This window comes from Prosopis cineraria, unplaced genomic scaffold (assembly GCF_029017545.1).
Source record: "Prosopis cineraria cultivar Desert tree isolate PC_DT_omini unplaced genomic scaffold, ASM2901754v1 PC12, whole genome shotgun sequence".
Lineage (NCBI taxonomy): Eukaryota > Viridiplantae > Streptophyta > Magnoliopsida > Fabales > Fabaceae > Prosopis > Prosopis cineraria.
This window is the reverse complement of record NW_026555343.1, coordinates 28,072,581-28,216,759: the sequence shown is the minus strand read 5'-3', so window position 1 is coordinate 28,216,759 and position 144,179 is coordinate 28,072,581. Positions and strand designations below refer to the sequence as shown.

Here is a 144,179-nt window from a genome sequence, read left to right as displayed (position 1 = left end):
GCTTGCTTGTTAACGAATGCACCCCAAAATTAAAAAACAAAAAAACAAAAAAATGGCTCTTCAAGTAGGCGGCCAAGGTTAAAGAAGTGCCATTCTATGTCCGTTTTTCTTAAAAATTGATGTAAATTAGCTTTACCACATCATTTTTAAATAAACAACGTAGTAAATCCATCATGTACTATGTTGATTTGTTAAGTAACCGACGTAGTAATATCTTTATTACGTGGATTTGGCCTAAATCAAATACAATTTCAATTTCATTACATATAAGCCACTGCCTCAGTTTCTGAATCGTTTTTGGATCTTTTTGAAGCAAACTAACAGTTGTTGGCATAAAACGGGAGTGTCGCGCCCTTTGTGCATGCCAGGCATGCATGTTAGATGAGTGAATTCTCAATGTGAGTGTCAGTGATTGTGAGTTCTCAAGGCTCTTTTATCACAATTCTCTTGGAGTACCTAAGTTAAGTAACTTTTGGATGCAGTTGTGCATGGGAAGGTAACTTGCATTGATTGAAAAGGAAATACAATGCAAAGGAACACGGTGGTTACGATGACAGTAGTCTGAATGCATAGTAGCAAATCCAGTTGGCCTAGATCAAAAAGGGTCGAGATAGGTGAGGCCTGGCTATTTGAGAAACTGAGTGTTTGATTGATTGAGTGATGATGTCCGTTTTTGCGATTGCCACCCTTTTATCTGGTAAGGTTGATTGCTCTCCCTATTTGAATTTGAATTTTTTTTTTTTGGCACCCAGTATCTTGAAGTGTGCTTTGCACTCTCAACTTCACTGTTATATATTCTGGGACTTGAATATAAGAACCTAAGTTAAATGGTTTCAAGTATCTAATTATTTAGACAAACACCTGTTGGTTATTTGAATTTGAAATTTGTTTACCAAATAGCAGCAATATATTGTCTCATGCCCCTTTTCTTGTTCAGGCCCTATAGAACTGTATTGGGCCCTCTCACTTTTTAGGCTGAACACTAGTAATTTTTTTTTTTAAGTGTCAACATGTAATTAGTTTTTCTTATTGTCACTCCCTATATATGAACACATAAACCCGCAAATGTCAGCTTCCAATTTAGAGTCATATCTTATCTTTTTTTTTTTTTTTGCTTTCAATGTGATATGTTAAATATTTTTTTTAATGAATATCAAGTGATTTTCTCATTGTTTATATTATTTAGAGATAGTTAATCAGATAAAGATTCCACTTGGAACGCTAGCTTCTATATCCCCAATAGATAAATTGCTTCATTGATATGTGACATATATTGACTTCCAAACACTGCCGTCTCTCGGTTATTCCAAAATTAAAGTACATAGCTTTTACCCAAAAATAATAATAATAAAGTACATAGTGGCGGATTGTAGAATCATTAAAAGAAATTTTCTTAAAAATAATTAAAAGGAGTGTATTTGATTCAACTTTTAGAAGTCATTATGATTCACTTTTGCCAGTGGGGGTGGGTTTGCCATGGAAATTAAATGACCATAAAAGGACTCGATAGCGCATCACCCCCCGCCTCCAAGCATGGCTTTCACATCCGCTATATTTTGCCGCAAACCTTAACCAAGTGGTGAAGCTACTCATTCAATGTCACATTCGAATAAATATAAATAGATTATATATCTTTCAAAGCCATGTTAACCCAATGTTATATTTTAATTTGCTCCCAACATTGACCATTATATAATATTATATCATAACTTATATTACGGATCAAGGAAGCTTTCTAGGAGATACTTTATAATTAGGATAGGAGGAAGTAGCTAGTGTATATAAGGAAAAATGTCAATAATTCTGAATTTATTCTGAACTCAACATGTTTTGGGAAGTAGAAACATGAGTTCTTAGGATCTGTTTGCTTTCCTATGTTCTTTTTAAAAAAAAAACAGTTTTGCAGTATAATTTTTATAAGTTGTTTTTCAAAACAAAATAAAATGAAAATATTTTTGATTATATTAATTTAAAAACAGTTTTAAAATTAAAAATAGACTAATAATGATGATTATAAATAATTAATGGTAGTAATTTATTATAGAAATTAGTCGAGGCAAGTGTAATTATTAACAATCAAATGTAGTGTATTTTAAAAATAAGAAAAATAAAATAAAAACAAATTAAAGGTATTTCTATTTTTTGTTTCTAAAAATAAAAAATGAAAAAAGTTTTAAAAAAATTAAATTGAAAACATTTAACCAAACAAATTTTTAAAATTTTTTTATTTTTAAAAACAAAAAATAATTTTTAAAAACAGAAAACAAACACGGCCTTAGCTTGAAGACTTCTAGCCAGCGCATTCATTCGATAGCACAATATCTAGTGTATGAAGACTTCGCTTCTTCTCTGTTCTCCTCTTAATGTGCCAGTCACATACTAGCGTGCTATTCAGTACAAAGAAACCAAGTGTAAATTCTCGAGCCCTTCAAATAACGTGCTAATCACCAAATAGCATGCTATCCATTAAAGTTTCACAAAAGTTGTTCATCAGACGGAGCCAGAAATTTTAATCAGGACGTACGGCCGAAATGAAAAAGTATATATCATAAGCAAAAAGTATATATCACAAGCAAGAGAAAGTTAAATCTATATATATATATATATCACTAACATAATATAAATATTTCAACATATGTATTTCCTTCCAATTTTACAAATATATAATAAAAATAAAAATGTACTTTTATTTTTAAATTATGCTCATCGATTTTTCATAGTATAAAAATTAATAATTATTGATAAATTTTTTTACAATTTTTTTTCAATATAAACTATCATTGAATTGGTGAAAATTTTATTTTTCTTTTGAGTATTGAATAATTTAAATACATTCTTAAGATCTAAAGTGATATTCAATCTAAAAAGCTCTATTATTTGCTCATTGAATTTATTATTTAATTCTTTTAATTGATAATCGATGCTAATAGTAAATATATTCATACAGTAATGATACTCAATTGTTATAAAATATTTATATTAAAGAGATCGAATTATATCAAAGTAAATCAATATATCATATCTATCAAAATAGAATAAGTTAAGCCACAGCTAAAAAGTTATAGCCAATGGCTCCTCTCACATATTACTATTCATAGAGCCATCTTTAGCTCTATGAATAGTGACGGCTTAAGCCTAGGGCCACGTAAAAGCAAAACACATTGTCCAAACAAGGACTTTTTTTAGCCTATAAAATACACTTATTCTTTCCCTCCTTTCTTTCACATTATGCTGCGTTCCTTCATCTCTATCTCAGTCCTTCATTTTCTTCTATTATTTCCTTCAATCTCATTCTTCTTTCCACTTTGTGTTCCAAAAATGGCATGTGAATACTATTGAATCATATCTTTTGATAATTACAAAATTAAGAGAAAAGGTGTTTGGTAATTGAGCAAATATCAAGATTCATTGAAGTGATAAAACCTCCAAGAACATGAAAAATCAAGAGAAGAAAAATTTCTATAGGTTTAGTTATTCATTTCTCTTAGATTCAGTGTGAAAACTATAAGAGTTTAATCACATGACTTTGATTTACTGTGAATGCATTATTTTAAATCAACTTTAGGCTCATAAGTCCATTAATCTTAAATATCATACATTTAGAGTGCATTTGTGTTCAATTATCCATTTCAAGCTTGATTAGGGATGATCCACACTTGAAATGATCATTATTGTGCATATTAGGACTTGTCATAGTCAATTTAGGCTTGAAAATAAAGCGAGTCATGCATGAATTGGACCATAAAAGTTAGGCATTACACTGCATAACATTTTAAGCTTGAATTAGAATTGATTCATGCTTAATTTGTCAAATTAGGCACACTGCATAATTTTTCAAGCCAGAATCAAGAATGATCCACAATTGATTTGTCACTTGTTCAAGTAAGATGTCTTAGTGAAGTTACTATGCTCCAATCCATACTTGAATACTGGACAACAAACGCTTGAATACTAGACAATACAGGCTTGAATTGTCATATAGTATCAAATTGCATTTAGAAGAAGTGATAATTCACACTTAAAAAGAAAAGTTCCATGCTTGATTTGTCACATGATCACTTGAAACCAAATCTAATATAAAATAGCCTAAAACTAATGAAGTCAATTCAAGCTTGATTTGTGATACGCTCAAGCATGATTTGTCACTTAAAGAAGCTGAGTGTTTCTATCATACAATCCTCACTTGAATGTACTAGGGCTTCACACATGATTTGTCACATAGTTATAGAATGAGAATTATATATGACAATCAATGCTTGAAAGTCTTAAGGACTCAAGCATGATTGTCATCTATAAAGGCTTGGGCTTTTTACTAGCTATTTCATGCGTGAGAGGAAGAGGGATCAAAGCTTGATTTATTACATAGAATGGTTTGAACTTTACACCTTACAAATCATGCATGAATCATCCTGTATCCATGCTTGAATTGTTATATATGGAAGATTGAAACTTGGCCAAACTCCATTTCATGCATGAATCATCCCAGTTTCACATTTGAAATGTCACTAATGGCTACTTTCACTATTCCAACAGTCTGAACTTTACTAAACTATATATATGACTCAATTCAAATTAAGAGCACGAATTTTTATATATTCAGTGAGCTATTCTAAGTTTAAACATTCTTGAAAACATTACTTTGTGCATCAAAGATCTTGCATTCATTCACATAATGACTCTGACAAATTTGTGAAAAAACTCTCATTAGTTCTTAAGCTTTTCATTGTATTTCATCCACTCTTTACAAAGATCTTTTCATTAAGAGATTTTTTCTTTACAACAAAGTTAAAATCTTGAAAAGATATTTTTTAGTATGGTGTAACAACTTGCTAATTGTAGTAAGTATTGTAGTTGAAATAAGATGAGTTAAGTCTTGAGAGTTGTGCTGAAGCTGCAAGCACCTACTGAAGCTTGTGATTATAGTTGTAAATCTTAAAGGTGATCTTAAGGATTGGATGTAGGCCAAGTTGTTTGGCTGAATTAGGATAAATCTTTTATGTCAACTTTTTTCTTCCTTAAATCTTTTGTTATTTACTTCTATCATTCTTGATTGCATTCATTTGGATACATAAAACTAGAAAAATCCATTATCACCTAATTTAGTCTCCCTCTTAGGTAGAAGTCATATCAAACAAATACCATAGCCTCAATGAGATTGCTCCCCTCCTTGAGACATGGAGGGTTTTGGTGAAGATAGACCATGTTTTTCCTTACACAGGCTTTGATGTTTGTGAAAGAGATTATGGTTACCTAAAGAAATGTCTATCCCTAGACATGGTTGCTTTTGATATGGAGGTCAATTCTCAAATTCTTTGTTAATACTTTTAATTCTTTTTGTTTTACTCTTACATTTTTTTAGTGTAATAATAGGGTATTAGGATTTTGGTGAAGGCTGTAGGAGGTGATATGATAGATTAATTCTTTGATAGGATGCGTGAGAAGAGCACATATTTCATGTAGCACTTCATGGTTCATGTTGGTAGTGAATGTATCCATGATAAGTACAATATTAAAATAAGTGAGAACAAAGTCTTTAAGGAGTACCCTATTCTTATGCCCAAACACTCCTTTCAATTGACCACTATGCAACAGATAAGATTTGAGTAGTCTCCTTCAAATTGAGTAAGAAGTAAGTAGTTTCTTTTGATTCAGTAAATTGTTTTATGTTAGTACTTTTTTATTTTTTTAACTAGGATATTTTTATAATAGATTTGTGTGGTTTGGTCATAAGTATTAAAGAAATTTGTATAACCAAGATTCATGTAATACATACAAAAATTCTAGAATTTATGCTTGAGGACACATAGTGATGTTCATATTTCTTCAACTTTTTATATCATTTTCCTCCTTTGTTATTATATAGCTGTGATTCATTTGTTTCAGGCGTAATTGCATAACTTGTTAGCTATATGAAAAATCTATTGAGAGACTTGGATTTAGCCTTATGAAAACTTCAATAAGCTCTTGGCTTTGGTTTAATATGGAATGGTGAAGAGGAAGCAAGCTATGCTATTTCATTCTCAATCTACTTTTATATGTCTTCATTAATTATTTGTGTTGATGCTTTGGTAGTTTAGTATTGATCTTTCTTTTAATCTTTCACTTTTTAGGAGATTCAAGTTTGACAACTATGTATCTGCCACACGGGTGTTTTGGAATCCTACCTTTTATGAGATTCTTCATACAAGGAGAGCTCTTCTTACAAGGGGAAGGAGGCATTAGTATGTTGAAGTCAAGCTAGGAGTGCTTTTTTTTAGTTTAGGTCCTTTTGTTTTTGTTTAACTATGAATCTAAGTTTATGTAGGAAGTTTTTTGAATTTTCTAAGGTTACTTTATACAATATAAACTTTTGTCCCCAATGTTTGTAGACTGTTGCCTCTCATCCATTTGAACAATCATGTAGTAGAAAAGTTCATGTATTAGGTGCATTAGCACTAGTTATGATATTAATATAAGTTTAATTATATTTCAATTTCCCTCTCTTTATCATCTCTTCTATCATTTAAAATATTTTTACTTGGAGTGAAATAGTCTTTGAATGCCACAATATTACATCTTTTTTGTTTCTCAAATGGTAGTTAAGTGGTCTAAATTTTAACTTTGGATTATGTAAAGGTCACTGTGGGTTTAAGGATGACTTTTTTTTCAATTTTTTTACATAAACATTAAAAGTATAATTTAGATGTTATTATAAGAAATGATTCATCTCTAAGGAAGCAATAAGAACATCATTTTCGAATATAGAAGTCATTGGTTTGAAATAAATCATGGTCAATATTTTTAAGTGGAGTGAATGACCTTTGAATGCCTTAATATTATGTTTGTTTTGTGTCTCAAGTGGCAGTTGAGTGGTCCAACTTTTCATCCTTGTCAGTTTTCAACATATTATGTTTCACCAAGTTTTTTTAAGTATTCAATATGCTTAATATATTCCATTTTTTCCTTCTAATTTTCATTATTCAATACTATATCTATATAGATTGGGATTTTTTTTAATATACATTCATGATTTTTTAGCATAGGAGTAGTTTGTCAGCTATGAAAGGTATCACCTTTTGGAAGAATTAACTTTTTTAAGCTACAAGGAAATCCATACATGTAGGCTCTCTATGAAAAGTTTCCTACTAACTTTTTCAAGTATAACAAAAGTTGTTACTAAGTAAATCTATTGACCAAAGGGTACATGTTATGACTAATATTTATATAATGTATTTTTTATTGTTAGGTTCTATTACATTTCTTATCCTTTGTTTGTTTTGTATTGATCTTTTTTAGATTACAAGTTGATCCACAATGTTTTTGTTTGGGTTTTGACCATTGGATAAATTGTCAATATCTCTCATTATCAGTTCTTTCTTTTTTGTATCTATTTTACTAGTTCTACTTTTTATTGACTATTCAGTCATATAATTTATCTTTTTTTACTTTTTTTCCCTGTTGTTACCATGCTTTAGTAGTCATATGGCACTATCTTTATTTTCACTACCATGTTTTTCCCCATATTTTTTGGATCTTCATCAATATGTCATGCCATACGACATTTTATCAATTTTCTTTTTTGTATTGTAGTAGCAACAATTTCTTAATGTGGATGAACTATGATTGAGACTTATTTTAAGAAAATTTATCTGCTGCTTATACCTGATTTGTGTACATAAATTGTTCTTTATTTATTGAGTGACCACTACCATTACTAATTTCTCAATATTTCTCTCACTTTTTAATTAATGAATATATGACTTAGCATAATAATCATCACAATTCTAATGCTTATTGCATTCAATTTATAGCTTGGTAATAAGTTTCATTTTGTGTTTGGCCGGTATATCCTTGAGTGATGAAAAGGATTAATTGAATTGTCACATCTATAGATGTAATAGATGGTATTGATCACAAGAGTTCATGCTAAATTTTGTTTCTTGGTTTTTTTTCCTCAATAAAAGAATCAGGCTATATCCTATTTGGTTTTTTTAGCAAGTAGTTTATATTTTAGCTAACTCTATAATGTTTGGTGAAGTAGGCAACAGATTTGGAGTAGGCAAAACTTGAGATATAGTTTAAAGTATTAGGTTTTCCATAATAAATAAGGATGGAGTTTTTTTCCCATTTTATAGCCTTTGATATTATGTGTATCCTGTTGTTCAGTATCATCATTACATCCATTATGTGTTGAAACTTTCAAGAGTAACCAAGCTATCATTTATTTCTTGTTTGCTTCTTGTGAAAAATATGTACAGAATAAGAAAAGATGGTAGTGATTTCATAAGAAGAGTGTATACTAAATTATGTTTTTTTTTGTTTTCTTCTCTATAAAAGAATTAGGCTATATCTAGTTTGGATTTTTTTTTTTCAACAAGTAATCTATATTTTAGAAGATTCTATAATGTTTGCTGAAGTAGGTAGAAGATTTGGATTAAGAAAAACTTAAGATATAGGTCTGAAATATAAGGTTTTCTACAATAACTAAGAATGGAGTTTTTTCCCCATTTTATAGCCTTTGATATTATGTGCACCCCATCTTTAGTATCATCATTACATCTATTATGTGTTGAAACTTTCAAGAGTAACCAAGATATCATTTATTTCTTGGTTTGCTTTTTGAAAGAAATATGTACAGATTAAGAGAAGATGGTAGTTATTTCATAAGAAAAGTGTATACTAAATTATGTTTTTTGGTTTTCTTTTCCATAAAAGAATTAGGCTATATCATGTTTAGATTTTTTTTTCAACAAATAGTTGATATTTTAGTTGACTCTATTATATTTGGTAAAGTAGGTAGAAGATTTAGAGCAAGCAAAACTTGAGATATGGGTATGAAGTATAGGGTTTTCTACAATAACTAAGTGTGGTGTTTTTCCCCATTTTATAGCCTTTGATATTTGTGTATATTGTCTTTTAGTATTATCATTACATGCATTAGTTGTTGAAGTTTTCAAGAGTCACCAAGTTATCATTTATTTGTTGGTTTGTTTCTTGAAAAAAAAAATATGGACACATTAATGATTTGATTTTATGTAGCATGTATTTGACATTTAATCTAACCCTATTCGATATGTATAAGGTTAGAAGTTTAAGTATGAGTTATTCCCTTTGTGAATATCTCATTATTTTTATTTGCATTTCAAATTTTTTGTATTGAAGCTGCAGTGATCTCACATAATCTTATTCTGACAAGTTATATTTATTGGTTTGCTTCTTAAGGAAAAAAGATCAAGTCAATAGTCATAAGATATTTTTAGTAAGTAGTTGATATTTTAGCTAACTCTACTATACTACTTCAATGTTTTTCATGTTTCTTAAATTGCATGTCATGTATTCATGCAATTCAAGTTCTAGAGGCAATTCATGTAGCATCCTATAAGATGTGGATAGCTTTTCCCACTACTAAGGATTGATATAGAGAAGGATGGATCGTTAAGTAGAAGTTCCCTTCTACTTTTTGTTGCTTAGTTGTTCTATTAGGAACTCCTTATAAGTATGCATAGTTGTGACAAAATCCTTACATATCGACTACCTTCTTCATTATGCAAATTTCTACATACTACTTTCTTAGCTACTGGTATAATAGCAAATGTAATGTGTCATATGTTGAATCTCCTAAACAGCACAATTGACAGGTGGAGGATTGTTGCTAGGTTTGTGGGAAAGTGGAATGTCTATTAGAAAGAGTCTCCCTTTGAGTTACATTGTTTTGTTTGTTTATGTTATTGGTTGATCAGAAGGGAAGGTTTATTTCATTGCCAATTTTATTGTCTCTAAGAACACTAAGGAGTTTAGAGCTACCACTCAACCTTTCAAAATTACTCTTACTCAATAGACCTTTATTAGGAAGAGGTTGCTAAAACTCCAAACAACTCATTCACCTTTCTTCCTATATGTGAAGTTATTAACCAAACTGAAAAGGAGCCTATTGATTATCTCATAGGTGAGTAATATTTCAATGCATTATTTAAGAATTCATAGAGAATATCTTAAATTATATATAGGAAATGATGTTATTTAGCCATTTGGTTAGATTTCATTAGTTCTGTCATGGCTATTGGAATGCTTGAGGGGAGAGTTGTTAACAATGAAGTAAAGATAAAGTTTTGCTTCTCATTAGTTGATGATAAGTTTTGATCTTTCCCAATTTTATATTCTATTCAAATTTTCCAAATCTTAATAAACTTTTTCTAACATTTTTTTTACTTATCAGGGGTAACATTGTTCTTGTTGTGCTTTATGATGACTGTGAAAAAAGTGCTAGCGTAACTAATTTTAAAAGTCTAAAGCCTTCAATGGTCATGTTCATTCAACTTGGTGGTTGGTTTTAGGAAAGATGGTATAGTTATGCTTAAAATATATACTCAATAAAATAATTTTTTATTTAATTTTTTAACATCTTTCTTTTTTTTTTCAGGAAAACCTTAGATATGTAGCTCATTTTATGCTATAAAGGTCTCTTTCAATGGCCAAATGGCAGAAGTGAATCATTATATTGAGAGGTTTTTTCTATTTTTCCTTTTTAACAAGTGATTATCCTATCTTAAAGTAAGTCCATTCATATCTGTGATGTATTTGTGTGCAGTGTTGTGAAAATTCCATCTCCTACTATCAATTCAGTCACTCTTATTTTCTCAATTCAATCATCCAATTCTTCTGCAAATACTATACTTCATCATCATAGTAAAGTCAAAATATCTCATATTCTTAGCCAACCAATGGTATGTAGAAATCTGAGTGTAAGATTTTGAACATATTTTTCTATACTTTTTATTTTAAATTTTCTATAAATTTTATAATGTAGGAAACCTATTTTCTTATGTATTGTGAGATTATTATTCTTGATACCAGGCATGGATGGATATATGAGGGTTACTCTAGATGTGACAGCAAACCTAAGTTTGAGAATGGAATACTTTCATGCCCCAATTGCAAAAGAAAGCCTTATTCTATTGAGCCTAAATAAATATTTTTATCTTAAATATGGTATTTTTTTTTTATCTATTTTTTTGTGTGTTAGTTTGGATTTTTTTTTTTTACATAATAGGATGAAGGTTCATTATACTATCAGTGATGTTACAACCAAGACTTCTATTATCTTTTTTTTTTGATAAGTTTTCTACTGAAAACATAGGAAGCTCTGCTCCTGAATTGAAGCTGAAACTAGAAAAGGTTATTTTTCCTAGTGAATTGTTGTTAAGGTTTTTTCTAAATTTACTTAACACCTCTTAATCCTATTTGTACTTTCTCATTGTTTACGAAGGTCACAGTTATGATTTTGTATATGAACTAGATAATTTGGTTGGCAGGAGGATGTTGAAGTTGAAGCTTAATAAATACAACTTTGATCATCTTAATGCTAGCATAAGTATTTCTTCATACACTAAATATGTTGACCTTATGAATGAATTTAATGTTGCTAGTTTTGACGTATTTATCTACACATTATTTTTTAGATAATTCCCTTTTAATTCTCCCTTTTTTAACCTTTTTATTTTATTGGTGTAGGTTAGTGCTTCACAGGTACCTTCTGTAGAGGTTTATCGAATGCCTTTAAGTTGTCAAATTTTATCCATTTCATATCTGTCTTTCTTAGATTACAAGTTGTTGCATTTTTTATTTCTAGATTTCTGAGGTTGATGTTGTGGAAGTTGAAGCTTTCAAAGAGTGTCCTCATTTTACACTAATCAAGGCAGAGCTACATCCCAAAAACCATATTCTCCTAGTTTGGATGATTTGATAGTTTCTCATATTGCAGTTACTGCACCCAAGGCAAGAGGAAGTGTGTGGCTATAAAAGTTTATGCCATGAAAGATATTAGTGAGACCTCTTCAAGAGATGCACCTTTAGAATGGAAGTCAATGAAAATCATCAAGTAAGAGAAGAATTGAACTTCTCTATTTTTAGCCATATCCTATGTTATGCTTTTATTTAGCCATTTTCATAGCTGTTGTTTCTAGAGTTGAACTTTTATATTTTGAATCTATAAGAAGCACTATGGTGTTTTGGATTCTTTGGATAGGTTATATTGTGTTGTCTTTTATTCACTACCCTTTAGATTCCAAATAATTTGTATGCTAATATATTTTTCATTTTGATTATTGGTTATTTTTGGCTATTTTTACAAATGTGTTGTAACTATACCCTGACCCCTTGCCTATGGGTACTAGATCACCATGTGTTACCACAATAATGACTGACTTTTCCCCCCGATGGTAAAGGGGTTATCCCCTTCGGGACCTTCCAAGAATCAATCCTATGACTTGTACCACATTCACCAAATTGAGGTTGACTCTCATATCATTGAGTCACTTGAGCTTATCACACTTATTAAGCTTAGTAATCATAGACTTGGTTTCTAGTTGATTCACAACTCAATCACATAGACAATTATGCATTCTTAGCTAGGTATACAATATATATAACTTATTCAAGTCAAATTCTTGGTCAATTGGATTGTAAGTTTTGCTAGTTTCATATTTAGAAGATAACTAAGTTGATTCCCATTGTAATCTTTCTAGTTAGACTATCTCAGTTTTGGTTAGAATCTTTATTGAATATATGTTCTCTTATGTCCTTCTAGATAACTCATTCTAGAAAAACTCCCTCTCAAATAAAATACTTTAAATAGTTAAAGCATTAAATATATAACTAATATTTTAAACTAAAGCAATTATATAATTATTCATAGAGCTTAAATAAAAAAATAGATAATCAATATCTATAAAGCAATTATAGAACAAATATCCATAAAAGCTAACAATTAAAGAAAAATCTCAAAACTTAATAATTAATTGTCTTAAACACAAAAGATCTAAAATAATCCAAAAAAATGGGTCCAAGACCAAGAAAAAATTATTAAGGAAAACATTATGAGATTAGAAGTTTCTTTTTGTTTTCACTAGCCCTACTTTTAGTTGATTTGATGATATAACCCCATATTTGAGTGGCATATCTCATGCCCCTCTTATCTAGCTTGTCTCCGAGCTCCTTGATAGCTGTAGTTACAAATAAGAGCCATGAACCTTCTTGCAAGAAGATTTCATAGGTTCTTAATACTGCCTTCAAGTCATCAACATGCCTAATCTTGTGTGCATTTCTTTTTGCAAGATCTCTAGCAACATAATGAGTTAGCCATTAATCAACCTCCTCATCTAACATTTCCAATCAGTGTTCATAATGAAATGCAACAGAAAAATAAAGCATGTTGAGAAGCCAACTAAATCCTAAATCAAGGTAAGGAAACCCCTTGATCAACAAATGGTAAAGGGAGGAAAGTTTATGCATGATGCATATTCAAGCATAAAATAAAAAAATAGAGCAATGATAAGATAAAATAAAGTTTATCAATATGCTTATAACCACAACCATAGAAATGATGTGGCTTTGATACTACTAAAGGAATATTAAATAAAAATATGGGATTAAGTCAGAGTCTTACTAGATCCAAGTATACCAAAATCTATCCAACTACCCACGAGTTTATACTATTAGAGTCTAAACTAAAATGTATAGTAGATGAACTGAAGAGAGAAAGAGAGGGAGAGGAAGAATGAATACTAACAGAGAATTGTTCGCTCTAATGTGTGTATTTTCTCCAACCACTCATCTTTATTTATAGTGAGGGAAGGCCACCACAGAAAAGGAAAATTCAATCAGTATTAATTCACCTCATTATGGATGGAATAAACTGATAGGAATTATCACTATTATTATGGGGAAATATCGCTCATTTTAGAATTCAATCAGAAATTAATCTCTCATTAATTATTAATTTTGGTCAACTCATTATTGCCACAATAATGTCAGATCTCCTAATTGCTTCGACATAATGATCCGATTCCTATCAAGAGTAGATTTGTAATTCCATAACTATAATCTCTTATCTTTTTACGAAGTGATTTTAAGGTAGATATTAAATACATAACATTCAATATATATATATATATATATATCTCTTGGAATTTATGTTCTAACGCTTGATAAAGTTTGTTAGTACTAATTTTCATATTTTCTTTTATCAAATGTAAAATATATCATATGATATTTATATCTTCAAGAATCAAAGTAGTTTCACTATATACACATGTAAAAGATTACATGTAGAATTGATAATGATAACTCAACTTAAAGGCATTGAAAATATATAGCCCCATATTTCATTAAAAAAACATTAGAAAACTTGAGGGGTTGTTGCTTCCCCAAGTTCTCCTATATAATGTCCACCTTGACGTTATTAATAATCATTACAACATAATACAATGGTAAATAGAAGTGATTTAATCCCTCCTAAATTATCTTAATCAAGAAGAGTTATAAACTTAACAAATCTTAAAAATATTTTAAAAATACTTGGGATCTTGAAAACCCTTTAATTTAGTAGTTTGAGCTCAATTTAAAAGTATAGTAAGTATGGAAGGACATGGGAATAAAAACACAAAAAACCAAGATAAAAAAAATCATTCCTATACTTTCTAGCACACATTCCACGACATATGGACCATGAGCCATGACATGTGGCACAAAGAGCTCAATTTCACCTTTGTGCCATACACTATAACTTATGCAAACATGTTATGACGCACATGCCATTTCATGATAGCAAAAAGCTATTTAGCTTTTTGGAGTGAACTTACAGCATGCGTCATTTTCACATCCGATATTCAATTGAAGTGATTCAAACACCCACATGAAGCTTGTTCAGTGATCTAGCCAATAGCATAATTTTTGTTCTAATCCAATGGTTTATTTTAAAATTGGATACATGAATGTATAAAGTTAGTTTAAAAGAGATTTTCAAGCACTAAATGCCTAGAATACCAAACTTATGCCATTAATTATTTTCAAGCCTTGAACTAAGTTTAAAATGACATTTTGCACCTGATTGAATAGTTTATCAAGTAATAACACATCAATATCAAGATTTAGCCACCCATGCCCATTTTCACATCACACCAAGTAATCCATGAAATTTACTAAATTTCATTTTCTAGGCTAAATCATCTCAACACAAAAAAAAACATCATAAGTATAGTTGTAAACTCTTTTAGCCTACTCCCTTAATGTTTCAACAAACATTACCCAATAAGCTAAAATACCCTAATTTTTTATCACAAGTGTAATTATCTAGATGTACACTAAAAAATGTAACTGTGCTTGTACTAAAATTTCAACCCTTCCACATGTAATCCAAAAGTATATAAACATACAACTCAAGCTAAAATATCAAAAATATATCACAAGCACTGTCCAAAATCACATGTAGATTCCTAGCTAGCAACTTTAACTTTATATACATTCATTTACCATAACCCAAAATGTAAAGGCTTTACAAACAAGTAGGCTTGCTACTTTTTGCCTTGCTCTTTACCTTGTCTTTCTTTTGTTTCTAGACTTGTAAATAATAACCATAGAGTGAAATAGAGTTCTAGTAACTAGAATAATTCATACTATAAATTAACAAGTAAAATTGTAGACAAGTCAATAAAGCAGGATATTTAAAACATGAATTTATACCTTAACACACTATATAACCTATATCTCATGTATGATAATTTTCCAACTGAACCTCCATTACACCCTAACTAAGTCCGCAAGCTACCATAATATCAACCTCCAATAGATTAATCTAAGCTTAGCTTTCATGGGAGAGCTACTCGATTAAAGGTGCTCTTATCCATTTCCAAACAATAGACTTCCCTTCTTGTATAAAAGTGGGGTCTCATTACCTTAACACTGCACCGTTTAGATGTTAAGGATTGTTTTTCTCCAATACCACACCCTTTTGAGTACTAAGAGAGAAATAATAACTACACCGGGCATCTCAAGGCTTAGCTTAACCATATGGATTTGTTTTTTCACTACTTTACTTATGATGAACTCCTACCCTTTATATATATTGTGCCAATCCTATGCAATATTGTGCAACCCGAGCATTCAAATATGCATAAAACACCATTTTATTATAGATTTACTTATTTATTTTCAAAAATCATATTACCTAAACTTTATAATTTTAATTATGAATAAATTTCATCAAATAAACTTCTCTTCCCACTTTGCCAATTCTAAAAACAATTATGTGAGCATACGTATATACATATATACATTCTTCACAAATAACCTATAAACAACTTCACAAGCTAATGAATAATATGAATTTTTTCTAATTATCTCAACACCTTTTTACCAAAAGGGTTTACCCATGATCCACAATTTGCTCTAGTAGTTCCATTGACATTAGAGAAATACTAAATTTCAATGATCTACAAGTCCGAGCACTATATGTTAGTTTCAAACTTAACATAAGTAGTCAATAGCTAAATTTAGCTAGTAAATTTAGCTACCCAAAATTCTCAACTCCTATTGTTAAGCTAATCAAAACTTCAACAACCTCATATTAGCTTCATTTAGCATTTATAAGGTTTATTCATGCCCAAACTTAGCTTACACAACTTCATAAACTCAAGAACCAACCTGGGGTTCATCCATCCTCTTCCAATCCAATAAAAAAGCTTCACATTAACACTTATTCAACTCAAATCCAACTCTTAAATGCACATGCAAAGCTTAAGGTTCAAAGAAAACCTTTCCCTAGCTCAGATTCCTCATAACCAAACTCAACACCCATAAAAACCAAGATAGAGAGGTAGAGGGAAGAGCTAGGAAGCTTATCCAAAAGATTGAAAGTCCAAACAAGCTCCTAAGCTTGCTCAAATCAAAGCCTTAACACAACTACCACTTTCTTCCCCTGAGCTCCAAGTTATCTAAATGTTTCACTAGGTTTTCCATCTAATTTTTTTGTTTGACATGTGCTGATAATTGGCCATGCGACGCAGCATGTGGTATAATAAACCTAATCTCAATTTTTCTCATCCATTTAGACTCGATCCGATCCAACTTCGACCCTAGTCCCTGAGCTTGAAATTGTCTAATGATTCAAAACACCAATTAGCAACCCAGAAACATAATTAACTTAATTAATCCTCTATCTTACTAATTTATTCTTAATTAGAAATTAAGTTTCATAATAAAAAAACTCATAATGTTACACCCTGTCACTACCCCTCTCCATTCATACTTGATTAACATGCTTTTGCATTCACATAGCATGTACATATAATCTTTATACACCAACTTTATTTTTAATTAAGTCTTCAAATAGTGTGCTAGAGCTTTTGTAGCATGCTATCTATGCAATCTCTTGTTAGTCCAATTGAGTACTCTCTCAAGAACCTTCCATAATATGCTAATCACTCAAATAACAACCTATCTAGAGAGACCTCAAGTTGTTTCACTTTGTTTTCCTCTCAGTCACACTAGTTAACATGATAGCCAACCTTTAGGCTCTGGGACGCTGACCAAAATCCAAAACCTTAAATTTTTACTACTTAATGCGTTAACCATAAGATAAGTCACTATATTCAGTGTTCTAATATGCATTTATTTCTTTTGTGATAAAGTGCTTTTCTATAAAAGCATCCTTATTATGTCTTACATCATATCCAATAGCTTGTTTGCTATTTCTAACGGCTAGAAATCTTTAGAATGTATAAATAAAACCTCATTTGAGTTTGTTAGCAAGGACTCAAGTTCTAGAAACTATTTTATCATCTGTCTTATATCAAAATAATATCTTAAAGCTCTCTAATCTTTGTTCAGGACTTAATCATCACATATTCTCTCTTAGAGAGATTATGCGGGTTCTTCATTATTATATTCATCTTACTTTTGTGAGAGAATTTATCAAGAAACATATTTTGATCAAATTATGAGTGAATCAAGGGTAGAAATCCCTTGGATTAGATTCAAGAGTGAGGTTTCTCTAGGGAGTTAAAAAGCTCATTGTGAAGAGTAAGAGATTATATAGTGGCTCATAAATGCCCAGTTCAAACTCATCGTTTATTGTGAAGAAAATTTCAAAAGGATTATGAAGACTAGATGTAGGTCAAGTAGTTAGACTAAACTAAGATAAATCATAGCTTGCAATATCTCTTCCCTTAACTCTTTATTTTCTAGCACTCTTGCTCATACTTGGTCATACTCTGTTTATACCAAAAAACTTGTTGTTCAAAGTTCTTTTTTCCTTTATTGCTTCTATAATTTACTTGCTTTTGTTTCCATCATTTAAATAAGTTTATACAAGAGTAGCTTACCATCTTCATTTGGCCCAATTTTTCAAGAAATTATTGAGTATAAAAATTTCAAAACATCTGATTCACTCACTCTTGGGTGCCATTACCTAAGCATACATTAGTCATTAGCTAGCACAATGGCTTGGGTGCCAATGACAAAGCTCTGGTGGCCTAAAAAAGTGCCATTTAACTCTAGAATTTAATGTCTGAAAAAATGTTTTGCTAAGATTATTTCTCATGATAACATTAATCAATTTTTTATAGTGTTTTGGACTTAACCGTCATCTCTTCTCTTTAAGAGAAATTATTTGAGTGTTGTTCATTGTATCCATGAAGACTCCCCTAAGGTCTAAAATACAACTAGGTGTGCAAAGTCATACGTGTATAGTATGTATATTATTGGTGATGGAGCTTTTATTCTCAAAAGAATCCAACCTCAATCAATTTAAATTATTCTAGTCTTCTATTATGCTATATTTGGATACACATGAATTTGGATTTAAATTTGAGCTAAATTTATTTTTTGGATAATTAAAAATGTATGGATTTGATCCAAATTCAAATCCAAGTTCTCCCTTAATCTATTTGTAATTTGAAATGCTTTTAAAACCCTATTATTTCAAATCCTAACTTGAGCTCTTTTGTAATTTGACCTAAATGCATGAAGGTTTGATCGATCTACTAAAGACAATTGGATCAAACAGCTAAAGTTGATAGAAACAAGTTGCCACAGTTGATGGTGGAAGTCGATCGTTCACTCCTCGTTATTGGCGTTGGTGCGGTCTCGGTGGTTGTCGGCCATGCAGTCCTCATCATCGATGTCGGTATAGTCCCAGTGGAAGTCGGTTGTCCTGTCCCTATCGCAGCCATCAATCTGGTCCTTGTAGAAGTTGGTCGTCCAGTCCCCGTCGTCGCTGTCGGTCCAGTCTGGGTGGAAATCAGTGGTGCCATCTCGAACATCACTGGTGCCACAATCCCAATCAGCTTTGTTTGTCTGATCTCGTTGGAAGATGACTATTCAATTCATTAAGCTTGACCAATCTTCCAAGTTTCTTTTAAATTAAAATATAGAATTTAAAATTTGAAATTTTACTTTAGATTCAAAGAAAAGATTTTAATATTATAATTTAAATTTTTTTATATTATCCAAACAAAGAATTTAAAATCTATAAATTTCAGATATGAGATTTTAAATTCAAATTCTTGACTTAAATCCATCCATCAAAACACAACTTTACAAAATTTTGATTTTGATACATAGTATCCCTAAAATACCGATGTTTTAGAAAAAAATGGTCATGTATATGTAGTATATACAATTCAAAAGGTTACGTATGCACTTTGGTCATTTGTTGTTTTGATATTAAAGTTAACCGACCTTGTCCGTGCATGCGCTAATAAATTTGATATTAGCTTTTTCGGCCTGAACTTATTACTAATTAATTTAATATCGATCATTGCTTTTGTTTTTTTAAATGCAGTCACAATCACACCATGAAAAGTGCAGGAACACTGAATGCCCTGAATTATACGGAATGTGCGCAGCTTTTTGACCCCCTAAAAAGTGGCAGAACGTTCAGAAAGGCTTAGTGAAAATAGCCGTGTTTCTGAGATTTTCTCTCTCATCTAGCCGTGTTTATCTAAAAAAGCTAATAATATTAACTTTTCCAAATAATTAGATACCTGATTAACTTTAGATTCCAACTATTTTAAGATCTTAAACAAACATGTTAAAATTTATCAAAAGTAAATTGTTAATAAAAAAGTGTTTTTGTTTTTAAAAAAACTCAAACAAGCTCTAAATTAATCAGTTGAACTGGGAATTTACAATTGAAAATATTTTTTTTGCAACTGTAAAACCATATTTATAACTTATATTATCAATAAAATTTGAAATTAAATCTTATTTGAAACAAAATTAGGACCTCAATTATAATTAAACTAAATTTAGGGACTTCATATGATCATTGCCCTTAAAGATGAATTATGTACAGATTTGCCAAACTATTAATATTAAGGGTAAGACTTATTGTATATTTAATCTTATATATTTAAAATATTTTTATTTAATTAAATTGAGACATGTAAATTTTAACATGTCAATAATTTTAATAAAAAAATTTATTATAAAATAAATAATACATAAAGATTCATGTAAATTAATTTCATTGAAAATAAATATTTTAAATATATAAAATTAAGTATATAAATTTTTTTAATAGTAATCCTAAACAGTAAGTTATCGTGTACTCTGCTCTATAGTCTATCAAATGAATATGGTATTGAATAAGTTCTGAATACATAGAGCCTTCTGTTAATTTTCTGATACAAGTGTGTCATAGACTTATAGGCTCATCATACTGACCACGAATACCAACAAATTTGGAATTTAAAGATCAAAGCGCAGCCTTTGGAAATTCCCGGCACGAGTTCTTTTTTATTCACAAGAGAAAACCAATGGCCGACCACATTTTCTATATAATAAAAATAACTATTAACCGATCGGATGTGACAGAAGAATAGAATCAGTATCTCTGCCTTTTAATGAACAACTGCAAAACATGTATGATATAATAATTCGATGTATACTGACGGACGAAGCCTATTTATTCTTTATTTCTCACTAATGATTATTCAACATATAAAAATTACCGCACAACACGCCATCTTCAGCCTAATTTTTATTGCTTCTGCTTTGTTTGGAGAAACGTTGGGAGACTGACAAGGGTTTTGAAGCCTACACCACGTTTTGCAAAATGTCGACATCCAAATAACACAATTTCCAAAACCACAATTATAAATTTTAAAACTAAACAGCGCGATATTATTTTTAAACCACGTTTATACTTAAAATCATAGTTAAAAAAGAAGCAACATGCAGCTTGCTTTTAGCTATAACCTCGGTTTTGGCTGACCTTATTAGTTTACCCAAATTCAGTTCTAGCCAATCTCAATTTTGCCTAAAACAAAGTTTGTAGAATCAGTTCTGCTAAAACCACAATTTTAACAAATACAAAATCGGACCCAAAACCTAGTGAAACTAGGTAACGTGAATACATAGTCTGTTGGGTTAACCGTCCTTAGTAGATTAGCCCAATATAAGCTCATGGGGCTTTATCAAAATATGAAAAAGTCTGGATCTATTAGTGTAATATGCTCTGAGTCTTTAGTACAATTTTCCCTTCCTTATTAAAAAAAGTGAGGGAATGGTTATTTAACCATGCATGCACCATGAACACAAACTACCGGTGGCTGTGGATAGTTTATATGGGAGGCAAGTGTGTGAAAACTGGGCACTTTGCATTCTCTCCAAAACAGAAACTCTCTGCCCCTGCTCTCTTCTCTCTCTGTGTATTTGCTGTGTGTTTCGAATTGATTTTGAGTGCGTAACTCTGTTTACGCATATGACCCACCCAATGTAACATGTTACGTATGTTTCCTGGTCCATCTACTTACATAGTCTTAAAACAATCTAAAATCTGAAAGTTAAAAGGATACTCTAGCTTTATTGAAATAAGTTGGATTCGCACTCATTATTCTCCTGTTCTTTTCATTTTTGTCCAAATCACTCATTTTGTTCTATGACACACACACAGACATGAGAATGGCGCTCTCATCAGAATCTGCTTATCTTTCTGTCATGTCGGGATTGGTATGATTTATCATTTTTATGGGATTTGAGATTACCACAATCTTTTTTTTTGGTACATATTACCATAAATTTTAATACATACACAAATTGAAAAATAAATTACTTGATATTATACTAATTGAAATTAAAATAGAAGTCAGAAGAGAAAGAAATGAGACTTTGAAAAAATGCCATTCCCTATTGATCTATAAAGTTTACAATATATACGCACGCACACAAAAAATCATCCTAATAATAACTAATAAATATAAATAATAATGACTAATGAATACAAAATATTCCTTAATTAAAGCAAGAATATATACAAATCTTAATTGAATATAAATCCCATTTAATAATAAATTGTAACACTCCCCCTCAAACTTAAAATGGCTTGATAGAAAGAAACTTGAGTTTGTCTACTAAAAACTAGAAGCAGCCTAGATAAAAAGACATAGTAAACAAACCAGCTACCTAATACTTGGTCTGAATGGGGACTAGTTGAATAGTGTGCCTTGAACAACATTATGACAAATAAAGTAGCAGTTAATCTCAATATGTTTGGTCCTCTTATAAAACACATCATCATGAGCAATCTTTATAGCACTTTGACTATCACAATAGAGATCAATAGAGGATGTTTAAGACGCACCCAAATCACTAAGTAACTAATGAAGCCAAGGAACTTCAGCAAGATATGCCCAAGATAGATATCAGATCGATGGCGTATTTGACTTGGGAAAGAAAGATATCATCCTACCCATGATGAACATCAAGACCAAGAAAGTAGCTCAATCTATCAAGATCCTTCATTTCAAACTGTCATCCCAAGCAATCCTTAAGTTCTTGAACTCTAGTACCATCATCACTTGTGATAATCATATCATCAACTTATAAGAGGAGTAAAATAATGCTACAAGCTATAGTCCAAATAAAGAGAGCAAAATCATGAGGGTAACAAGTGAAGTCAAGTTAGCTCATAGTAATACTAAACTTAGCAAATCAAGCACAAGGTGTTTTCTTAATTCCATAGAGGTCCCAATGGAGGTGCAGAAAACTTTATCTTTTAGATGTGGATACCTAAGAGGAGGCTTCATATAAAACTCTTCCTCTAGATCACCATTTAAAAAAGATATTTTCAATATCCACTTGATGAAGAGTCCAATGCTTAACAGTAGCAATGGCAAGAAGACTTTGGATAGATGTAATATGAGTAACAAGGGAAAAGGTCTACTCATCATTAATACCATATTCTTACATAAAGCACTTGGCCATTAAGCATGCCATTGCATTGCTTCAAAGAACCATCCAAATGAGTCTTATTCTTATAGACGCATCTGGACCGAACTAAAGTCTTACTAAGAAGAAGATCAACGATGTCCCAAGTCTTACTTATAGGTTGTTGCCAAAAGTGATTACTAGAGGCTCCTTATTAAAGGATTTGGGTTCTTGAAATTGAAAGATGGTGGAAAAACAATGGTAATCATTGAGGTAGGGAGAAAAGGATGTCTTACACGAGTTAGTCAAACAGAGTCAAATGGTACAAACTTAGTAGGCATAACTTGTGCTTGAAGATCCAGGATAGTAAGATTATATGGAGAGGGCATAATGTTAGATGTGTGCATGTTCTCAACAACAAAGTCTATAGTAAGTAATTGTGAAAGAGATCAACAGAAATATTTGTAAAAGTAGAAGGTGAGGGAGGAGAGATAGATAAAAAATCAATCAATGAGGAAAAGAGAAGATGCTCCCAATAAAGACAATACGATGAGAAATGTCAATGTGATGAGAAATAGGGTCTTAACAATGATAACCTTTCTACTCACGATCGTAGCCTAGGAAGCAACACACAAGCACAAGCTTGAAGTTTAATGGTCTCATGAGAGGGAAGAAGAACATAACACACACAAGAAAAAACTTTCAAGAGACTGTAGTTAGGAGAGAGGTACAATAAAGATGCTAAAAAGGAGAAATGTTACTAAGGATAAGAGTAGGAACTCGATCAATGCAATAAGTCATGGGTGCATCACCTTAAAAGTGTTCAAGACAAAAGGAGGAAATAAGCAAGGCTCTCACAAAGTCAAGAATATGACTATGTTTTCATTTAGCCTAACCATTTTGCTAAGAAATGTAAGGACATGAGTATTAAGAAATTGTGCCCTAAGTATCAATAAAGCTGAGTAATTTAGAGTCACAGTACTCTAAAAGCATCATCACAATAGAATAATTATAGTGTTCAAAAATTGAGTATGAATCATAGTAGCAAATTTGATATAAATATTAGGAAACTCAAATCAATTTTTCATTGTATATATCCAAGTATATCATGAAAAATCATCACCAAAGATGACAAAGTACTATGATCCATCCATAGAGGGAGTTGGTGTTGGGCTCCAAACATCAAAATGGATTAAATCAAAAGGTAAGTTGGTAATAGAATCATGTTTGTTAGAAGACAAAACAAGTTGCTTAGCAATTTGACAGGAAACATACTATAAATACTAATATTTGATATGTACTAAAAAACCACTAGAAAGTAAAAGATGCAATATATTCTAAAAAGGATGAGTGAGATGGCATTACCATAAATCAAGAGACAAGGATGTGGAAGTAGCAAACAATGTAATTTAGGAGAAGTGACTTCAGGAAGATGCATTGAGGTGAGCTCAAATATGCGTCCAACCATACGCCACTCAAATGTTGCATTAATAAAGAAGATTTATAGGCAACATTCATTTTTACTTGTTGCCTATTAGAATATTCAATAATTTTGAAATTTTGTGATAAAAGTACTTTTTAGGTGACAATTTTTATGTTGCCAATTTGAAATTTTTATTTCAACACTTGAAAATTATTGGCTATTCTACTTTAAGGAACAATTGTCAAATATAATTAAATATTTGTTGTTTAAAGTAAAGATCAATAGGAATATACAAATACTATTGCTTATACCCAAATTTGGCAACACTTTTAGAACTGTTACCAAGAAAACCATTGCCTAAAGCAAAAGGTTTTGTAGTAGACATTGTGAAATTTCTTCCATAATACAATAGGTATTCACTATAAAGGATATGTTTTGATCATGTAAATAAAAGATGAAGATATGAAGAACATGGAATGAAGAAGAGCTACATAGTACTATTTAGTACTATGCAAATCGAGCTTAACTATCTATAGTTGAGAGAAAGATGTGTTTAATTAAGAAATTGTTAATATTTTTTCATTATTTATAAGTTGAGGGTTAACTTGTAAACCTTTAGGCAAGTGGAATGATGCACACAAAATTCAAACGCATTGCAAGTATATGGATCAAACATAGTATAGCAAATCAAGGTCATCCCACAAGGAATTAAAGTAAAAGGATTTGACACAAACGAAATTCATTTTCATCTTAGTTAAGCTAATCAATCAAAGAGTGAAATTTTTATGAACTCAAAATTAAATACAAACAAAAACAATAAAAGTAATTCTCAAGTAAGATGATCAATTAAGGAATACCTTAGGAATTATAATCCCCTTTGTACTTTGCAATTCAAATTCTCCTAGCTATCTAGTTTAGTTTCAACTTTAGAATGAATTAAGGCTCTCAATTAGATTTAAGTGTCTTTCAATTCACAAAAATCCATAATCTAACCCAATGCTATGTCTTATATGAAAGTCAAGATTCAACCAAGCACAATCCTTACAATGATTACCAAGGGCTCCTAAGTATATGTCTATCATAAATGCAAATTAGATAAATTCTAATCCTAGGTTGCTTAATTAATTGTCTAATTTCAATTCCCTTCTTTCAAATATAAATTCCATCACCGAAACACACACGAGTTGGCCATCCAATAGTGTGAGGAAAATAAATTCATATTAAGTACAAAAGAATCCATTATACATTAACAACCAAGAAAAAAATCTAGCTACAAAGTATAAAGCTTCATAGAATCCCTAAGGGTTAAACAAAACTAGCCACACAACCACAAGAATTAAAGGCATAGAGTAGAACAAGAAGAGTTGCCACAAAATCTACTCAAAAACTGCTCAAATTGCTCTCCAATCTATAAAAGTGCCTCTAAGGCCTTGGTTGTTACCCAAAATCACCTCTTAGATCTCAAAAATAATTGAGAACACTGAACTCTTGAAAAACCTAACCTCCCATAGCATGTAACAATCAAAAAAATGATTATGTGCGTTTCACTATTTAATGTTGCCATCACCACAACCATGACCCTAGTGCTCTTTGTTTTTCCTATTGCACTACAGCAAATGCCTATCATAGCAGACACCATGTTATGTCTTTCAAAATTTTATTTTCCCATTAATCCTTTACTTCTTCCTTCAAATCCTTCTTTGTTTTTTTTTTGGCCAAGGTCCCCTAAAATACAAACAACGCTCATTTTACCTCAAAACACTCACAAATTATAATAATTAAAAGAGAATGATCGATTTGCAAAGCATGACAAACTAAAGAGAAAATGATTGAGAAGATTGGACAAAATAAAGGAGATGACCCTCTAATTTTCCAATAAAATTAATTAAAAACATATAAAAAGTAGAGTCACTACAAAAAAACAGCTAATTAGCAACGGAATTTTCCTTCCCTAATTAGTGAAAATTCCATCGCCAAATGAATTAGTGATGAAATATTTTCATTGGTAAAAACACCGTCACTAATTCATTAGCGATGAAAATTTTTTGTCACTAAATAAGGATAAGCTATTTTAACTTTATGACGGAATGCATTCCGTCGCTAATTTATTAGGTGGATTAAAATATCATTGTCACATTACTCGGTGGACCAATGCCACCTTACCATCACCTAGTCACCTAGTGGACCAGTGCCACCTCACCATCGTGTCACTGCCATGTCCTAGCCACCCAGTGCCATGTTACTGTCACATCATTTGTCATTGCTATATCAAATATTATTACCTTCAATCGTGCCTTGGTTAGGTTCAAACTTGCAACCTCATACTCCCTAGTGCCTTTACGTCCACCTTGTTACTAATTGAGCTAAAAGGAATTTGTAGTCTTAATTGATAAATTAAATATATAATACTTAACCACACACACAAATATATTAATAAATATATTATTTAAATTATTTTTAAATATAGTATTTAAATTTACTTATTTTTTTAACATTATATTTATTTATTAATATACAAAAATTAATTTATATATAATAATTATTTCTATTATATTTTATTTAAAAAATAATTTTTGATAATAAATTTAATATTAAATTGAAAAATATTGTATTATCATTATATATTATAGTGTAATTTGTATCTATATAATATATAATATTTTAAATTTTTATTTTTATTTTTAAATAAGAATAATTGAGTATACAATTTAAATTATAATTAATAATATACAAATAATTTAAAATAATAAATTATTTTAAATTATAATTTTTAAATTATTTATTTATAGAATAATAATAAATTATTAAATAAATTATATATAAATATATATTACAAATAATCAAATTAAATTAAAAATAATTTTTGATGGAATTAGCGATGGAATTATGATAGAAAGCTTTGTGACAGATTTTTCATCGCAAATTCCATCACTAAATCAGAATAAGATATTTTGACCATTAACAGCAGGATTTTTCATCAGTAAATTTCGTTGGTAAATTATTTCCGACTGATTAGCGATGGAATAATGATAAAATTTTAATGATAGAACATTCCATTGCTAAATTAGTGGTGGAATTAGTGATGGATTAGTAACGGATTAGTGATGAAAATTTATTCCATCACTAGTTGGCTGTTTTTTTGTAGTGACTCATCATGGAAACTTGTATGTTGAAATTGTTTTAGGTCAACTGCATGAGGGTATGGATAGTTGTAGTAATCAATAAAAATAAACTAGAGTATTCTAGATGTCCAGTTCTATTCATGTGGTGAATTTTATTATTTTAATAAGCTTTTTCAAAAGCACAAATGATAAGTATATATTTAAAGTAAATAAATAGAAAATATTAAAGCAAATGATAATGTGCTTAAGAGTTTTCCAATCAAGATAAGTATAAACGAATCGTGTTACACTTTATTGGATGGCCAAATCCTACATTACAATTTAAAATTTTGTAGTTATAGTGAATGTCATCATTATCATGTCCTAGTCACCTCTGAGCCAATTAGTTCGTATACAATGAGGACTTAATTCCCTCTTATGAAACTCAAATTCCTTACCAAACATTAGAGTTGCAGCATAATTCATCATCGTGAATTCATAAATCTATTTTTAGCTTGGCTATCCACATTATTCCCCTCTTCAGTTTAGTTTTTAACATCTAAATCCATCAAATTTACCCACTACTATGGTCAGCAAGCATAGCATCTACATGAAGTATAGAAGAGAGAAATATAATTATGTATATATAAAGTCCCATGAAGTAAAATAAAAAAAAATTTAAACAAAACGTTATGAAAGATTTAGGAATAGCTAGTCTCAGTTACGATACATCCTGCCCCTTATTGAAACTTTAGCAATACAGAGAGAGAGAGAGAGAGAGAGAACATGATGTGAAATACAAAAATTCCCAAATCAAATAAATATTGATAAAAGCACCTACAGTAGATATGCAAAGAGAATGAGTTAGAGTGGTTAGAATTTTAAATAACTATATGATATGAAGAGAAGTAAAATAATTATAAATAAATTATAATAAGAAATAGATTTGGAGTGAGATCAAATCTAAATTTATAATTTTTTATGCATCCAGATGATTGATTTGGCTGAAATTCAATTTTTTATTAATCCAAACATCATATTAAATTAAAGAAAGTGCCTTAGTCCATCATACATGCATTAAATCCAACATATATAATTTACTGGCACAGTGACTTAGTGTGTATTTGATTTTTAATTTATATATGAAAAAGTCCATTTAGAAGATATAACTATTTGTTTGATTTAACAAAAGTACATCCCGAATGTCATTTGAATGTACTTTTAAGGGTTACCTAAATAAGCCCTTAGTCCATCACACTTATGTTCAAAGACAACTAAGAATTTTAGATACGTCAGCTGTATTATGTACAACCTAATTCCAGTCAAATAACTAATTTAAAATTGAGTCATATTGCATGATTTACATTGGTTTAAATTTAGCTACTTTTGAATAGGTTCATGGATCTTATCCCTGATCTAGTTACTAAACGTTATATTGTGGAAAATTTTCACACTCTTTTGTGGTGATCGGCATCTTTATACTGTACAAGTGGGGGCCACGTTTGCTATTAATGTCTCGAATAATATAGGATTTTATTTATTAAGTCACTTCTAGCATTTTCACTAAAAAAAAAATTTAAACCTCATTAATTTTGTTTAAAAATTCAACAAGTTTTCAACTTTACACATATCATATGTACTTACTTTACAATGAAATATTCTAGCATTTACTAAGCTTCTCAACATTTAATAGGAATAAAATGATAGATATAAACATAATAATCGTTGAAGTGCTTTATAAATAAGATAAAAACAAACACTCTATCTTAACCCCATAAATAGGATCAGAGGAGTATAACATACAAAGGAACTTTATAAAAATCCAAACATATATAATTATAAATTATTATTTAGAAATTCTCCGGTATAATTTTGATTTTAGGGAATGGCACTTAAGTATAATTCAAAAAAAAAAAAGTTTACTTTTTACAAGATCCTATCTCTCTGAGTTTTCGAAACTAGATCTGATCTATTGCCGTGAATAAAAAGTCTAGCAAAGAGAGAGAAAGTGAGTGCTGAGACCAACTTAGAAAATGTGCGGTGTCTTTCATTATCTCTTTTCTTCTCTGTATGTTCCAAATGTTTCAAAAGAAAAGTCGTGGAAATTAAACGATGGGAATTGGAATCTAAACTTTTCTGCAAGTGGGGTCCATCATGTTGAATCGTGCTTTATAAATAGCTAGCAAGCAGAGATGCTTTCATGAATCCCAACTTTTAACTTGAGTCGTTGAAAGCCATGGCCGATAGAGTTAATCCTGAAACAAGCACAATAACCCTACAATGGCGAGCCTCGTTGAATGTTGAAGCCAATCGAGTTCACATAACAATCCCAATCTTAATGATATTCAATATGGCTCTTGACTTCACGTCTCGCCATTCCATGATTGCCTTCATCATCCCAACTCTTCTCGCCTTTCTTCAACTCCAAACCCTAGGAAACCAACCTTCCTCTTTCCATGTTCGCCCTATCACCACCTCGGCATCGGTGATTGGCGTTTTGGGCTATTACTTGTCGTCCATAGCTAAGCGCTGGCTTCTGAGTTATACTTCTCAACTGAACTTTGCCATGTCGTTACTTGGCTCCTTCTCAGTTGCTTCTTTGGCTTCACTGCTTCTCCCTTCTTCTCTTTGGAATTTTAGGTTCGCTTTTTATGTCCTGCTTATGTTGGCTGAGTGGCACCCTTGGATTAGGAAAACATATGATCGATACTTCCGCCAACGGCGCCGGCAACCACCCCTGCGAAGGAGGGTGATGATGCCATGTCTCTTGCCTCAAACGTCCATTGATTTAATGGGTTTACAGTATGACGAGTAATGTCACTGTGACTTATGTAGATTTCTAATTATGTACTTGATCTTATTTTAATAAGGAACGTGTGACACCATTATGATATCAATGTAACAGTGATATGAATGATGATTTTATTTTATATATATATAGAGACAAGTTGTAGATGAAAATTTAATTTGGCATGACCGAACGGTGTTGTAATTTTCACTCACCATATCTAATAAACGATATATTAAGGATGAGCTAAACCAAACAAAATTGACCACACCAAACCCATCCAATAAAAAACCAAATGATTTAAGATCTTAACCAAACCTTAACCATACATTTTATATTTTTAATATACTTTTTATTATTAATATTAGACTATTAGTGTTTATTTTTTAAAAATTGGGAAAATACTACTTCTAGTCATTGTATTTTGCTTGTGTTTTGGTATAGATTCTTGCACTTTTTTTCAATGTTCCAAATCCCTATACTTTTCTCCATTTGCAATGTTGGTTTATATATTTTTGTAGAGATGTTGACATAACACAAATAATGTTAATAATACTGATAGGTCAATTAATGTCATTAATTTTTTACATACATGTCAAACTAATATTACTATGGATTTTTTAACAAACAAAAATTAAAAAAAGCATGCATTAGATGAAACAAAAAATATTTTTCCCAAAAACCTTATGTTGATCATTTAACAGTCTAGGTCATTCTTTTTTATTTCATTTGATGTAGGCTTTTTTATTTTTACATATTAAAAAATTTATATCAATTTACGAAATTAAAAATGTTAATTGACATGTCAACATTATTAACACAATTTATGCCCCGTCAACGTCCCTCTAAAAGCATAGGGACCAATGTTGTAGATTTAAAAAAGTATAAAGGTTTGGAACACCATAAAAGAAGTACAAGAACTTATATCAAAACTTGAGCAAAGTACAGAGACCAAAAATAGTTTTTTCCCTTAAAAATTTTAATTTCAACTAAAGTCTAGCCCAAAGCCAAAATATTTTAAGGTTGCATTTGGATGGATGGATTTGGATTGGGAACTTGAATTTAAAAACTCACATTTAAAATTCATAGATTCTAAATTTTTTGTTTGCATGGTATAAAAAAATTTTAAATTATAATATTAAAATCTTTTATTTAGATTTTAAATAAAATTTCAAATTTTAAATTCTATGTAATGGACCACACATAGAGCATGGCCCACATAAGGAGAAAGAGGATGTGCTTAAGGCCCAAGAGGAGCTAGTACACATGCCAGACGTAAAAGAAGTCCAAGAGTTCAAGTCTAATGTGCCTAAGAATCCATTACAAAATATAGGAGATCTAATGACCAAAGCTCATACTAAAGCTATAAAGGAGGCCTTAAATGGTCTTATTAAAGAAGTCCAAGAACATAAGCCCATGTTCTTTAATGAGCTTCATATGTCCAACAAGCCTGATGTAAAAGGTCCACACTTGCTTACAACATTAAAAGATCCAAGTCCATGAAGATGTAAGTCCAATAGTAAAGACCCAAGCCTATTTAATTCACCATGTGTTAAATAAGCTTGAGGGGTATTTTAGTTAAATAGGATGCCATTTATAATCTGATTTGAAGAAGAGAAGGTGCCATTTATGATCATAAATGAGGAGAGAGAAGGTGTGATCTTCATTATCTTTAAGCCTTCAATAGGAATTTGAATTGTTTCCTACTTTAGCCAAAGTTTGAATTTCAAGACTTAATTGTTTTCCTTTTTGATTTTCAGCTTTAGTGCCAATTCATTTTCATTATTATGGCTTGATTAGGTAATTTGACTTAGGGAGTAAAGGTGGGAATGTGGGCCACCTGACCTATATGGGTTTAGTAAAATATGGGTTGCATTGCGTTCAAGCCATTTTTATATAGGTTAGAAAAATCCCAACCCAACCCAACCCATGAGAGTTGGTGAGCTAAATGGGCTAACCTGCCAACCCATTTATTTATTTTTTAATTTATTTTTTATGAATTTTTTTAAAAAATAAACTTAATAATAAGTTTCAATTTAATATTTCTTCATGATTCATTCTAAATATAACAAAATATTAATTTATAATATTTGTATAAAAATATAAATTGATACAACTAAGTAAGTCATGCATAGTATGGTTTATATCCACAAAATTTTCTCCTTTTTTCTTTTTTTAATCCATTTTTATTTTGGTTTAATTTTTTCCAATCTAACCCAATACTTATTATCAATTATTTAGGCCAACCCAATGTCTAATTGGAGTGATTTAAGAAAGCACATGAAGCTTACCACATATACTAGCTAATGGAACAAGTTTGAACTCGATCTGATGGTCCGATCTAAAATTAGACACCCGAGTATAAAAAATCACTTTTCTTTCAAAAACTTTCACCCTAAGTACTCAATTCTCATTTTTTGTCCCATTAGACTACTTCGGGCCTTGAACTAAGTCCAAAAGGACTTCATATACCTGATTGACACCTCAAACTACAAATAACACATCATATATTCAATTTGGCCTTTCAATACCACATTACACACTTGTGCAATTATATGAGGCACAATACATATAACACATATTTATAAGTAGACATGTTCCACTTTCAACCCTTCAACTCTTACATATGGGGCTCTGCCTCATCATATGGTCGGGAATCACAATATAGTCGACTCTTCCAAATAGGGCTCCGTCTCGCTATTTGTGTCAAGTTCTCACATATAAACACAATTCACAATCAATTTCACATTCAACAAATATATAAACAAGAGGAACAAGTTATATAATGACATACACTTACTTGAATAGCATATAGGCCTACCACTACTAGGGCACCTTTGTGAGATGCAACATCATATTTATATAAAAGCAAGTTTTCACAACACAATTCATATACACATTCACTTATGTATTCTAATTGGCAACTCAAACTTTGACAACATATTATGCATTCATTTAACTCAATGGTAGTCATATCATTACCAAATGAAGCTACTCTTTCCTCACTTCCTTTCCGTACCTTCTCATGCTCTTTTCACCTATATTTAAAAGCAACAAAGACATACACTATAGAAAAAATAGCATATTAGCGATAGAATTTAACGACAAATAAATTTTTGTCGCTAATATATCGTTAATTCCATCACTAATTTAGCAATAGAATTTAACAATGAAATGTTCTGTCACTAAAATTTTATCATTATTTTATTGCTAATCTGTCAGAAATAATTTATCGACGGAATTTATCGATGGAAAATTCCGTCACTAATATTCAGGATATCTTATTCCAATTTAGTGATGGAATTTGTGATGAAAAATTCCATCAAAAAGTGTAACACTTGCCTCTAGTGTTATCCAAAAATCACATAATTCAAACAAACTAAGTGTGGTTAAGGAGTTGATCCTCTAACCAACTTAAGAAATAAATCATTTAAAACCTTAAAAATAATTATAGGTTCTACCTATAGCGCACGGAAGCAAGTTAGACGAAAATGGAATAAAAAGAAGCTGTCATGACAGTAATTTATTGCTGTCATGACAGCCCTCCTGGGCCAACTTCCAGGAGGCGCCGTTCCATCATTTGACCTCCGATTGAAGTGATTTTAAAGCTCACACGTCACATTCAAAGGGTACTATAAGTGTACCAAATTTCAAAAAGATCCAACGGTCGGATTAAAAATTAGACATGTTAAAAGATTGACTATTTTTGCTGTCATGACAGCTAAAAAGCTGTCATGACAGCACCTCCGGACTAACTTCCAGGGTGCACCATTTCATCATCTGATCTCCGATCGGAGTGATTCCAAAGCCCACATGTCACTTTTAAAGAATACTATTAGCATACTAAATTTTGAAAAGATTCAACGGACGGATTGAATTTTATGCAGGTTACAACTTCAACACTGTAGCTGTCATGACAGCAATTTAATGCTGTCATAAATTGCTGTCATGACAGCACCTCTAGACCAAATTCCGAAGTGCGTCATTTCTCCGTCCGATAACCGATCGACGTGATTCCAAAGCCCACACGAAGCTTATAAAAGGTTTTACTTGTGACCCAAATTTTAGAGAAATCCAACGGTCGGATTAAGATTTGGACACCCAGATGCAAAAGTGCAGCTTTTTGGTAAAAACCATTTTCAAAATTGTCCAAATCTCATCCTAATGGTCACAAACATGTGGGAACACTTTGGACACGTCAAATAAGATTAAAAACACCTGATAGAACATTCAAATGATGGAAAAACCCCATACATCAAAATTTGACCACCCAGGTGCCATTTCCCAAAATGGACCCTAAACCCCCAAAATGCACAAATCATACAAGAGTGGTCACAAATCAATCCAAATACCATGTATTTATATAAATATATATGCTAAACATTTTCACTTGGCTCAGAGCTCCTTGTGGGGCCCACGCACCCACTCTCTCTATCCAAGCTGTATGTTTTCCCATAGCACACCATTTGCAATGCAACCACTTTGCATTTGCTTATAAAATCACATATATATCAAAATAAAGATATGCTTGTAATAGAAACTTGGTCTACTAAGTAAATCCATCAAAACCACACACCATAACCAAGTTTCCTAGCCACAAGTCTGCAAACAGACAAAAATTCATACACAAGCACACAATCCACACATATTCACACACACACACATAATCATATCCTACTGGCACCCTAATCTTAAATACATTACAATATATTTGCTCAAAAGAAAGGGGTTGCAGTTCTTTACAAATCACAAGCAAACCCCTAGCTTTGCTCCTTTCCCCGTCCACCACTGGATCCTTCGCCTGGACTAGAATATTAAAAAGAAAGGGGTGAGACAACCACAGTCTCAGTAACAGTGAAATTTACATTGATTATTACAAAGTAAGCCATAATCAAATAAACGAATAATAAATTCAACATAGTATATAATTTAGCCATTTAAAATGCATGAATGCATGACCTAGGCCGGTATGGCCTTTCATGACCAACAGAATGCCCCCTGGCACTCTTTAACTCGCAGGTAAACCTTATACCTACTTGTACCTCTACAGGCACAAAACATAATCTAAGGCATGATCTAATCCACCGAACCGCCTATGCCCCTTCGACGTGAATCCTGAGCAGTCAAAGCTAACTCCCTCCCAAAGCCAGCCCAACTTACTCTCCATGTGAGGGCTACCTTGGCCTAGGCACTCAACCTCACACTTCATATGTCGGATTCCCTCCCCTACTGAGAGGTGTCGAACACTCAATACACTAACCACTTTAGTGCACTGAGCCCACAATACGTAAGACAACACTGAGTACTGACAGTGTGCCATAGAATATCAAAAATCCACATCTTCTCATTGGTGAACTCCCACCGAGATCATGCCTTTTACTCTTGTCTACCTTTCCTGAGTATTGACCATTCAACACTCTAAAATAGTATAATATTTATAAATCTCATTTTCATAAAAACATTGTTATTAAACAATTAGAAAACATATTTGCACTATAATCAAAGTAGTACCCCATAACCCCTTATAAAGCACATTTAATCTTTTAAAACATGTAATGCATGATAACTAGTAATATTTATTCAAAAATAGCTAAAACAAAGTAATAAGAAATATAAATTCCCCTGTTACCTCAACCCTTTGGTACTAAAAGGGTTCCCCTTGTACAAAATAGGGCTCGACTTGTTCCTTACTTCTCAATAAGTTCCACCAACAATTTTCTACAACATATAAGTGATCCACATCACTTATCATGACAAATAGCATTAATGAAGACTATAACTTATACCACACAACTTAGGTCAATGAGTCATACTCCACCCTAATGGTCCATATATTAAACCAACCATTCACATAGTATCACTTAACCACCAAAACCATTTATTAGCCATCACTAGGCTAATTTTCAATTTATATAATTTTTTAATCAATTAAAAACCTTTACTTAGTGCCACCAACTTTCACCATTAGCCCTTATAATGAAAACCAAACCTTAATTTAAATCTTATTGGGCTCAAATAGCAAAATTATAACTAAATCAATAGGCTTAAACCATTGAGGAGCAAAAACCCAATTTCTCAAGGTTTATTTTGTGCCCAAAACACCTCTTTTCATCCAATTATTCACTCAAAACATTAGATCACTAAATAGAAACTCAAAACATGCTCCCTAGAATCCAAAGAAACAAAAGCTTACAAGAATAAAGCCTTTGGGATCAAAATCTAAAAATCTTCTCTTCCAAAAATTGAAGAAAATCAAGAGAAAGAGAAGAGGATTGAAGTAGGGAGTTTACCTATCGTGTAGCCGAGCTCGCAACGGTCGCAAAGACTCCTAGATCCAAGCCTAACTCCCTCCCTTTCTCTTCTCTTCTTCCTCTCTCCCTCTCATACGTTTCCTTTCCTTTCCTTTCCAACTCAATTTCTGCGTTTCTGCATCAATTTTGGTCTTTAAATTGCTGGTCAAAAAGTTTGGAGAAAATTACAAGAAAGGGCCCAACATTTTTTATTATTGCACAAAAGCCCGGGTCAACTTTGGTAATTTTTCCCATAGTTAAAAATCAAATAAAACCAAACTTTTTCTTAGTAAAATTCAAACTCTGGGCCTCTATTAAATTATTCTAAATTTTAATTTAATTATAGATATTTTATTTTATTTTTATTTATTTTTTTTAAATAAATTTGAGTCTTAAAATTTTTAGGATGTTACAAAAAGCATTCTATCATAATTCCATCACTAATTTAGTCACAAATTATTTTTAATTTAATTTTATTATTTATAATATATATTTATATGTAATTTATTTAATAATTTATTATTATGCTATAAATAAATAATTTAAAAATTATAATTTAAAATAATTTATTATTTTAAATTATGTGTAAAAATTGTTTACTTAATTATTATTATTTAAAAATAAAAATAAAATAAAATAATTAAAAAATAAAAATTTAAAATATTACTCCCTCCGTTAAAAAATATATGGTATTTTTAACCAAATCTCACTCCTAATAAAGTAGTTAGCTACTTTCAAACTAACCCTATCTTTTCATATATATTTCTATTAAATACCCTATAATAAATATAAAGTCATTCATCAATAGGGGCACTTTTGAAAAAAAAACAATGATTACTCCTCGAAAAACTAAAATGCCTTACATTTTTGAACATCTAATTTTTTAAAAATTGCCTTACAATTTTTAACAGAGGGAGTTTATATTATATAGATAAAAATTATAATATAATATATAATGATAATAAAATATTTTTCAATTTAATATTAAATTTACTATCAAAATAATTTTTTAAATAAAATATAATAGAAATAATTATTATATATAAATTAATTTTTCCATATTAATAAATAAATATAATTTTAAAAAAATAAGTAAATTTAAATACTATATTTAATAATAATTTAAATAATATATTTATTAATATGTGTGTGTAGTTAAGCATTATATATTTAATTTATCAATTAAAATTGAAGATTTATTTTAACTTAGCTGGCAACAAGGTGGACACAAAAGTATTAAGGAGTATGAGGTTGTAAGTTTGAACCTAACTAAGGCACAATTGAAGGTAGTAATATTTGACATGGTAATGACAAATGACATGGCAGTGACATGGCAATGAGGTAGCACTGGTCTATTGGGTGGCTAGGATGTGGCGGTGACATGGTGGTGAGGTGGCATTTGTCCACTAAGTGACTAAGTAGTGGTGAGGTGGCATTGGTCCACCAGGTGATGTGACAATGATATTTTGATCCACCTAATAAATTAGCGATGAAATAAACGTATTGGAAAATTAGCAACAGAATGCATTCCATTGCAAAGTTAGAATATCTTATTCTTATTTTGTGACAAAAAATTTTCATTACTATTTCGTTAGAAATTAGAGATAGAAATGAAAATTCTGTTTCTAATGAATTAGTGATAGTGTTTTTACCGATGAAAATATTCCGTCACTAATTCATTTAGCGATAGAATTTTCATTGATTAGCCTAATCAACTAGTTTTTTTGTAATGATACGTCTCAATAACTCAGAGGTAATTCCAATTATCAATTAGTGAGCAAAATCATAAATAAGAGATAAAGTAGCATGTGTTTCAATAAAAAAAATATCATATGCATATAAAAGAATTCATCCTCATCAATCTCTTTATGCTCATGCTAATACATTCTTGGTTCCACCTAGAAGAGTAATCTCTATGCTTGGACCAAGACTTCCAGTCACATGGAACAGGGCTCATCATACCACTGCTCAAACAAAGTAATCCTCTTCGCATATAGGTGGTCTCCTAGGTCCGTCATGATGAGGTCAAACTTTATGCTTTGGATCATCTAGACTTCTTACCCTTATATAAAGTAAGACCACTACCTCCTACCCTAGTCTAAGGTAACCTCGTGGATCATTCTATATCTTAGGTCTGTCGTGGCGAAGTCAATCTCTATGCTCCGGGTCATTAGGATTTTCTTAGGTTTGTCCTGATAGAGTTAAGCTCTATACTTTGGATTATCAGGACTTCCTAGACCTCTTCATAGTAGGGCCACATCCCCCTATCATAATTCAGGGTATACTCACGGATGTGATGCATGTCAGTGTCACCTCAAATTCATTTCAATCAATGCTCACACACTCGCATGCATACTCTTTCGCAATGTTGCTACTCTTATCAGTTTACAATATAATGTATATAGTTATATCAAAATACTTGTAAACAATTTCACAAACAAACAAGTAAAAGAGTTACTCCAGTTACCTCTAACCCTTGCTACTAAGGGTTACCAATCACTATGGATTCTCAAGTGTGTATAGATTCTCACAAGCAATGCCACAGGCCCTCAATCTACACAACACAGTTTCCCTCTATCAATTCTCAACATTTCACATAAGCATTGATTTGGCTAAACCAAATCTCTTAACACATAAAATAGTTCAATTGAACCCTTTTTAATTCATCTATCCACTATCTATAGTCATTGGCCCTATAAGCCATTCAAATGACTATAACAACTTCCTAACTCAGTTATTCACCCAATTTTCTCAATTTCAACTAACTTTTAGGTTATCTTAAGCTTAAACTCTCAAAGATCAACCATTCAAACCTTAGTTCTGTACTTGATAGCCCTTTTTAAACCTTTTTTTTAGATTCCAACACCTTAAAACCTCATGATTTGATTTCTCAACTGATGAAATTTAATGAAAATAGGGTAGAAATGAAGCTTAGGATTGCACGATACTTGCTTGACAAGTCAGTAGCCGAAGCAAAGATACTTGCTCGACAAGTCAATAACTAAAGCAAACTCCTGAGCTCCCACATATCAATGCCCTATCAGAGCCAAGCTTCTCTACCCCCTTAAATGCATTTTCCACACTTTTCCTTTTGATTTCACGAGCTATTCACATAAACTTTAAGTGATTCCTGCATAATGTGTCATGGCACATGCAGTTTTTGCCACCACATATAACCTCCCTAAGGTTAAACCACAATTAACTTCAAATCATGGTAATCCAGGCCTAACCCTTTAAGAATTACCAAATTGTAGGGTTTTATAAAGGAAATTTCTCAAAATCTTTTCAAGTGAATCCCAGTCTTGACAGTTCAATCTCAAACATAATTTAAGAACTCTAAATCAGAGTTTTGAAAATAAAGCGGAAGCTTAAAAATCAATTGGGACCCAAATAATGAGTTTTAAAACTCAAACAATTTTTGTGCAAAAAATGACATATGCGCCGTCGCTTACAGCTCGTGCACTGTTGCATGTCTTCTTTGTGCCATGCGCTGAGGCATGAGGCGCCATGCGTCACGATGCATTACACGAATTTTGACAGATCAGTGCTGTCATTTGATAGCCCAGGAGGTAAATTTCCAACGTGTCCCAAAACTCCGTCCAACATCTAATTAAGGTGGTTTCAGTATTTTCATGAAGCTTTCTCCTAGCTCTAGCTAATGGCACAGGTTTCACATTCAAACTTATTTTTTTATAAAAAGTTGGATACTAAAACCTATTTCTACTATATTTTTACAAAATCTCCCAAATGGGGTGTCCTAACTCAACCACAAGTGCCAATAGCTTACACAAACCATCCAACCACACTCAATGGACCCTTACGGACTTATGCAACACACCACACTCAACCAATAATGCTTATTTCACAAAATTACCACTTAAACCTAGTTTTCACAAAATATAAAAAAGGGAGGAAAAGTTGCATAAAATCAACCATTTCATTCATATTTCTCAAAAATACACATGTTCCTACTGCACGAGTATTTTGGTCCTATCCATAAGTTCACAACAAATACTCACTAACCCAGGACATAAAGTATACTAGTTAAACACAAAATCATGCAAGTAGTGCACCAATCATGACAATTAATCTTAATTGGCAAATACATTAACAAATACACATGAAAACAACTAAAGAGAGGTATATAGAGGATTTACTCCATAATCCTAAGCCTCTGTATGTTTTCCCCGACTCGGATCTGGTAAACTAGTTTTTAAAAATATTGAGAATTGAGGGGTAAGTACAACCACTCAGTAACCAAGTTAACTTAACCCATACAGTTGCATATTAATTGAAAATAGATGCAATTAGACAAACAAACACATATTTCACATAGCGCTAGGCTACGGTTCATAAAACTAACAACCTTGCGACTCGGCTTGCCACAAAATACTATATCATGATATTTTGAAAAAACATAACTCAAGGTCACAAAAATAACAACCATGCGCCCTTAATATATACCAGACCACAAGACTAACAACCATGTGACCAGACTTATGTGTATGATCATATGCCAACCTTATATCCTCCTGTTACCTCTGACATGAAACTGGTAGCTATCATATGGCTACGTCCTTTACGGACTAACCCAGCCTTCCACTTGTAAGGAGCTACTGGGCCAAGGTTAACTCACTTACTTGTGTAATCTGGTTTCCCCTAACACTAACAACCATGGGGTGTCATACCCTTAATCTAGCCTCCTCATGAATCAGTGAAGACTAGTTAGGTTTGAATCTCTCATAGAACAAGTGGGATAGTCCTAAATCAATCATATGATAAGGGCTATCTCCCAATTCCAATAGTTAGTGCCAAGGCTAGTTCCCCATTCCAACAGTCACTGCCAATACCATGTGGATTTTCAACCAATCTACTCCTCTCCCTAGGCAAACTCCAACTAATAATCATGCTATGCATATTTCACACATAATATGTATTTTAACAATCGTTTCTCAACACATGAACTCATATAACACATATGCTCGATAATTTAACGTATATTTCATCACAATTCTCCACCCATAGTAATAAATCACAATTAATTTTATAAAACATTAAGGGTAGTAAAATCAAAGTTTTTTTTTTTCCAAAACCATTTCACAATCAAGTATTTGCCAATATGCATCATCAATTTAATTCACAAATCACATTTTACAACACAATTAACATTCAACTATAAAAATTAAGTTTACCCTAGTTACCTCAAACCTTTGAGAGGGCAAAGATTTACCCCTCACTATATCAACTTTCTCAAGCTTCATCGAGCTTGAATGGTGTCAAAATGAACCTCTATACATCTAAACCACAAGAGCATCATCATTACCTAACTCTTAAAACTTTATTAACATAAAACTCCACATATACTATTATATCATCTCATAATCGCTACCCACTCATACTCGATGGGCTTTTTCGATTCTATTAATGCACATTATCATTAATGACACCTCAACTATCATTAATGCACATTAACCTCTCCTAACTACCATATTTATGACAATTTTCAGGTATTAAATGCTCTCATCGACCAACCACTTCTAAAATCATCAATGTGGTGTTCTAATATATTAAACAACTCTCATTTAACTTATTTTAACTAATGGAATCAGACCCATACTCTATGGACCGAAAATCAATCTCCCAACTCAAACCTTACCATAAATCATAACAAATGAGAAAGGAAAAGGAAGAAGAAAGCACTATAATCTTACCAAATGTCGTGTTTGGGAGCTTCAATTTATTGATAATGAGACCAAATGTCGTGCCCTAGTAGAGCCAAAACCGAGCTCTTCATTTTCCTCCTCTTTTCCTCTTCTATTTTCACGCAGCTCATGAATTAGATATATTTGATTTTTGGCCGTGTGCTATGGTGCACGCTGCCCTTTGCCGTAGCGCATGGCATAAAGGAGCTGGTTATGTTTAAATTATCTCCGTGCACTGCGATAGACCAACCACGCGCCACAACATGTGGCACAGAAAACAATCCTTCTCTTTTTCATCCTCTTTCTTTACCTGGGTAGTCCACCTTTGATTCTCGAACTCACTTTTAAGGTTGAAATCACAACATTTATGCCAAGTTAAGCCCTTCTGGCCATACACCTCATTAAGTCATTAACTACCCTCATTAAGTTAATAAATCAGGGTTAAAATTTTTTCGATGTTACACAACATGTGGCATAGTGAATTCAATCTCACTTGTGCTTACGCGTTATGCCTTGGTTGCTATTATACCATTCAATCCTATCAACACAACACCTAAACAATACAAAATATCAACTCAACATTCAAACCATAATCAATCCACTAATTACTAATTTACCCTTAATTAGTAACTAGTTCTTGGGGTTGAAATTCAGGATGTTACATTAGACTCAAAAAGTTAACTTGTCCTAAGTTGTCCCCTTTACCATATTTGAATCAAACTTTATTAATTTTTGGTCAATTATTCCTTTTTGTTACTTAATTAATTTCTTTAGCTTTCATTTCATTGTTAAAACGAAACCACCCCAAATCATAATTTAGAATTCATGCATTGTGTTGCTCACTGCAAGTGCATAAGTCATAGCAAGTAATATAATGAAAGTAAAGTATCATTCTCTCGAGGATTTGTTTAAAAACAATGATCAAATAAAAGATTAAGTGAGTTTAATTAAGTTGAGCTAAACATAATTAGGTAAAAGTGATTTTGAAACTAAATTAACACCAGAAAATAAAGAAAATAGATTGATTCACATACTTCAAACACAAATTTGGACCTAGGATTATTGATTCCCCTTATATCTTATAACACCAAAATCACCTCCTCTCCTAAATGCTTTTAATGAAAATAAGTGCTAATTTAGGGTTCTAAAAATACTTGGACAAGCTCTCTCAAGTCATAAACAAGTGTTTAGTTAAATTAATTACCCAATTTCTTATTACAATTAATAAAACACAATTTTAAAACACTAATCCTAATGTGGCTATGCAAGGCTAGCAATTATATCTCTATCTTACTAGCAAAACCATCCATTCAATATATAAATATCAAGTTCTTGCATAATGTTACCCAAGTTCTACACTCAACCTAACCCTCTCAAGCATCAATTAAGTGAACTCAATATTTAAATGATGGCCAATCACTTAGAAGCATTAAGGAAAGAGTAAACTAAATACATATATATTATTAACCACAAAAAGAGAGGAGGAACATAATATAAATCCATACAAGGGTTCAAAATAACCTTAGAACAAAGTGTTTAGTTACCTATGATCATCCAAAAGATACAAATACATAAAATATTTGGACCCATATCAAAATATAAGAGAGGAAAAGGAAGAGGGACAAAAAAAATAAAGAAAACAAGCTTCAAATATCTTCAAAAGTCTATTCTCTTGGATCTAACTCTTCCAATGCCCAAACCCTAGCACACAAAGCTCCAAATGGTTGTTCGAAGTATGAAGAATGCATTCTAGGTCGAGCTTTTAGTATATATATGTCCTAGTCAACCAGTTTTTGATAAATAAAATATTTCTAATGGCGGCGAAAGTCATGAATGAAAGTTACAACTTTCTGACGACTTTGGCATTTTTAAATTGTTTTTGCAATTAACAAAATTTATCCTTTTTGCACTTGATTTCTTCATCCAAAAGCCTTCCAAAAATATCAATAAAGCTCCAAAAATGCATCTAATCAAATCTTAAACTAAAATAACACAAAATTAGGCTGAAAATATTAAATTAAAACTAAGAATGCAAACTCAAAGCAAAAATGCACATTTTCCTAATTTGGGCAATAAAAATATATACAAACGAGGCAAAATGGATTATAATCTAAGAAAAATGTGATAAAATAACATGAAATTCTAGAGATTAACACATTGCATAATACAATTTAGTTGTTAAATTTTAGCATTAGCATCCATTTAGATAGTTTTAGTGGTATAAATTGTATTTCTCATTTGCATTTTAATGTAGAAATCTAGCATTTAGTTTGTATTTTTTTATTAGTTTTAAACACCTAGAGCCAACTTAAGATTAATTCCTCAATTGTTACTTGGAAAGAATGACTTAAGGTTGGCTTATATTATATTAAGTCAATCTTAGTTTGATTGAGTGCCGACATGATTTAGGCATTTCATCACATGTCACCAAGGTGTTCTGCACTCACAAGATGATATGTTCACTAGTTTTTAACTTTGGACCCCTTTTCATTATTCCTTTTACTTTTAAGTAGCTGTTTATAGATTTCTCTTAAAGCCTGGATTGATTGTTGATTTCACTTTCACTTGTTATATAGCTTTTTCTATAAATGTTTCTATTTATTGCAAATGCCTCTTTTTTCTTCTTTATCGATATCTGTTGACTGGTTTTTCACTTCTTATATCATCAAATGTTGTATAATCGATTTGACATTTTCATTTTGGTGCTTAATTTCTTACTTGTCTTTTCTCTCAAATGTTAAACTAGCCAGGTTATCTCCTTTATGCGATTTCTCTTTCATTTTCATTTTGGTTTTTAATTTTATCTCTAGGTTCAAAATCTTTCAGGTTAATCTAAACATTGGTTTTAATTCTAAAAGGAAAGATGAAATGTTAATGATTTTGTTTGATATTTTCTCTACATTACAAGTATATGTTGATGCTTTAATTTATTTCTCTACGTGACATTCTCATTTATATTTTAATTGGCTTTTCCTCTAATTAGCACAGATTTGTATTTTGGTACACTTGCTGAATACTTGGAGGTTAAAATCAGACATCATATGAGGACAACATAAAGAAAATTGCAGATTCCAGTATGGTGAGATTTGCTATGTTGTTGGATTAATAAATTGCAGTTGAATTCTTGCTTAATTGTTAGCTTTCATTCTTAGTACATTCTTTTGATCTATTATAACTGTTATCTATATGTAGGTTGAAGGATTTTGGGCATGCTATTGCCATTTTTCTCACCCTTCTTCTTTGCCAATTCTAATAGATATGCACCACTTTGAGGAAGGAATTCGCCCTTTATGGGAGATAGATCTTAAGGAGCCTGACCTTAGAGTTTCATTTTCAAATGATTGAAAATTTTATTGTTTTTCCTTTTTTATAGGATTTGCTCCACTATTTGGAAAAAAATAATTTACCCCCTTAGTGTAAATTTTCAATGACAACACTATTTTTCTTTTTAGGATTCTACAAACTGTAATGGTTGATTCTCTGATGTGGTTAAAGTTTATACTTTACTCTATTATAAATCTATGTTAATATGAGCTAAAAAATTCCTGCATGGCATCCATTCTTTTATTGGGGAATTAACTTTTTACTAACTCTTTGAAAGACCATAAAAAAAAGTGTTGAACTTGTATTACCAAAGAAACTAGTTGTAATTTTGTAGATGTCATGTATTAATGCTTGAATAACTTACTTGTGATGGCTACTTATTTTTATTTTAGGCATAATATTTTAGATGTACTAAAGAATAAGGCTTTGTCTAAAAAGGAAATGAAAAATAAGTTCAGGTCAAGAAGCTCTTGCATGCATCTCATAACTCAAGCTATAAGGAAATGCTGATCAAGGGATTCCCCTAAAAGATTGAATAAAAACGTTATTGTATTTTGAAGTGTATTTATGGTCATCCACCTTATTTGTTTTTTGTAGGATATGATGTATTTTAACGTGAGCATGATGTTCTTCTTACCCCCATAGTATATCTTTTGATATGGGATGCCTTATGATCTTCATCTATCATTTTGACTATACTTGACAAAAAGATAAACTAAATCTAATGGAATTAATGTTCTTTCATTGAAATTATTGTTGTTCATTCTCACTTTTCATATTTACTTGTTTTCTCTAGACAATTTAGTTGTTCTCAATGTTACATTATTGAATCCGCATCTTTTATTAAAGCCAATAATTTAGGCCAAGCCCGACGGGCCAAACTGAACCCTCTCGAAAAATTTAGTGCCAACCCCAAAAAAATTAATTTTTTATTTTTTGAGCCTATTCGGGTAGCCTGAATAGGCCCGAGGAAATTCGGGCCAAGCTCAATCAGGTTCGGGCTTAGCCCGAATACCTGAATAAAAAAATAATTTTTTTAAAAATATATAAAATATTATAAGTATTAATTAATTTTTCAAGTTTTATGTCATTTTATATCAAATTATTATATATATAAGTGTTTTAATGTAGTTATTTTTATAAAAAAATAAAAATAGTTATATTTCATATTTTTATTATTTTTAATCAATAAAATATCTCAAAATAATATTTAAAATATATTTTAATATTTATTTTAATATTTTAAGACCCAATTTTTTTTCAAAAAATTTTGAGTCCTATAAATCATTTGCATATAAAAAAATAATTTTATATTTTTTATAAATTAAGATAATCAATTTTAAAGTAAAAATAAAATTAAAAATAATTTTAAAAATAAAATTTAGGCATGTATGAATTTCCGATTCTACTACTAGATAAACATAACAAATAGAATAATATTTTTGAATAATTACTTGGTTATTATCCATGCTAGATTTGGTTAAAAATTTAGAGTAAACTAGAGTAAGATTCCCTTATATGTAAGAGTTAAACAATATAAAAATTTAAAGAAAAATGATTTCAAAAAAATAATATTTTACTCATAATTAAATAATTTTTTTATATAATACAATGATGGAAATTTTTTTTATATTCATAAAAATCAAAAGTACAATTTACCTAAAAGTTATTAAAAACTTTGAACTAATTAAGATAATAATTTTAAGTTGGTAGTCTAATTATGATTGAATTGAGATTAACTTAATCATAATTAAAATTATATAATTTAATTAAAATATATAAAATATTTATATATGACTATGATAAGAGTAATATTTAAACAACTAAGACATTAATTTACAAGTAAAGAAAACATTACTGAATAAATTATACATGATACAACAAAATAATAACAGAGCTAATTAAGTATAAAGTTGATAAGTTATTTTTTATTTTATTCTTTTAAATTAAGATAATATTTTATACTTAATAAAATTATTTAAAAATTAAAATTGGTTCAAAAAATAAAGAAAAAATACTTTTAAAAAGTTTCGAGTAATCGGGCCAGCCCGAATAAGCCCGAAGCCCAAAGGTGTTAGGGCTGTGTTTGACTATATGGGCCTTTTAGAAGGGGTAGGATACTCTAAGCTCGATCTGAATAAGTTCGGCCCGAATTGAGCTCGGCCCTCTTAAATTATCGGCTCTATCTTTTATAGGTTAACATGGCTTGCTATATGATGTATAACACTTAAAAAAGAGAGAACTTACTGTGAATGTTCTCTTATTTATTTTTTATAGAAGTTATGATGTAATTTAACATGGGAATGATGTTGTTCTTACTCCCCATAATATATTTTTTGATTTAAGGTACTAGAATTAGAAGGTGCAAAGATTTTGGCTTAAGGTACAAGGATTCTGACTTAGGTACAAGAGGTATGGCTTAGGTAAAAGGCTTATAGCTTAAGGTGCATGTGTTATAGCTTAGGGTGCAAGGGGTATGGCTTTCGTGCAAGGGATTTGGTTTAGGGTGTAAAGCTTCTGACTTAGACATTTTCATGTAATTCATAGTCATTTTAATGTATTTCAAGGGCACTAACAGTAATACGATCTCTGTGTGTTTGATTTACATGTAATCCACTAGATATTACATCTAAATCATTCCTTAATCATACTGGCAATTTTTTTCACATATTGATTTGCATGTAATCCATAATCGTTTTTATGTAATTTTAAGGGATTGACAGGGGTATGCTTTTTGTGTGTTTGATTTACATGTAATCCTCAAGAGATTACATGTATATTATTCCTCAGGCATGCTCACAAATTTTCCCCCACATCAATTGACATGTAATCAGTGGTAGTTTATGTATCCTCCCTGAGGTTTAGTCACTTAACTCTAAATTATAGTAATCCAGAGCTTAACTTACAAGAATTACCAAACTATAGGGTTTATAAATGAATTTTTCAAAATCTAATTCAAGGAATTCCAGTTTTCAACTGTTCAAATCTCAAACATGTTTTAAAAACTCCAAATCAGAGTTTCAAAAACAACACAGAAGCTTGGAATCAATTGGGACCTAAATAATGAGTTTTAAAACTCAAAACAAATTTTTACACAGAATTTAACACGTGCGCCACGGCCGCAGAGCATTGCATGAAATTTGATAGATTAGTGCTGTCATTTGACAACACGGGGAGCGAACTTCTGATATGTCCCAAAACTCCATCCGACATCCGATTGAGATTGTTTTGATGTCTACATGGAGCTTTCTCCTAACTCTAGCTAATGGCACCAGTTTCATGCTCAAATTCATTTTCTATCAAAAGTTGGATATTAAAACCCATTTTGACACATTTTCACAAAATGTTCCTAAATGGGATGTCCCAACTCAACCACACGTGCTAATAGCCTATACCAACCCTCCGACCACACTCAATGAACTCTTACAGACTCGTGCAACACACCACACATAACCAAAAATGCTTGTTTTACAAAATCACTAGTCAACCCTAATTTTTACAAAAAATAGAAGGGGAGGAAAGGTTGCATAAAATCAACCACTTCATTCATATTTCTCAAAAATACATATATTCATACTTGTACAAGTATTTTGGCCCTATCCTCGGGTTCACAACAAAAACTCACTAACCCAGGGCATAAAATACACTAGTTAAACACAAAATCATGCAAGTAGTACACCAATCATGACAATTGCTCCTAGCTAGCAAAAACATTAACAATTACACATATAAACAACTAAAGAGAGACATAAAAAGGATTTACTCCACAAATCCCAAGTCTCTGTGTGTTTTCCCTGACTCAGATCCAATGAGCTAGTCCTTAAAAAATATTGAGAATTGAGGAGTGAGTACAACCACTCAGTAACCAAGTTACATATTAATTATAGTAACCAAGTTCATTCAACCCTTATAGTTACATATTAATTATAAATAGATGCAAATAGGCACATAACATATATATCACATAATATTGGACCATGATTTACAAAACTAACAACCATGTGACCGGGCTTGCCACAAAACACTATATCATGTTGTTTTCAAAAATATAACTCAGGGTCGCAAAAAATAACAACTATGTGCCCTTAACATGTGCCGGACCATAAAACTAATAACCATGTGGCTAGACTAATATGCATGATCATGTGCCAACCTTATATCCTCATGTTACCTCCAACATGAAACCGACAGCTATCACGTGGCTATGTCCTTCACGGACTAACCCAGCTTTTCACTTGTGAGGAGCTACTAGGCCAGGATTAACTCACTCACTTATATAATCTGGTTTCCCCCAATATTAACAACTATGGGGTGTCATACCCCTAATCTAGCTTCCTCATGAATCGGTGGAAACTAGTTAGGTTCGAGTCCCTTGTAGAACAAGTGGGACAGTCCTAAATCAACCATAAGATAAGGGGCTACCTCCTGATTCCAACAGTCGGTGCCAAGGCTACTTACTGATTCCAACAGTTACTGCCAATACCATGTGAATTTCAATCAATCTACTCCTCTCTATAGCCAAACTCCTGCCAATGATCATGCTATGCACATTTCACACATAATATGCATTTTGACAATCTTTTCTCAACACATACACTCACATACTTCACAATTTAACACTTAATTCATCACAATTCTCCACCCATAGTAATAAATCACAAGTAATTTCACAAAACATCAAGGGTGGTAGAATCAAAGTTTTCTTTCTCAAAACCATTTCATACTCAAGCATTTGCTAATATGCATAATCAAATTAACTCACAAATTGCATTTTACAACATAATTAACATTTAACTATAAAAATTAAGTTTCCCTCGGTTACCTTAAACCTTTGAGAGGTCAAAGGTTTACCTCTCACTATAGCAACTTCCCCAAGCTTCAACATGCTCGAAAGGTGCCAAGACAAACCTCTCTACAACCAAATCATAAGGATATCATCGTCATCTAGCTCTTCAAGCTTTATCAATATAAAAACTCCTTATACACTATTTTACCAACTCATAACCACTACCCATTCATACCTAATGGGCTCACTAGATTCCACTAATGCACATTATCATTAATAACACTTCAAACCATCATTAATGCACATTAACCCTCCCAACCACCTCATAAATAGCAATTTTTGGATATTAATGCTCCTATGGATCAACTACTTTCAAAATCATCAATGTGGTGTTCTAATATATTAAATCACTCCCATTAATCTCATTTTAACTAATGAAATCAGACCCATACTCTTATGGACTGAAAATGCATCTCCTAACTCAAACCCTACCACAAATAATCATAAATGAGAGAGGGAAGGGAAGAAGAAAGCACCATAATCTTACCTTGGGTGTTTGGGAGCTTCAATCTATCCACAATGGGGCTAAATTTCGTGTCCTAACAAAGCCAAAACCAAGTTTTTCATTTTCCTCCTCCTTTTCTCTTATATTTTCACGCAACTCACAAATCAAATTTATTAGATTTTTGGCCGTGCGCCGCAGCGCATGCTGCCTTTCGCCGCGGTGCATGGCACAAAGGAGCTCGTTATGTTCAAATTGTGTCTGTGCACCGCGACGGACCAACCACGTGCCATGGCGTGTGGCATAGAACACAACTCTTTACTTTGTCATTCTCTTTCATTGCTCGGGTGGCTCGCCATCGATTCAAACCCACTTCTAGGGCTGAAATCACATCAATTATACCAAGTTAAGTCCCTCTGTCTACACACCTCATTAACTCACTAACTACTCTAATTAAGTTAATAATTCAAGGTTAAAATTTTTCGGATGTTACAGTTTATATGTAAATCTTAGGCACTAATAAGGGCATCCTCTCTGTGTGATTGATTTACATGTAATCGATTAGAGATTACATGTAAATTATTCCTCAAGCATGCTTATGAATTTTTCCCATATTGATTTACATGTAATCCATAATCATTTTCATGTAATTTTTGGGGATTGGTAGGGTTATGCTTTTTTGTGTATTTGATTTACATGTAATCGACAAGATATTACATGTAATTGTTCAAGCTAGAAGCCTTGCACTCTAAGCTAGATCATTTGCACCCAAGCTAAAAGCATTGCATCGCAAGCTAAAAGCCTTACACCCAAGCCATAACCCTTATACATCAAGCCAGAATTCTTGCACCTAAGTCATAACCTTTTTACTTCAATCCAGAAGCCTTGCATTTAAGCCAAATCCCTTACACCCAAAATAAAATCCTTGCACCATAAGTCAAAATCCTTGCACTCTCTAGTTATTGAATTTACATGTAATCCTTCTTGTTTACATGTAATCAAGAGGTGTTGATACTTTCCGGTAACCTATCGATTGGAGCTCCTGCAAATGCATTGTTACCTATAGGAACTCCAGTGACTAGAGCTTTGGTGGTGCCGAGGCTCCAGCAAACTAATTTTGTGCCATTTTGGAAAAAAAAAATTAACACATAGTGGCATTCCGATCATTTGCTCAAAATATTTAATAAATAAAATATCAATTTTAGTCCTTCAATTGTATTTCTAGAAACTAATTTCCCTTTCAATAAGGTCTCTTTCACCAATTTTTCCAAATAAAAAAGATATTATTATTTATGTTTTTACTATCACTATTATTTATGCTCATGGAATAAAAGATATTGTCATTTATATTTTTATTGTTATTATTTACTGGTTATTTCTTAGATAATTTTATTTAATATATAAAATAAAGATTTTCATTTATTAAAAAATTATCAATTCCATATTTATTTATTATGTTTAAATTAAAAAGTGTGGTTTTAAATTTTTAATTAATTTTACTTATTCATTACAAAAAAAAAAAATTTCAACCCCACTAATCCTTTTTTTAAAAAAGAAATCTAACCCTTTTTTTTTTTTTGGTTTAGAAGAAATATAAGGTCTTAGAAAAATTTTCTTCATTCCCTGTACAAACTCAGGTTAATCGCCCCAGGTAGGGGTGAGCATCGGTCGGTTCGGTTCGATATCAAAATATGCAGAACCGATCAATCGAATAATACTAATAATTCGATTCGGTCGGTTAATTTGGTTTGGGCCTATTTTTTAAATATTAAAACAAACAAAACTATAAAATTGAGCTTTTTTTTCTATTCGTTTTTTTTAATATGAGTCCATTCTAATTATACCCATATGACATAAAGCCCAAATATTATAAAAGTATGGATAATTAAATAAACAACCATAAATAAACACTGATGATTAAATAATAGCCTCATAATCCAGTCACAATACCTACTGATGAGAGTGACTGATTGAAATGGGATTTCAAGTGATGTTATTATTTTTTATTCTTTATTAAAATAAAAAATAAAAATAAAAATAAAATAATTTATAAATTAAATATAATTTATAAATTAATAAATTATATATAATTCGGTCGGTTCGATCTATTCAATTTTAAATTTTACTAATCGAATTGAACCGATCAATCAAAATATTTAAAATAAAAAAACTGAATCGAAATAAAAAACTAAATAGATCAAATTAAATAGATAAAATTTGATTTAATTTAATTTGATTTTCGTTTTTGATTCGGCTGTGATCACCCCTAACCCCAGGCACGGGCATAAGCTGGATCAAATTAATTATACAGGACCAAAGAGGCACAAGGACCCGTGTAGGAGCTTCGGAGAAATTCTACAGCTTCGTTTCGCGGCAATAGACCAGGAATCAAATGGTGAGCTCTGTTTCGTTGATTTTCTCCCATTCACAATTTCTTCTTTGTATCTCTTTCCTTTTCTAAAGCTTTACATATCAGTCGGTCACTCTGCATACCAACCTCGGCGATATCAAGTGCGAGATCTTTTGCGACGAGGTGCCCAAGGCCTCCGAGGTCAGTTCTTGAATGAAAACTGTTGAGCAATATTTTTGTGCGATGCGAACGGAAACTACTTGGTGTTAGTTATTTTTCCGTGTTTTTACTCTTCCTTTACTTTGACCGCAAAATGGAATTCTGCCATGTTTTTCTGTTTTCGTTGATTGTTGGGGGGTTTGGTGTAAATTTCTAACGTTTCGGTATATACTTTAACCAGGAGTCATCCGCTTCAAGAGAAATTAAGGTTTCTGTCCTTTAAGCAGATTATTGACTATCTCAATCTGTGGGGTTATTATAGTATCAGTTCGGAAGCAGTATGTCTCATTTGAGTGGTTATTTCAAATTATCCAACTTGTTTTACTTCACGTACGATAACAATATGGATTCTCCAGACTTCAGCGGAACGGAATTGTAAATATAGATAGTATATTAGTTCTCAAGATAACGGTTCCTTTGACGATATATTTTGTTTGAAATACCAATACCAAAAGGGACATTTGAATTCTGTTGAAGATTAGAAGTATCCAACTCTATTGGGGTAGTCATCATACTTTTTGGCTTAGTTTCTCCGGGGACAAAAGCTATGACAGAGTTGATGTAGATCAGTTGTTTTTCACTTAATCGGTTGTCCTCTTACTTTTGTGGTTTTCTTTGCTTCATCGCCAGTTATTTGAACTCATTCAATTACAGCACATATTTCACATGGCTTGAGATCGAGTCTTCATTTTGAATTTTATTCCTTGTTTTCCTCCTTGGATATAGAAAAATAAATTTGATGATTGTGAACTCTTGAATCATGTGCAGAACATCAGTTATTGGTTAATATTTTAATCTAGCTGTTGTTAAGTCCTAACCATCGGGACAGTAATTAGTGATTTTCATTTGGTGCATTCCAATCCAGAATTTTTTAGCACTTTGTGCAAGTGGCTATTATGATGGGACAATTTTTCACCGCAATATCAAAGGTTTTATGATTCAAGGTGGAGACCCAACTGGTACTGGCAAAGGGGGCACCAGTATATGGGGAAAGAAATTTAACGATGAGATTAGAGAATCTCTTAAGGTTAGTTCACTTACTTGGCAAATTATCCTGAAGCCAGCTCATCAGTTTAATGTCTTCTTTTATCTTCATACCTGTCATGCTCTTGTAAAATAAAAACAGGGAAAAGTGAGGGGGAAAAAAAATAGAAATGGAAGTGTTTATTTTTTCTGGATCATACACACGAATGACTCTAAAGTTTGGACTATGATATTGCATGTTAAGTACAATGTGAAGCTAAAGGAAGCCCAGCCTGTTGTAGTAAAAACTTAGCACTGATACAATTTTGAGTTTTGTAACTTCTGAACCCTCCTTTTTTTTGTTGTGGAAAAGAATACTACGTTATCTGCCATGTTATTTACAATAATTAAGACAATATGTTGGTAATTTTTTTTACTGGCCTTTATTTTTATTCCCCCCCATCTGCCTTTTGTTTTTTTTTCCTTATCTAATTCCATTTTTGGGCTTTGTTCACTGTTGCTTTTTGTTAGAGTTTTATTTCATCAGGCTATTATTAGGTTGGCTATTTGGCTAGGAAATGGAAGAGAGCTTCTTCGTCGTCTTCTTGTTTTTTTTTTTTTTTTTACCATGGACATAGTATTAGAGTCACCCATGGCTGATCTCTCTTCTATTTGACATTAAGGCCAAATAACTGCGTTAATGATGAATCTTTTTCTCTTTCTCATCTCGTCATCTCAACTCTCATTTAACGTTGGCATGTACTTGATCTATAGGAGACACGCAAATGGTCTGGATTTCGTTGGAGGAATGAAGGATTTATTAATTTTTTGTTGGGTTGCTTTTTCAGACATTAGAAGCAGAAATGAGTATGGATCCTTTGTTTTTTCATAGAGCAGTATTATTTATAGTCAAGAGGGAGGGCAATAGAAAACTTAGGCACTCCAAATCATGCAGTGCAGATTTCTGTCTGCTTTGCTCTACTGGACAGAAGCTCCCAAATGAGGGATTGGGAGCAGAAAAACCAGGGCCGGCCTTAGTGTGAGCACCTAAGAAGCATCAATATGGGTATGAGTACTAGATATGGTGAGGCATGATGTTATAAATTTTAAAATCTTGGGATACACATGCATAGATACATATTTTTAAAAATTTACATATGTTTACAATTGTATACTTACACGTGTGTGTGCATGCAACAGTTCAACTAATAAAAGCATCCATAACAATTTCAAAATGTTATAAATAGCAAGACAAAACAAAATACAAATAAGTGTTAACATAGCAAAGTCATAGATGAGGATGAGTTTAAACTATTCCTCATCTCCAATGGTATTGCTAGATTCTCCTAAAAGTTGTTGCCCTAAAACTGGCTCATCAAGAGGCAAATTTGCAGCTTCAAGACTATCAACACCATCAAATTGCTCGAAAACTTCTCCATTGATATCCTACATTCTACTTTGTTTAATGGAATATTTTTTACTCTTTCTTGATAAAAGGTGAAGATTTGTATATGTAAAAAGTAAGTATTTTGCTCTTTTGAGAGCTATTTTGTTTCCCTCCTGTGATTGAATAAAAGAGTAAGTGCTCTAATTTTTTTTTACAAAAAGATGATAAGCATGGTAGATCAAGAAGTCTCAATGCAAGCCTTTGATGAATAGGAGTAAAAGAACCATAATTTAACTACCACTCTTTAGACTTTAAATTCCACCTATCTTGAGGAATCAAATGATGAATAAAATTCTGAACAGTCATCCATAAGACTTTGAATACTCTTGGAGCATGGTTGATCAAGAAGTCTCAATGCAAGTCCTCGAAGAACAGGGGTAGAATAACCATAATTTAGCTACCACTTTTTAGACTCTAAATTCCATGTATCTTGAGGAATCAAATGATGAATGAAATTCTGAACATTCATCCACAAAACTTTGAATGCTCTTGGTGCGACCTTTCTTTCCTTAGGATCATTAAAGTACTGCTTAGAGCACTTTTCTCTCTCATTTTACACTTCAACATCTTTGTGAGGAGGAACTTTATTGGGTGCACCATTAATCCATTGTGGTGTATGCTATCTACAACATGTGGAAAAAAGAATCAAGATTAAATATAAAAGTTTCATCAATGACAAGCATTGTAGTATAATTAACCTATGATTCAATGAATTGGCAAAACAATGAAAAGGTGTGAAACACTTTGTGCAATGATCAATAATGATCTTATAAACAATTTCATGAAAACTTGGATGCTTGGAAAGCAATTTCTTCTCATGCTGATAAATGGATTCCTTCATTTCTTCTATCTCTGAGTCCCACATTTCATAACTCAAATAAAGTGGAGGTCTATTTATATTAGCAAATCGAAGCATATCATAAATTGGTCTTGTGGAAACATATCTTGTTGTGAAAGAAATTGGAGCACTTTCTCTTTTATTCAATCACTATAGAGGAACTAAATAATTCTTACAAGAGCAAAAAACTAGTATTTTTTTTGGGAAAATCTTTGCATTTTATGAAAAAAGCGAAATATTCTACTGGACAAAGTAGAATGTGGGATATTAACGAAAACACTTGGGAGCCGCTTGATGGTGTTGATAGTCTTAAAGTTGTGAGTTTGTCTCTTGGTGAGCCATTTTTGGAGAAACAACTTATAGGAGAATATAGTAATACCATTGAAAATGAGAAATAATTTAAATTAATTTTCATCTATCACATTGGTATTTTGAAACGTATTTTGCAGCACTTATTTATATTTTGTTCTGTCTTGGCATTTATAGCATTTTGAAATTGTTAAAGACACTTTTATTAGTTGAATTGTTGCTTTTATGTGTGTGTGTAAATATAAATGTGTGCATGCAATTGTGCATATGTAAAATTTATGTGTGTGTGTGTGTCCATATCCTAAAATTTAAAAAATTACCACATCATTCCATTCTATATTTGATACTCATACCTGTATTGGCGCTTCTTCAGTTCCATGGCTTAAATTTTAGAATCTAACTAGCAACATGGGAATGTTGAATCTCTACTGTCCACCTTGATGGAGTGCTTGTAATTGTGTTTTTATGGACCTTGCTTTAATGTTTTTAATGACCTATTGTTGGCCATGTTTTTTGTACTGTTAGCCAATGCTTCCAATCTGTAGTTTCCTATTGTACTGGGATGAGTCAGCCAGCTATTTGTCTAGCAAGTCTCTCTGCCTTGAACCCTAACCTGTTTAGCCAAAATTATCATTATCATTGAGATTGGGAGGCTTTTCAAGCAGCTTAGTTTCATCTAATGATTGTTAAACTCAAGTTAACTTGTGGTAAACACTGGTTTGTGGTAAACACTGGTAAATTAGTGCTCCCACCATTTCTAAATCTAAGAGAAAATAACCAACTCATACAATTTAAGAAAGTCAAGTGTAATAATTATGCATAAAAATAAAAAAATAGACTAAATTATCCCTGCAATTAATGAAATAAATTTGTATAGTGAAAATAAACATTGACTTTGCAATTTGAGAAAAATGTAATAAACGCTTCTTAAAATTTGTAATTTTGCTTATAAATAAAAACAAAGAAAACTATGGTGGTTTCTCTTATATTTGAAAATGGAGTAGTCAGAGTTTATGACTTCAGTGAGAGAAGCAATTGGACTTTTTTTTTTTAGTTTGTGACTGTTGAATCACTAGCCTGCTTTTGGTTCAATGCTCTGCCCTTGCCCAAACTGTAAGTGAAGAAAAATTCTGTATGAATAATTGCATTATTTTCTGTAGCAACCCAAAGTTCCAATTCAAGCTGCAAAATGCAGCCTGCCTTTTTGACCTTTACGCTGGTTCTGCAGCAATTCTTTGGTTGTTGAACATTTGTTCTTTATTTGAGTATTGATTTATGTTTAATTGGATATCATGATGGTTTTATATATTGGGAGAATGACAGTTAGGTCCAAGAATATTAAATTAATAACGGTTAGGTTCCCGCTAAAAATTTTTGAAAAATAAGTTGGAAATGTCAGTTTGGATAATTGCAAACTCATGAGTTTCAATTGCAAATAAATATTTAGGTATTCAATGTAACTCTTAGATTATAATAGTAATTTTTGTTCGTAACTATTTGAATTGATATTTACATCTCATCTTTTAGAAAATTTCATTGGGATCCTGTCATTACTTCAACCGACCTAATTGTCATTCACCTTTATATACTTTACATAAGCTATTATGCAAGTACTTGAAATTATTGAGTTGAGATCACCAATGACTAGACAATTTATTTTGATTTGAGTTTGACCATATTTTGAATGCGATGTTACTTCGTTGTCTCACCCCATGCAAGATCTGTAGCAAAGCTAATGAATTAATGTAGCTTTATAGCTATAGTGAATATCCGATAAGTACTGAAATGGTATGGTATCATGGTGGCTTGCCCTCCTTACCATGATGCAAGCTTGGCTGGGAAATATTCAAATGACACTATCTTCCAACACAAGAATCGGATATTGAGTCTGTCTGCCCACTCGTAGCTATAGCTAGATAACAGGGCTTTTGTTTGCAACCCTGTGGAAATAATGAAATATGATGGTCTGATAGTCTTTCTAACTTCTGAATTTTGCATTTTCAGCACAATGCTAGGGGGATATTGTCAATGGCTAATAGTGGTCCAAACACTAATGGAAGCCAATTCTTCATAACGTATGCAAAGCAGCCACATTTGAATGGACTGTATACGGTGTTTGGCAAAGTAATTCATGGATTTGAAGTTCTTGATCTGATGGAAAAGGTATATTCTGTGTTTCGCTTCCAAGTTCAATTTTCTCATCAATTTTGCTAAAACAATAATTTGCATTGAAGATCAAGACGAGTGTGAACTTTTATGGTGTAGGCTTAACTTGGCTACCATACCATGTCTATATCCCCTCAGTCTTCAACCAAATAGCATAGGAAAAGGAAATGGTCGGGGGAAATGATAATATACTCATTTGTTTGTGCAGACTCAAACGGGCCCAGGGGATCGTCCTCTTGCAGAGATAAGGCTGAACCGAGTTACAATACATGCTAATCCGCTTGCTGGTTAGACATAACTCTGCAGATCTGCATTTTGTAAAATTTAATGAACTATTTCCAAAACCTAATCTAACAAATTGATACTGAAAACGGGAACCTAGAATTCAATGAGTGCTGTTTTTACCGTCAGCTGTTGTGGATAATCCTTTTGATGAGATGTACAAAATGAATCTCTACAGCCTAGACAGTGATGGAGGGAGAGGGGACGGCCCTATGAAGTTTACGAATTTTTCTTTGTTTGTATTACTGTTACATAATCCCATCATCCTCGTACCCGGCTGTGGGAGATTTATGCAGGCTTTATACTTTATATATTCTGACTCTAGAGGTTCTAGGGTTGAGAGCTATGACACTGCATGTTCATGGCTTATGATAAATGGGTTGGATCCAGATTGTTGGCCAGTTTAGTTATACATTTTACATTCCATTGAAAATTTTGCATGATTTCTTCCCTCACTGAAATTAAGCTCGAGTAGTACTCTTTCAAATCTTGTTTGAATTGAGTTTAATTTGGAGTTGGCTGGTTTTCAATTTCATGTAATAAAATGCTAAATAGGATAAACTTCAGGGTGTAAAATGTGCTTTACGAGTGTGCTATTCCAGGTGGGTAGGTTGTTTTTAAGAACAATCCAGTTCCAATCAACGTGTTAGGCTATTACATATCATTTAGCATCTCTCCCTGAAATATTTGTGACAGCTTCTTGTTCAAGGATGTCAAGGGTTCTCTCCTCTTTCTTCACTTCACTTTTCATTTCATGAGATTAATTTTAGATGGTTTAGATGTATTTATTTTATACAATTATCATCAAAATGTTAAATAATGAAAATAAATAAATTTAATCTATTAAAATTTGATCAGCTTATTTCAGAATTGTAGTGGTGTTCTCATTTCTAGTAATTTTAATTTTTTCCACGCTGAAGTTTTATTCCTATCTTTTATAAATAAGGCTCTTTTTTCTTTATTTATTTTTATTTCTTTTCACCTTCTATTTTGTGAACTTTTCTATTTGTAATTGCCTTGTATATAAAGAATTATAGTGGAGAATTTTTTTTAATTACTTTATAAAAGTGTGTGGATAAATATTTTTAAAGGTGTTCACGAGACAGGACATGGGACAAGGGGGATAAATATTTTTAAGGGTGTTCATGAGATAGGATGGGATTGGGACACCATTGTCCCATGTCCTGTCCCCAAAAAAAAAAAAAAGATCAGGATTGAATTTTGGTCCCGTGTCTCGTCTTATCTCAAAAGTCGTCCGTATCTCGTCTTATCTCAAAAGTTGTCCTATCCTGTTAGGAGTCGGGATGGTACCAGAACAAGATCGGGACATTTCGATATCTCAATAAATGGGATAATATTGAAAAAAAATTTGGATAATAACATTCAATAACATTTTAAATCATATAATTTATTGAGTTTAAAATCAAAACAATACAAGTATATAAATCACAACAATTTAAAGTTAATTATTGAATTATATTAATCACAACTACATATTATGCTGTAAGATTAGTAATAACAAGTAAGTGAAGCACAACATCAAATCATTGTTCTTCTACTTTAGTGGAGATGTACTGAGCTAACTACTTTTTTAAAAATAAAGTAAGAAATATGTTATAAATAAAAGTTATTAAATAGATAGATATAAGAATAAATTATATTAATATAATTAATTTATTATAAAGAAAGATATTATCATGTTTACTCCATGTCATTAAAATTATCAAGATAAAAAAATTTTAGTTTTAACTAAGAATTGCAAGTATTGATATTATAATTGATATAATTGATATAAGTATAAATTATATTAATATAATTAATATATTTAAAATAAAAAATAATATATATAATATTCGAGACGGGACGGGACGTCTCAATGGTAATCCCGTGTCTTGTTCCATCCCGAACTCCTTTTCTGTCTTATCCAGTAAAGTCTCGTCTCGATTATTTTGAGATCAGGATAAGACCCGTCCCGATATGATCGGGACAATACCAAACCAATCGGGATAGATTCAAGTTGAACATCCCTAAATATTCTTTCCACATAAGTTGACTTGTTTATGGAAGAAGGTTTAACTTGTGAGAGTTGCAATGGCATGAGCTTTCCCACAGGAGAAAAGCTCCTCAACCAAGAGCAGTGGTAGAGCCGACCGGGAGTGAGTGCAAGATAATTTAATAAACAAATTAATATTTTTTAAATAATAATTGTGTCAGGATTAAATTTGTAATAATATAAGTAGATCGATTATATTTTTTATTTTAAAAAAATTAGATTGAATAAGTTGATATGGTATTATATCTTATCTACATTAACGTAATATGTGGGAAAATCACAAGGACCATTGGAGGATTTTATTTATAAACAAGAATTAAATGATTATGAAATTATGCTGTAGGATTAAGAGACCAAAACGTAATTAATTTTTAGTATAAAAAGACAAATTGCCCCTTAGTTTTTTTTTATTTTACAAACTTCTTAGCCCTCAGTCGATGAAGCTCCAATGTTGATGGTCGAATTGGCCATCTGAGCTTCAATAGTGGTAGTCAAACTATTGTCGAAGTTCTGGTGCCAATCATTAGACCGACGAGGGAGGCAAATTATTTTTTAAGGTGATCAAGGTAGGGTTTGAGCGCACATGCTTGGTCACTAAAAAATTTATTAGCCACTAGGCTAATAAATCCTCTTAATTATAAAATGCAAAGTTTTATATATATGCTTAACTCTGTTTCCACTTTTCACACCAATATTTAATAAAAATTCAATGGTTACTTGTTATTTTACAAATGACTATTCTTAAACTATTAATGAGACATGTTAAAAAATTTAATATGCATAGATTTTTATAAATGCTTACTTGTTTTTATTATTAGGAATGACAAGTTCCCATTAGCAATTTAACAAGTAACTATTTGTGAAATAACAAGTCTTGTTACTAGCTTTGAAAATTTCTCTTAATAATTTGATAAGTAAATTTTAATAAAATAACAAGTTTATATAAACCTTTGACATATATGTTTTTGATAATAAAAACATGTAAACATTTATAAAAAATATTTCATATTAAATTTCTTTAATAAGTCCCCATTAATAATTTAACAAGTAACTATTTGTGAAATGACAAGCTCCATTATTGACTTTGAAAATATCTCTTAATAACTTGACAATAAAATTTTAGCAAAATAATAAGTTCATATAAGCTCTTGACATGTAAAATTTTAGTAATAAAAACAAGTAAACATTTATAAAAACTACTTCATATAAAATTTTTTTAACAAGTCCGCATTGATAATTTAATAAATAATCATTTATAAAATAACAGACCCTGTTACTAGCTTTGAAAATTTTTCTTGATAACTTAAGAAAATTTTAACAAAATATCAAGTTTATATAAGCTTTTGACTTGTAAAATTTTAGTAATAAAAACAATATTTATAAAAACCACTCCATATTAAATTTCTTTAATAAGTCTCCATTGATAATTTAACAAGTAACCATTTGTAAAATGACAAGCCTTGTTATTAACTTTAAAAATTTTTCTTGATAACTTGATAAGAAAATTTTAGCAAAATAATAAGTTCCTATATGCTTTTAACATGTAAATTTTTGGTAATAAAAATAAGCAAATATTTATAAAAATTAGTGTGTATTAAATTTTCAATGATAATAAGGAGACTTATCATTTTATAAATGATTACTTGGTAAATTACTAAAGGGAACTTGTCATTCCTGGTAGCAAAAATAAGTAAACATTTATAAAAACTAGTTCATATTAAATTTTTTTAACAAGTTCCATCAGTAATTTAACAAGTTGTCATTTATAAAATGACAAGTGATTATTAAACTCTTGATAAGTATTGGCATGAAAAGTGAAAGAAAATTTTAAAATATAATGGGATTTGTCATTTTATTTCACAAATAATTACTTATTAAATTAACAATAGGGACTTATTAAAGAAATTTAATATGGAGTGATTTTTATAAATGTTTACTTGTTTTTACTACTAAAATTTTACATGTCAAAAGCTTATAAGAACTTGTTACTTTGCTAAAATTTTCTTGTCAAGTTATCAAGAGAAATTTTCAAAACTAGTAATGAGACTTGTTATTTTATAAATGATTACTTGTTAAAATTATCAATGGGAACTAATTAAAGAAATTTTATATGGAGTGGTTTTTATAAATGTTTACTTATTTTTATTACTAAAATTTTATGTGTCAAAAGTTTATATGAACTTATTATTTTGTTAAAATTTTCTTGTCAAGTTATCAAGAGAAATTTTTAAAGCTAGTAATAGAGTTTGTCATTTCATAAATGGTTACTTATTAAATTATAAATGGAAACTTGTTAAAGAAATTTAATATGGAGTGTTTTTTTTATAAATGTTTACTTGTTTTTATTACCAAAAGCTTACATGTCAAAAGATTATATGAGCTTATTATTTTACTAAAATTTACTTATCAAATTATTTTCAAAGCTAGTAACAAGACTTATCATCTCACAAATGGTTACTTTTTAAATTGGTAATGAGAACTTGTCATTTTTAGTAATAAAACCAAGTAAGCATTTATAATAATCAATACATATTAAATTTTTTAATAAGTCCCATTAGTAATTCAACAAATAGCTATTTTTAAAATGACAAGTAACCATTGGCATGAAAAGTGGAAATAGAGTTAAGTATATATATATATATATATATATTTACACTATATAATTGAAAGGATTTGTTAGCCTAATGACTAATAATCTTTTTGGTGGCTAAGGGGATATGAGTAGAAACCTCACCTTGACCACCTTAAAAAATAATTTGCCTCCCTCTCCAGTCCGGTGATCGGCACCAAAGCTCCGACGAGGGTCCGGCTATGACTATTAGAGCTCAGATGATTGGTCCGGCCATCGGAATCGGAGCTCTTGCAGGGTTGGTGGCTGAGGAGTTTTTTGTTTTTTTAAAACTGAGGGGAAATTTTGTCTTTTCACACTAAAAATTAATTATGTTTTGGTCTCTTGATCTTGTAGCATAATTTTAGAATCATTTGGTCTTTATCTGCAAATAAAATCCTCTAGCAATCCTTGGCTGTGATATTCCCTAATATATATAAGTTTTTGAGCCTTTTTTTTTTGTTTAGTTAGGGTGCAAAACATTAAGAGTGGAGGATGTAAAGTTATAAAATTTATGTATCCTACTTATATTTTTTTTAAGCTGGGGGCATTTATGCCTATGATATAATTTGGCTCTACCATCGACCAGAAGTGTGGTAACTGGATCTTCAAGCTAAAATTTGAAATCTCCAACTTGTACTTTTCATTACAAATAAATGAAATTTACACTACAACAAGTGTTCTCCAAACATACACTACAATATTTTCCATTCATTTATTTACAAAAAACCAATTCCATAGACCAAAAAAGCCAACTTAAGATAGCACAACACAATCATAGATTCATATCAATTATATTCTGATGCTTCATCCTATCATTTTGGTTTTCCTTTGGTTCCTATTGTGAGTACAAGGTTACTTTGAGCTTTGACATCATTGGAATGCTTTCCTACCCAACACAAAATGTCACACTCGAAGCACCTACAAATTAACAACGCAAAATTTCACAAATTTACAACTTAAAACTTAAATATTCACAAGTACTAGTTTATTGATTCACAAGTCAAAATTTAGAATTTTTGACTTCATATATTTAGAAATAAGGTTATGATAGCAAGTAAAAGTTTTGGTTTTTATAACTACATGTTCATAATTTTACAAATTTAGGTGTGCATATTAACAGGTAAAATTGTTCATTAGTAATGAAATTCTTGTCAAAGTTGACAAGTCCATGTTAGACAAGTTTATAAATTTACAACTTAAAGTTATAATATTTACAAGTATAGGTTCATCAATTTACAAGTCAAAGTCCAAAATTTTTAACTTCATTTATTCAAAAATAAGGTCAATGATAGCAAGTAAAAGTTTTGATTTGTATAATTATATATTTACATATTAACAACAAAAGGTTCACATATTGACAAGTCTCAGTTCAAATATTTATAAGTAAAAGTTTATATATTCACAGGCAAAGGTTCCTATATTCACATGTGAATATTTAATATGAATAAGTAAACTATCATATTTTATAACAAATAATCCATTGTTAATTTAAAGTTTAGCAAACAAGTCAAGTTATATTAGTTTGGCAAAGAAGATGAAGCTTGAACCAAAGGGAGTCTTCTTTTCTTGATTGGTGCATCTAGAACACTAGCATTTGGAATGATTAGTCCTTGAGAAGTGCTTGGATGTTCTTTGTATGGTAATTCAGTTTCTTTAGTGAGTAAATCTTGTTCTCTAGGCAAATCACAACATTGAAAAATCAAAACCAAACAAAACACTGAGAGCAAGTCAAGTATAGCACCAACACAACACCATTGGACAAAACAAAAAACATAGAAGGGGGAAAGTGAGATGGGTATTTGGGTCTTTTCTCTCTCAAATATATTTGCAATAAAAGCCCTTGAGCCTGCAGAGTAAATTAAGAATGCATTGGGCCCTTAGATTACTTTTTTTCCTCTTGAGAGCCGTAGATGTGATTCTCCATTTTATATTAGTCATTATTTATTCCACATTTTCAATTTTAATTTTAAAAAGAAATATTCATTGTCTAAAATAAATCATTTTTCCTTAATCTTATATTTTTCCTACTTTTTAAAATTTAAAAGGAAAGAATTTTTTTAATTTATTTTAAAATTTTGTAATTTTTTAACTACCAACCTTTTTAAATTTTGATTCTAAAAAGAAAGATTATTTAGAATAAAATATATTTTCTTAATCATAGATTTTCTTACTTAAAATTAAAAACAAAAGATAAGACTTTATTTTTATTTTTGCTTTTGTACTCTTTTGTTTTTTTTTTGTTTTAAATAACTAATGACTAAAAAAATCAAATTCTATTTTTGTTATATTGTTATCTTTTTCTATCTTTTAAATTTCTTTAATTTTTTTAAAATGTTCGAACAAAATACGGTGTTTATAGGGACAAACAATGACACATGGTTGTATTTTTCTTCCTATTATTGTCAAGAAGTAAACTTTATTAAAAAAAAGACAAAGTAAAAGGATTACAACATTAAATTCCAAGAAAATAGGAAAGCTATTTCCTTACCTAACACACTGAAACAACAATCCATAATTAAAAAGAACATGGAAAAAAACAACAAAAAACGACAACAACACATGGTAACTCGATAACTATGACTGAACAACCAACTGCTATGTGGAAATTAAATGCGAGTGCCAGTTAAGAGGACCTAGTAAGCATACTAAGCAGGTAATACTTCTAAACGGCTAAACTCCTTTCATTCGAACCCTCCAAGGAGCCAACAGAGTATGAAGCATGAGAAGTATTAATCCCATAGGAATAGAAACTCCATTGCCACCATGAGAACAATGAAGAGTTGAAGGCAATCGTATTTGATCTCTATGAAACAGCTAACAAGAATGACAATCTAAAGACATATGGTTGTATTCAGTCTATTACATGCATGGCAAGGGGATGAGAATCATTTACTACTCTTTTTTCTTTTCCTGTTTTCTTTTTTTGGTACTGTTGATTATTTCCATTCTTGAGGCATGCCGTAATGCAATTTTTTTAAATAATTTGAACAATCTAGTGCAGGAATGATTCTAGTTATTATTAAACTTTGGTTGGAATAGCTCGAAGAGGATGATCCCTTCTTAATGTAAGCCCAAATTTCTCCTCTATGTTTATTTCAGGAGGATGGAGACCATTTGCAGGCTTCCAATTATATTTGTGGATGAGAGAAGCTAACAATAAGTGAACTAATCGGAAAGCCAATGGCAATCCAGGACATTTTCTTCTTCCTGCTTCAAAAGGAATCAATTCAAAATCATGGCCTTTAAAATCAATTTCACTCTCCAAAAATCTTTCAAGCACCAACTATTTGGGTTACACCATATGGTTGACTCTCTTCCCATAGCCCATGTGTTGATTACAATTTGTGCATTTTTGGGCACTGTGAAGCCACAAATCTCTGCATCTTTGAGTGCCTTATGAGGTACTGACAATGGAACTGGTGGGTGCAAGCGAAAAGTTTCCTTTATCACTGCCCTTAAAAATGGCAACTCTGAAACATGTGATTCTTCAATTTTAATGTCTTCTCTAATGACTTGTTGAAGCTCTTTTTTGAGTTTTTCTACTTTTTCGAGGTTACTTAATAGCTCCGCCATTGCCCACTCCATTGTACTTGCTGTTGTTTTGGTCCCTGCAACCAACAAATCCTATAGAATAGAATAGCAACATGATCAGCAATGTAGTACACACTGAAAATAATAACATTTATTATCGTGCTGTTGGATTGATGAGATTGTGTTGATCAATTGCAAAAGGTTACACGTGGCTGACCATGGCCACCATGCTATATCTCAACTTAACAGTTCTTTAAAATAATAGAATGTAGTTTAATTTTTAACTAATACTGTTGAGAAAATGATGAAGAGAAAACTGATCAAATATTCATTAATAGAAATGATACAATATGATAGAAATTGATCCTTCACTTGAAGGATTTACCACACTAATCTACACATTTAGGTGATTCTCAAACTCCACTTTAAGGACTAACTTGAGGTGAAGGCCTATGTTAACTTCCCTCTTGAAGGTGGGATGAAACCCCTTTAGTTAATACAATGATATGATCCCCTTATATAGATTTAGGGATATCAACTAACTAGGTGATTAACACAAATCACCCCTAATATTCCAACAACCCCCCTCAAGTTGACACCTCTTTTAACTCTAGGTGCTCAACTTGCCAACAACAATTACAAGGAGAGAACAAAAATATAATTGGAATATAAACAACTCATTGGTCAATTAGACCAATACAAATTAAACCATTCCTTTTGAGGAGCTTTACTAGCTTGCCTTGTTACATTCCTCTCTCTTCAAGTCTTCTCATCTTCATCTTTGACCTTCACACAATTCTTACACTGAAACTTTGATATGCCAAACACAACACTTCTTGTACACTCCTCAATTCACGTCTACATGACAACTTTTCATTCATTGCCAAAAGAGAAGCTCGAGGCAACTGAGCTTGCCATCCCATTCATATATTTCTGTAGAAGCATACATGCATCTAGGTACTCTTTGTATCATTAGGCAAGGCCAAACATAATATTAGCAGCAGCACCAGTTTTGCAGAATCTGCAAAATCTTGCATAGGGCTATAAAAATTGCTGGCATAGAACTTAGTCACAAACCTACAATTATCCTTGCCTAAAGACCAACAACATCACACAAAAAATTGCTACTAATTCTTGACATCTTTCTAATCATTTGAAAGCACCATTGCCTTCTTTGTTCCTCGATCTCAAATCAATACCACTATCATGAAACTTTAGTTGTCAAAAATAACTTAGCTTGTCCAATATCTTGATCATGAAAGAGGAATTGATAGCTTAGGTTGCTCTTCTCAATGACATCATCATTAGTAATTGTCAGCATCCTCTTGACTTCTATGAGAAACACCCATTAGCGCAAGAATCTTTAGGAACTCACAACCCAAAGCACCAGATCCGACAACAAACACTTTAGCTTCTTCTAAGTTCTTTTGTACCATAGCTGGGTTTACATTGAGAACCCTGGCTCAGAACATTTGACCATCCTTTGAACATGGTAGCAAGAAATTACAAGAAACCTAAAATAGAATTTGAGATGCAGAATCCCAGTTTTGATCATCCCTCTCTGTTTACAAATCCAAAAAACCATGCGTCCTCTAATCTAGAAAAATAAACATTTGTAGAGAAGAGATGTCATTCATTCTCTCTTTCAAAAGTGACCACAAATGACAATCTTGGAGAGTCGGATCTTAATTTGCTGATTCAAAGTGCTTAACATATCTGGAACACTTAACAAGCCAAAACGTGGAAGAAAACTAACTTGTGACATTTAATCTTGGCCTACTCTTCTCAATCTCGAATTCATTTTCTCCATACCACTAAAGCCATGACTAAATCTACCACCACCATCTCTGCCGTCATGGGGTAAGGAATATTGGACACTTGCCTCTGATGATAACGGGATCTCTCCCAATCATATCCTTAGGTTTTTGAGGGCGAGTTAATGACGATCAGCCTCCAACAAGGATGCAGCCTTCTTGTTGTTGTCGAAATGGGTATTGGACGATGCCAATGTTGCGTTCATGGCATCATTTGCCGACAACTAATAAATGGAAAAGAAGGAGAGGAACGATAGAATGAAGGACCATAGAATTTGCTTCTGAACCATGCCTTTGACAAAGAGAAACGGCAGAGAGAGCGGTTTGACCTATAACAGACTTATCCCTGGTAACCCAGATCTTGAAAACGCATTGTTTCATGCGCCTAGAAGTCATCTTGAAAATGGACTGTTTTAGTGCATCTTGGACTGAATGCTTGATTCTTGAATTTCAGGCCCAAAAGTAGCCCGCTCATGATTCCATGTTGAGAAAACGACGAAGAGAAAATTAATCAAATATTCATTAATAGAAATGATACAATATGATGGAAATTGATCCTTCACTTGAAGGATTTACCACACTAATCTACCCATTTGGGTGATTCTCAAACTCCACTTTGGACTAACTTGAGGTGAAGGTTTATGTTAACTTCCCTTTTGACGGTGGGATGAAACCTCTTTAGTTAATACAATGATATGATCCCCTTATATAGATTTAGGGATATCAACTAACTAGGTGATTAACACTAATCACCCCTAATATTCCAACAAATACATTAAAACAAGGTAATATATATAAAACTTTCTTGACTTTTAAGACAATTACACCGAACCTCTCACTTCTAAAAGTTTAAAATTAAGCTATTTAACCTTTAATTTTGTTTACCACTCCTCTTGGTTTAGGAGCTAGGGAAAAGGGAGCACACTCTCTCACTTTGAATAAAAAAAGTATATTATTTATTGATTTTGAAAGCAAAGAGAATGACAATGCTTTAATTATAGTAGTTCATAAAGGTCATCTCCTAGACAAGGTGTTTAAAACTAAAAATAGCTTAAGGAGAGGTTATGATACCTGATGAGGGTTTACAATTACTTTATGAGATTAATGGGGTTATAAGGGGGGAGGTTATGGGTATTAAAAGGACTTATTTGAGGTGTATGGAGGTTACAAACACTTATTATAAGTTACAGGTAGGAGAGTTATGGAGAGAGTAGGGGTTATGATGATGGCTATGTCATACTAAAAAAGACATGAATAAGCTTTTATGGCATCTGATGTAGGCTAATAATAACAAAAAAACAATATGTATAGTTAAATTTTTATAAAGCTATCATTAGTTTACATCAAATACCATATAAGTTGTCACATGTCTTTTCTTAATATGACATGATAATTTTTATTAGTAAGATAATTAATAAATAGCAATATAAGGGAGTCTGTGGTAAAAAAAATTAAAGGTTAGAAACTTTAATTTTAAATTTTTAAATGTGAGTGGTGTTCTATGCAATTATCTAAAATTTTAGGGGAGTTTTGTATATTTTAGTTTTGAAACAATGAGGATTTCAATTGACGAATATAAACTTTTTAAGGTTTTATTTGAAGGGGCCATAAATGTATCTCTTCACTACATCTCCAACAACGCAGGTTGGTTCATTGATATGGACACGAGATATCATAGAGAATTATTGGAGACACTTACCACAAACAAATGCACGATGTCCAAACGGCCCACTTGAGGTTTGTCTTCTTCCTTTTGACAGAGCAATGAACCTAACACATCATTGAAATTCTGTGACTCCATTTGTGAGGCTCTAATCACTTCCATTCTTTCTCCAACAATATCATCGAGCATCTTGAACAACTTTCCAAAATAATTGTCCATTCTTGAGCGTGCACCTTGTGGATCAAGAACTCGAAGAAGGGGGGGATCTGCAATATTAGGTTTCCCAGCTTCTTACATTATACCCAATATAATATCTCTCAACTCTCGAGTTGAATCAGAAGCAAAACTAGCGAGGTCAACGGAGAAAAGAGTGCTAGATATGGAATTAAGACATGTCGTAAAGGTAACTTCACGAATATCCAAAGCATCATCACCGTTTTTACAACATTCATTCACGTAAACATTTCCTGCAACTTCCTTAAAGGCAAATTCTGGGTGGAATCAAGCTGGGAAAATGAGAATATTTTTGAGACACAGGCTGTCCTAAGAGTCTTCCAATGAACTGAAAGATCCAAACCCACGACAGAGAGTCTGTGGTGGTCAAATGTTTGAGATTTGTGAGAGACTGGTTGGTCTGAAAAAGCTAAGTCATGTTTATGAAGCGCTTCTTTGGCCAAGTCTGGAAAGGAAATGACTATGGTTGTTATGGTGCCTAGTTTGATACTCATAAGAGAACCATATGTTTTTGAGAGTTTAGAGAGTGATTGGTGAGGATTTTTTGCCAAATTCCAATATGATTGGAAACGGAGGAGGGCCTGGTGGGAGCTTTGAAGATTTTTTAGGGTTTTGGTTTTGGTCGAAGGAGATGACGGTACAGAGGCATGGAAATAGAAACGTAAGCACGAGCACAAGTGTTGAGTAGTCCATGGCCAAGCTAAGAGTGTTCTCTAATAGTGAAATAGGAGTTGACACACACACACACACACACACACAGTCATAGGAAGGAACAATATTTAATAATGCAAGTGCGCGCCACCTCCAAATCAAAATACCATGAAAATAATGATCACATGATAAAATTAAATCCTTAGTGAATCACTTTTAATTTTTAACTTCAAAGAACTTCAAATAATTTTTTTGTTGAATAAAATTTTTAATATTAAAAACAAAATGCCCTTTTTATTCACATTGTTAATGAACAATGTAAGGGATACGTTGGAAAATTTAGAATAATTTTCTAGGAAAGTTTTAAGAAGTTGGAATTGATTTATAAGTTTAAACAGGCCAACATTAACTTATTAGGGCTAGTTATTTGGTTAATGTGTTATCTAGTCCATGTTAGAAAAGATTCATTTTTTTAATTTGAGTCATTTTTTTTAACCAAATCCAATATGATCGTTATACTTCTTTCATCCCAAGTTAAAGGACATTTTTGTGGGTAATTTGATGTCTCAAAATATAAAATACTTTAAAGAGATCAATGTTTCATTAAATGGACATATTCCAATATTACCTTTTATATCTATTTAATTTTCATCCTTTTTCTTTTCAATATATTAAATGAAAGGTATTTTTAAAAGTTTATATTTTTGTTTTTAAAAAAATAAGGTTGTTAAGTATATTTAATTGGGTTTATTGATATGTGAAATTTTGTTTGAAAGTGTCTTACAATTTAAGATAAAATTGAGTATCAAAATATTTGAGCTCATCCATATAACCCAATCCATATTATCAACTCTATATAAAACCACCAACGTCGATTGAGTTTAGTAGAAGAAACTAGTCCTTTACAATGTGACAAATTAATATTTGAATTTTTATTAGGAGAAGTGTCCACATTTAATATTCAATTATAACTTAAACAAAATTGCTTCTAATAAATTAATACATGTGAACAATGAAAAATGAAATTATACATGAAGGAGTATCGAATTATTTGAGCTCACCTATATAACTCAATCCATATTATAGATGTGACAAACTAACTTTACATAAAATCACCAACGCCGATTGAATTTAGTAGAAGAAAGTAGTTTCTCATAATATGACAAACTAATATTCTAAGTTTTATTAGGAGAAGTGTTCACGTTTAATATTCAATCATACTTTAAACAAAATTGCTTTTTGATAAAATAATACATGTGAACAATGAAAAAAAATATAAATATATACATGAAACTATGCAGTATGTAGTTTTAAGGCGTGCGCTGCATTGGGAGCTCAGTTATCCTCCAAGGCTCCGACTTTATTACGAAGCAATTGTGGTGGTGGTGGTGTTGTGCAATTCTGTGTGTGACACTAATTTGGACACGTTTCATATTTAAGAGCCTCAAGTCTCAACGTAGCCAACCATTTTGCAACCATCTCATTTATCTCACACACTCCTTTAGACCATTCACCTCTTTCTCAAAATACCTTTCTTTTTTCATAAAATTCTGCATGTAATGAGTCCTATATCAAGGACTCTCATAAATAAAATGAAATTTATAAGTATAGCAGGCTCTCCTTTCTAATATGTTAGTTTTTTGAAAAAAGCTCTTCCCATTGCTTACTTTCTACAAACATTCGATTAATGTAGTAGACAAATTTCTTTAAATAACTCATTAAAACCTCTTTATAGGTGGTGAGTTGGAATGTAAAGAGTAGGGAGGGATGACTAAAGGAAGGAAGGCGTGGTCAAGTGGGAAGCATAAATATCGTTGGGGCAGAGTCACGTTCTAAACTGCGTCGGTATGAAGCCTCTTTTTCCTTGTTTAGATCTTGACATCGAAAATTCTCCACATCAGATTTATTACACAAATCCTAGCTGCCAGCTATAACACATCCATTCCCTCCCCATCTTGCATTGTGATGGACATCCATTGAGCACCCCATTATACTCAATTACTCAACGTGAGATTTGGTATCCTATACTATTAAGTGATCTCCATTATATATTCCCTCTCCAACTTGCATTTCTTTAATATTCACTCATCTTGATCGCCCCCTTCAACTTCATCATGGGCCCACAATTTGCACCATGTTGCAGATATATCCTACTGTTTTTATTTAAAAAAATTAAATAAAAAGCATAGTATTAAAAATCATATTAATCTGACTAGTTAAACCGATAATAATTGAATCACTATTTTAATTGGTTAAAAGAAATGATTTGTTTTACCCTTCATCCAATATATTAACCAATTGAGTTTTCAGCAACGCACGTCTTGATAATAAGCCATTTTAACAAATTTTCTACAATATTAGTATTTTTTGTAGTGAATTCAGACTAGTAAATATATTTGAGATTTAATTTTTAAAATTACCATATTCATTGTTTAATATGATATATATATTTAATGAGAGCAAGAAATTAATTTTCTTTTTAAATAACTGTGAAATATAATTGGTAGTTTTGCCAATAAATCTTGGATGAAAATTCAAATAAAGTAAGGACAATGAGGGAGGCAAGAAAAAACTCTGCATAGTATAGTAGTGAGTCAAGAAATTGCCAATACTACGTGTGCATTTTTTTTTGTTTATATTTATTCTTTTTTAGGTAACATGTCTTTATCTGTGATTTTTAACTTCTGACAACTTTTTAAAAAGAATAAATATAAACAAGAAAAATGCGCATGTAGTATTGGCAATTTCTTGACTCACTACTATACTATGCAGATTTTTTTCTTGCCTCCCTCATTGTCCTTACTTTATTTGAATTTTCAACAAAAATCTAATTTGATAAAAATTCATCATTTCAGAATATGAGAGCTTGAAATATGAAAAATATGAGAGCTTAATCACATATAATTGATTTGATAAAATGCATCATTTTAGAATCAACTTTAAGCTCATAAGTCTTTTGATCTTAAGCGTCAAACATTTAGCATGCACCTATATTCAGTTGTCCATTTCAAGCTTGACATGGGATGATTCATGCTTGAAATGATCATCCTTTGTGCAAAATAGGACTTAGTTGTATCAATTTAAGCTTAAAATAGAATGAATCAAGCTTGAATTAGACCATAAAAGTTTGACACTACACTATGAGTTAGTTCAAGCTTGAATCATGATAATTCACACTTGACTTGGCACCTACGTGTGGGAAGTGTCTTAGAGATGCTTATGTGCTCTAATTCACGCTTGAATGCTAAGTGCATTCATGCTTGAATTGTCACCAAGTGTTAGCTTGCATTTCACAGAAGTGATCTTTCAAGATTGAATGGAGGAGATTCACACATGAAATGACCTATGCCAAGTTGGGTTAAAATCTAACCTTAAAAAAGCCTAAAACCAAACAAGCCAAATCTAGCATGTTATGGAGTATTTCAAGCATGATTTATCACCCAAAGATGCTAGGTGCTCTTGCCATCCATTTCACACTTGAAATGCATTCACATGTGAATTATCATCCAAAGAAGCTTATAACTATTGCTAGCCATTTTATGCATGAGAGAGAACAGCATTCCCGCTTGATTTGTCACACAAAATGGTTTGAAACTTTCACCTTGTGAATCACATGTGAAAGTGCCTATGTCCACACATGAAATGTCATATATGAAACTAAGGAACCTTGCCAAGCTCTATTTCACGTGTGGACAGATTTGTTTCACGCTTGAAATGTCACCACTGGATATAATTATTGTTCCAATGGTCTAAAACTTTATTAATCTATATATATGACCTAATTCAAGCTAGTGGGCGATGAAGAAAACAATGTGAGCATATTATCATCATTCTTAGCCTATGAGCATTCTTAAAACATATTTTTATGCATCAATAAGTCTGTATTTATTATCTAATCAAATTTATGATAAATTTATGAAAAGCTCTCATTAAGTTTATAGGGCTACCTTGTACTATAGACTCTTTTCAAAGATTTCCTTGAGTGCGCCTAAATCATTCTTATCATCTCTTTAAGAGAGAATTCATTAGGAAATGTAACATCTTGAATTTCAATCCAAGAAACTAGTTGCTAATTAGGGTAAATTAATAATTAGTGGATTGATTATAGTTGGATAGGGGATTGATGTGTGGTGTTTGTTGGTTGGTGTGGTTATAGGATTGAATGATATAACTGTGATTCAAAACATAACGTGCGAGCATTAGTGAGATTTGTCTTATTATACCACGCACCATGGCATGTGATGTATGCGTCGTAGTACATGGTGCATAATTTGTTTAAAGTTGACATCCGTAACTTGTAAAATCAGAAGGGAAATGAAGTAAAATGTGTGGGAGAGAGGATCTCTACTAGGGAATTAATTTTCTAAAGTTTGGGAGTTTGCTCTGACCAGTAACTTGTTGGATAAGTTTCATACCACCTTGTACTACATATCTACCCTAATTTCTCTAAATTTGGTTAATAGGAAATTGGATCAGGGAGTTTTAAAGGATTGAAATATGAGAAAAAGGTTTTAGAAGGACCTTTGAGTGTGAAACTAAGGTTTTGTGACTAATATGAGGTTTGATGATTGAGCCTTAATGATATAGGCTCAAATTGGCTCAAATGAATTATTTGAAAAGGGTAAAATGGTTAATAAATGAGTTAAGAGGGTATTTTGGTCATTTGATGGCCTAAGAGCATATAACTGTGATGAATAGGATATTTGGATCCAAGAAGTGCCATTAGAACTTTATGTATTAAGTAGTGTGATTTGGCTGAATGGAATTTTGCCTTTAGTGTCACTGTAAGAAAATTGTATTTTTCTGAAAGAAATTTCTCACGGACATTGAAACATGAGAATTGTTTATGGATTTTCTCATGAAAAATTAGTTTATGCATAATTTCTCACATCTTTTTCTCATAACTATGATATAGAAAAATATCTGTGAGAATTTCGTGAGAAAATTTGCAAAAGCTATAGTGCATTATGGTGCCAATTTGGAGGCAACTTTCTCATGGTTGGCAGTCGTGAGGAAACAAAAGGAATGTTGTCAAAATATAATAAAAACAACTTCTTCTAAACAATATGTGTAAAAGAAATTCTCACGGAATTTGTACCTGTGAGAAACATTTCTAAATGATAGATTTCCTGTGCTTTTTATCCATGGAAAATTCTCATGGAATTTGTGCCCATAAGTAATTCTCACGGATTGTACATTGTGAGAAATTCTCTTCAAATAGTTTCTGCGGGAGAGTCTTTTGAACAAATATTTCTCATGGTCAACGTAATGATGAGAACTTCTTTCGACACATTATCTGTGAAATTTTTTTTTAAGTTATTCCTTTCAAGTATTTCTCATAGATAATATATCAATAAAACTTCTTTTAAATTTCTACCTATGAGAATTCTTATCTTGAATGTTTCTTACAATTTATTAGTGGTGAAAAATTCTCATTGATAATCATTATGAGAAATTTATTTAAGTGTATATTTATTTTTTCAATAATTTTTTTTCAAATAATATTAATTAACTTTAACTGTATTTTTGTATTTTATATGAATTTTGTTACTAACTAATTAAAATTATTCAAATAATATTGATTTTGTCCAAAATAAAAATATAAATTTTTTTATCTACATTTTAAAGAATATAAATATTTTTATTTTTATTACAAATAAAATAAATTAATAATTGATATAATAATATAAAGTAAATATAAAATTTTTTCATGATTTATATGTCAAGAAAATCTCTCTCAAATTCTTACCTGTGAATAATTTCTCACTGTATTACTAAGTGTGAGAAATTCTCGTTGATAATGGATGTGAGCAATTTATTTAAGTGTAAAACTACCAAGAAACTTTTTCTCTAGAAACTTTTAATTTTTACAATATTAGTTTATTTTTTATTTTGAGTCAATTTCAATTTATATTTTAAAAAATTAATTTTTGACTATTAATAATAAAAAAGAATTTGGCTATTCAAGCTTGGTTCAAATTTCATTGGCTTATTGTTTTTAGGTAGGTAATGATTAGAGGCTATTCATTAACAATTAAATTTTTTTTCAAAATGACTATTACCAAAATTTATATGATTAAAATTAATTTTTTTATTAAAATAATTTTTAAGATAATTGAAAAATTGTGGATAAAATTTATTTTTAAGAAAGGAAGGAAAACATTTAACCATTTTGGGAGAAGATAAAAATTTAATCATTCATTTATTATATTTTAAGAAAAATATGGGAAAATAAAAGTAAAAGATATCTAACATAAATTTGTTTTGGTCACTAATATAAATTAATATAATAAAAAATATAAATAAATTATATTTTTAATTATTTTAATTAAAAAAATAAAAATAATAAATTGGTTAAAATAATTATAATAAATTATTTAATATTTAAAATTTATTTCTTTTAAATTCATTTTCATAACAAAAATAATATTTTATTAAAGATATAATATAAATAGTCATATAAATTATTTTATTATATTATTAATTAAATAAAATAAAATAAATGTATATCTTTTTAGTAGCATATTATTTAATATATGTGTATGAAGTTAATATATATTTAATTTCATGTATGATGATTGTAGGCATGTTTCAATTCAAATGGCATGGCATGAGGTGACGTAGCGTGAGGTGGCAAGTGACATGCGGCATATGAGGTGGTGATGTGGCAGATGACATGGTATGAGTTAACCCATGCATGGTGAGTGACATGGCACTAGGTGGTAGATGAAGTGGCATGAGCCAAATGCACACATGGTGATGCATAAGTGGTAGCTGACATGGCATAAGGTGGTAGGTAATGTGGCATTAGTTGTAATGTTTCTCATGATACATTATTACGACAGACTAATGAATTTCTCTCAACAAAAATTTCAAAAGAAATTCAAATTTGTTGTACATGAGAATTTATCATAGAAAATGGTTATAGGAAAGTCTCACAGCATAGCAATATGAGAGAAATTCTTACTTCATTTATGTGTGATAAATTGTCTCAGATTTATATTGAAAGAACTTCTCTCAGAACCTTTCTATGAGAATGTCTCGTGGTTTCAAAGGTTGTGAGAACTTCTTGCAGATAATGGCGTGAGAAATGGTTCTTATGGTTTTATTTGTGTGAAATATTTTTTCCTTTGATTGTTTTAGTTATGGACCTTTTGGTGTGAGAAATTCTATGAAAAATGATAGTCTCATGAAATTTTGAGTGTTTTCTCACATAAATACGCTATGAGAAAATCATTGTTTTGGTGTAGTGTGTGAGAATTGATCAAGAGAATCTCATTATACAGATTGAGCATTTGAGAAGTTGCTCGTGTAAATTTCCACCCTTGGGAGTTAAATGTGAGAATGGTAGCCCTTGGTAATAAGGATAAAAGGTAACTAAAATAACAATTTTATCTATTGGTTTGTAAAATTATTTATAAGTATTTTATCTTAATTGTATGCATTGTGTTTTATAAACTAATGGAGTAGTAGTATTATGAAAGAAATGTGCATACAGGAGTGTAAGTGATGTTTGCAATCTATGTGAAGAGGCATTTGCATTTGCATCCGCAAGTATACCCTAGACTAGAGCAGGGGGTTGCGGCCCTACTTATGTAAGGCTAGGAAGACTTGAAGGCCTTGAGTGTAGAGCTTGCTTCACTAGGAAGGACTTAAGAGAATATCTATGCGTGTACCTTAGGCTAGGGTAAGGGGTTTGGCCCTATTCTGTGTAAGGTTAGAAAGTCTTGATAATCCAAGCATTAAGTGTGATCCGTTAGTGAGGACTCAAGAGACCACCCATATTGATGATACTTGGTTTGAGATAGTGGTTTGGTAGGCTCTATTTCATGTAAGGTTGGAAGTCCTGGTTCGAGCATTGAACTTTCTTTGCTAGTGGGAATTAGGAGTGCATAAGCATAATGGATAAATGAGAATGTCATTATGTGTATATCTAATATATTGCTCTTTATTAAAATTGATGTTAGTTTATCTCTTGTTCTTGATTTTACTTTTTAATTAATAATGAGGGTTTATGCAAGTCACTGGGATGTATGTCTCACTCCATTACCTTTGTATATAGATGAAGAGAGTGTGTGAAGAATGGGCAAGGAAGCGAGAAAAGAGTAGTCTCAATTGATAATAGTATAACTACACTTGTATGTAATGAATGTATAATTGTTTTTGAGAAATTATGGTTGCTAACTAGGATGCATATATGTATTTATATACATGTGTTGTTGTGTTAAGATGACTTGCTTGTATATTGTATTGCATCTCATCGAGTGTATGATAATGGTACGTGGGTAGGCCTAGATGCTATTTAAGTATATATATATATATATGATAATGTATAACTTGTTCCACTATGTTGTCTGTGAATTGTTGTGATGAAAAGTGTATATGTATGGGACTTGACCAAATGGTGAGATTAGCCCTATATAAGAAAGTCAGAGGTATGAAAATGGAACAAGTGTGGGTGCGTATATATGAATGCATGCGATACCTCATGTAAGACCACACATTTATAATGTGGCTTTAAGAGGTCAAAATGTGTATTTGATGTGATGTATGTAATATGATGTGTCAATCAGGTGTTTTAAGTCCTTTTAGACTTGGTTTAAGACTCAAAGTGATCTAATGTGATAAGAGATGGGAATTGAGCACTTAAGGTGCCAAATTTGAAAGAAAAGTTAGCTTTTTACACTTGAACGTCCACTTTTAGATTAGACTATTGGATCATGTTCAAACTTTTTTCATTAGATAGAATACATTATAAGCTTCATGTTGGTACTTGAATTACTCCAATAGGATATCAGATGAAAATGGCACATGTTAGAAGTTTGTATAAAAAATCTATTGTGATAGCAAAATCTGATGCATGCGCTGTGTGTAAGCCATAATGCATGTCACAAAACCAGGGCACATTAGCATATGCCACAAGCTGCGGTACATGTGATGTAAGTTGCGGCATATGGCCTGTTGTTTAGAAAAATAAATGTTGATTCTTTAGGCTATGAAAATGGGATTTACACTTCCTTTAGCCCTTTTTATTAAATATATTTTCTATGATGGGATTCCACATTTTACAAAGTAAGGGCTATATCTCTAATTATTCTATGTAGATGTATATTTAGGTGTGGATGTAATGGTAAAGCCTAGGGTGAAAAACAAGACTTTACAGGAAACACCTTCCACTTACTCATAAATGAATCAAGGGTTCTTATCACTTGCACTGTACAGAGAAATTTTCTCTATGAAGGTGAATTTAGAAAGAAAAGATTTGCTTGCTATTAAGAGAGGTGTTCTCTTGAGTTCGAGATATTTCTCTTATAATCAAAAAAGGATTGTTCTCTTGAGAGAAAAAACCTATTGGTATAGTATGTTGTTGTAAAAGCTCACAAGTTCCTGAACTAAACCTGTGGTTGTATGTGAGAGCAAGCCCCCACTTAAGATAGTATTATAGTGGAGAAATCTCAGAGGTATTCTAAGCACTGGATGTAGGCACAAATGGTTGGAGCTAAACTAAAACAAATCATAGTTTGTACTCAATCTTCTCTCAGCTCTTTATATTTCTAGTGACTTTAGTTTATACTCTACTTTATTGGAAAAAGGTTTTAAAGCACCGAAAATTTGATTAGTAGCCAATTCACCTGCTCTTTGATGTTGCCATATCTAACAATAATCATTTGGTATATGCCCACTATTTATAAGAATCATGTTCTTAAATTCTATAACAAGAGTTAAAATAATGTTAGAATATATAACATTTGGGCGTAATATGAATTAATCATGGAAAGCTTTCAAGAGGCCAATCATGTTATAGGTTATCTAGTTTTAATTGGAGAGTGCTAAAGGATAACTCTTGGAAGGTTATGAACATCTACAATTATATCACAATATTTATAACAATAGATAATTTTTTTTAAAAAAACTATTTAAACCTCTTCATAAGAAATAAAAAATCATTTCACAGAAAGCAAGGAATACAATAAGGACTATAAATATGTTTGATATTTTTTTTTTGAATTACCATATTGATTGTCTAAATTTTGGTAAAAAAATTTCATAAGATTGTTCCAACTAATAATTTAGGGTGCCAGGTGCTCATCGAAAAATATTTTAAGGGTAAAAATACCTCTTTACCTTTTATAGAATATGTAATGACACAAAATTTTAAAAATTAAATAAATTTGCTCCTAATTGATATTTAATCTATTTATCTTAATTTTAGGACAAGTAAGGAATAGTAGTTTAGTAAAATTGATACTGGCTACTTATATGAAGATTTAGAGTTCGAATCTTACTTAAGTTAAATGTTAGTTTATTTTTTTATTGAGAGAAAGTGCTAAAATGCCTTTACTTTTTATTACAGAATATAATGTTAATAATATAAAAAAAATCTGAAGGGGTCTTCAATTGTAATTTTCCCACCAACTCTCATATGTTATATTTTGGTTGCTTCCGTCGGTGAGGAACAGACGCGAGAGAGAGCACGCGAGAGAGAGAAAGAGCTTCAGCCCTGCATCTAGAAATTTCGACCATTTGACTCTTCTCTCCACCGTTCAGCTCGTCATCGGTGGTGTGGGTGGCCGGAAAATATTCTCTTCCCCCTCTATTCTTCGCTCATCCTCTTGTGTTCATTTCTCCGTTGTGAGTGTTATTGGAGCTGCTCTCCCGTCTAAGAGCAAGAGAAAATTTGTTGCTCAGAGCTTTAAATCTTCGATCCAGCCACTTCTATCCTTTGCTATTCAACGTGCTGTTAACGAGAATAGAAGTTTCGCTTACCATTGCTGTGATTTCCTTGATTTGTGCTTGCCGTGAATCTCCACTTTTGAGCATGGTTGTCGGAATTTTTCTCCTTCCCTGTATTAACACTGTTCTCACTGGTTTGGTGTGGCTGTGGGCACTATTGTTGGTTCATGATTTTCCAACTCCGTTGTTTCTGTTGGTTTCTTCTTCTTTTTTTATATACCATTTCTGTCGTGGTTGAATCTAGGTAGCAGCTTAGAATTTTTCCCTTCGTTGAATCCCCTGTGTGCGTGTGTTTTAATGGGTGATGTTGTAATTTATTCCTCCTTGCTAATTCTATGTGTGTGTGAGAGAATGATTGTTGCAAATTTATATTTATTTTCTGTTCAATGTGCTGTGTGAATTTATTTAGAGGCAGTCATAGTGCGATCAAGCAAGCTAAATTTTGTTCATGGAAGAAGAGAAAGTAGCATAGGCTTGAAATGTATTTAAATCATATTAATCTTGTGGAGGTAATGAACTTTGGATGCTTGAATAAGTTATGTATTGATGCTGTACAAATGTTGAAGGAATTGTGGGATCGGATATGAAGGAAAAACTCAGTATTAAAATTTGAATATTGGTGCCTATAAGGTATTGGATAAAAGTTTGTTAGAGGAAATCTTGATTGTTCATGATTTTTTTTCTTTTTTTTTCCCTTAAATGTCAATAATTCTCATAAAGTATAGTTAGCTCGGATGCTAATTACTTGTGAGTTTAATTTTAGTGTTACGAGAGATTTTGACAACTATAAAGCTAATGTGTTATTAGTTGAATTCTTGAGAGCTGCTGGACAGAGAAGTGAGCATGTAAAGTATTGAATGGATAAAATAAATAAATAAATAAATTGAGGTTTGGTTTTCTTTGAGTCTAAATTGATTGTTAATGAGGAATTGAGTTATTGGAAAGTGGCATAAATTTTAGAATTGGTGATTGGAAGTATTTGAACAAGAGATGATCTTTCAATCTATTAAGATAACCAAGTGGGATGAAGGTATCATGGATTACATGACAATATGAGAGCTAGTTATTTTCTATACTAAAGTTAGGAAAATCATCAAGGATTTTGCCTAAAAGCACATCGTAGGTTTGAAAAAAAAAATTATAATAATAATAAGGATGTAGATTTTAAATGACTGGTGGCTTAGGGATAAGTCAAACTTTATTATGCATTAGACAAGACATCAGGTTGTTGAATAATTGATGTAGTTTTATTTAGTAGAGTTATTGTTAAAGAAATTTATTGTTATTCTTGTCTAGGTAATAGAGTAGTTAAAGGACAATTGAGAGGTTTATAAGGTACAAACTATTATTTTGGGCGTCTATCAGATAAGTGGATAGCGTCTCAACTGATATTTCATTAAAATTTTCTTTATTCAAATATTACATTTTTATGCAAATCCTTTTTACAACAACAATGTGATTTTTAGATACTTTGTTAATTAAATTTCTTCATTTTTTTAAGATGGTGGTGAAAAACAATTCATCATAACATATGAATATTTTACCTTTATGAGATATCCTTTTAGGATTAATAAAATTCCTTGTCATTAGCATTGGTAATTTGTGATTATTTAATAAATGCAAGCATGAGCATTCGATACGAAATTTTATTCTGACAAGTTTTAATGCTGAAAAGTATTTATGCGAGTTTGATTTTGAAAATAAGAACTGTATCTTGAAAGTGATGATTTTTTTGCATGTTTGAAAATGATTTTAAAAAGGGACTGTATACAGAACACTGGTTACTAACGGCAGTTCCGTTAGCACCTGGCGCGCCATGGTACACCTAGTTAGCAGGGTGTTTATAGGAGGTGCTAGCCCCGTGCGATGGCCAACGCACGTGGAATGGAGGGATGGTTATTCGCGAGCATTGTACTCACGTTTGTTTTGTGGCTTCAAGCCACGTTTGATTAGCATTACCCTCATGAACTATGTGTCCACGTTTGTTTTGTGGTTTCGACCGCGTTTGGTTACTTACCCTCGTGGATTTAGTGTCCACGTTTGTTTTCATGGCATAAGTCGCGTTTGGTTATTTATCCTCGTGGACTGTGTGTCCACGTTTGTTACATGTTTTGATAAGTCCCTACAAATATGAGTTTGATTACTTGGTGATTTTGTATCTTGTGGGATTTAATTAGTAGTTTATTTAATATTATTTATTTCATTTATTTGCTTCTTTGAAAGCAAGTGATAATGACATTTGATTTGAAAATTAAATGGTTCAAGATTTTATTTAAAGTTATATAAAATTTCTCTTATTTTAGAATTTATTAAAATATTTTTATAAAAATCGTTATCTGTTTAACTTACATAATTGCTTCAAATTTTCCTTATTTTATGTTCAATTATTTATCGTTGGGACGTTATTCACTGGAAAGTTATTTTGGTCTCAGTCTGAGATAGTGTAGCTGACATTGTACGTCCTGCATCTAATGAGAGAATCTTTGCTAAGCTTGGTGGAGATTTATTCTGTAAATATTTTCTATTTATGTAAATGTGAATTTATGAATTATGTCATGAAAATATAATTAGGCGCTCCACATAGACTATAGTTAGGGTTTTGATTTTCTTTGTTATATTGTCTATCTGTTGTTGAGGAATGGAATTCCATATTACTGGGTATAAATTGTCAAATTTTTATTGTAAAGATTTTAAGAGATTCTACTCATATGTGAGGTGTTGTCAAAATTTGTTTTAAAAAAATTGATAGTTTGATTGTGTGAAAAGTAAATTTACAAGTGTACAATTAAGCAGATAGTAAGTCAAATGTATTATTTTAGAACTTTTTTTAATTGAGGTTTTAAGGGACGGGTGTTTAAGTGTACATTCCTTGCTGGTTACTCCTATATTTCAGGATGTGACAGAATATCTCCTAGGTTTACTGAATTTGGCACAATTTTTTCTTTTGGTATTTGACAATAATATATTTGGATATTTTTTTGGTCAAAAAAGTTAATTTTAACTATTAGCTAAACAAAAAAATTTCAAAAAATAACCAATAAAAGTATAGAAAAGTACACAGGAAATTAGTGAAGGATATTTGTAAAAATGAGAATTTAATGATACAGAAATAACAAATATATATTTTGTATCTTAAAACTTCGAAAAAATTACTTATATATCAAATGAAGGTAGTATGTCATTAATATAGCTGATATTGATGATGTGACCCACCCTCAAAATATCTACACGTTCAAATAAAACAATCATACATACATCCAAATTGATTTTCACATGCATAATGCAAAATAATTCCCAAAATGCTTCAATGCCTCTAAATGAGCTTGAAAATATCGGTCAAATTAATAGGTTTTTTTTTTTCTTTTTTAAGGATAGAATGGGAATAGGTTAATATATAATTTCAAAAGAATACAAGTCAAAATCATGCCACAAAAGGAGATAAAGAAGTTTTTCAACTTTATTTTATTATGAAAATTAATGAATTATTTTTAGGAGTATTTTGTGGGGGTAAAAATCAGGAGAATTTAGAAAAAATTTCCTCTCCTGCAAAGCCCACCTTCACTGCCAATCTCTGCTATTTTCTACTTGTGATGAAATTTTGTAGTGAATAATCCACAAAAGCAGATATAGGTTACCCCTTTTCTGGACTTGCACGGGAGACGAGAATATGACAGGGCCTTCTTCCTCTTCCCCATATCTACTGTGCGTTTAGACTTGATCGTGGGTGTGGAGTGCACGTGGTTCATTGTTAAGGTTGGGTCTTGAACTCAAGGGTTAAATGCCGAAGTGTTAAACACAGCGTTTAACCTTTCAGTTATATCATCATCATTATTATTGCCAGCCTTTTTGTTTTTTATAATGACATTATATATAAGTCATTATTTGTGCCACATTTTCAATTCTAATTTTAAAAAGAAAGATTATTTAGACGGACAAGACTTCTGTATTTAGTTTTATAAACTTAATATACTCATATCCCATCAAGCCAAAACAAGTGAATTTTAATGTGTTCATAATATTAATAATAAGAATTTATTATTAAATAAATAATCTATAAATGATACACATGTCTTGATTTAATTAAAAACAAGCATTTTAAATATATAAGGCTAAGTATAAAAAATTTCTCCTATTTGGAATAAAGGATCTCTCCTTAATCCTAGATTTTCTTATTTCTTAAACTTTAAAACAAAAGATAATAATTTTTTTTCTCTTTTTCTCTTTTGGTTTTTTTATATTTTTTAAATGACTAACGAAGAAAAAAAAAGTCATTTTCCATTTTTATTATATTGTTATCTTTTTCTATCTTTTATATTTCTTTAATTTTTAAAATGTTGAACAAAATATAGTGTTCGCAGGATAAACAATGACATATAATTGTATCATCATCATCATCAAGAAGTAAACTTTATTAAAAAAACAAAGTAAAAGGATTACAACATTAAAGTTCAAGAAAATAGGAAAGCTATTTCCCCAGGCCTTGTACACTGAAACAACAACCCATAACCGAAAAGCACATGGAAAAAAAAATGCAAAAACAAACAAACAAACAAACAAACGCACGATAACTATGACTGAACAACCAATATGTTGAAATTAAATGCAAGTGCCAGTGAAGAGGACCTAGTAAGCATACTAGGTAAGTAATACTTCTAAACCTCCTTTTATTCGAACCCACCAAGGAGCTAGCCAAGGAAATACAGCATCAGAAGGATTCTCCTAGGAATAGAAACTCCATTGTTACCATGAGAACAATGAAGGGTTGAGGGCAGTCGTATCTCCATGAACTAGCAAACAACAATGACAATCTGAAGACATATGGTTGTATTCAGTCTATTACACATCAAGAGGGATGAGAATCATTTATTACTCTCCTTTTTTCTTCCTTTTTTTTTGTCGGTACTGTTGATTATTTTCATTCTTGGGGCATGCAGTGCAATTCTTTTACAGTAATTTGAACAATCTAGTGCCGGAATTATTCTAGTTGTTCTTAAACTTTGGTTGGAATAGCTCTATGAGGATGAACCCTAGTTAATGCAAGCCCAAATTTCTCCTCCATGTCTGTTTCATGAGGATGGAGATCATCTGCAAGCTTCCAATTATACTTGTGGATGAGAGATGCCAACATTAAGTGAACTGATCTTAAAGCCAATGGCAATCTGAGGCATATTCTTCATCCTGCTCCGAAAGGAATCAGTTCAAAATCATGACCTTCAGGAACAATTTCACTCCCCAAAAATCTTTCAGGCATGAACTGGTTTAGGTCACACCATATGGTTGAGTCCCTTCCCATAGCGCATATGTTGACAAGAATTTGTGCATTTTTTGGCACTATGAAGCCACAATCTCTACATCTTCAAGTGCCTTGTGAGGTACTAACAAAAGAACCTGGTGGGTGTAAGCGAAGAGTTTCCTTCATCACTGCCCTTAAGAATGGCAATTTTGAAACATGTGATTCTATTATTTTAATGTGATCTTGTTCACCAATGGCTTGTTGAATTTCTTTTTTGAGTTTTTCCAATTTTTCTGGATTACTTAATAGCTTCGCCATTGCCCATTCCACTGTACTTGACGTTGTCTCAGTCCCTGCAACCAACAAATCCTATAGAACATGATAGCAACATGATCAGCAATGTAGTACACACTGAAAATAATAACCTATTATCTTCGATTGATGAGATTGTGCTGATCAATTGCATATCATTACATGTGGCTGACCATGGCCACCACACAATATCACCCATCTCAACTTAACAATATAATTCTTTAAAATAATATAATCTGCTTTAATTTTTAACTAATACTTTAAAAGAAGCCTAACATATACAAAAGTTTCTTGAATTTTAAGGCAGTTGTACAAAATCTTTTTACTTTTAAAAGTTTAAAATTAACCTATTTAACCTTTAATTTTTTTTTTACCACATGCAACTCTGCTTGGCTTAAGAGCTAGGGAAAATGAAGCACACTTTCTTACTTTTGATAAAAAAAAATTATATTATTCCATGATTCTAAAAACAAAGAGAATGACAATGCTCTATTTTTAGTCGTTCATAAAGGTAATCTCCTGGACAAAGCATTTAAAACTAAAAAAAATAAAAAGGAGTTACAATTGCTTAATGAGAGGTTATGATACTTAATGAGGGTTTACAATTATTTTATGAGATTAATGGGGTTATAATGGAAGAGGTTATGCGTATTAAAAGGACTTATTGGATGTATATGCAGGTTACAAACACTTATTATGGCTCATGGGTAGGAGAGTAATTATGGAGATTGTAGGGGTTATGGTGATGGAGCATCCAATTCCATTTACTCTTATTGTTATTTTTGAGTTATCTTACTAATAGAAGTTACTATGTCATACTAAAAAAAGAAACATGGCAACTTTTGTGGCATTCAATGCAAGCTAATGGTAACCAAAAAAATATGTATGGATAAATTTTTAGCTGACAATCGGCATCAGATGCTGAGCAAAGCTGCTGATCATTAGTTTACATCAAATGCCACATAATTTACTACGTGTCTTTTTTTAATATAATATAATAACTTCTATTAGTAAGATAACTAAAAAATTACCAATATAAGGAGTCTATGGTAAAAAAAAAAAAGGGAGAATAACATCCAAAGACCACTCAAGCAAATTATTCTTAAACAAAGACTAACAACAAATCTCATTTGAAAAAAAATAAATCCCATTCCTATTTTAATAACAATCCATTTTATATTAGTCCTTATCTGTGAATAATTTCTTTGAGTGGTTCTTGAATGTAGTTCTCCCTAAAAAATTGAAGGTTGGAAATGTTAATTTTATATTTTTAAATGTGAGTAGTGTTATATACAGCTATCTCAAAATTTAGATAAGTTTTGTATACTTTAGTTTTGAAACAATAAAGATTTCAGTTGAAGAATATAAACTTTTTAATGAAGATTTCAGTTGAAGAATATAAACTTTTTCAGGTTTTCTTTGAACAAGACCATAAATGCATCCCCACACTACATCTCCGACGACGCAGGTTGTTTCATTTATTGACACGAAGAATAGAAAATTCTTAGAGACACTTACTGCAAACAAATGCACGATGTCCAAACAACCCAGTTGAGGTTTGTCTTCCTTTTGACAGAGCAAGGAACCTAACACATCACTGAAATTCTGTGACTCCATTTTTGAGGCTCCAATCACTTCCATTCTTTCTCCAACAATATCATTGAGCATCTTGAACAACTTTCCAACAGCATTGTCCATTCTCGAGCGTGCACCTTGTGGATCAATTACTCGAAGAACAGCAAAAAATCTACAACATTAGGTTTCCCAACTTCTTCCATTATACCCCATATACTATCTCTAAACTCTCGAGATAAATCAGAAGAAAAACCATGGACGTCAATGGAGAAAAGCTTACTAAATAGAGAATTAATACATGTCGCGAAGGTAACTTCACGAATATGCAAAGCATCATCACCTTTTTTGCAACATTCATTCACGTACTCTAACATTTCCTGCAACTTCCTTAAACGCAAATTCTGCGTGGAATCAAGCTGGAAAGACGATAATATTTTGGAGACACAGGTTCTCCTCAGAGTCTTCCAATGAACTGAAGGATCCGAAAATATGACAGAGAGTCTGTGGTGGTCAAATGTTTGAAGTGAGTGAGAGAATGTTCGACCTAAAAAAGCGAAGTCGTGTTTATGAAGCGCTTCTTTAGCCATGTCTGGAGAGGAAATAACTATGGTTGTCATGGTGCCTAGTTTGACAGTCATAAGAGAGCCATAGGTTTTTAAGAGTTTAGAGAGTGATTGCTGAGGATTTTTGCTGATTTCTAAGATGTTTCTTATGATCGAAAATAGAGGAGGGCCTGGTGGGAGCTTCGAAGATTTTTTAGGGTTTTGGTTTTGTTGGAAGGAGACGACGATACAGAGGCATGAGAATAGAAAGTAAGCACGAGCACAAGTGTTTAAATAATCCATGGCCAAGCTAAGAGTGTTGTCTAATAGTGAAATAGGATCTGAGATTTATATAGATATAGACACAAAGTCATAATACCTTCACCTCAATTTATAAAATACTTTTAAGAAGATTTAACATCACAAAATATAAAATACTTTAACGAAATTAAGGTTTCATTGTTTATCAAAGAAAAAATTAAAAAAAAAATGGTTCAATTGGTAATAATATAATACAATTGGCCCATAACTTACAAGGATATAAGTTCAAATCCCATTGCCGATATAAGGAACTTGTAAGTGTTCTTTGAGCACCTAAATTTTATTTTTATATAAGAAAGGTTTCATTAATTATTATTTTTGAATATTATCTTTATCATTATATTCTCTTTTTAATATTATTTTAAAAATGGAGTATTAAATAAAGAACATTTTTAAAAGTTTATGTTTTTGTTTTTTAAAAAATAAGATTATAATATGTTAAATATGATAATATATAGTGAATGAGAGTAAGAAATTGATTTTCTTTAAATAAATGTGCAAGATAATTGTCAGTTTTACCAATAAATTTATGTTGAAAATTAAAATAAAGCAAGGACACGAGGAAGGCAAGAAAAAATCCTGCATACCATAGCAGGGAGTGAAGAAATTGCTAATACTATAGCTGGACCTTTTTGTTTAGATTCGTTCTTTTTAGAGGTAATATGTCTTTATCTTTGCTTTTAAAAATTAGGATGTTAATTTTTCTCTTTTATTTCTTCTCTTATTGGCTAAAAAGTTGTTAAAAGTTAATAATCACATAAATTTGGAACGAGAGTTAGTGCCTGTTTGGATAAGGGGAAAAATTGATTTTGGACCCCAAAATGGATTTTTTCTGCCAGTTTATCCAAACAGTTGAAAATGATCGAAAATCGATTATGTGACAAAATGCCTGTTTTTCTAGAAGCTCCCTCCGTTCACTTTCTACCAAAAGTTTGTCAAAAATGTTGGAAAAAATTACAAATACAGGCTCAAGAAAAAATTACACAGAAAGCACATAATTTAATAAAAATAAAATCAAACTCTTTTCTTTTTCCTTTTTTTTCTTAGTAAAAGTTAAACTTTGTATCTTCAAAAAATTGATATTTGGTATTTAAACATTAAATTATATAGTAATTTATATAGCTAAAAATTAATTGTGATTAAATTATTCAAACATCTTCAATTCTGTTAAAATTAATTTTAAAAAATAGTATTCAAATACATTACGTTATAACATAATCAATTATAATTAAAATCTATCATTTAATTAATTATTTTTATAATCTATTATACTCAATTGAAATCCAAACGGGCACTTAGATTACTATTCTCCTTACTGGCTTGAACATGAGAATCATCATATTCAAAAGTATCATTGGATTGGGAAAGATACTTCTAAGTATATGAATAATGAACAAGGAAGGAGGAAGAAAAAGGGGACAAAAAGATGATAGTCACCTAAATTTAAATGAGGGGTTGGGGTGCAAAATTTGTCAGAGGGAAGAGGAAGTATAATTAAATCTATAACTTTATATCTAAATTTTATAAGTAAAAAAAGATCTTTAGATTTAAAATATTGGGAGGAGCGAAGTTGAGGGTGAGATATTGAAAATTTGAAGCAGTTGATAGTGAGAGAGCTTTGAAATTTTAGAATAATTTAGGTATAATGAATGATTATTTTTATATAAAGACTTTTATATGAAACCGTTTAATTCTAATTCTTGTATTTTTAGTGGAATCATATATTTAGTTTATTTTTTTAATTATTTCAAGATTTTTACCAAAATGATTTATGTGGTTGAAAATAATTTTGTTATTTTTATATTTAATTTGATGTTTCATTTTTTTGCCAAATCATATTGTTATACGGACTATGCGTTTCATTATAATTATTACTAAAACAACGAGTTGGAATTTTAATCTCATCTCTTACGCATTTAATATAGCCTAGCTTATATGATTACATACACTTGTAAACTAAATTTTGCTATTAATAAAGCCTATATCATTTGTATCTTACCAAAAATAATTTAAGAAAATGGCCCTGACGGGAAGAAGACCAGTGACAAATCAATTTGATCTAGAAAGTAGCACTGACTCTTAAATCTCTTAGCAAAAGACCAGAGTTAGGAACTGGTCTTGATGAATGATTGAGTTCCTCAACAACGATAGCTGATATTTAATAAAATGATGATATGATGAATCAAATCAAAATGTGAATAGTTGCTTGAAAGTAGACACTAAGTAACAAAGAGATCAGAGTTAGGCAACAAGTCCTCATCTATCATTTTTAAAACTAAGTATGTTAACTTTTCTTTTCTACTTCTTTTCTTATCGGCTATAAATAGATGTTAAAATCAAAGAAGTATCATATCTCATTTAAACTTTCTGTCAAAAATATCTCATGGGATTTCATGGTCATCATATGACCATAACCACCATAGCATCATTGGTTATTGGCCAACGGTTATTACAACCTTTTTGTTTTTGAAAAAATCGTCAGCCATTGGGATACAAATCTTTTTTTTTTATATATACAACAAAATATTATAAAATCATAAAAATGTCACATTGGGATACACATAGCAAGTGCCACCTTCAAATTAAGGTATCTATTGTGGTGTTTTGATTTGTTCTGTTTATACACATTCGTCGAAATAATCATCACATGATAAAATTAAATCCATAGCTAATCACTTTCACTTTTTAACTCCAAAGAAGTTCAAATAATTTTTTCGTTAAATAAATTTTTAATATTAAAAACAAAATACCCTTTTTATTCACAATGTTAATGAACAATGTAAAGGATACGTTGGAAAAATTAGAATAATTTTCTAGGAAAGTTTTAAGAAGTTGGAATTGATTTATAAGTTTAAACAGGCCAACATTAACTTATTAGGGCTATTTATTTGGTTAACTTGTTATCTAGTCTATGCCAGAAAAGATTCTTTTTTTTTTTCCAACCAAATCCAATATGATCGTTATACTTCTCTTGTCCCAAGTTAAAAGACATTTTTGTGGTTGAGTTGACATCTCAAAATATAAAATATTTTAAAGAGACTAAGGTTTCATTAAATGGATATATTTTAATATTATCTTTTCTCTTTATTTAATTTACATCCCTCTTTCTTTTCAATATATGAAATGAAGAATATTTTTGAAAGTTTATATTTTATTTTGAAAAAATAAGATTGTTAAGTATATTTAATTAGGTTTATTGGTATATAAATTTTTTTTTGAAAGTGTCTTATAATTTAAAATAAAAGGAGTATCAAATTATTCAAACTCACCCATAAAACTCAATCCATATTATCAACTTTACATAAAACCACCAATGCTAATTGAGTTTAGTAGAAGAAACCAGTCCCTCATAATATGACAAACTAATATTCAAATTTTTAGTGAGAGAAGTGTCCATATTTAATATCCAGCCATACCTTAAACAAAATTACTTCTAATAAAATAATACATGTGAACAATGAAAAATAAAATCATACATACATGAAACAATGCAGTATGAGGTTTTAAGGCGTGCGTAAAGCGCACGTGGGCATTGGGAGCTCAAAGTTATCCTCCGAGGCTCCAACTTTATTACGAAGCAATTGTGGTGGTGGTGGTGTTGCGCAATTGTGCGTGTGACCCTAATTTTGACATGTTTCATATATTTAAGAGCCCCAAGTCTCAACGCAGCCAACCATTTTGCAACCATCTCATTTATCTCACACGGTCCTTTAAACCATTCACCTCTTTCTCAAATACCTTTTTTATTCATAAAATTCTTCATGTCATGAGTCCTACCTTGAGAAGTCTCATAAATAAAATGAAGTTTATAAGTATAACAGGCTCTCCTTTCTAATATGTTATTTTTTTTTTAAATAAGCTCTTTCTTTAAAATTGTATTGATGACAACCCATTGCTTACTTTCTACAAACATTTGATTAATGTAGTAGACAAATTTTTTAAAATAACTCATCAAAACCTCTTTATAGGAGGTGAGATATAATGTAAAGAGTAGGGAGGGGAGGCTAAAGGAAGGAAGGCGTGGTCAAGTAGGAAGCATAAATATCGTTGGGGGAGAGTTACGTGCTCCACAGTGTCGGCATGAAGCCTCTTTTGCCTTGTTTAGATCTTGACATTGAAAATTATCCACACCAGATTTATTACACAAATCTTAGCTGCCAGCTATAACATATCCATTCCCTCCCCAACTTGCATTGTGATGGATATCCATTAAGCATTCCATTTTACTCAATTATTCAACGTGGGACTTGGTATCCCATAATATCAAGTGATCTCCATCACATATTCCCTCTCTAACTTGCATTTCTTTAATATTCACTCATCTTGATCGCCCTCTTCAACTTCATCATGAGCCCACAATTTGGACCATGCTACAACTATATCCCACTGTTTTTATTTAAAAAATTAAATAATAAGCATAGTACTAAAAATCATGTTAACCTGACTAGTTGAACTAATAAATCATTGAATCACTCTCTTAATTAGTTAAATGAAATGATTTGTTTATGATAAGTCTACCAAAAATTCACTCTGTACATTTTCGACCCTTAACCTTTAAACCAACATATCAACCAATTGAGTTTTCAGCAATGTAAATCTTGATAATAAGCCATTTTAGCAAATTTTCTACAATATTAGTATTTTTTTGTAGTAAATTAAGGCTAATAAATATATTTGAGATTTAATGTTTAAAATTACCATATTCATATTTTAATATGATAATATATATTTAATGACAGTAAGAAATAAATTTTTTTAGATAAATGTGAAATATAATTGGTAGTTTTGGTAATAAATCTTGGTTGACAATTCAAATAAAGTAAGGACAATCAGGGAGGCAAGAAAAAATTCTGCATAGTATGTTAGTGAGTCAAGAAACTGCCAATACTACATGTGCATTTTTTTTGGTTTATATTTATTCTTTTTTAGTTAACATGTCTTTATATGATAAAAAAAAATGCACATGTAGTATTGGCAATTTCTTGACTCACTGCTATACTATGAAGAATTTTTTTCTTCCCTCCCTCATTGTCCTTACTTTATTTGAATTTTCAACTAAAATATGATTTCATAAAAATGCATCATTTTGGTATATGAGAGCTTGAAATATGAAAAATATGAGAGCTTAATCACATTTCATTGACTTGATAGGAATACATCATTTTAGAATCAACTTTAGGCTCATAAGTCATTTGATCTTAAGTGTCAAACATTTAGAATGCACCTATATCCAGTTGTCCATTTCAATCTTGATCTGGGATGATTCACACTTGAAATGACCATCCTTTGTGCAAATAGGACTTAGTGGTATCAATTTAAGCTTGAAATAGAATGAATCACACTTGAATTAGACCATAGAAGTTAGACACTATATTGTGAGTTATGTCAAGCTTGAATCAAGATAATTCATGCTTGAATTGGCACCTATGTGTGGGAAGTGTCTTGGAATGCTTCTGTGCTCTAATTCATGCTTGACTGCTAAGTGCATTCACGCTTGAATTGTCACCAAGTGTTAGCTTGCATTTCATAGAAGTGATGTTTCAGGCTCGAATGCCAAGTTGGGTTAAAATCTAACCTTAAGGAGCCTAAAACCAAACAAGCCAAATCAAGCATGTTTTGGAGTGTTTCAAGCATGATTTGTCACCTAGAAAAGCTAGGTTCTTTTACCATCCATTTCACACTTGAAAGGTTGATGCATTCACATGTGAATTATCAACTAGAGAAGCTTGGAGCTTCTGCCAGCCATTTCATGTATGAGAGGCAAGAGCATTCACACTTGATTTGAAACCTCTACCTTACAAATCATGCACAAAGTGCCTATGTCCATGCTTGAAATGTCATATATGAAACTGAGAAACTTTGCTGAGCTTTATTTCATGTGTGAACAGGCTTGTTTCACACTTGAAATGTCACCAATGACTATATTCACTATTCCAATTGTCTAAAACTTTATTAATCTATATGTATGACCTAATTCAAGCTAGTGGACGATGAAGAAAACAATGTGAGCATGTTATTATCATTCTTAGCCTGTGAGCATTCTTAAAACATAATTCTGTGCATCAATAAGTCTGCATTCATTCTCTTATCAAATTTATGATAGATTTGTGAAAAGCTTTCATTAAGTTTATAGGGCTACATTGTACTATTTGAGGGATTTCTTTGAGTGTGCCTAAATCAGTCCTTTCATCTCTTTGAGACAAAATTCATTAGGAAACACCTTCCACTTGCTCATAAATGAATCAAGGGTTGTTATCCCTTGCGCTGTATAGAGAAGAAATTTTCTTTGTGAAGGTTAATTTAGAAAGGGAAGATTTTCTTGCTATTAAGGGAGGTGTTCTCTTGAGTTTGAGAGATTTCTCTTTTAATTAAGAAAGGATTGTTCTCTTAAGAGAAAAAACTTATTGGTATAGTGAATTATTGTAAAGGCTTACAAGTGCCTGAACTAAACTTGTGGTTATACTATGGGAGCAAGCCCCCAGTTAAGCTAGTATTATAGTGGAGAAATCTCAAAGGTATTTTAAGGATTGGATGTAGGCACAAGTGATTGGAGCTAAATTAAGATAAATCATAGTTTGCACTCAATCATCTCTCAACTCTTTATATTTCTAGTGACTTTAGTTTATACTTTGTTTTATTGGGAAAATATTTTAAAGCACTAAAAATTTGATTATCAACCAATTCACCTACTCTTTTGGGTGTGTTGCCATCTGTAACAATAATCATTTGGTATATGCCTACTATTTATAGCCATTAACTCCTTAAATTCTATAATAAGAGTTATAATAATGGTAGAATATATAACATTTGGGTGTTGTATGTATTAATCATGAAAAACTTCCAAGAGGCCAATCATGTTGTAGGTTATCTAGCTTTAATGGGAGAATGCTAAAGGATAACTCTTGGAAGGTTATAAACATCCACAATTATATCACAATATTTATAACAGTAGACAAATTGTTTTAAAAAACTCTTTAAACCTCTTTATAATAAATAAAAAATTATTTCACAAAAAGCAAGGAATACAATAAGGACTATAAATATTTCTAATAGTTTAGAGTGTTGAGTGCTCCTTGAAGAATATTTCAAGGGCAAAAATTTACTTTTACCTTTTATAGAATATCCCTTAGGTTAACTGAATTTAGCACAGTTTTTCCTTTCGATATTTGACAATAATATATTTGGATACTTTTGTTTGTTAAAAAAGTTAATTTTAACTAAATAGTTAAACAAAACAATTTCAAAAAATAACCTCTAAAAGTATAGAAAAGGACACAGGAAATTAGTGAAGGATATTTGTAAAAATGAGAATTTAATGATATAGAAATAATAAAAATATATTTTGTATCTTAGAACTTCAAAATTTTTTTGAACAGATATAGGTTACCCTTTTTCTAGGCTTGCATGGGAGATGAGAATATGAAAGGGTCTTCTTCCTCTTCCCCATAACTACTATGCATTTGGACTTGATCGTGCGTATGTAGTGCACTTGGTTCACTGTGAAGGTTAGGTCTTGAACCACCGAAGGGTTAAATGCTGAAGTGTTAAACACAATGTTTACACTTTCAGTTATATTATTGTTATTGTTATTGCTATTGCCAGCCCTTTTTTTTGTGAATGTGGGCAAAGCCCTACTATTATTCATTAATCAAAACTTCTCTAGGGGCAGAAACCCTTAAGATATCCCTATACAATAAATCCTATAAGAGCAAAGGAGGTATAGAAAACCTCACAACATTAAAATTCTGAATAAAACTCCTATTAGCTAACCAATCTGCACATTGGTTTCCTTCCCTGTATACATGTACAAACTTAACATGATAAAAAAAACTAATTCTTTACAAATATCATTAATCAGAATTCTATCAGTAGCACCATCCTCCCACGCCACTTTTATCATGTTAATAATTGCCAAGTAATCTCCTTCAACAATCAAACATTTCATTCCTAATTCCTTCACCAGCCTTATCCCTATCCATATTCCCTATAATTCAGCATTAATTGCAGAACAATCCTCAATCTTCTTAGCAAAACCACCTAGCCAATTCCCCCCATCATCTCTCAACAAACCCCCATATCTAGCCATCTTCAAATCCCTTTGAGCTACTCCATCAAAATTCAACTTTGCCCAACCAGTATTAGGACATACCCATCTAATTTCTACTACCTTCCTTTTACCAACTAAGCCATCAAAATTCCTTCTTAAATGAATGATTTCCCACACATACCTGTTAATGATTCTACAAGGATTGTCAGGCAATGTAAAACCATCTTTAAACATCATTTTGTTCCTCCAATTCCACTGCCACCAATAGGTGACAGCAAAGATTCTTCCCCATTCTTCACCACGAGCTAAATTGAAATCCATCTAATCCACCAAATTTTGAGTAAAGAAAACATCATCTACCTTTATTCTCCCCAGACCAACCCATATACCCCTTGTAATTCCACAATCCCAAAGAGCATGTATGAGACTCTTCCCCATCACATCTGTAACAAAAGGAAGACCTACCAACTAATCTTGCCTTCCTCACCGAAGATAGCAATCTTTGATGTCTAACAAGCCATAAAAATACCTGTACCCTTCTCGGCCCTTTCCATTTCCAAATTTTCCTCCAAGCCATATCAACTACATCACTATCAGAATTAGCAATATATTTATACATATCAGCTACACTATATTTGCTATTATAAGAACCCTTCATCTAATGCAATCATTCCCATTTCTAGTTAAAGGCACAGGTACTGCCTGAAGCTTCATAATAATCTGCTTCGACAAATAATCCTTCAAATACACATACTCCCATCCATTATTCTCATTTACCATATCAATAACTTTACAATGCAGTAATCTTCCTATTGGTCGTCTAACACAAACATCAAGTAAACAAAACTTGTCATCCAGCCATAAATCCTTCCAAAAACTAATAACCATACCATTTCTACACTCCTAAGCAATCTTATCCACAATCTTGGACCAGTAGCTAGAAATACCTTTCTATAGAGGAGAATCATGAGATTTAACCATACATTCTTTCAACAAGTCAGCACCCCTTTCATATCTTGCCCGCAAGACTTTAGAATAAAGATTTTCAGGTTGCGAAATCATGTTCCAGCTAGCCTTACATAACAAAGACTTATTCATTCATTTCATATCCCTTAGTCCATATCACCCACAATCCTTTGGCTTACATAAAAGATTCCAGCCAATAAGAGGCAACTTTCCTTTCCCATTTGAACCTCCCCAAATAAACTCCCTCTGAATCTTTACAATTTCATCGTAAATCCCCATAGCAATCTGCATATGCTGCATAGTAAAGATAGCCATCTGAGAAGTTGTAAATTGAACTAAAGAGAGCCTACCAACCAAGGACAAACACTGCCTCTTCCACCCAGTTAACTTATTTTGCACTTTATTTATCAAATACTGAAACTTATTTCTTGTACCTTTTCCTTGAGTAATATAAGCCCCCAAATATCTTCCAAGCTCATCTTTCTTCTGAAATCTACTAACATCACAAATAATCTTTCTCCATTCTCTTGACACATTTCGAGAGAAATAAATGCCCATTTTTGCCTTATTAACTTTCTGTCCTGATAGACCTCCAAAAAGATCCAAAACATCCATTACATTATAAATCTGCTTAAATTTTGCTTCATAAAATAAAAGAAGATCATCCGTAAACATTAGGTGAGAAATCATAGTACCCTATCTTCCTACTTTAATTGGCTTCCATTTTCCATCATCTACTGCATCAGAGATAAAATGCGATAACTTGTCCATTGCTAACATAAACAAATAAGGAGATAAAGGATCTTCTTGCCTTACTCCTCTAGAAGACTTGAACTAATCACCCTTTTCCCCATTCCACAAGACATCCATTTGTATAGAATTCAAGTACTGAGCAACAATTTCAATGATATGTCTCGGAAAGCCAATCTCCTCCAACACCATAAATATGAAATTCCAATTCAATCGATCATATGCCTTTTCTAAATCAATTTTGATAGCCATGTAACCTTTCTTGCTATCCATTTTATTCATCATGTGTGCTAATTCTTTTGCAATGATTATACTATCTTGAATATTTCTCCCAGGAATAAAACTCGCTTGGAAAGGGGAAACTAAACTATTCAACACTCCTTTAAATCTCTGTACCAAAATTTTGGTAATAGCCTTGTACAATACATTACGTAAAGCTATTGGTCTAAATTGATTTACCTTTTCAGGGTAGTCCACCTTCGGAATCATGACCAGTAGAGTTGTTGATCTCCCACATCTTTTCAGGACACTCCCACACACTTTTGATATACTTCATTATATTAGGACCAATAACATCCCAATTTTGTTGACAGAAAAGAGCTGGAAAACTATCCTTCCCAGGCGCCTTGAAAGCTCCCATCATTTGAAACGCTATTTTAATTTCATAATCTCTGCCAATTCTTTCCAATTGCTCACTAGCAACAGCACCCCAACCTTGTTTAGAAATATGCCAACCACGAGACAGAGTGTCATCATGAAACAAATTCATATAAAAATCTTTAATAAGATAACATATTTCCTCATCCTTACTGACCCAATCCCTAATATCGTTCTTCAACATAATCGCCTTATTTCTTCTTCGTTGAATAATTGTCTTCATGTGATAATACTTTATATTTCTATCCCCTTGTTCTATCCACTGTCCTCTTGATTTCTGAAACCATAGCATTTCTTCTTGGCATAACACCTCATTAAGCTTAATTTGCAACTCCTCTTCCTTTCTTAAAAGCTCAGGGATATCCCTTCCATCAATTGGTACTTGAATATTAGCTAGTTGCCTCTCCAGCAACCTTTTATTTTCCTCAATTAACCCAAAGACCTCATGATTCCATTTCTTTAAATCCTATTGAAAACTCCTGAAAGCTCTTAGAGTCTCCACTACCCAGTTCCAACTTCTGTTCAACAGATTCTTAAAGTCAACATGCATTAACCAAGCTGCAATAAAATAAAAAGGCCACCTTCTACGACTCATATTCATCGGCTCTGTATCAAAAAAGAGAGGATGATGATCAAAGTTAATCCTTACCAAGACTTTTACAAAACCATCAGGAAATTTACATTGCCACTGCTCATTACATAGTACCCTATCCAACCTTTTAAAAATTCTATCCAATCCCCTTCCTTTAGGCCCTCTCCATGTAAAATAAGGCCCTTTTGCTTCTACATCTATCAAGTTACAACAGCTAATTCATTCTTTAAAAATATTGCATTTATGCACATTCACATTTGCGCCCCTTTTTGCTCATGGGGTTCTATTATCACATTAAAATCCCCAGCCAAGACCCAAGCATCATTTATGGCAGCACTAAGATACAACAACTCTTGCCACAATACTTTCCTCCCTTCTTCATATGGTTAGCATAAACCGTTGTGAAATATCATAATGAACCATTATCCCGATCAAAATAACAATGAATGAATTATTCATGTTTTTCACCACTGTAAGCTCCAAACCATCTTGATTTGATAAAATCCATAATCTACCAATAAAGCCACAAGCCTCCACAATATCCCAGAATCTGAAACCCATTCTTCTAATAGCTCTCCTTGTAATTGAACCACTAATTCTTGGCTCCAACAACACAACAATATCAGCCCTAACCTTTTTAACAATACTTCTCATAGAAGCAGCAAAACCACAACTTGCTGCTCCTCTACAATTCCATACAACAACTTTCATGGTAAAAGTGGTAAGAAATAAAGAAAACAGATCAACAGCTCCTGTTTTCTACATCCTCGCACTCCTGCATATTATCTTCATCCTCCTTATTTTCTTTAAAGACCATATCAAATCTACTCTCAGAACCCATTTCTTTAATAATCATCTCTGCCAAATCCTAGTCACAACCAGACATCTTCTCTTTACCTAAATTCCCTTTCAACGAATTAGAACTATGCATTGATAAATTTAAAATAGGTTTGTCATTAGAAACCTTCCCATTCTTCTCTCTCTAAAATTTCAATTACTAATACTTTTTTGCCCATAATTTAGACTGTTACCATTCCCCCTCTGTTTGTCCCCACTTGAGAACTGATTCTCTCTTCCTTCATACTTACGACTCTGATTATTAACATGGTTCACCTCCTAAGGACTCTTACCAACATTTGAGATATCACGCATTGTAACTTTTAATGATTCTTGTTGTAGATTCTCATTTAATACAGCAAATCTATTCCTTTCGTGAGAACTCTCCTCCTTCACCCCTCTGTTCCTTCTTGGCTTTCAAGGCCTTTAGGCTACTTTCTATGGGCTCTCCCCCTCAACATCCCTTTTGTCACTAACCTCAGCCTCGCCCTAATTTTCCTGCACATTTTGCTTAACCCCAGTATCTTTCTCCTTCTCCATCCCCAAAAGGTCCTCACAAGAATCCCTAACATAACCATATCTCCCACAGAAAAGGCACAGCAGCCCCATGCATTCATATTCAATAGACTTAACTTGTCCCTCTATACTATATTCAGGCACTAGAGGTTAGGTTAAATCCAATTCGACACAGAGTCTAGCAAACTTACCTCTTCCTCGTTGAGCAGTTGGCATATCCACTTTGATTGCTTTGCCAATGGCATTTGCCAAATTAAATAAAAACTTTCTATCATAGTGTGTAGCAGGTAGATCAAGCAATCTTACCCACACAACAACCCGATCAATGACATGTGATTTCGAATCGAAGTCTGATATCCACCTCATGACCCAAAGATAACAATCTTGATAGATCCACGCCCTACCTGTTAACATAGCATCAAAGTCCTCTTGACTCTCGAATTTCACTAAGAAAAAACCATTAACTAGATCGTACATCTAAATCATGCTAGCTTTTGCCCACATTTTATTTAAATTCATGACCAGCGAGGAGAAATTCACACTCTTACCTAACACCTTGGCCACCAATGTCCTTCTAAATAGAATCATCAACCGCTCCTTCTCATCACCATCCAAGACAAAATTAAGGCATCACAGATTAAACAAATCCACCCTAATCCCCTTTGAAGGCTCGAGTATATCATCAAATCCAGTGCTCAAACCTTTTTCGAAATCTAAATCCTCCTCTGAAGCATCAAAATTGCACCATGATTTTGGTAGATTCTTCATGAACATATCCTTATACAGCAAAGGAATCTTCCTCCCAGACTCCTCCTTCATCCACTCCTCCACCCTCAGAACAGCAGAAATAGCACCAGAGAAACTAGCACTACCCCTCTTTCCTTTCTTCCTACTCCGATCCTCATCCTCCGAAGCCACCACTGATGGTGGTGGTAGCCCTCCCAACGACATCGCACTCCTCTCACACTCTCGTGTTTTTGTCAGATCGCTCAGTACAAGTTAAGTGGTGTACTTTTTCAAGAAATTACTTCCTTTTTTTGTTTTTTAATGATATTATATATAAGTCATTATTTATGCCATATTTTCAATTCTAATTTTAAAAAGAAAGATTATCTAGAAGGACAAGACTTATATACTTAGTTTTATATACTTAATATACTCATATCCAATCAAGTCAAAACAAGTAAATTTTAATGTGTGCATAATATTAATAATAATAATTTATTATTAAATAAATAATCTATAAATGATACACATGTCTTGATTTAATTGAAAACAAGTATTTTAAATATATAAGGCTAAGTATATAAATTTTCTCCTATCTAGAATAAAGGATCTCTCCATAATTCTAGATTTTCCTACTTTTTAAAATTTAAAAGGAAAGATTTTTTTAGTTTATTTTAAAATTTTATTAAATTTTTTAACTATCATTTTTTTAAAATTTTGATTCTAGAAAGAAAGAATGTTTAGAATAAAAGGTCTTTTCTTAATCCTAGATTTTCTTATTTCTTAAAATTTAGAACAAAAGATAATATTTTTTTTTCTCTTTTACTCTTTTGTTTTTTTTATATTTTTAAATAACTAACGAAGAAAAAAATCATATTCCATGTTTTATTATATTGTTATCTTTTTTATCTTTTATATTTCTTTCATTTTAAAAATGTTTGGACAAAATACGGTTTTGATAGGATAAACAATAACATATAATTGTATCATCATCGGTAGCAACAAGAGGAAGTAAACTTTATTAAAAAAACAAAGTAAATGGATTGCAACATTAAAGTTCAAGAAAATAGGAAATCTATTTCCTCAGGCCTTATAATTGAAACAACAACCCATAATTGAAAAGCACAAGGGGGATAAAAAAAATAAAAACAAAACAAACAAACCACAACAAACACATGATAACTATGACTGAACAACCAATATGTGGAAATTAAATGGAAGTGCTAGTGAATAGGACGTAATAAGCATACTAGGTAAGTAATACTTCTAAACCTCCTTTTATTCGAACCCACCAAGGAGCTAGCCAATGAAGTACAACATGAAAAGGATTCTCCTAGGAATAGAAATCCCATTACTACCTACCATGAGAACAACGAAGTGTTGAAGGCAGTCGTATGTCGATGAACTAGCAAACAAGAATGAAAATCTAAAGACATATGGTTGTATTCAATCTATTACATATCAAGAGGGATGAGAATCATTTAATACTCTCTTTTTTTCTTCCTTTTTTTGGGGGGGGTACTGTTGATTATTTCCATTCTTGGAGCATGCAATGCAATTCTTTGACAATAATTTGAACAATCTAGTGCGGGAATTATTCTAGCTGTTATTAAACTTTGGTTAGACTAGCTCTAAGAGGATGAACCCTGCAAGCCCAAATTTCTCCTCCATGTCTGTTTAATTCATGAGGATGGATATCATCTGCAAGCTTCCAATTATACTTGTGGGTGAGAGAAGCTAACATTCAGTGAACTGATCTAAAAGCCAATGGCAATCCAAGGCATATTCTTCTTCCTACTTCAAAAGGAATCAGTTCAAAATCATGACCTTTCAAATCAATTTCACTCCCCAAAAATCTTTCTGGCATGAACTGGTTTGGGTCATACTATATGGTTGAGTCCTTTCCCATAGCCCATATGTTGATGAGAATTTGTCAATTTTTGGGCACTGTGAAGCCATAAATCTCTACATCTTCAAGTGTCTTGTGAGGTACTTGTCACGCCCTAAAAGTAGAGGGTGACCAGCACAAGTGCAAACCACATCGCACATTCCCGTAAGCCTTAACATGAAAAATTCAATTCATTTTTTTAAAATAATTAGATTATATAGAATTTATAACACTTTTAATATTACTTATCATTAGAAGACTTCAACGTTTCTGTAGAAATTTTAGTAGAATCTCTCTTGTGACTAGGATCTCTCAAAAATTCTACCACAGAAATTTTTACAGATAATAGTATAAATTATGAGCATAGCTCCTTCCAACCAATAACCAATATACAAATAAAAAATAAGGTCTATCAACAACCTATGTGAAGCATCTAATGTTTCTTTTAAATCCAAAAGACATATGAATTATATATTTACATTAAAAGTAACAGTATGAATCAAAAATTTCCACCCACTGTAGCTATTTTGCCCTTTTGAAATCAATGGTGAGATTAGGGTCAGTTAACAAATCTGAGGCCAGAATAATTTTTTTAGTGAATAGCATTCCCATGATAAAATTCTTAAAATTTAAATCAATAAACTCTAATAATGGTGTCAACTAATTAAAAATAATTTCACAAAAAAAACTTATAAGCTCGTAAGTCAACCATAATTGTAAAATAAGAGTAAATTAAAAACAATTTATGTTATCATGCTTAAAGAAAACAATTTACTCACATATAACTCAAAGTGGTAAAATTTCTAGCCAAAATCATGTAAATTTTGAAAACACATATTAATCAACATTTAAAATTTTGAGAACTTAATAGAACATGTTACAAACATGGACACTAAGTCCACAAGAGTAAATAACCAAATGTGGCTTATGCCATAAAAACAAATGTGGGTAAGTAACCAAATGCAGCTGAAGGTATGAAACAAACGTGGACACACAGTTCATGAGAGTAAATAACCAAATGCAGCTTAGGCCATAAAATCAAAAGCGGGTACAAAGCCCACGAACACCAAACGTGAGAATAAAACTCAAGAAAAAAACTAGCTAGTGTCTAACCATAGCGCTACAGGCTAACAAAACTGCCATTAGCAGCAGTGTTCTATTTTGAGTCCTCTTAAATATCACGTTTCAAACATGCAAAAAGAATAATTTCTGCTGTAGTAAAATTACCATTCTCAATGCCAAACTTGTATGAATTATTTCAATTCTCAAAATTTGCAAAAATCATACTTTATAACTAATATACCAAACTTGCACTAATTGAATAGCTAATAAATTCCAAAGCTTAACAATCATACAAAAATACTTTCATCAATCTTGGAAATACACTTTTGTAAATAATAAATGCACGCATCATAACTTGTTTGTCCTTCATTGATATTTCATAATTTTCAAAAGTAATGTAATTTATAAGAATAAAATATTTCAGAAAAGGCTATATAAAAATTAAATTAAATGGAATGCTATTCACTTACTTGTTAGAGCTTTAAATTCTCAAAAGTATCCTTCCTTTAATTCTGATCAAGGTCCTATTCTTCCTCACACCCTATTAGGATGTAAATAAATAAAATTTTTTTAACGCAATTCCAAATCAACCCCGTCATTTAAAATTAATATTCATGCTTTAGAGTTAGTCTAAATACCATTTATATCACTAGTCTACTCCAGCTTGTTTTACCCATGCCAATCTATTATTATTATTTTTCTTTCTTGAGACACAACCCTCTCTTAGTCTTTGCACCAAATACTTTAGGTGCATTACTTCTCCTATTACTCATTTTGTTGAATAATTATGGCATAGTCATCAACAAAGATGATTTTTTTTCTGTTCTAGATTTCAACATTCCTTACCCTTACAATATTAATAATCTACTTATTTTCAAATAAAACTCTAAGCTACAACATCATCTCCTTCCTTCTACACTAGTAATTTCTATTTAAATTAAAATTCTACTTCCTCCTCATGCACGTATAGCCACAATAACAGGGGAGCCAAACTTTTCCAGCTTTAATGATCAAATCACACATATATTAACCAAGAGAAAGCAAGTCTTGAAGCTCCCTTACTTCCAGCAACGAGCAATGTACATATAAGGAAGAGAAAGGTAAAACTTACACTGAACAGGGGAGATATAAGCTGAATGTTATCACTACACCTAACAATGGAAGAAGACTAGTTCAGCCATACCAACACGAGCTCACAGTAATAGCCTTCCAGTACTCAATACTTTGTGAATTCTCAGCCAAGAACAACATGAACAGACAGCACGTAGAGAAGACACAGAAATAGGGAGCACAGACCAATAAAGAAGATCACAACACTCACAATTCAGCTAGGAAAGGAAATACTTGTGAGTAGAACTTCCAGCTCCAATGATTTGGTCTCACGCTAGCAACAACCTAAACACAGATGACAGAAACTGAACAACAACCCAACCCAACAAAGATAGCTAAAAATGAACCAAGAATGACGAGAAAGAATAAAGACAAGGAACATAGGGGAAATGAACCAAAGCAATTACAGCTTCAATCGCACCTGCCACCACCACGAACACGAAAGGGAGATGAGTCAGGAATCACTGGAATGAGAAAAGGTTGAGTCGGTCATATTCTCATACTCTCTCTCTCTCTCTCTCTCCATTTTTTTGGAATGGCCGAGGAAGAGAAGGAGGCTTTCATCATATTCGGAAAAGTGTAATTTCATAATTTTATAAACAAAGAGCAGAAAAAAATTTTCCCTGGTCTTCATTAGATTCGAACATGTGACCTAATGAGAAAATACATATTTTGCTACCACTATACTAGCTTTCTTCCTTGTCACATTTATTCCAAGAATTTATATAATTACTATTAAAACACAAACTTATATATATAATTAATTTTTAATTTAATTTTTTTAATAATTCTTGGGTTATCACAGTATTAATAATGGACCTGGTGGGTGTAAGTGAAGAGTTTCCTTTATCACTGCCCTTAAGAATGGCAATTTTGAAACATGTGATTCTTTGATTTTAATGTGATCTTCTTCACCAATGACTTGTTGAAGCTCTTTTTTGAGTTTTTCCAGTTTTTTCTGGATTACTTAATAGCTCGGCCATTGCCCATTCCACTGTACTTGATGTTGTCTCAGTCCCTGCAAGCAACAAATCCTATAGAACATGATAGCAACATGATCAGCAATGGAGGACACACTGAAAATAATAACATATTATTTCTTGTTCGATTGATGAGATTTGTGCTGATCAATTGTAGATCATTACACGTGGCTGATCATGGCCACCACATAATATCACTCATCTCAACTTAACAATTCTTTAAAATAATATAATGTAGTTCAGTTTTTAACTAATACTTTAAAAGAAGCCATATATATATAAAACTTTTCTAAATTTTAAGATAGTTGCATAAACCCTTTTACTTTTAAAAGTTTAAAATTAACTGATTTAACCTTTAATTTTTTATGTAACCACATGCAAACTAAACCTGGCTTAGGAGTTAGGGAAAAAGTCTTGCTTTGATAAAAAAAAATTATATTATTCCATGATTCTGAAGACAAACAGAATGACAATGCTCTATTTATAGCAATTCGTGAAGGTCATCTCCTAGACAAAGCATTTTTTTTTTAAAAAAGGGGGGTTACAATAGCTTAATGAGATGTTATAATGCTTAATGAGGGTTGCAAACTACTTTATGAGATTAATGGGGTTATAATGGAGGAGGTTATGGGTATTAAAAGGACTTATTAAATGTATATGGAGATTAAAAAAACTTATTATAGCTCATGGGTAGGAGAGTTATGGAGATAGTAGAAGTTATGGTGATAGAGCATCCAATTCTATTTTACTCCTATTGTTATTTTTTTACTAATAAAAGTTACTATGTCATACTGGAAAAAAACACAGCAACTTTTGTGGCGTGCAATGCAAGCTAATAATAACAAAAAAAATATGAAAATATAATTTTTTATAAAGCTATCATTAGTTCACACCAGATGTCACATAAGTTGTCATGTATCTTTTTTCAATATGACATAATAACTTCTGTTAGTAAGATAACTTAAAAAAGTAATAGTATAAGGAGTCTATGATAAGAAAAAAAGGAAGAATCACATCCAAGAACTACTTGAGCAAATTATTTATAGACAAGGACTAATAACAAGTCCCATTTAAAAAAAAAAGTCACTCTCTCATTTTAATAATAATTCATTTTGTGTTAATTCTTGTTTGTGAATAATTTCTTTGAGTGGACCTTGGCTGTGATTCTCCCTAAAAAAAATTGAAGGTTAGAAACATTAATTTTAAATTTTTAAATGCAAGTGGCATTATATGCAACTATTTCAAAATTTAGAGAAGTTTTGTATACTTGAGTTTTGAAACAATGATGCTTTCAGTTGAAGAATATAAACTTGCAGATTGGTTCATTGATGGACACGAGAGAATAGAGAATTCTTAGAGACGCTTACCGCAAACAAATCGACGATGTCCAAACGACCCAGTTGCGGTTTGCCTTCTTCCTTTTGACAGAGCAATGAACGTAACACATCACTCAATTTCTCTGACTCCATTTTTGAGACTCTAATCACTTCCATTCTTTCTCCAACAATATCATCGAGCATCTCAAACAACTTTCCAGCAAAATTGTCCATTCTTAAGCGTGCACCTTGTGGATCAAGAACTCGAAGAACAGGGAAAAAGTCTACAATATTAGGTTTCCCAACTTCTCCCATTATACCCCATATAATATCTCTAAACTCTCGAGAGGAATCAGAAGCAAAACCAGAAACGTCAATGGAGAAAAGAGTGCTAGATATTGAATTAAGACATGTCGTGAAGGTAACTTCACGAATATCCAAAGCATCATCACCTTTTATGCAACATTTGTTCACGTACTCCAACATTTCCTGCAACTTCCTTAAACGCAAATTCTGTGTAGAATCAAGTTGGGAAGACGAGAATATTTTGGAGACACAGGTTCTCCTGAGAGTCTTCCAATGAACTGAAGGATCCGAAACTATGACAGAGTCTGTGGTGGTTAAATGTTTGAAGTGCGTGAGAGACTGTTCGACCTGAAAAAGCCAAGTCGTGTTTATGAAGCGCTTCTTTGGCCATGTCTGGCGAGGAATTAATAACAATGGTTGTCATGGTGCCTAGTTTGATAGTCATAAGAGAGCCATAGGTTTTTGAGAGTTTAGAGAGTGATTGCTGAGGATTTTTACTGATTTCTAAGATGTTTCTTATGATCCAAAAAAGAGGAGGGCCTGGTGGCAGCTTTGAAGATTTTTTTAGGGTTTTGGTTTTGGTGGAAGGAGATGACGGTACAGAGGCATGAGAATAGAAAGGTAAGCACGAGCACAAGTGTTGAGTAGTACATGGCCAAGCTAAGATTATTCTCTAATAGTGAAATAGGATCTGAGATTTATATAGACGTGAACACAGTCATAATACCTTATTCCAATTTATAAGATACTTTTGAGAAGATTCAACATTACAAAACACAAGATACTTAAATGAAAATAAGGTTTCATTGATTATTAAAAAAAAATTGGTTCAGTTGGTAAGTATATAATTGCCCCAAAACTCACAAAATTGCAAGTTCAAATCCCATAACCGATATGAGGATATTATAAGTGAGCGATCTATAATTGCTCTTTGAGTACCTAAATTTTATTTGTATATAAAAAAAGTTTCATTAGTTATGTTTTTCAAATGTTGCCTTTATCATTATATTCTCTTTAATATTCTTTTACAAATTTAGTGTTACATGAAAAGTATTTTTGAAAGTTTATGTTTATGTTTTGATAAAATAAGGTTGTAATAAAATGTATATTTGATGAACTTTATTAATATACATGATTTTGTCTAAAATTATTTTATAAATTGAGATGGAGAGAGCTGGAAGAAACAATATTTGACAATGCAAGATGCGACCTCCGTATTAAAATGCCTATCGTGGTGTTGATTTGTTCTGTTTACATACATTCCTCAAAACAATCATCACATGATAAAATCCATAGCTAATCATCACTTTTACTTTTTAACTCCTAAGAAGTTCCAATAATTTTTTTCTTGAATAAAATTTTTAATATTAAAAACACAATCCAACATGATCATTATAATCCCTCAATCTCAAATTATAAAACATTTTTGTGAGATATTTGACATTCTAAAATATAAAATAGTTTGAGAAGATTAATGTTTCATTAAATATACTTATTTTAATATTATATTTTCTCTATTTATTTAATTTCCGTCCCTCTTTCATGATAACCCATTGCTTACTTTCTACAAATATTCAATTAATGTAGTAGAAATATTTTTAAAAATGAATCTTTAGACCTCTTTATAGAAGGTGAGTTGGAATGTAAAGAGTAGGGAGGGGAGGCTACGTGCCCGTTTGAATTTCAATTTATATACGTTAAAAGTATATTTGAAGGATCCAACTATTTGTTAAATTTGACAAAAGTAGATCTCAAATGTAATTTGGATGTATTTTTTAGGGTTACCCAAACAAGCCCTAAAAGGAAAGTAGGGGTGGTCAAGTGGGAAGCATAAATATCATCAGGGGAGAGTCACGTGCTGAGCTGTGTGGGCATGAAGCCTCTTTTGCCTCGTTTAGATCTTGACATTGAAAACTCTCCACATCAGATTCATTACACAAATCTTAGCGGCTAGCTGTAACATATCCATTCCCTCCCCAACTTGCATTGTGATGGATATCCATTGAGCATCCTATCATACTCAATTACTCCACGTGGACTTGGTATCCTAACCATCAAGTGATCTCCACCATATATTCCCTCTCCAACTTGCATTTCTTTAATATTCACTCAGCTTGATCGCCCCATTCAACTTCATCATGGGCCCACAATTTGCACCATGCTACAACTATATCCCTCTGTTTTATTTAAAAAATTAATTAATTCTCCACGTATACTCCTCTTGCACTTTGTATAATAAGCATAGTAATAAAAATCATGTTAACCTGATTAGTTGAACAAATAAATCACTGAATCACTGTCTTAATTTGTTAAATGAAATGATTTGTTTATCATAAATCTGACCACAAATCCACTATGTACATTTTTATTCTTAACCCTTAAACCAATATATTAACCAATTCAGTTTTCAGCATCTTGATAATAAGCCATTTTAACAAATTTTCAACAATATTACTATTCTTTTGTAGGGAATTAAGATTAATAAATATATTTGAGATTTAATTTTTAAAATTACCATATTCATTGTTTAATATGATAATATATATTTAATGAGGGTAAGAAATTATTTTTTTAATTAAATGTGAAATATAATTCGTAGTTTCGCCAATAAACTTTGGTTGTAAAATCAAATAAAGTAAGGGCAATGAAGGAGACAAGAAAAAAATTCTGCATAGTATAGTAGTGAGTCAAGAAATTGCCAATACAACATGTGCATTTTTTTTTTACATTTATTCTTTTTTAGGTAACATGTCTTTATCTGTGTTTTTAAATATTAAAATGCTAACTTTTCTTTTCTATTTCTTCTCTTGGCTAAAAAGTTGTTAAAAGTTAAAAATCACAACTTAAAACTAGTGTTAGTTTACTACTTTCCGGCTTTCATCCCGAACCTTCTTAAATTTGAGAATCATCACATGTAGAAGCCAAACATACTTCTGGATATATGAACAAGGAACAAGGAAAAAATTAAAGTAAATTTTCCAGGAAAATTTTAAGAAGTTGGAATTGATTTACACCGATGTAATAAGTTTTATATCGAAGAATCTCACAAATAAAATAAGATTTATAAGTTTAAGGGGCTCTCTCTTTTAATATGCTAGTTTTTTTTTTTTCCTGATGAGTTCTTACATTAGACTTGCACTCATGGCAACCTGCTTTTTTTCAAGGTTAAACTTCCTTCACTTACTTTCTACAAACATTCAATTAATGTAGTATATGTTATAAAAATAAGAAAAATGTAAGAGATTGAGATGAGGGAGATGAAGAGTAAAAGAGAAATAAATAGAGAGAAAATAAGGATGATCTCTTATTCACTTCATCAAGCATACAATTCTTGAACCATGTATTTTGATGACTACAAAACTAAAAAAAGAGGCATTCGTTGCTTGTACAGATTTCAAGATTCATTGAAGTGACAAAACTTTCAAGAGCATAAAGATCAATAGAAGATTAATTGAGTTTAATAGGTTAATTTATTTACTTCTCTTAGAATCACTGTAAAAAATGGGAGAGCTTAATCCAATGTCATTGATTTGATAAGAATGCATCATTTTAGAATCAACTTTAAGCTCATAAGTCCTTTGATCTTAAATGTCAAACATTTAGAATCCACCTATGCTCAATTGTTCATTTCAAGCTTGATATGGGATAATTCACACTTGAAATGACCATCATTTATGCATAATAGGACTTAGTGGTATCAATTTAAGCTTGAAATAGAATGAATCACGCTTGAATTAGACCATAGAAGTTAGACACTACACTATAAGTTGTTTCAAGTTTGAATCATGATGATTCGTGCTTGAATTGGTGCCTATAAGTGGGAGGTGTCTTGGAGATACTTCTATACTTTGATTCATGCTTGAATGCTAAGTATGTTCATGCTTGAATCGTCGCCAAGTGTTAGCTTGCATTTCACAAAAGTAATGTTTTTTAGGCTTGAATGGAGGATATTCATGCCTCAAAAGACCTACATATGCCAAGTTGGGTTAAAATCTGACCTTAAAGAGCCTAAAACCAAACAAGCCAAATCAAGCTTGTTTTAGAGTATTTCAAGTGTGATTTGTCACCTAGAGAAGCTAGGTGCTTTTGCCATCCATTTCACACTTGAAAGGTTAATGCATTCATGCATGAATTGTCATCCAAAGAAGCTTGAAGCTTCTACCGTCTATTTCATGCATGAGAGGCAAGAGCCTTCATGATAGAGGATACAAAAGCAGAATCGTACTAGTTTAGAGAAAGAACCCTGAAACACAACAAAAAAACAAGAACAAAAAAAAGAGATAAAATTTATGACAAAAATAAAGAAAGAAAGGACGTAAACAATAAGATAATGATCAAGGATAAGATTCTCTATAGCACTTACCTCTAGAAATCTCAACCTTTAAAGACACCATAAGAGTTGATCACGCTCTTGATCATGTTTGTTTCTCACATAGGATGCCACCACAAAGTACTAAGGCTCACAAGAGTTATAAACTCTAAAATAAATAATTTCATTCAAATTCTCTTTCATTTACAAGAGGGAGCATATCCAATATATATAAGCTCATAGAGAAGACTATTTCCTAAAATTAAAACCCTAATTTTCTAATACTAAAAGGAGAAAGAAAATAATATAAAATAAAGGAGAAAATATTCAACCACATAATTTTAGGAGATGTGATCCTAAAATTATGGAATTACAAAACTTAGAAATTAAAAATAATATAATTAATCCTAATCTTTGAGTAAACTCAAAATAGAAAACTATAACTAGTCTTACTCCTTAAGAAAGGGAGTCAAGTTAAAAGATCACTAAAATAGAAAACAATTAAGGAGACGATCAAGGTATCATAAAGGATTTAAAATAATACCACCCTTGACTTCTTCACTAGGGTTTCATGCCTCCTTATTTGCAAAAGGCTCTACTTGCAGTCTTCCTCACATTGGGCTAAGGTTTGCACCTTTTGGACTTGACTCTTTATGGATTTAGATCTTAAGCACATTATGCCTAGATGCTCTTCTTTAGGCTTGAAAGGAGTGCCCTAATGTTCTCTAAGCTCTTGGACTTCTTGCACAAGTCTAAATAAGGCTTGCTTTATGGCTTTAGTTTAAGCTCTTATCATTGGATCCCCAATATATTGTAAAAGGTCTTTAGACACGTTGGATTAGAACTATTAGGTTCTTTGCTCTTTGCCTTGGGCTCCTTTCATGCTACCATGCTCATAATTGCCATCCTCAAGCTTCATTGCCATTAATGCAATGTTATCCATGCCATGGGGTCTATTACTTCATACTTGATTTTTCACACATAATGGTTTTAAACTTCTACCTTATAAATCATGCATGAAAGTACCTATATCCATGCTTGAAATGTCATATATGAAATTGAGGAACTTTGCCAAGCTCCATTTCACATGTGAATAGGTTTGTTTCAAGCTTCAAATGTCATTAATGGCTATATTCACTATTTTAATGATCTAAAACTTTATTAATCTATATATATATATATATATATCACCTAATTCAAGCTAGTGGATAATGAAGAAAATAATGTCAGCACATTATTATCATTCTTAGCATATGATCGTTCTTGAAAACATATTTTTGTGCATCAATTTGTCATGTCATAAAAATAGAGGGTGACCAACACGAGTGCGAACAACAACATGCATTCCCATAAGCCTCAAAATAAAAATTCATTTCCTTTTTTTTAAGAAATACTACTTGTTATAACAAAGTTTCAACATTTTTGTAGAAATTTTAGCAGAACCTCCCCTATAAATAGGATCTCTCAAAATTTTTACAGCCCTAAAATTTTTACAAAATATAATATCAATTAGGAGTTTAGCTCCTTCCAGCTAGCAAGTAGTATATAAATCAAAATAAAGTCCTAGCAACAATCTATGTGGAGCAACTAATCCTTCTTTTGAATTAAAATACATGATACTTAAATATTTACATCAAAAGGTAACAATACCAAATAAAATTTCCACCTAATATAGCTATATCGTCCTTTTGAGGTTAGCGAGAGGATCAACATTGACTAATGCATCTGAGATCAAAATAAATTTTTCAGTGAATAACATCTCCAAAATAGAATTTAAAAGAATTAAAATATTAAATTCAAGTAATCATGCAAGATAATTAAAAAAATGATAATTCAACATAATAACTTCATAAATCTGTAAATCATAATCATAACTATAAAATGAGAATGAATTGATAATACTTTATTTTATCTTGGTTAAAGAAAACAATTTACTCGTACACAAATCAAAATAGCACATTTGTTAATAGAAATCATTAGAATTTTGAATGGGCAAGTTAATCAAAATTTAAATTTTTGAGGATTTAACAGAATGGGTAACAAACGTGGATACACAGTCCACGAGGGTAAATAACCAAATGCAGTTGAAGCCATGAAACAAATGTGGACATACAGTCCACGAGAGTAAAGCTAATCGAATGTGGATCAAGGTCACGAAATTAAACATGAGTACAAAGCCCACAAATAACAAACGTGAGGACAAAGCCCACAAGACAAAATAGCTAGTTATTAACCACAGCGTTATGGGTAACGGAACTGCTGTTAGCAGCAATGTTCTGTTTAAAGTCTTCTTAGAAATCACATTTCAAACATGCAAGAAAAATAATTATTTCTGCAATAAAATTTTCATTCTTAATGCCGAACTTGCATGAATTGTTTCAAATCTTAAAATTTGCCAAAATAATACTTCATAGCTAACATACAGGCTTGTATTAATTGAGTAACCAAGAAATTCTAGAGTTTAATAAACAAAAATGCTTTCATCAATCTTGGAAATATATTTCTTGAAAAATAAATAAATGCACATACCACAATTTAATTATCTTCATCAATAGTCCATAATTTTGAAAAAATAATATAATTCATAAGAGTAAAAATTTCAATAAAAGACTACTAGAAATAAATTAAATGGGATACTATTTACTTACCTGAAATCTTCAGAATTCAAATTTCTACTCTCATCTTTAATCAAATTTCTCCTCTTTCAAACTCCCTATAAATCATATTAAAATTTTATTTAACCTCAATTAGTACAATAATTCCTTTTTCCAACCTCACTCACCACCAATATTAAACTTTAATACATTTAAAACTTTTTTTAAAAAAATATCCTAACTAGAATTTGGTCAAGGCACCAAACATAAATCATTTCCAATCTCCTCATAAAAATTCTAGCATTCAGTATTTCATCAACAATTACTCATCTTCAAAAATTCAAAAAATCACATTATAAATTTCATAGACAATATCCTTTACAACATTCGGATTAAATTTTATGCTTTCCACAAGAATTAATGAATCTCCATAAATATTCAAAAATCAAGTTCAATTTCTGCTAATAAGCACTTTAACAACCATCTTATAGCCATCATTCCTCAAGTTGCATATCTCATCTCTTCTAACATAATCCTAACTAATTCTTCATTATCAACCAATTTAAACAAAATGAATTTAACTCAAAAGTTAGCCCATATGTATATCATTACCAAGCTTTAAGTCACATTTTTTTCAGCTCAGATTTACACCTTCTTCTTCCTACAATGCATGAATAACAGCAACAGAACAAAAAGAATGCTAAAACCACACACATAGAGCAACAGCAGCACACGCACACACTCACACATACAGCAAGCTAACAGATGGAAGGTCCAAAATTCCTCACCTCAACTTAGCTAACTTGAACAGGGGAGAGGAGAAGAAGAGATTCTCGAATGATGAATAGGGGAGAGGAAGAACCAAATATAATCAGCAAACAAGGATAAAAACTAAGTCAGCAATAACAGACCAAGTTCGCACAACACCCCCCAATAGCTCCAACAACTTGGTTCCTCTTTCCAGCCACAACTTATACATGAATGACACAGGGAGAGCAGCAAATGAAGAAGGAAAAAATAGAGATAGGAAATATGTAGATGAACTTAAACATTTTCAAAGAAACCATAAGCTTCCTCCAACATTAGTGACGGCAAGGAATGAAGAAGGCAGAGATGAGTCAGTAATGTTAGAGGAACGAAGAGCAACACTCTAGATTTTTCTCACCCCCCTCCCACTCTCATAAAATGACAATGCAAATAAGAAAAGAAAGAAAGAGAAAATTAAATCTGATGAGGAAAGGGTATATTGGCAATTCTATAAAAGTTAAAATCACAAAAATGGATCCCTTTTTGTGCCTTATCAGATTTGAATCTCAAGCTTAATAATGGGTGAATTATGTGAATACTTCTACTATACCAACTCCCCTTCTTGTCAAAAGTATCCTAAAATTAATATAACTATAGTTATAGTATAATACTATATATTAAAATTTTATTTAAAATTCTTGAGTTATTGCACAATTAGTTTGCATTCATTCTCTTATCAAATTTATGATAGATTTGTGAAAAGTTGTAATCATTAAGTTTATAGGGCTACATTGTATTATATATTCTTTTAAGAGATTTTTTTGAGTGCCTAAATCATCCCTATCATCTCTTTAATAGAGAATTCATTAGGAAACACCTTTCACTTACTCATAAAGAAATCAAGGGCTATTATCCCTTGCGCTGTACTGAAAAGAGATTTTCTCTGTGAAGGTGAATTTAAAAAAGGAGGATTTCTCTACTATTAAGAAAACTGTTCTCTTGAGTTTGAGAGATTTCTCTTTTAATTAAGAAAGGATTGTTCTCTTAAGAGAAAAATCTCATTGGTATAGTGAGTTGCTATAAAGGCTCACAACTATTTGAAGCAAACTTGTGGTTGTACTATGGTAGCAAACACCTACTTAAGCTAATATTATATACTAGTATAAAATACAAAATTTAAGGGGCACTTTCTACATTAGTTGGAAAGCAAACGATGTAGAAAGTGAAGGTGATGGTATTTGTGTAATTATGTTGGGAGATTGATGACTTTTTACAGTAAGTACAAACATAACCGATGTAGATAACTCACTTTCTACATTAGTTCATAGGAAACTGATGTAGAAAGTGGTAAAAAAGCTTTATAAATATTAAAAAAGGAAGTTTCTACACTGAGTGGCCTTCTACTCAATGTAGAAACTCCTTTAAATTGATTTTTCTTTTAGACTCTCTCATTCATATCGTGCTCGAGAGCCTCTTCCTTTCTACTTTATTTCTTCTATCACTAAGTCCTCCACTCTTCTCAGTACTGTTTGACCACCTCCCCCTTGCTGTTCCATCCATAACTTTGCTTTACCCCGTCATCGACTAAACTCTTCCTCCCCCCAAACTCATCTTCCGCCATCAGTTGAACTCATCTTGCCTTCTTTTCTATATGTGCTTTGCTATGTCGTGCCGCCGAACTCATCACCACCTACTGTGCCCATTTTCATCACCATCTGCTATGTTGCCATACTATACTATGCTGTGTAATCGTCCATTTTCACAATACCTTTATGGCCCAGTCCTCTTGCCACCTGCCGTGACCCATTTCTGCCTACCGTGTGTGACCGTGCCCTGCCGTGACCCATTTTGGCTGATGCCTTGTCGTGCCATGCTGTGCGTGATTGATTCCTTCCCCCTACCCCTTGTCGCCAGTGCCCTCCCCCTTCTTTATTTTCTCCATTTGTCCTCCTTTGAAGTTTCTTCAGTTATGGCTTATATTTTTTTAAATTATGAATTGTTAATATATATTTATATAACTACTTAATTTAATTTTAATTTAGTTAGATTGTATGTTTTTATTAATTCTTTTAATTAGTTAGGTTGATATATATATATATATATATGATATATAATTATTTTTTAGGGAGTGCTGTTAGTGGCTATCTAAGGGGAGACTCTGTCAAAAAATTTTCAAATTTATTATTTCCCCTAAGTTGCTTAAAATTTAGTTGTTATTGATATTGTTTGTTATTGGGAGTGCTGTTAGTGGCTTTATAAGACCTCAAGTTATTGCATGTGATTATTTATTTGGTTTAAAGTTGTCAATTTTCCTTTGTAAGTTTTTTTAAAAGTATTGAAAAGTCCTATTTTTAGGAAAGACTCTGTCAAAATCTTTTCAACTTTATTTTTTTCTCTAAATTACTTCAAATCTTAGGTTAATTTAGAATTTATATTTTTGAAATAGTTATATCTTCTTCTTTACGAGGTGACATATGGATCGTAGGTGGATCAATACTAAACAAACGAGTGATGATTATGATAGTGGGGTGAAGGAGTTTTTGGAATTCGCTAAGAAAAATGCTACTAACAATAGTGAGAGGTTATATTGTCCTTATGTTAATTGCTTGAATGAGAGGAGACTAGGTATTGCCGTAATAAGATAGCACTTGATTTGTGATTGGATTTTCAAGAATTATATGGTATGGATTTGGCATGATGAATGATTGAAAAAACATAGTAGCACGTCTCAATATGTGGAAGTTGATAATCTTGATGATGAAGTAGATATAAATGAAGATCGATTAGAGGACACGATCCGTAATATTGGGGAAGAGGGCTTTGAATGAGCACATGTATATGATAACTTTTGAATTAATGTGGAGAAGCCTCTATACCTAGGATGCACTAATTTCAATTTGTTATTTAGGGTATTAAAAATGGTTACCTTAAAGGCAAGAGCTGGGTGGAGTGACTAAAGTTTTACATAGTTGCTTGAGTTACTAAAAATAATGTTTCTAAAAGGTAATGCACTACTAAGTTGTTATTATGATGCCAAGAAGATCTTGTGCCCAATGGGTATGAAGTATAAAAAGATACACGCATGCCTTAATGATTGCGTGCTATATAAAAAATAGTTTGAATGGGAAGAGAAATGTCCAAAATGTGAGGCACCACGATACAAAGAGAAGGGGGCTCTTGCAAAGGTCTTGTGGTATCTTTCAATTATACTAAGGTTCAAGCTCTTGTTTGCAAATGCTAATGATGCAAAGAACTAGATGTGGCATGTAAATGAAAGGATATCTGATGGAAAACTTTGACATTTAACTGACTTTCCTCAGTGAAAGAAAATTGATCAACTGTTTTATGAATTTTGCAATAAGCCAAGGAACCTGAGGCTTGGACTTTCTACTGATGGAATGAATCCTTATGGTAGTCTTAGTAGTATACATAGTTCATGGCCTATTCTTTTAATGATTTACAACTTATCACCTTGGTTGTGTATGAAATGAAAGTACATGATACTATCCATATTGATTTTGAGACTAAAACAACTTGAAAATGACATTGATATTTGCCTAAGACCTTTGATTGAAGATTTAAAAGTGTTGTGGGAAGTAGATGTGAAAGTGTTTGATGTAAACCAGAATGAGAATTTTAAGTTACATGTTATGATTTTTTATCTTATAAATAATTTTCTTGCATATGAAAATTTATCTAGCTATAGTATGAAGAGTCATAAAGCTTGTCTAATTTGTGAAGAAGGCATAAACTACTATCAACTTCAACGTGGAAGAAAGACGGTCTTTCTTGGCCATCGGAGGTTTCTTAGATGAGATCACCTTTATCATAAATTGAAGAAAGCATTTAATGGTCACCAAGAGCACAATCATGCTCCAGGGGATTTGACTAAGGATCAAGTATATCAATAGGTGAAAGACATCAATATTATCTTTAGTAAAACTCAAAAGAATATTGGTGTAAAAAACATATGGAAAAAAGGTCTATCTTTATTTACCTTCCATATTGGTGCAATCTTTATGTAAGCCACTATATTGATGTTATGCACGTGGAGAAAAATGTGTGTTATAATATTATTGGAATGCTTCTGAACATACCAGGTAAGACTAAATACGGTGTGAATGCAAGATTGGATTTAAAAGAAATGGGAATACGGGAGGATTTACACATGAGACCAGAAGGTAAGCAGACTTATTGTCCCCCAGCCTCTTATACATTGTGCAAGTATGAGAAAATAAGTTTTTGTGAGTGTTTATATGGAATTAAAGTTTCTTCAGGGTATTCTTCAAATATTGGGAACCTTGTGTCTATGAAATAGTTGAAATTGTTGGGCTTAAAGTCTCATGATTGCCATGTCTTGATGCAACAGCTATTTCTTTTGGCTATTCTAGGCATATTGAAAGAAGATTTAAGGCTTACAATAACTAGACTCTATTTCTTTTTCAATGCTATATATAGTAAAGTTATTGATCCCCATAAACTGAAAAAGTTACAAAAAGAAGCTTGTATGATCTTGTGCCAACTTATTATTATGGTTTACTTAATAGTGCATCTAGTAAGGGAGGTAAAATTGTGTGACCCTGTTTATTTATGATAGATGTACCAAGTTGAGAGATACATGAAAAAACTAAAAAGGTATATCAAGAATCCTTATCGACCTGAAGCATCAATAATTGAAAAATATGTTGCCAAAAAAGTTATGGAATTTTGTTCTAATTACTTGTCAAGTATCGGATTAATTGGACTTCCTAAATCTTGTCATGAGAATAGGCAATTAGGTCATTGCACATATGGAGTATCAGTAAAGAGCATGAGTCATGATGAATTACAAGTACATTTATATATCTTGAATAAAATTAATGAAGTTAAAGATTATATTTCTGCTCATAAAGAACTTCTAAAGGCAGAAAATTATCAAATGAGAGTGACTGAACAAAGGTTGTTGAAAGAGCACAATAACACTTTTGTAGATTGGTTGAAGTAAAAAGTTTTGAATGGTAGCATTTTTGATACAGTTAAATGGTTAGCAGGATGTCTTAACTTTGATGTTATATATTAGAGTACGTATGATATTAATAGGTATTCATTCTATGCAAAGTCCTTCAATGGAAATAGTACAGTGCAAAATAATAGGGTTATGATAATAGCTAAAGCTGTTCACTTCTTTAGCTCAAAAGATAAGAAACCTAAACTAGCAGCCAAGACTTATTTTGAGATTATTGAAGAGATTTGGGAGGTTGATTATACAAAATTTAGAGTTCCTCTTTCCAAATGCAAATGGATTGACATCAACAGTGTTCGTGATGATAAGTTAGGATTTACAATAGTTGATCTTAAAAAACTAACTTATAGGGATGAGCCATTTATAAAGGCAGACCAAGCTAAACAAGTTTTTTATGTAACAGATCTGGTAAATAAAAATTGGTCAATAGCACTTAAAGGAAAAATGGTGATTGATAGTGATTATAATCAAGAATCAAGCTTTGGTATTTCTAAAACCCTTACTTTCTTATAGGGGCTATCAATTTTAAATGTAGTAGATGAAGTAGATGACGAACATGCCACAAGAAGTGATCACCATGAAAGGACATAGGAGAATATCCTTATATGAATTTAGTTTTTAAATTAAAGTATGTTTTCTAAGTTTAATTAAATTTATATTATGTTTTCTAATTATCTTATATATGTTTATTTTTCTAATTAATTTAATTTATATGAATTAATAGGAACATGGAAAATCAGAGTGAACATAATAATGATACTAGAGCCAGCCCACTATTGGCCAACCACTTGGTGATGAGTCGAGTCAAGACACCCCTAGTAAGAGCTAGTCGAGTCAAAGCCAGTCTGTGAGGAACGGTAGATGTAGCACACAATTGAGAGATCTGATATTAAGTAGGAGTTCTAGGCACAAGTTACCAATCTAATTTGATTGGAGATGGAATTGATAGGGGAACACAAGGCCAAGTTTGTTAGCTTTCTTGGCCTTCTATCTCATACTAAGCCCCTTATTGTGTTTAAGGATTGGCCTAATGTGCCAGAATGCGTGAAAGACCAAATATGGGAAAGTATACAGGTACGCAATTAATTTATATAGTTATATATTATTGTTAAATTATGTTGTGTTTTAATTAATTTATGTACTAAGCCCCCTGTTACTAATTATTATCTTGTGTTTTAAATATAGCACACATACAATATTCCTTCTGATCAAGATTGCTAACACAAGTTAATTTCCTACTATGGAATGCATTGGAGAAATATCTTGCTAAGAGATATATCCACATCAAGGTGCCAGAGGGTCAAGCTCGTCCTAATCCTCTTGATACAAACCAGTTCCTTGATAAAGATACTTGGCAAGAATTTGTCAGGATTCAAACTTCTTAAAAAGCTTTAGTCTAGTGATTTCTAATTGATTTAAGTTTTGTTTAGTTTTACTTTAACTATAAAATTTAAAATTCAATTTTTAATAAGAAAAACGAGCTAAAGGGAAGGAAATTGCTCGATAGAATCAATGCCCTCACATGCTAACTTGTGGGGGCTATGCTAGGGATGATCATATATTGACGATAGAGAAATAGAAGAAGAGAGAAGAAAAAGCTAAGTCCGATTCTTTCATACTCTTTTCTCCACCATCCCTCATCTCTTGAGAGGAGAAATAGAGATATGGGCACTAATACAAAAAAGGAGGCAAAGAAGGCTATACAAGCGAGACGGCATGTGAGATTGCTAAGAGGATTGTAAGTTGTAATATTATTTCTTGTCACTTTAAATTTCTATACAATTATATATAATATTAATTAAGATTGTTATTTTTATATTATAGGATGCTGTTAAGGAGAAATAAGCCCAAGGAAGCTTCATTCCAGAAGGTAGAAATGATATCTTAGTAATTGCAACAACAAAACCAGAGCATTCAGGTTGTGTGAGGGGCATTGGACATGGTGTAGGCATAAGAGACTACTTTAGAGCACCTTTACGTCCCAACTCAAGAGCTGTAGTAACTAGAGAAGAGCTTAATACAGTGATATCCACTGTGAGGTAGCAAACTAAAGGAGAGTTTGAAGCTTCATTTGTAGCTTGACTTTTACAAATGAAAGAGCAAATGAAGGAGGAGATGATGAGCATGATGAGCTCACGATAGGAGATGCCTACTAAACCAGTTCATATGTCTCCTAGATTTCATAACACCAAAGGGAGTAATGTTCTTGAGCGTGTGTCAGAGGGTCCTTTGAGTGACAGCGTTGGTGAACCATGTAAGATATTTCTAGAAGATCTTGATAGATGTTTAGTCACTCTTGGCAATGTTTATAACTTGGGGTCAACCATCCACTATAAGCAAATTCAAGATGATCAAGTAAGAGTGGTAGTTGAAGATTCAAAAGTGCTAAACATGTTGGTTCCATTCCCTACTGATATGGTAAAGAATGTAACAGAAGCTATTGGAAATTTTTTACTGTAGTCTAAGAGACTTGTGAATATGGTTCAAGTTATGGTATGCAATTTTATTATGTGACAGCTTTCCTAAAATGTTTTCTTAGTAACTATTTCTTTCTTTTTTTATTATGTATAGTAGCTTCCCTCACTGAATCTCCTAAAATTTCTAGAACCCTCATTAACTCTATACTAATAAATGATCTTAATGGCATATAATCCATCATTCAAATTCAAAGATTTAGAAATGGATTCAGAGGTTGTTGTTAAGGAAGACAGGATAGTGATAATTGAATGAGAACATTTACTTTGAATTTTGTCAAATAATCAGCTTACCACACCACACATTAAACTATTTATGATGTAAGTTTGTGTTTCTTTAATACAATTAACTCAATTATCAAGTTTAGTGATCTAACATGATTGCATTATTATAGGTACCTCAATCATTTGTACATCACATCAAGCGAAGGTGATAAGTTCAGATTCCTTTTGCCACATCACATGATAAAAAAAGGGAATACTCTAGAGTTAAGGGCTTGGTATCTCTAGCAAAGAATATGTGAAGTCAAGAAGAATGTTTTTATGGCTCCATACATGCACTCGTAAGGATCAATTTGTAATTAATAGTTTTCGATGTGGATTTACTTTAACTCATCATATTTTGCAGGGATCATTGACAGTTGTTTGTTCTTTCAATGAAGAGCAACATTATTATCTTCTTATGTTTCCTCCATTACAAACTTGGGAAGGAAATAAAGAAGATGATAGACTTGTAAGTATATTTGCACAAAATATTCAATATAATTTACACTTTATATTTTAGTTACTAACTTAGTGATCTTGTTCATAGAGCAATGAAAACATATCAAAATGTGCTCTTGTAAAAGAACGGACATGAGCTCAAGAATCCTATGTAGATTGAGCCAAAGGTGATACTATACTTTATGAATATGTTCAATTACTAAGATTTCTTACTAATTTCTTATGATTTATTCTTACATAGAGTTGTAGACAACTAGTGAAGATGAACTTGTGCAGCCTATATGTGATGAGACACATTCTCAACATTATCATATTGGGTATAACTGAATTTATAAAAGAGGTAAATATATTTTTAAAAGTTTTATTTTATTATGTTATTTGAGAGTACTTAATAAGCGTCTTTTATAAATTATATTTTAGATATTTGACAATTCAAATCCATTTTCCAAAGCTTAAATTAAAGACATCCACATAATTTGGGCATCTTATTTCGAGGAGAATTTGTGAGTTTTATAGAAAGTTTTATACAATTTAAGAAGTCTATTAGTTGTAGATAACTTTTGAAAACTTTTGTTGACACAATGGTTAGTTTTGATAGCTCAATAGTTTTCAGATAGTTGATAGATAATTATCAATTTTGGATAGTAGTTAATTTAATTTTGTATTGAAAATTGTAAATAAATTGGGCTGTTTGGTTTGGTTGTGGTAATTTTTTGTACAAAGAAGGGTAAATTTGAAAAAAAAATAGATTCTCTATTTTTTTAAAAAAATACACTTTTGATAGCGCTTATTACCATAATCGGTATAGAAATTACTATTCTATATCAATTAATATAATAACCGATGTAGAATGTTAAACTTTCTACAGTGGTTGGGGATCCAACCCATATAGAAAGTCTACTTTCTACAATGGTTGGGGTAGCAATCAATGTAAAATGTCTATTTTCTATAGCAATTGCAAGCGATTGGGTTTGCAATCACTATAGAAAGTGCTATAGTTTTTAATTTTTGAATTTGTGGATTCATTTTCTACATTAGTTATAGTTAACTGATATTGAAAATATATTTTTACATTAGTCATATAACCAATATAGAAAGTCATATTCTATCCGTTGTAACAACATCGCCTATTTAACCACTATAAAAAGTCATTTTTGTAGTAGTGATAGTGTAGAAATCTCAGAGGTGTTCTAAGGACTGGATGTAGGCATAAGTACTTAGGGTTGAACCAGGATAAATTACAGTTTGTACTTTATCTTCCCCCAACTCTTTATATTTTCAACAATCTTAGTTTATACTCTATTTTACTGGGAACAAGTTTTAAAGCACTAAAAATTTGATTAACAACCAATTTACCCCTCCTTGGATGTCTTGCCATATTTAACAACAATCATTTGACTACAAAAAAAATGGTTTCTGGTGGTGACAAAATATCATCACCAAAAGTAAAAAAGTCACCACTAAAGGTCTTTAATGGTAACCTAATGGTAACCAAAGATTTCCACTAAAAGTTCCATCACTAAAACATTTTAGCAGTAACAAACAATGTTGCTACTAAAGGTTGATCTTTAATGGCAACAATTGTTGCAGCCAAAAGTATGAGATATAGTCACCATCAATGACTAAACTTTTGGCAGTGACATATTGTCGCCACAAAAGCACCTTTGGTGTCGCCACCAAAGGTACTTTTGGTAGTGGTAGTACTTGCTACCAAAGAAAAATTTTGTTTTGTCTAAATTTTTGGTGGTGACTTTTGTTGCCGCCAAAGGTACTTTTAACGGTGACAGTACTTACCACCAAAGAAAAATGACATTTTATCTATACCTTGTTGTCACTAAAGGGTTTTTATTACTAGTCATAAAAAAATAAATCATGTTTATAACCAGTATTTTCATATTTAAATTAACTATTCATATTATATCCCTTGACTAAAATAGCAAAATCCAAGAACTAATAATCCGACAACAGAATAACAGCCTAAAATTAAAATATAAGAATATATACAACCATCCATATAACATCCAATTATAACTCAACAATACATAAACCATTGAACAATATAACAACTAAATTTATTTAGTAGCTAAACTATTAAGAATTGCTGCCACCACTATGTGTATCATGGGTTGGAGTTGGAGTTGAAGTTGGAGCTAGAGCCGGTGTTGGTACTTGAGACTGTCTCGAGAGAAAAAATACAAGTTGGTTTATAATTTATTTTTATGAAAAATAAATTTAATTATAAATAATAAAATATATAAATAATGTAAAATTAATAATTACCTACTAAAATGAAACCATGATAGTAGCCACTTCATCTTGAATCCTTTGCGAAAAGTTATGTCCCATCTACTCATGCTCTTATTAATATCTTTCACGCTCTTCTTGAAGTCTCCTCTCAAAATCTACCTTTATTTGCTATTGAATTTTTTTCATCTTAAAAGATTAAGGTTGTGCCCTTTTTCGTCATAAACTTTACCTTTAACATACCCTAACCTTTCACCAAGAACTTGGCTTAAAATCTCATCTGAGGTCATTTGAGTGTCACTATTGGAGTCTTTTTGTTGCACAATATTCTTGATTCGAGCTTGAAAATAAAGGAATGTAAATTAATTAATAAATTAATTTACATAAGGTAGAGATGAATAAAAGAATAAAATACATACATGAATATACTCTGACTATGGATCAACCCACTTTAGATTTCCATCTGTAGTCTTTCTTGTATATGCTATCTCCCACATACAATCAGGCGGTGGCAAATCTCTAGTGACAAGGTCTTTTTACAAGAAAATAGACAATATCATAAATGGAAAAAAATAATAGAAAAATAGAAAGATATTAAAGTTCTCACCATTATGTCTTCAACTTCTACAAATGATCGAGGTCTACATATATGTTTTGTGACTTGCTTTCCTTTATTTGTTTTATTTCTCACAGTTATTGCCTATAATAAAATTTAAAATTGATTAATATTGTATTTTAATTATGAAAATTATAACTTTACACCAATAGTAGTATACCTTGAATTCATTAGAACCAAAATATTGTATAAACCAAGCCCACTTGCTAGGAGAAATAGAAGGAGGTAGTTTATCCAGCCTCTCCTTGTCAGTAGCATACTTTTGATAATAATCTCTACAATTTTCTTTTCCAATACCAAGCTTGTTTTTTCATTGTCTCAAATATAGTGGATTAAATTTTTCTTTTTTTTTCGTCTTCTTGCTGATATTTTTCCTAACAAATATAAGCATGTATAGTCGTTAGAAATTTAATAAGAAAAATAAGAAACATATAGTTGTTACCTTTCCCAAGTCTCACATTTCCCAAACTTTATAGTTGCTTATGTGCCTCATCCCCAATTAAAAGAATAGGTGCAGTCCTATGTCCTTCTTTACCATCAAATGGTCTCTTATATTTGAGCCATAAGTGGCTAGGTGGTAGAAATCATTTATGGCCCATATAACACAACTTGTTCCTCAAGGAAATTGAATGTGTATCTTTATGGAAGCATAGACATGCAAGCTTGCCTTTAGTGGACCACCTTAAATGATTCCTATATGCAGGAAAATCATTTATTATCTACAAGATAGCTGTGTGTATGGTAAAATTTGATTTAGAATGTGCATCATATGTTTGAGCACCAACTTCCATTTCAACTCCTCCATCATTGGTCACATGTAAACATTTATTTCATCACCAAGACACTTATGACTAGGAATAAGAAGTGTCATTGTAAAATATGGGTTTTTCATGCAAAGCCATGGCGGTAAATTATAAGGTTCAATAACAACGGGCCATATACTTTGATTGGAACTCACATTCCAAAAGAGTTAAAACCCATCTCTTGCCAAACCCAACCGAACATTTCTTGGATGAGTAGAGAAGCTAGGATATTGTTGGTCCAAGGACTTCCAAGCAAGAGAGTTTGCAGGATGCTTAACACATCATCCTTAATGCGTTTCTCTTTGTACCATCTCATTTTGGAAGATGTGTCTTTTGCCATGTAAAGCCAAATAAAGCATTCAAAGCGAGCATGCATGGGATTACAATCTAAGTACTTGATACTTTTACATTTATTTAATTCAAGTTTAAATTATGGCAAAAAAATAATAAAAACACTGCTCATATATTTAAGTAGTTATATAATATAATCTAAATATGATCAAGACAAAATTGAATAAAAATTTTATTATACTCTGCTTCATTCATATAATAGCTTATTTAAATTATCTTGTTTGCAAAATAGTGTTACCCAAGTTAGCAAATAAAAAAAGTTTAGTTGCCCTTTTTATTTAAAAAATTAAACATATTTATGAAGTGCTAACCATATATTATATTATCATCTTAATTTGAACATAAAAGGAAAAAGAAATAGATATAGATGTTAGAACGAATGAACTAAATGTATTATAAGTAGTAATCTAATAGTCAAAGTTTAAATCATCATTATTTTCTTTTTGCAAAAAAAAATTGGTATTTTAAATTGGGGTATCAATTTTGTAGCAAAAATGCCAAAATAGGATTTAAAAAAAAGGGGATAGACAAAGCATTTCTATTAATTCTCATATGTATAATACTAATCAGTCATATAAAAGACTAGAGAACAAAAGAATCACACAATTAAAATAGTTTAGTTTTAGGTGGTGATATAAGCATGTCTTAATTCGAAAGACTTTTATTGTTATTTGGATGATTAATTTTTATGGGGAATATATGTCTTTTTACCATGAAAAAAAATAACAAAAAGAGGTAAATTTATAATTTTTAAGATTTTAAAAAATTATAAAAAAAATACTTTTTTACTTGCAGGTTAGCTTGCTAATCCACCAACCCATTGTAAGTTGTGCAGGTTGGTAGAATTTAACCCACATAGAATGCGGGTCGTGCCACCCCCCGGCCAAACCCACAACTAGCTATAAGTTAACCAGTATTACTAGCTCTACCTACCTGGATGCTGTCATTTTCATTTGGTAGCAACTCATTATCACCGTTGTAGGTGTGTTTTGGTGGCAACTATTATATGTTGCCACTAAAACTCAACTTTTTGTGGTGACATATGATGGCAACATTTTGTCACTGCTATAAAGTAAGTCTTGGCAGTGACTTTCAAATGTCACAATCGAAGATCATACTTTTAGTAACGCTACCAAAGGGAACTACTAAAAGCCTTTTTTTTTTGTGTGTAGTGTTTGGTATATGCCCACTATTTATGGGCATCAAGTCCTCAAATTTTATAACAAGACTTACAATAGAGAATAAATCAACATAATGGTAAACTATATAACATTTGGGTGATATATGTATTAATCATAGAAAACTTCAAATAGGCCATTCATGTTATAAGTTATTTAACTTTAATTGGAGAATGCTAAAGGATAACTCTTGGAAGGTTATGGACATCCACATTATATCACAATATTTATAACAGTAGACACATCTTAAAAAAAAAAAACTCTTTAAACCTCTTTATAAGAAATAAGAAATCGTTTCATAGGAAGCAAGGAATACTATAAGGTCTATAAATATGTTTGAGATTTATTTTTTTAAAAGAATTGTCATATTGATTGTTTAAATTTTGGTCAAAAATAAAGAAACGATAGAGAGGGAGGCAAGAAAAGTATCCTACCACTCTATCGGAGTGTAGTGAGTCAAGCAATGGACCAAAATTAAGATGCTAATTTTTCTGTTCTCTTTCTTTTCTTATTGGCTATAACTAGATGTTAAAATTAAAATGTAAAAAAGATAAATGAAACTTCTAATCTCTCAAGTTTATCTCAATTATTAGTTTAATCTTTTAAGTTTATTTTTCATCAATTCTATTTCTTACATTTTCATAAATTATTATATTAGCACTTTAAGTTTTTTTTTTAAAATATCCTCAAATTAATCTAATGTATAAGATATTTTGATAACTTGGCATACATATATAGCTAAAAGAGAAAAAAAATAGCCCTCAAATCAGTTTAAATTTTATTAATCTAGTCTCTTACCCTATATTTGTTTTTAATTTGTGAGTATTTATTCTACCTAAATAATTACATTTCTTTTCATTAATCTACATGGCTACCATCAATAATATTATATTATCTATATAAGTAGATTTTAACAGTGTTACTTGTTATTTAAATAATAAATACCAAATTGATAACTGAAATAGATGTAAAGGATTAAATTGATAATAATTAATTTAAGGGATCAAATTGATAAATTTGGTAAATTTGAAGGGATAAAAATTCTATTATCCCAAATTTAAATGAAAAATGATACTATGGTAGTTGTGGTGATATGATGACAATGAAATAGCATGAGATATTTTTGACAATAAGTTTAAACGACAAATGACATTATAGTGCCTTTATTTGTGTGTTTGTGTGTGTGTATCGATATTACAGCTAGATCCCAAGAGATATTTTTTAACAATAAATTTAAATGAGAAATGACCATAGTCCCTTTATTTAAAATCATTATATATATAAAAGTTGGGTTAAGAGTTATGAGAGAATGTCACGTATCTATTTCAGGTTTGCTACAATTATATACCTCAAAATATCTTTCTTGCAATTATGTGCTATAGAGTTAAGTTTGGAGTTAGGTTTGGAATAGTTTTATTATTTTTTAATATATATATATATATATAACATATTATTTCAGGTTTGGAGTTTGAAATTCACTAATCGTGTATGCACCAAATTAAACTAAGTAGACACCCTAATTCGTATAGAAAGCAACATAGGTTGAATCCACTAACGAGTTAGATTTAAAATTGACTAAGAATGATTATCAAATGTACTATAAACAACAAAAGAAATTGGTTTGACTAATTGCCTAAAAATGCAATTAGAATTCTAACTAATGTTATGCAATTTTGGTTTTAAGAGAAAATGGGTGAACAAATGAAAGTGTGTTGGCAACAATGAATGGAAGTGATCCTAGCTAGGAGTATGATGGTGAAAAAATCCTTATTCAATAATCAAATTGCTAAGGAAATAACTCTTATTGGCCAAATGTAGTTTAAGACCATCCCAAACATCTAACAAAACCACATACAAAAGCCTAACCATTTAGTACTCATTTAGTGAACTAAATTAGCATCCACATATGAAAGTGTTCGTAAAAAACAAACAATTAAGGCATAGTGTCGCGAGGCGTGCCAAAGATGTGAGGTCTCAAGAGGATGGAAGAACTTGATTTCTAATCAAACGCAAGGAACTTGGGCTCCTTTACCACAGTTCACCTGGATGTGAGAATGTGAAGTAAAGAATACTAATATACATGCAAAAAAGTATAGATGCATTAATTAAAGAAAAAAGATGGCGAGCTATGATGGCCGTGCAATGAAAAATAAAGATTAGAGCTACATGATAAAAAGAAAAATAAAGTAACAGACACAGAGTCTGAGGCTAATAGTTTGTTGATACTGATGATGATTGTTGAGAGAGAGATCCTCTATTTATAGATAATCCTAGCTTGGTGCCCAAGCCCCATGATTGCCACTTTCCTTAAATTTAGGAAGCACTTCCTCCATCATATTCACTCATCATAGGTGATGGTCTTGACTTAATGGCTAAGACTTTGTAAATATTATTTTAAAGCCAATTAAGTTGAGTTGGCCAGGGCCTCCATGTTCACAATTTAGGTGCATACAAATTGGCCAGAGTCTTGATAGGCCAATTTTGTATGGATATATCTTGAAAGACCGGCTCATTCTCATTCTAATTAATGGTTGATCTGGTATATTTTTTAAAGGACACCCTTGTGATTAAGGATTAAGGACCATGTGGACCAGCTTAGGATTAAGTTTCTCAAAATTTAGGACCTCAAGAGCTGGTTTTGGAATTAGCCCTTTGAGTTATTGGACTTTAAGGACTGATTCTATAAAATCTAGCTGTTGTAAAGCCCCTTGTAGAGAAAGCCTTTTAAGAGAGAGCTCTCGTGAAAAGGGCCTTTGTAAAACTTGCCTTTCTGACTTTAGCCCCTACGGTGCCGACCCTTATGGCTACGCCCTATGACTTCAGCCCCTTTGATTCTGGCCCTTGTGGTTGTGCCCCTTGGTTGCAGCCCTTATGACTTTGGCCCTTATGGCTTCGGCCTCTCTGGTGCTAGCTTTGATGACTTCGGCCCTTGTGGCTTCGGCCCCTCTGGTGCTGGCCTTGATGACTTCGGCCCTTGTGGCTCCGACCCTTCTGGTGCTGGCCTAAATGGCTTTAGCCCTTGTGGCTCCAACCCCTCTGGTGCTAGCCCCAATGGCTTCAGCCTCGATGGTGCTAGCCCGATAACTTTGGCCCTTATAGCTTAAACCCTTCCAGTGCTGGCCCTAATTAATGGCTTTGGCCCCAATGGTGCTAACCCCAATGACTTCTGCCCTTGTGGCTCCGGCCCCTTTAGTGCAACTAAGGTGTGGTGTCACGAGGCATGCCAGAGATGTGAGGTCTCAAGAGGATGGAAGAACATAATTTCTAATCAAATGCAGGGAACCCAACTCCCTTACCATAGTTCACTCGGATGTGAGAATGCAAAGTGAAGAATACTAATGTAGATGCAGAAAAGCAAAGATGCATTAATTAAAAAAAAGGGTGGCGGGCTATGCTAGCCATACAATGAAAAATGAAGACTAAAGCTACATGATAAAAAGAAAAATAAAGTAACAAATGTAAAGTTTGAGGCTGGTAGTTTGTTGATGTTGATGATGATTGTTGAGAAAGAGCTCCTCTATTTATAGATGATCCTAGTTTGATGCCCAAGCCCTATGATTGCCACTTTACTTGAATTTAGAAAGCACTTCATCATGTTCACTCATCATGGGTGATGGTCTTGACTTAATGGCTAAGACTTTAAAAATATTATTTTAAAGCCAATTAAGTTAAGTTGGGCCAAGGCCTTCATGTTCACAATTTGGGTACAAACAAAAAGCCTAACTACTAGTACTCATTTAGTGAACTAAATTAGTATCATTAAGCTCTCAATGTGTCATTAAGCTAAGAACAGTACCTAAAACAATGCCTAACCAAGAACTAATTCCAAATTAACTTCAATTAGAACTTGTTGAGGCCTCACAATGTAACTATACAATTGCTATGCATTAAACCATTGAATTAAAAAATTAAGCAATAACTTCAGCAACCAATCAACTCAGCAACAAGTATCCTCAATCAAAATGACAAAGGCATATAATTAAACATCTTGAACGCAACATTACAACTTCACTAATTCAACTATGAAAAGGGAAATTGCAATTAGAAAAACCAAGAGGAACTAGAGTTTATAAATTCTTAGCTATTGAAATCCATGAATTCAATCTTCAATCCATCAATCCCCTAGGAATCGAGATGCTCCTAGCCTCGCCTCACTTCTCCCTCCAAATCAGCTCCAAAATCATATAAGACACTCGGTCATTTATAGAAGAATGAAGAACACGATCTTGCTTGGATGAGAAAAATTGACCGAATGTTATTTCAGGATTTTATGCGCATCGGACGGTGAGTGAATCAATTGATTTTCAATCTGGAATGAAGGTAAGAACAAGGTAGAATCTAGGAATTGGAGATGGAAAGAGAGAGGGAGGGAGAGTACGAATGAATACATGCGATCGTGGAAGTATCTACTCTAAGTGAATAAATGAATCCTAAAATAAATGGAGAGCACGTGACATGAGAGAAGAGAAGGAAGTGGAGTTGTAATGAATAATTTGGTGAAAAGAAGAATGAAATTTAGACTTGAAGTTGGAGTGATCAAGAACTTTTTTTTAATAATCAAATAAAAACCGAGAAAGTGATATATTGAAATGGAGACCACATGCTATTTTTTTTTAATTCCATATTTAGGAAATTAGTTAAATGATGGAAATTCCAAAATTGATGGAATGAAAAATGGAATACCAAGTGGAAAGACAAGAAAGTGGAAAGTGCAGGGAGTGGAATTGAGATGAAACGAAGTCTAATAGAATCAAAGAATGGCTTAGGAAAAATACTAAAAAAAAATGGAGAAGAAAATAAAATAAAAGGAAAGGGAAATTTTTCAATTTATCCTCTTTCTTCTTCACTTTTCCATGGAGCCACCTACACACAAAATAATAAAATCAATGGAAAATAAATTTTATGAAATAAAAAATAATATTCAATAAAATCTGAAAAAAATATGTAATTAGGTCACAAAAATTTTCTAAAACATTTCTTTGCCCTTTAATCATGAGTATTACCTATTTATTCCAAACTATATCAAAACAAGTGCTAAAAAGCCAAGATAAGAAAGATAAAAGTGTGTAAAATATATGAATTATCAAAGTTAGATGCAGGATGAATTATCAATATATATAAAATATATTATTCAGATTTAGAGTTAGGTATGGGATGAATTATTAAATTTTAAATGCAGATAAAAATTATTTTGACCTACTTAAAATTCAAATCTGATCATTTAAAAAGAAGTAATCAAAACTGAAAATGTTTATCTATTTGAATTCAAATTTATATCTATTTATTAAAAAAATTTAGGGAAACATCTGTGTTTAAAATTTCTGATTTATCTTGATGAGTTCCAAAAATTTCAATCTATCCTAAAAATATTGCAAAAATTAAGCTTCATATAATCGAGTATGTATATATATATATTTGAATTCAAATTAAAATCTTTCTGTTTAAAAATTTAGAAAAAAAAAAAGAATCCGCATTTGAATGTTTAGATCTATTTTCATGATTTTGAAAAATTGTCATCGTATAATATTTATTTAAATTCAAATTAGTATCTATCTATCTAAATATTTAAAAAATTATTATAGATTTAACTAGGTCTATCTATTTCGGTAGCTAATATGTAGAAAATAAAATTAAAAAAAAACTGGAGATTTAACTCTTCGTGAATAGATTTACTGTAATAAAATATTTATTAGTTTATCTTTTAGACAAATCGGTTTTGAAAATAAGCAGTGCCTTTTGGCCCAAAAAAATGAGTGGTGCCTATTATTTATAATTAAGGGGAAAAATATAGGTCCTCGATATCTTATATAAAAAAGCTACTTGGTGATAATTAAATTGGAACCGATGAAGTTTAAAATTTCAAATATATTAATAACAACAATTAACTAATGTCAATAAAAAAATAATTAGTAAAAATATAAATCATGAGTTTAAAAGTACACACCATTCAATATATAAATAGTTGAAATTCATGAAATTTTAAATTATGAATTTAATAATGATTATTTATACTAAATATAATGCGAATTTTTGAAGATATATTGACTTGTATTTCAAAGTTCATTCTATTTTGAATTTTTAAATTTAAAATGTAAAATTAAATCTAATCTAAATTAAAAAATTGTAATTTAGATTAGATTAGCAATTTGAATTTGAATTTCCTGCCAACCTTCATACTATAGCAATTATAAATATTTGTGTTTTGCTACAATTTCATTGCACACCTCTAGCTTCAATTAATTCATGTATCATCCTTGACGGTGAGTATTTTTTTTAGGTAACGGTATTAAAATTATTTTTCAATTCATCATCATGTATTTACATAGTTAATGTTTAATTACTTTGTCTTTCATTTATCTATAACAAATCTACCTTAATGTTTCACTCTAATATGTTATTTACAACTAGGTTTCACGTTGTTCATGCTTTCAACCTGGCACATAAGGGTATTAATATTATCTTTTAATTCATCACATACTTATATTACTAATGTTTACTTTGTTGTTCATTTGTTTGTTACAAGTCTATCTTAATGTTTCATTCCATTATATAGGTTTCACATTCTTCATACTATTAACCCTATAAGTCAAAGGTGGGTGACATAACATAGTTTGAGTAATTCATTTTTCAAAACACTGAGTCTAAACTTATCAAGCAAATTAAATGATATTGAGTTAGTGTTTCAAGATACTAACTCGAGTCTTTGTGACTATAGTCTTACACAAAAAAGCAACAATTTTATTTGTCTATATTAGTTACTCCTTTTTAATTTGTCTTACATTATTTACTCCCTTTTTTATAAGGTAATCGAATTTTTATAATTTATGAGATGATATATTTGTTCATAGGTCATTGCCATAAATCTTTCTTGACTTCTCCAATTTTCTAGTAACTTCTTTAATATTTTCAAGGTGTCTTTTTTTTTTTTTTGCAATTCTCTACTTCAAAAGTCAGGTTTGTTATAGTTTATGAATTAATTTAGGTTTAGTGAGCAAAATAAATTCTGAAGTATTGTTTAAAAATCACTTTCAATCTTGAACTCTTAGAATGTACAAAATAAATTCTAAACTATTAAATTCATAGCAAAATGAATCCTGATAGTTTAGAGTTTATTTTATACATTTTAAGAGTTTAAAGTTAAAGAGACTTTTTAGGCAATACTTCAAAGTTTATTTTGCTCATTAACCCATTAGTTTAGGGTGATATTTTAAATATTTATAGATATCAATTAAAGCGATAGTTGAAAGATGTATAACTTTTAATATTTAATTTTTTTAATCTCCAAAAGTGGTGAATAATGTAAATAATATTCTTTATTTAAATAAAAATATTTTTTAATTTGATGAAAATAAAGTTTTATCTATTATATATAAAAAAGTAGGGTTAGTTTTGGTGTTCTTCCTCGATTCTATATTTTGGGTTGACTTTCTTGCAGTTCTATATTTCGGTAGTTAGGTTTAGTAATTGCTTTTAATTAAATTGGTTCAAAAGATAGTGTGATTGATTAACAAAATTATTCTAGGTATTTTATTTTGATTTATTTTAATTACCTTAAATAATTACGCAATATCAAATTATATCAATCCAATTATTTGTTTTACATAATTTTACTCCATTAAAATGTTATAGATATTTAACTTTAAGATTGAAATCTAAATATATCATGTAATCAATTAATATTTTTGTTAATATTTTGAATTTTTTATTTCTATAATTTGTTTTCAATTTAATATTATCGTGATGAAATTTTTAATAATAGAATATAATATTATTGGATTTTTTCTATGACAACTAATTATTGTATAATATAATTATTTTTTAAAAAAAATCCATATGATTATAATATTCTTCAAAAATATAATTGTATATTTTAATTATTATTCATGTTGGATTTAATATTAGTAAATATTGGATTTAAAATTTAAATATGTAACCAAGATATGTTAAAGGCACAAAAATTATCATATTCAAGCAAATTGATTTTGCCAAATCAATCATATACTCCATAACTAATTGAAAATTTGATCATACTAGAATTTGAGTAGGATATATTAATAGTATCAATCAATATATTCAATTATTTTGGATTGCCAACATAATGTAGTTAATAATAAAGAGACTGTAGGTTTAAATTTTGAATTTTAATCTGGACCAACTAAAAATTAACATATAATAATTATGTACAGTTTCCAATTTTAATTTACATTTTCCTACCATGTAGATATTATCCTAATTATAAAAAAAATGGTATTAGATATTCACACAAAAAAATTGCATTAACTACTATTTTATTCCAATCAAGATTGTTAAAAGAAAAAATTAATCTTTTAGTCCTTATAGTTTTGACTTAGTTATAACTCAATCCCTAAACTTTAACTCATTATAACTCAATCCTTGAAGTTTTAACTCAAATATAAATCAGTTCCTAAACTTTGACTATCGTAATTTAGTTTCTAAAGTTTTAATCTTTGAAATATTGATCCTTGTACTTTAAAAAATAAACTTATAAAGGTCAAAAATATTTTAACACTTATCACTAATATTTTAAATTATTAAATCCTTTTAATCTTTATAAATATTATAAATATTAAAATTTTTAAGCTTTATAATTTTATTTTTTTAAAATATAAGGATCAATATTTAAGAGGTTGAAACTTTAAGGAGTAAATTATAAGAAGCAAAGTTTAAAGATTGATTTATAATCGAGTGAAAAATTTAGCGATTGAATTATAATTAAGGCAAAACTACATGGATCACAAGATTAATTTTTCCTTGTTAAAATCATGAGTTTATAGAAACTTGTGAGGACAGAGAAGTGTTAATAAAAATTTGGTACCAAATAAATTAATATATTATAAATGTATCATCCTAAATTAAATAGTCAATAAAAATAGTAAAGTAAAGAACAAAATTATAAATAAAATTTTTAAAACTAAATATCCTTAATATATTAAATCTAATTTCATGAGTTCCATTTTCAAAATTAAAACTAATTACACAAATTTATATAAAAATTAAGAATTAAAGTAGTTTTTAAAATTTTCTATTTATGTATATATGTGTATAAGAAATAAAATGGCTTATGACAATTTAAAATGACCTATTTATTTAAGATTAAAAAATAAGTAATTTTAGTTTGGAGTTTTAGTGATTTTATAAAAAGAGATTTATTTTGTAAAGATTTTATAAATCAGACAAATGTTTTGTTACAATAATAAAAAAACTATTATTAGTTAGTTATTTTTAAATTTTATGATATCATCTATGGCATTAGTTTAATTTTAGAAACTACTCAAATTAACTTCTTAAAATAATAAAAAATCTGCACTTTTGGAATTTTGATTATTTTTAAAATTTTAAATAAACATCATACAAACTCACAAAGTAATTTTTTTAAAAAATAATATTTTTTATAAAATAAGCTAAAACTAATTGGCCCTATATCCAACTCACTTTGTGACTTCAAGCGTCATTTGAAGGCAAAGTTAATTTTGGGGGATCAATACCTATTTTTTCTCCCTAAGATATACCAAGCAACTGAACTATGTTTATTTTTCAGAATTAATCATACCTTTTGAAAGCATTTGAAAGTTTTGAACTACTCTAATTTTAGTAGGATAAATTAATAATATCAGTCAATATATTTAGCCGTTGTGAAATTGTCAAAATTAGGTAATTAATAATAAAAAGGATTTGGGTTTAAATTGTGTTTTAAGCCTGATTAGTTAAAATTCCAATATCAGATAATTCAATAAGATTCATAGTATTAATTCCAATTTTCCTCATGCATAGATATTATATTGATTATAAATAAATGGTGTTGACTACTATTTCATTCAACACTTTTAACTTTGATTGACTCCCATAACATCCATGAGCCTATTTTATTTGTGCTCCTTGATTGGTGCCTATACTTTTTCACATTCATTCATCTTTCTTTTAATAAAGCTTTAATTATATTAGGAATGTGATGCTTCACATGTATTGTTTGAGGCTAGTATTAGATGTAGTGACATTCTTTTAGAGTTTTATAGCTTGAAAACGTGTTCAAGGCTAATGGTGAAGATGCTAATGGTAGTGATTTTTCACAAATGAGAAAAATGCGTGTGATCTCATGCAATTGACAATTCAACCGAGATGAAGAATCTGGGTGGATAGTAGTGATGATAAGCTTATATTGAACATAGTGAGATGTGAGAAGACAAAGAACTGAACAAGCATGATGTGAGGTTTTGTTTATGTTGGGTTTCAATAAATTGCCTTCTTCAATTCATTTTGAATCAATGTTTTTTGTTGACTAATTTTGTTTTAGTTTTCAATTATGATTGTAGTTTATTTTATTCGTAGTTCTATTTTGTTAGTAACTTGTACTACCATTATGCCAGTTATTTTGTATTATGTAAATACAGTTGGTCTTCTTTATAAATCCTATTTATTTTGCATCCTTTTTATGATACTAAATTTATGTAATGAGGTTCACAGAGTTTTCCCACATTGCCCAATTCGATCGAATGAAAGTATACATTCAACATATTAAAACTTATATTTAGATGCCTTTTAAGTGAATTTTTTCTTTTAAAAAAACATTCAAGGCAATTTATATGGTCTTTCAGTTTGCATTCTTGCAGGCTTCAAATAGGCTCAAATTATAGTGGTTATGCCTACGTTTTTTATTTTTTAGTTTGATTAGATCAAAAGGTTCAAAATTGTATTGGTAACTTGTGATGCCAATTTTGTAAGTTTTAGTGCTATACCTAAAATAAAGCTGAAAGTGGGTGTCCCAGTTATTCTAATGCAAAATGTTAATAAGTCTATTTAGTTGTGCAATATTACGAATCCCATAGTTATATGAACTAGAAAACATGTTATCGAGGCCAAAGACATGGATGAATCAAATGTGGAAATGAAAATATGTATACTGCATATTGGTATGAGTCCATCTAATTTCAAGTTGCTATTTACTATGAGAAGAAGGTAGTTTCCCATTATGTTGGCTTTTGCAATAACTATTAATAAGAGCAAAGGTCAGAGCCTGTCATGTTGGTTTATATCTATCTCATCCTATTTTCATTCATGGGCAATTATATGTTATTTTTTCTTGTATCGAATTAGGGAGGGTTTAAAAATATTGGTTTTGGATGAATATGGTCGCTTTACATATATAACTTCTAATGTCATTTATAAGAAATCTTTGATAACTTAGTCTAAAAAATTATGATTTTTTTAGTCAGTTTTCTATTTTATCCATTTACATAATATGTTTTTAGTTTTTATCATTTGTTTTACTCTAATATGCATATTTAATATTAATAATGATAATTACACAGCCTTACTATATATAGAATAATATGGAAAAGGTATCTCCTACAAGTTGTTATTTCAGAAAAGATTTTTTTGTGGCATTGACACCTATTTAAAAATATTATTATAGAAACCTTGTTCATCATACAGGTATTTTACTAGTTTTAAGACTAAAGTATAGTTTTAGTAATTATTGTATATAAAGTTTCAATTTCATCATTTAATTTTACAAAATATTTTTTTAGTTCTCTAACTCTAATAACACTATTAGTTTCAAATAATTTTTTTTTAACTAATCATTGTTATTTAAAAAACATTAAACTTATATATGTCAACACTTAAAAATATTTTGTCAATATTTAAAATATTATTGTAGAATTTTTTTGTAATGAAACTAACAATGTTATAGTTAAAGGATTGAAAGGATACTTTATAAATAAAATTTTGTATAAAGTTAAAAGAATAAATATATACTTTAACCAAATTTAAAAACAAAATTCCCCCCTTACCTGTTATTAGCCATCAATTGATCAAAGATCATTACAACCTTCATTTAAAAAAAAAAATATTAGCCATTCAGCTACAAATCCTTTTTTTTTAATATACAAAAATATTATAAAATAAAAATAATTTTTAGAATGACAGTAACAATTTTTGTCTTAACAATAAGAAAACTTCATAAATTAACAACATTTTTTCATTACATCACTTGATATCTTGGAGAATTTGGGAATATTATTGCTCCCTACCCAGACTAATCCAAACCACCATATGTGTGGGACCATTATTATGAATAGCGGTCTCATGAATAAATTAAGAATGTTTTTGATATATTTATTTAATGTGATTGCATGTATTGGGACTCGAACTCGAGATTCTAGGATAAACTAATTCAACTCTCTCAACCAATTCAAGTAAGTGCCCCTTGATAAATTAACAACTTTTTCGTGAAAGAAAAAATTGAAATTAAATAACATCTATACTGTAAGAAAAATGTTTTTACTTTTAATTTTTAATTATTACAAGTTTAAAATTAACAACTATTTGTTCACAAAATCAATTATTGCAAGTTTTAATAATTATCCATGAACAACCTTGCAATTAAATAACAAATATACCATGAGGAATAACAACCTTGATTTCAGTCATTAACAACTACAAGTTCAAAATTAACAAATTCTTCATAGAAGAAAATCTGAAATTGAATAACAATTGAACCGCTACAATATAAGTATTTTTTTTTTGTAATGAATTAAGATTAATAAATATATTTGAGACTTCATTTTAAAATTACCATATTCATTTTTTAATATGATAATATATATTTAATGAGAGCAATAAATTAAATTTTTTAA

The 144,179-nt window shown here is 31.2% G+C and overlaps 3 protein-coding genes and 2 pseudogenes across 7 annotated transcripts; 1 reads left to right on the top strand and 4 right to left on the bottom strand.

Moving 5' to 3' along the window:
- Positions 1-53,139: 53,139 nt before the first annotated feature.
- On the top strand, positions 53,140-59,916 carry LOC129287446 (peptidyl-prolyl cis-trans isomerase CYP18-1). Of its 2 annotated transcripts, none has more exons than XM_054923598.1 (5): positions 53,140-53,276; positions 53,358-53,432; positions 54,316-54,477; positions 59,012-59,170; positions 59,382-59,916. In XM_054923598.1, exons 1-5 carry the CDS (start codon positions 53,274-53,276, stop codon positions 59,463-59,465), a joined length of 483 nt encoding a protein of 160 aa, XP_054779573.1. In that variant the 5' UTR covers positions 53,140-53,273; the 3' UTR covers positions 59,466-59,916. The 2 variants fall into 2 exon arrangements, with proteins under 2 accessions (XP_054779573.1, XP_054779574.1); XM_054923599.1 differs by having other exon boundaries at positions 59,273-59,407.
- Positions 59,917-67,138: 7,222 nt separating this feature from the next.
- LOC129289215 (cytochrome P450 76T24-like) lies at positions 67,139-71,855 on the bottom strand (annotated as a pseudogene).
- Positions 71,856-87,736: 15,881 nt separating this feature from the next.
- Positions 87,737-89,989, bottom strand: LOC129289214 (cytochrome P450 76T24-like; annotated as a pseudogene).
- A 26-nt stretch (positions 89,990-90,015) lies between these two features.
- Positions 90,016-90,483, bottom strand: LOC129289213 (ferruginol synthase-like). The gene has a single exon (XM_054926011.1). The coding sequence runs from the start codon at positions 90,481-90,483 to the stop codon at positions 90,016-90,018; it is 468 nt and encodes a 155-aa protein (XP_054781986.1).
- A 16,604-nt stretch (positions 90,484-107,087) lies between these two features.
- LOC129287459 (geraniol 8-hydroxylase-like) lies at positions 107,088-111,136 on the bottom strand. Of its 4 annotated transcripts, XR_008587714.1 has the most exons (4): positions 110,228-111,136; positions 108,700-108,914; positions 108,302-108,344; positions 107,088-108,165 (listed from the first exon to the last, which is right to left on the bottom strand). XR_008587714.1 is itself a non-coding variant. In XM_054923621.1 (2 exons), exons 1-2 carry the CDS (start codon positions 110,660-110,662, stop codon positions 108,792-108,794), a joined length of 558 nt encoding a protein of 185 aa, XP_054779596.1. In that variant the 5' UTR covers positions 110,663-111,136; the 3' UTR covers positions 107,088-108,791. The 4 variants fall into 4 exon arrangements, 1 of the variants encoding a protein (XP_054779596.1); XR_008587712.1 differs by having other exon boundaries at positions 108,302-108,914; XR_008587713.1 differs by having other exon boundaries at positions 107,088-108,344.
- Positions 111,137-144,179: the final 33,043 nt, after the last annotated feature.

What these genes read in the sequence shown, in the direction of transcription:
- LOC129287459 (XM_054923621.1), bottom strand. Translation starts at nt 110,662, where the DNA reads ATGTTGGAGTACGTGAACAAATGTTGCATAAAAGGTGATGATGCTTTG. An exon ending in ACATCGTCGATTTGTTTGCG is followed by an intron (nt 108,915 to 110,227) that starts GTAAGCGTCTCT and finishes CATGTTCTATAG; the next exon opens with GATTTGTTGCTTGCAGGGAC.
- LOC129287446 (XM_054923598.1), top strand. An exon ending in AGGTGCCCAAGGCCTCCGAG is followed by an intron (nt 53,433 to 54,315) that starts GTCAGTTCTTGA and finishes ATTCCAATCCAG; the next exon opens with AATTTTTTAGCACTTTGTGC. An exon ending in TTCTTGATCTGATGGAAAAG is followed by an intron (nt 59,171 to 59,381) that starts GTATATTCTGTG and finishes TTGTTTGTGCAG; the next exon opens with ACTCAAACGGGCCCAGGGGA.
- LOC129289213 (XM_054926011.1), bottom strand. Translation starts at nt 90,483, where the DNA reads ATGACAACCATAGTTATTTCCTCTCCAGACATGGCTAAAGAAGCGCTT.